The sequence below is a fragment of the Chroicocephalus ridibundus genome, chromosome 19, assembly GCF_963924245.1.
Source record: "Chroicocephalus ridibundus chromosome 19, bChrRid1.1, whole genome shotgun sequence".
In the NCBI taxonomy this organism is placed as follows: Eukaryota; Metazoa; Chordata; class Aves; order Charadriiformes; family Laridae; genus Chroicocephalus; species Chroicocephalus ridibundus.
This window is the reverse complement of record NC_086302.1, coordinates 2,216,462-2,339,241: the sequence shown is the minus strand read 5'-3', so window position 1 is coordinate 2,339,241 and position 122,780 is coordinate 2,216,462. Positions and strand designations below refer to the sequence as shown.

General features: G+C 57.7%; 8 protein-coding genes across 17 annotated transcripts; 5 read left to right on the top strand and 3 right to left on the bottom strand.

Annotated features, from left to right (window-relative positions):
* Positions 1-11,766: 11,766 nt before the first annotated feature.
* Positions 11,767-26,916, top strand: SFPQ (splicing factor proline and glutamine rich). 3 transcript variants are annotated; one of them, XR_010073697.1, is made up of 12 exons: positions 11,767-12,548; positions 12,878-13,066; positions 13,163-13,464; positions 13,580-13,675; positions 15,047-15,243; positions 15,541-15,625; positions 15,941-16,058; positions 16,274-16,322; positions 16,402-16,523; positions 25,509-25,553; positions 25,845-25,919; positions 26,835-26,916. XR_010073697.1 is itself a non-coding variant. In XM_063355573.1 (11 exons), the coding sequence occupies exons 1-10, from the start codon at positions 11,901-11,903 to the stop codon at positions 25,527-25,529; spliced, it is 1,827 nt and encodes a 608-aa protein (XP_063211643.1). In that variant the 5' UTR covers positions 11,767-11,900; the 3' UTR covers positions 25,530-25,553; positions 25,845-26,828. The 3 variants fall into 3 exon arrangements, 2 of the variants coding, with proteins under 2 accessions (XP_063211643.1, XP_063211642.1); XM_063355573.1 differs by lacking the exon at positions 26,835-26,916 and having other exon boundaries at positions 25,845-26,828; XM_063355572.1 differs by lacking the exons at positions 25,509-25,553; positions 25,845-25,919; positions 26,835-26,916 and adding an exon at positions 19,152-19,597.
* A 2,745-nt stretch (positions 26,917-29,661) lies between these two features.
* TMEM35B (transmembrane protein 35B) lies at positions 29,662-31,215 on the top strand. The gene is made up of 3 exons (XM_063355882.1): positions 29,662-29,955; positions 30,466-30,646; positions 30,738-31,215. Exons 1-3 carry the CDS (start codon positions 29,848-29,850, stop codon positions 30,866-30,868), a joined length of 420 nt encoding a protein of 139 aa, XP_063211952.1. The 5' UTR covers positions 29,662-29,847; the 3' UTR covers positions 30,869-31,215.
* Positions 31,216-33,318: 2,103 nt separating this feature from the next.
* On the top strand, positions 33,319-34,513 carry LOC134525275 (platelet-activating factor receptor-like). The gene has a single exon (XM_063356004.1). It carries the CDS (start codon positions 33,323-33,325, stop codon positions 34,325-34,327), a length of 1,005 nt encoding a protein of 334 aa, XP_063212074.1. The 5' UTR covers positions 33,319-33,322; the 3' UTR covers positions 34,328-34,513.
* A 2,361-nt stretch (positions 34,514-36,874) lies between these two features.
* On the top strand, positions 36,875-65,170 carry DLGAP3 (DLG associated protein 3). Of its 6 annotated transcripts, XM_063356027.1 has the most exons (13): positions 36,875-37,226; positions 53,409-53,673; positions 53,954-54,037; positions 56,666-57,743; positions 58,654-58,859; positions 59,270-59,384; positions 59,519-59,753; positions 60,206-60,546; positions 60,674-60,759; positions 61,461-61,885; positions 62,204-62,295; positions 62,504-62,647; positions 63,111-65,169. In XM_063356027.1, the coding sequence occupies exons 4-13, from the start codon at positions 56,724-56,726 to the stop codon at positions 63,327-63,329; spliced, it is 2,883 nt and encodes a 960-aa protein (XP_063212097.1). In that variant the 5' UTR covers positions 36,875-37,226; positions 53,409-53,673; positions 53,954-54,037; positions 56,666-56,723; the 3' UTR covers positions 63,330-65,169. The 6 variants fall into 6 exon arrangements, with proteins under 6 accessions (XP_063212097.1, XP_063212098.1, XP_063212094.1 ...); XM_063356028.1 differs by lacking the exon at positions 53,409-53,673 and having other exon boundaries at positions 59,318-59,384; positions 63,111-65,170; XM_063356024.1 differs by lacking the exon at positions 53,409-53,673.
* Positions 65,171-66,018: 848 nt separating this feature from the next.
* On the top strand, positions 66,019-67,360 carry SMIM12 (small integral membrane protein 12). The gene is made up of 2 exons (XM_063356164.1): positions 66,019-66,058; positions 66,302-67,360. Exon 2 carries the CDS (start codon positions 66,319-66,321, stop codon positions 66,595-66,597), a length of 279 nt encoding a protein of 92 aa, XP_063212234.1. The 5' UTR covers positions 66,019-66,058; positions 66,302-66,318; the 3' UTR covers positions 66,598-67,360.
* Positions 67,361-73,578: 6,218 nt separating this feature from the next.
* On the bottom strand, positions 73,579-76,988 carry GJA4 (gap junction protein alpha 4). Of its 2 annotated transcripts, none has more exons than XM_063356113.1 (2): positions 76,774-76,988; positions 73,579-75,806 (listed from the first exon to the last, which is right to left on the bottom strand). In XM_063356113.1, exon 2 carries the CDS (start codon positions 75,783-75,785, stop codon positions 74,754-74,756), a length of 1,032 nt encoding a protein of 343 aa, XP_063212183.1. In that variant the 5' UTR covers positions 75,786-75,806; positions 76,774-76,988; the 3' UTR covers positions 73,579-74,753. The 2 variants fall into 2 exon arrangements, with proteins under 2 accessions (XP_063212183.1, XP_063212184.1); XM_063356114.1 differs by lacking the exon at positions 76,774-76,988 and adding an exon at positions 76,453-76,597.
* Positions 76,989-78,768: 1,780 nt separating this feature from the next.
* On the bottom strand, positions 78,769-83,280 carry LOC134525210 (gap junction beta-3 protein-like). 2 transcript variants are annotated; one of them, XM_063355842.1, is made up of 4 exons: positions 83,116-83,280; positions 82,511-82,661; positions 80,034-80,821; positions 78,769-79,726 (listed from the first exon to the last, which is right to left on the bottom strand). In XM_063355842.1, the coding sequence occupies exons 3-4, from the start codon at positions 80,789-80,791 to the stop codon at positions 79,711-79,713; spliced, it is 774 nt and encodes a 257-aa protein (XP_063211912.1). In that variant the 5' UTR covers positions 80,792-80,821; positions 82,511-82,661; positions 83,116-83,280; the 3' UTR covers positions 78,769-79,710. The 2 variants fall into 2 exon arrangements, with proteins under 2 accessions (XP_063211912.1, XP_063211911.1); XM_063355841.1 differs by lacking the exon at positions 78,769-79,726 and having other exon boundaries at positions 79,985-80,821.
* A 5,604-nt stretch (positions 83,281-88,884) lies between these two features.
* LOC134525388 (gap junction beta-5 protein-like) lies at positions 88,885-91,011 on the bottom strand. The gene is made up of 2 exons (XM_063356221.1): positions 90,938-91,011; positions 88,885-89,741 (listed from the first exon to the last, which is right to left on the bottom strand). The coding sequence occupies exon 2, from the start codon at positions 89,716-89,718 to the stop codon at positions 88,885-88,887; it is 834 nt and encodes a 277-aa protein (XP_063212291.1). The 5' UTR covers positions 89,719-89,741; positions 90,938-91,011.
* Between the last annotated feature and the right edge of the window lie 31,769 nt (positions 91,012-122,780).

Genomic DNA, 122,780 nt, shown 5'->3' with positions numbered 1-122,780 from the left:
TCGACTGTCCCCATGGCGGCCACAAGGCCCGTGACCTCGTGGCATGGCCGCCAGGCCTGGTCTGTGGCGGGGAGTGGCGGTGGTGACCCTCTGTGGCACCGTGGGCTGCGCCATCCCTCACGCACCACCGGGCCGAGGCTCTCTGGTGTGTCAGGCCATGACATGGTGCTCTCACCTTAGCGCTGCCAGGCCACAGCACCCGCCTGGCGGTGTGTTGCCTCACCGGCACCACACTCGCACCGCTGTCCCCAGCATCCCACCTGCCCCCAGGACAACCCCCCTTGACCCAGCACTGGTGGCGGGGCTGCCCCGCAGGATGGACCTGGATTGTTGCAACTTCCCTTCAGGAATGCTCCAGAAGTTGACGCATTGGACTCGCGGCCTTCCTGTTGGAGGGGGTATGTATTTGTTTATTTGACAGGATGCTCAACACAGTACAAACCATAATTTAATAAAGTAATCGCGATCCAAACCCAAAACACTGAGAGGTTTTAACGTACCTTTCAGCCCAAGTCTGTTCACTTTTAATTTTGTTTTGCTGTGGAGTCTACCGGCGCTTCCTTCCCATGCTGAGTCTACTGCAGGGTGGTTTTGAAGACGGCATGGAGTATTTGCAGGACATTGGGTCTGTTCCCTTTATTGAAATCAGCCTGAGAATATAGACCGATCTGGTTTTTGTTTGTTGTGCCTCTGCTGTATCAGTCGTGAACGAACCATTAAGTAATTTTTTATTTAATTTAACATTTGTTGGTACAACTGTAAAACAGCCATGTTTTTAATGTTGGAATGGATGGTTTATATTTGACCACATTTTTCCTCATCTGGTGTTGATCAAAAGTTCATATAAGGGTTGTTTCTGCAGACTCTAAGGACTTAGTCCCATGAAGATTTGCGTATCTATCTAACCTGAAATACCTGAGAGGTCACATTTTGGTTGCAAAAATCAGTGTAACCTTTCAAGGTTAAAACCTAAATATTTAGAAGTTTGTAATGTTGCCTGTCATTTTCATGCTTTCCAATAATTAAGACACTGAAAATATTAGCAAGGCATAGGCCTATTAAGATAAAATTTGAAACTATGCATAAAATACACATTGTTGCCTTTTTTATTGTGGACAATGTCAAATATTACCAGTACCCACAAGCAGTTGATAAGAACAATGTGTTCCCTTCTTCTTACTACTTAAATAAGCAAACTGCTAATTAAAACTTTGTCTTAAAGAGAATTCTCCGCTTCCTAGCTTTATCTGATTTGCACAATTACAGAGTGGTATTAAGGAGCAGCTGCATTTCAATGGTGAATGAAGTGATCCTTATATAAACGCTGTCCTTCATCTGGCCCCAAATGCTAGATACATAATACTGGGATTCATTTAGGAAATCCTGTCAAGTCTCTCTTTAGAAATGACTGCATTCCAATGACAGTGAAATAATTAATGTAATAATTTAATAAGTTATGAATAATGCTTTTCACTTACACATTAATCCTCATCCTCAAGTATAAAATAATTCTAGTTGATGAGTTATTTTGTGAATTTTCTTGAAGAATTTGGGATTTTTTTATGACAAAAGATTTTATGTGTAAACTGTGTGCTTGATGTGAAATTTAAGAATTATTCAAAAAGTACTTTTATCCTTAGTTAGCTACAGATGAAAAGAATGAATATTTTAATATTTTTAATGGGTACAAAATGTAGTAACAATAAAAGATGTTATATGACTTAATATTTACATTGGTATTGTTTTTTCAATAGCTAGAAATTCTAATATAGTCTAAATATAGGGCTGCCACATGTCAAGGTTCCCTCGGACACGTCCACTAGTGCCCTGAGCAGATGGCGGGACATGTGGATGTTGTGCATAAAAGGCCACTGTGCACGCACAGATTTCCCCAAAGCATGTGTGTAACAGCACAGATGTGCCGTACATGTGCAGATCATCGGAACACTGAAAATGCACGTATTTCTGAATGGGATTTTCTAGGAAGGCAGAAAATACAGAGAGAGAAAAGAGAGGCAATAACCCTCTTAGAATATAAATATTTATAAATTACCTAAACAATTAGTAACAATGTTGAGAAATCCAAGTATTCAGAAGCCAGGAGGAAGACATTAAAAATGAGGTTGGTTTATGAATTAAGATCTTAAGGATAACAAACTTGCTTTTTCTTTTTGACCTCTGGTATCCGAGACATTACAGTGCACCGCTTTCACATTTTTACTCTTAAGTTTAGAAAGTGTATGTATGTGGGGGGAGTTGTTTGTTTGTTTGCTTTAATTAAACCTATATTTTCATGTAATCACAACTCCACATGCTCAGGCATTCAGAATAACCTCAAATATGATGAGGCTTCCCGTAACCTCACAAGACTTGACAAACGGTTATAACTTCTTGGGGCTACATTGTAAATTTCCATAGTGTTTAATAAAATGAAAATTTTGTGTAACTTGTTCAAGCATGCGAGCGGGAACCAACATCTTTATTTCATTGCATGGTTCTCATAAGTAAATTAGGGAGTTGATGGAAATATTTGAACTTTCAACACGCAACTGAAAATGCTTTCAGACCACTAAACAAAATATTTTGTTAGAAATAGATCCTGTCATTAAATAGATCATAGTACAACCATATGCTGTTGAAATCTATGCCTGAAGGAAGGTTTGCTTAAGCTGATACTATGGACAGATGAGAGGGTGACAGTAAGCGTGGACCATTTAAAACTAGATCAACCCTGGTGTGTTCTGTAGACATCTCTCAGCCTGTTCTCTGAATAGGGCATTTGAACTAGAGCAGCTTGTTCAGACCTGACTTACTTTTGACTGTGAATGAGCTGTATATGTACTAATGTGGCTAAAAAAGACACTGTATAATATGTAGATAATGTAGTGATGACTAGTGCAGAACAGACCTAGATAAATGCCTGGATAAGGCAGGGAAAAGATAAGATTGTTCCACAGTATTGTTTTTGAATTGCTTTTTAATTTACCCCTGGAGTGCCCATATTATAATCTGCTGCACAATTCTGCGTGAGACTATTCGTCTTTAAAACAGTGACATTTAAAAAAGAAACCATGAAACTCCTTTCACATGCAGGCTGCAGTTCAATGAACTGGATGAATGATCTTTCCACATACCCACGGGCACGCACAGCTGAATATAGATCACCCAGAAAACCTGCCAGCCGTACATACTGAGATCTGGGCACTCCTTCCTCTCTTCCAGTGCAGGTTCTCTTCAGGGAATTGCAGTTGCAGGTGCTTACAGTACTGCTGTGTGTTTGGGGCCAAACACAAATTAATAACAATGAATAATCTTGTTTGCTTTACAGTGAGCTCAGTGAGCATCCAGATAGGACAGGCTTTGTAAGGTGGGCTGAGAAACGTGGCTGTAGCATATGTTGTACCCATAGCTGGGGCCCAAGGACAGCCTCAGAAGGACAATGTAGGATGTACTGTATAAAAATATGGGACTTTGGAGTTAGCAAAGCGTTATCTCTCCTGATACTGCATTAGGAAAGGTTGAACCAGTGTAGATTAGACCAGCGTAGCTGTACTGTCGAGTTGCTCCTGTACAAACACGCTTTGTGCTTGTAACAATGCGCTGTTGCCAATGGAGCTTCCTCAGCAAAATCCAGAGATTCTTTCAGGTTGTCCTCAATCCCTCTGTGAATCTCACCTTTTGCCAGGACCGCGTTTGGCCTTCAGTGGACACCATGAGACAAGGACAAGCATCTAGTCCAGCCAACGGGCATGAGACTTATTAAGAGCAGTGTGCCAGTTCACTTGGCATGTGACACCGACGATGGAACCAGCATGGTGCCGTGTGGTTGTGGGATAAGATGGCCTGAGAGCAGGGACAGAGTGATGAGAAAACTGAGGAAACAGAACTTGGAGATTTGAGGGAACGTGAGAAATGAAGGAGAGGAAGGCTTGGAGTTGAAATGTGGTGCTTTGGGCACTTTCCGGGACAAAGAAGTTGTGGGGGACTGAGAGTGGATGTGAGGAGAGGCCAATTCTATATCAGGTGTGGAGAGATGCCGTAGGCAGTGCTAATGAGAGTGGGAGCTACAGCCTCCCAAAATCCCAGTCCTCAGCACATCTGGACCGGGGACGCCGAGAAGGCTGTGTTTAAACTCAGAGGCAGCTCTGTTGGGGAACGAGGTTGAGTCTTGTGTAGGCAAGAAAAACTGGAGCCCAGCAACTTTATTTCCTACTCTCCCTACTGGTCCCTTGAACCTCGAGACACCCTCCCAGTAGAGCAGTAGTGACAACTCTGGAGGAGATGAGCAGCCAGCAGCTTTTTCTGTCCCGGAGATGGGCAGAACTGCTGAAAACTCTTGGGTTTAGGTGGTCCTGTGCTGCAAACAATTCCAAGGCAGGACTATAATGGCGTAAGCAGGACCAGTGAATATTTCAGTGGAAAAACAATTGGTCGTGGAGTCTCCTCTTGAGGCCTGAGCAGACTCGGAGGACAGACAGCCCCAGGGCCAGCAGCGAGGTGGGTTCGTCTCCCAGCTCTGGAGCTGCTCTGGCTTTGTCCCCCAGCACATGGGGAGATTTGCATTTCCCTGGCGCTGGCGATGTCAGGGGCTGCCTCTGCGAGGTCCCCCGGGGCTACGAGGACAAAGGGGAGCAGGAGGCTTGGAAACAACAAAGATCAAGGAAAGAGAGTAGCCAAGTTTGAAAAAGCGACGCTTTCAGCGTGCTTAGTCATAGATACACAAACGCAGGAGGGCTGGCAGAGGCCTATTTTCATCCTGAAACTCCCCCTCACGTCCCAGACTTGCTGGGCTGTGTTTGCTGTTGAGATAACATCCCCTTCCCCCACCACCCACAGATTGCTGAAGGAGCAGCCGTTGCAAAAGGGAAAAAAAAAAGGCAAAAAAAAAAAAAGCAGTTGCCTTGCTCTGCCTGCAGGAGAAATGTCAGGAAGTGTCTGGTGGTGGGTGGGATGAAAGGAGGAAGCTGAACTCTAAAGAGAATATTCTAGCTCTGCGCGTGCAAACAAATGCCCCTCTGTATTTTGCTTGATAAGAACATCCAGGAGCAGGTTTTCCTGCATGCAGGCAGGACAGGAGTGGAGTAGTCACACATCTTGGAGGGATTTGAGTTGTACACTCTGCATTATCCACAGCACTCCATGAACTGGAGGGTGAAAAGATGTAAACAGCTGGGAAGAAATACAAGCGTCATCAATAATTAATAGTGCTTTTTTGTAAGGGGAACGATCCAGTATTAATTATGAAGTTAATTTCTATTTGGATGGATTTGTGGGTGTATATGAAATTTGGACCAGGTTTTAAGTTCAGTGCAATCATGCTTTTATTCTAATTACAATAATTATAAATCTATTCTGCATCTTCTTTTTAAGTCTAAATAACACAGGCTTTTGTTTCCAAACGTGCCAGACATCAGTTTTTGCGCACCAAATATGGCAGTTCTCAGATCCCCAAAGTGAATCTGGTTATAAATACAAAGGAGATTGTTTTCATTCATTGTCACTGTGCAACCCTGTGGAAATGTGAAAATAAGCCTGGAACACAGATGATGATAAGTACATTGGACTTCTAAAATCACAGAGTCAACAGTGATGAAGGACCTGAATTGCATGCTTCATTAAATATTTAAACAGATAGCGACCAACACTACCTAGACTTTTACACATAATTCTGTATTATAAACAGCTGATGCTACTCTGTGTCAGTGACTCTCAATCTTTTGTACTCTCTAGCCTTAAAAATTGTCTGTACTTTTGAAGTTTACTTTTTGTACTGGGTGATCTATTGTGAAAAAGGCTATGGAAGAAGCACAAAACTGAGAGGGAGAAGAGAACTGGGTTTCTCATTTAACTATAGACCATCAGCTAGGTACATCCTCGGGACAGTGATGCATCGAGTCTGTTGCAGATTGCGGGTGGAGGTTCCCTTAGAGAGCAAGCAGAAAACTCATCTTTGTTGCAGTAGGTCCTACGCAGTCATCAACTATTTTCGAGCTCTATTTAACTCTTTTCCAGCTATATTCACTCCTTGCGTGTGCTACCAGTATAGATTTATTGGCAAGTTTTTTTCTGATGGAGATCCAGTTTATAGTAACAGAAGTTTTGTACCAGGCTCATAGCAGATTCTTGTGTCAAGGCACAAGAGAGGAAATACAAATTTTCTCTTTGCTTTTGTTTTTTCACCTGCTCTTCTCTCCTTGCTGAAAATCTAAACTCCCACCCCACGTAAACTTCCTTCCTGTGACTTTGCCCTGGGTTTCTTTGATCAGCAGTGGAAGAGTTGGTGTTGGCAACAAGCTGTGGTCTCTGAGCACCCGGAGGGGGATGGAGTGGGATTAGTAAGACCTCAATGAGACGTTGTTTTGGGTTGCTTGCAGGCTCTGCTAGGCACTGTGATACCATGATGGTTAGAGAGTATTATTTGCCATAATAAGATGCCAAAGATAATAATAATAAAAAAAAAGTGATTGAACCATTAGACTTTTGCAAAATCTGACTGTGCTCAAGGTCACAAATTTTGCCTAGGATAGATGTCAGGTTGTCAGACCTATAATCCTCTGGGAAGTCTGTTCAGCTGCCTGATGCTACAGCAGTATTAATTTTATCTTTGTCTTCTGAGAGTTACTGAAAAATGACATGAATAATCTATGGAGGTGTTTGGCCATTTCTGTTGTTTGGAGACCTCCTCTTGATTCTTTATTGTAAGTTAAACAGGAATGCCCACTGACAAACTCTGGTTGCTGCTTTTTAACATTACCCTGAATTTCGTGCTGTGACTACATCACTTTTTCCAAATGCAGAATAAAAGTTTATGTGAATACTTCTACCATTTTCACGTTACGGAAAAAAAGTTTTTCTAATTTTCTTATGGTTATCTCCTGATTGTTTCCAATGTTGTCCCTTTTGTGTGACTTTATGTTTTGGAAATAACAGTGGGTAAAAAAAATACACAGAGAAGACATTGCCAGTCTTTAAAGTTTTAAGAAATTCATGGCAGTCTGATGAAATACAGCATTGTGAGTCTGCTCACTTTTTCTGCCCCACTTGCATTCTTCGCATAGCCAAACATTAACCAGAAATGCACTTTAGAACTGCTGGTATTTTTGCAGAGCTGATGTACCCGCTTTCTGTTGAGCGCTTGTCTCATCTGTAAGAATGAAGAACAGGATTCTCTTTAACAGCTGCCTCCCATTCTTGTCACATATTTATTATCAGTGACAAAATTTTAAATTCTCTTTAGAATAGAAGAGATGGAAGCTGTTAACTGTAGGGCAGCAGGATAAGTTGTAGTAATGCATATCTTGTTTCTCCCCACAGCTCAAGGAAATGTATAGATTGATGGCTTTGTCGTACAACTGTGCTGAGTGCTTCTGCAAGGCACTGAGCATCCTTAACTCCAATTGACTTCACTGGAAGCAGAGGGCTCTTGGAGCCTCTTGGAAGACAGACTTGGCATGCTCAACTGTGCCTGCAGCAGACATGCCCAGTGTGTACACGCATCACTCTGCCCACTGGCAGAACACAGCTACTGCTGAAGGAGGAGAAAACAGGCAGCCAGGGGAGGGAAAGAAAGACCAGTTGTTCCAGTGCTCAAGACACCAGGTTCCTCTTCTTGCCTTTCTATGGATTCTGTGATCTTAGAATCATAGAATCGTCTAGGTTGGAAGAGACTTTTAAGATCATTGAGTCCAACCACCAACCTCACACTGCCAAAACCACCACTAAACCATGTCTACCCGTCTTTTAAAGATGTCTGCCTGTCTTTTAAATACCTCCAGGGATGGCGATTCCACCACTTGGACAAGTCACAGGACTTCCCGATCTTGGAGCTCTCTATTTTTAAGCCAGGGTGTGAACTTAAACATGCTAAAGGTAACAAGATGGTCAGATACAATGGCAGCGGGAACTGCGTGAGTATGAAAGATAAGCAGTTGCACTTCTCAGGTTATAGTAGCGATGTATAACATTTCCTTCTTTGTTTCAACCATTCCACTGATTCTTTTTCCAAGCCCAGTGCTTGTCTTGCCCATCCAGCCTCACCAACCAAGCCCTCCCTCACACACACGAGAGCACAAAGCTGTGTCAGAAAAGCCACTGAAGAGTAAAGCAATGTTCTTGGATCTGCTAAGCAGTGCAAAGTAATTGTAAACATGCTAGAGATCCCCCCTGTGACCTTCCTTGCCCATCGTGGGAAGGGTAGGGAGAAGGGGGAAAGGGAAAGGGAAAAGAGGAGGGGACATGACTAGGGAAGTTTGCTGTAGCACTTCCTTACTGGTCTGCTGAACGTTTCTTTCACAGAAGACCTTGTTTCTCTTTTATGTGACTTTGATACTAGTTTGGCTTTTGACAGAAGATTCAAAACTACTGCTATTTAAGACATTTCAGTAACTTAATTTAGAGAAATTAGAAATGGAAACTCCTAAACTTCAACAGTTCTCTCAACTCAAAAGGTTGAGAGAACAGAGTCACCAGCAGAACTGTGAACTTTTGGTGTCAGTACTGTTCAGATAGCAGACTTCCCTGCAGAACCAATACTACCTTTTCTGTAGACTCTTGAGCCTGATTTGGACCTCTTTTATTCCATGAGGAATCAAGATTATATCTGTTGAAGTCAATAAAGTTAGTGTGCAAAGACCATCAACCCCTCCTTCCCTTCCTTCAGTCTCTGCATTTGCTTGACTATTGCTCTAATCTCTTATCTGGCCCTGCATTACTTTCACTCATCTGGTTTAAAAAATGGCCTACAGGCATATTTGTCATGGGATACAGGAAAAACCTCTTGGAGAGCAGATTTAATCAGTACTCAAGGAGGGAATGAAACCAGTGCAGGAGGGAGAGGAGAACTCTGATGAAGTGCCACATGGAAGTTGCCGAGAGCTGTGCTGTGCGGATGAGGAGCCGTTACAGCAGCCATTAGCCGCTCCGTTCATCCTGCCTCTCGGCTTTATGTACCAGGGGTTGCTCTAGGCATTGTACTTCCTCCTTTATTCTATGAAAGGTGATGCTGTTATTCCTGAAACTGTGTTGAGCCCCAGAATAATGAAGCCGTTCTGCAGAAATCCCCGCTGTGCCGGACAGGTTTGGCTGAGTGCACCACAGAGTTGTTCAGCAGAGCTTGCAGCAGGGTGAGGCGCTGCCCTGCACCTTCCGGGTGCCTCTCTGCTCTCATCTCCCTGTCCACTCCTTTTGCTGCCGGATTTTTAAAATTCCTGAGCATCTCTAGCTCTATGACATAGTAGAATTTGTGCAAACAGCCGTTAAACTGTTTCTCTCTAGGTCAAAAATGCCCAGGGAATGCAGACACAGCATCTCCTCACAAGATTTAATTGCTTCTTTAGCGGTGGTACATGTTACTGTGATTCCAGCAATTTTACTGTTTGTACATGGGACACTTACAGAACCTCATGGGGTAATTATTCGTAATTAGCAGGTTGGACACATGCAGCTCTTTCCTCTTGCAATCTGCAATTAATACTATAGAGATAATGCAGATTTCTTCTTGTCAATCTTTTGTTTATGTTTATAGGAGGAGGAAACAGTTTAGGGAAAAATGATCTAAATCAACCGCCTGCTGAGACCCATGCCTTTCTTACCTGAAGATTGCCTTGCGCTCGGTGGCAGCTGAGACACTCGTAACTTCAGACACCTCAGTGTCAGCCCGATTCCCGCTTTCAAATGTTTCTCTAAGGCCTGCTGCAGGTCTTGTTCTCTTCGGTCCTGGACTGCTTCTTACCGTGTCTCAATTCGCTTTTGTAAATTGGTTTGTATGGCGTGAAAAATCTTCAGAAGTCATAACACTGGTGGTGTCTTTTAAGCAGATACTAGTATTTTGGGGCAGAGAAGGGTCTTGCGTTCTCCCTCCTTTTTTGCTTCTCCCAACAGCCCCCGTTAAACCAAACTCACGTTATGTGTGCACCAACCATCCCAATAACCAGATCAATATGAAATATGAAGAGCCGCTTCAAATGTTACCACAGTTGTCACGAGGAGTTTCCAGCCTCAGGAAATGTTTATTTGCAGTGGGACATACTGAGGAGAATATCTCAAGCTTTATTCACCAGTGTTAGTTTATGTACGGGAACAGCAGCTGCCTAGTGTGAATATTTACAAAATAGGTGATTGTTACCAGAGATTGTTTTTTATTTGAAGTCCTCATAGCCACATTGATGTTTCTTTGATTTTAAGCCCAAGATAAATACTCACATTGCAGTTGCAAACCGTGTAATCATATCCCGGCCTCTACTAGGTACGTGGAAATTCAAAGCTGCTTTGTGGACTTCAGATAAGTCGTACAGATTTATGCAGGACTGGGAGCAGATTTATACTCGTTATTTCTTTCAAAGGATGCTAAAAATTAATAGCTCCCTAAAATACAGTTCACTTATACTTAGGACACAACAAAGGTGAAAACAACCCTTTTACACTTATTATTTTTGGTTGCTTCCTGGACAGCCGCACGCCGGTGGGACGGCAAGGCCTAGCCGGGGGTTGGAGTGCGGTACGTTCCAGTCCCAAATTTCTTCTTCCAGTGCTTTAACCTCTGAGACACCTCGTGGTGGAAACATTAACTGCTGCCAGAGGGGGGCTGACATCTCCGAGAGAATCCATTTTAAAACTACTTGGGGCTTCCATTCTGCTGCGGCTGGAGGCGGCCGAGGTCGCACAGCCAGCGCAATGCTGCTTTGGGGAAAAGATCCATCTATGGCACGTTTTTCTTTAAAAATATCTAAAGCCACAGGGAAATTCATTTAGTTAAGAATGAAGTCTGCCTTTGCCCGTGGCTTCACAAATATTTATGAGATTGATTGATAATATTTTATCACAACAGTGCAACAGTTATAGTTTCTGTGCAAATAGAGCAAACACGTGGCCCTGGCTTGGCTTTCACATGGGATGGGTTTTTTCAGGCCCGAAACTGAATGTGACACATCAATGGGAGCGCGAGGCAGCGAAACCCTCGAGAAAAGTGAAAGCATAAACATGTCACGTTGTTCTCACGTTAGCCTGTCTCCGTGCAACGCTGCCGAAACCAGTGAGGTTACGTGGACGGAAAGTACTTCTGGCCTGTTTTCTGCTTTAGAATGTGGAATATGGTGACCGTAACCCCTATGAATTTTTACAGCTGCTTTGTTTTTCTGCCCTTTTACAGTTTGGGGAATTGACCTCCACCTTCTTGCTGGCGAAGCAGAGAGAGCACAGAGCCGGACCCTGCGCTTACGGGGAGCTCGGGCATTGCGGATTGCTGCTCCCAGCTCAGAGTTCGCTTTTGGGGCTTCCCGTGGGTGAATAAACAGGAACTTTTTTGTACTAAATTCGCTTTCGACGCAAAGTGAAGCCTGCCGCCCGTGCTAAAAGCAGCCATTCCAGCGGAAGCCTGAGGCAGCTCCGCCCGGGGTGCCGTGCGGCCCCGCGGGCAAGCGGCGGCCCGGAGCCGGCGGGGCCGCTGGGCCGCGGCCTGTGCCGGGCCGGCGCGCTCCCCTCTGACTGACTGCCCAGGCAGCCAATCGCAAGCCGAGCTTCCTTCCTGACTCCGCCTCCCGCTGATCAAACTGTCCAATCAGCACACGGGAGGTTAACGGATCATCCCGTGCGAATGTCGGCGCTCAAACGAGCCAATCGGCAGAGGGCAGGTTTCTTACCAATGAGATCAAAGAGTTAGCGGAACAGGGACATGCTATTGGTGACTCCACCTATCGGTCCTCGCCACCGAGGGCGATGGTTGGCTAGCGGGGAGGAGGGGGTGATTTCCGGGGGCGGGGAAACTATATTAGGGGCGGACAAAGGCGGCGGCGAGGCCGTTCAGCTCGCCGCCATTTTGAGCAGCGGGCTCTGAGGAGCAGCAGCGGCGGCCGGAGCACCTCTCCTCCTTCTCCTCCTCCTCCTCCACCACCACCACCACCACCATGTCGCGGGATCGGTTCCGTAGCCGTGGCGGCGGCGGAGGCGGCTTCCACCGGCGCGGCGGCGGAGGTGGTCGCGGCGGCCCCAACCACGATTTCCGCTCTCCGCCGCCCGGCATGGGCATGGGCCAGAACCGCGGCCCCATGGGGGGCGGCCCGCAGGGCCCGGGTGGCCCACCGGGCGGAGGCCCGAAGCCCGAACCTCCGAAGCCGCCCGCCTCGACCTCTGCACCGCCTTCTTCGTCCTCTTCAGCCGCCGCCACCACGGCGGGGCCTGCCGGCAGCCAGGCCGGCCCGGGAGCGCCTCCGCCGTCCGCGCTGCCCGCGGGGCAGCCGCCGCAGCAGCAGCCTCCGGTGTCGGCGCCCTCCTCGGCTCCCTCCGGCCCGGGGGGGCAGCCGCAGCCCAAGCCGAGCCCCAGCCCCACCCCGGCCGGCGGCCCTAAGAAAGGACAAGGACAGTCGCCCGGCGGCGGGCCCAAGGGACCAGGCGGCCCCCAGCAGGGGCCCGGCGGGCCGCACAAAGGCGGGCCGGGGCACCGAGGCGGGCCGGGCGGAGAGCCGCGGGGCCGCGGGCAGCAGCACCAGGGACAGCAGAGCCTGTCCTCGCAGCAGGGCTCGGCCGGCGGCGGCGGCGACAAGCTCTCGGACGAGGTGAGTCACGGCCCCCCTCCCCCTCCCCGAGCCACAAGATGGCGGCGGCCGGGCACGGCGGCTCCGCGCGTCCGCGCCGCCATCTTGAGGGGAGGAGCGCGGGCGAAGGGGGGGCCCTGGCGAGGCGAGAGGGACGGCGGCGGTGGCGGGCTGCGGGCACTCTAAACATGATGTGCGTGTTCCCTAGGTGGCCAGGCAGCTCCCGACTGCGGCCTCGAGGGGTGTGTGGCAGCCTGGGTTTGTATTCGCTGGCGGTGACCTGGGGCTGCTCTGGGCCGAAGCGCGGGGCGGCAGACGGCGATGGTTCAGACTGGTCTGCTTCTTTGTAGGGATTTAAAGCAAACCTCTCTCTTCTGAGGCGACCCGGGGAGAAGACCTATACTCAGCGTTGCCGCTTGTTTGTTGGGAATTTGCCTGCTGATATAACAGACGAAGACTTTAAAAGACTGTTCGCCAAATATGGGGAGCCAGGAGAGGTTTTTATCAACAAGGGGAAAGGCTTTGGATTCATTAAATTGGTAGGTTTTTGTACTGTCCATCCATCCGTTTAGTTCTTACGAAATGGTGTAGTTTACAACTTGGTTTTCTAAAACTGGGTCTTAAACTTTCCTCAGGAATCTAGAGCTCTTGCAGAAATTGCGAAGGCAGAACTGGATGATACCCCCATGAGGGGTCGACAGCTTCGTGTTCGGTTTGCCACACATGCTGCTGCTCTTTCAGTGCGTAACCTTTCACCTTATGTGTCCAACGAGTTGCTGGAGGAAGCTTTTTCCCAGTTTGGTCCAGTGGAAAGAGCGGTTGTGATTGTAGATGATAGAGGTAGATCAACAGGAAAAGGCATTGTTGAATTTGCATCAAAGCCAGCTGCAAGAAAAGCATTTGAACGGTGTACTGAAGGAGTGTTTTTGTTGACTACGTAAGTATTTTGGTGCTTAGGTTTTCTAGTTTTAAGCAGAATAAAATTGTCAGCTTATGGTTTTTCAGAATAGAGATTCTTATGGAGGAGTAAAATGGGTATTTTTTTTGTTCAGCACTCCTAGGCCGGTTATTGTGGAACCATTGGAACAATTGGATGATGAAGATGGTCTTCCAGAAAAGCTTGCTCAGAAGAATCCGATGTATCAAAAGTAGGCACTATCTTTTGGTATAGAGTATATAGATGGTGGACATAGTATTGTCCCAGAGTGTGAAGGATTTGGAGTAATTTTTCAGAAACAGGCTTTGAATTTTGAGTAGTACTTTCAGTTCTTGGGTTTTTTTTGATAGTAGTTTGTCTTTAGATAATGCAGCATACTGATTTGTTCAGTATATTCACTAAAGATTACACAAGCAATTTTCTACACTGTATCTCAAAGAAACCGTAAAGCCTAAGTAGCATCCCAATAACAGATGGTTTTGGTATATGTAGAAATTCCTGAAAATCAGACTTCAACTTGTTGCTTATCCGGTTGTTGAGAACTGCCATCTCACTTCAGGTGTATTTCATGTTGATGATCCCATAGGGAATTTACAAACTGATGTTTATGGAATGAAATGCAAAACTAAGTAAAATTTTAACTCATTCCATGATTCATAAAAACTAGTTGCCTGTGGATTTGCCTGATGAAGCTGACCACTGGGCATAAAAGAGTACATAAGAGCCTATAGGAGTCTTTTTCTAAGTAGCAGTTTTAGGTTAGGATCTGTGTATTAAACCTGTTTCTGTATAAATGTTGTATTTTCCCAGATCGCAAAAGGGAATGCAGGGGGGAGATCCAGTCAGTCTTGTTTGTATGAAAAAGTGGTCAAAATTACTTGCTTTTATTAAAAACTACAAATAGTTTATAGGGAGTGTCTTTGAAAATAGTGTAGATTAGTATAGTGTTCCTAAAATGTTGAAATGCTTTACATTGCTAATGTATGGGAAGCTTTTGAACTTCCCTAGTTTTGTTCCATTAATTACTGAATTTTAGACTCCAGTTTCTTTATATGACAACATAAACTGTTGGCCCTCAGGCATTTTTTGAAAACTTCTAAGCTAAAGTGAAGGTTATTACTTGCCTTTAACAAATAGTGCTTTGGGTAAGTTGGCACTGAAGAACTCCATCTCTCTGTATGCTGTTGTTTTGAGCAGCTGTACCTACTTGGGCAAAGGCCTGTCTTGTTTGAGGATTTTGCACCTGGCAGTTGTCAGCAGTGGCATGTCTAAGGAAGAAGTTAAGAGCAAGATAAACATGCAGTAGAACTGTAAGTGGGGAAGATTTGCTTAGGTGTGATAGTGGAGGAGTCTCCATCTTTGCTACGGTAGACATAGAATTTATTTACATGAAATGCGGCTCTTTTAAGCGTGTAAAATGCTGTAGTGTTACCAGCATTCTGTCACAGCAAGTTTTCAATCACATAGTTGTGAGGTATTTTCAGGGCTCCTTTGATGTTCCCTGGTAATTCTGCTAGTGATCTTTTATTGACCTTCAGTTTCCAGGTTTATCTATTCTGAATGAGCATCTTCCTTTCCGCAGGGAAAGAGAGACTCCTCCCCGTTTTGCTCAGCCTGGCAGTTTTGAATTTGAATATTCCCAGAGGTGGAAATCTTTAGATGAAATGGAAAAACAGCAGAGAGAGCAAGTGGCAAAAAACATGAAAGATGCCAAGGACAAACTTGAAAGTGAGATGGAAGATGCTTACCACGAGCATCAGGCAAACCTCTTGCGTCAAGGTAATTGGCCCTGAATTATGTATCGTCTTTTTACTTTAAATGCTAGCTTAAATGTAGGTCTGTTTAATGGGTTAGTGAACAAATTCATGCTTCCTACTGCTAACTTTAGAATTTCAGGCTCAAAAGTGCAACTGGTAGTTTTTCAATTTTTATTTCAATGAAGTGTTGTTAAGAATAGCGATGCTCAGAAGGTAGCTGTCTGCCATAGTGCAGATAAGGTTGATCTAATTCAGATATGATGTGATTGAATCTGGCATGAGTTTGTGAAATAGCTGCTGACAAGCTTTGTTTCTGCAGACCTTATGAGGCGTCAAGAAGAACTGAGACGTATGGAAGAACTCCATAATCAAGAAATGCAGAAACGCAAGGAAATTCAACTGAGGTTGGTTTGGCTTTCATGGGATTTTTTCAGTGTTACATTTGTTGTTTGATTTCTGTTGTTTTTTTTTTTTTAAAATGACTTATATGAAAGTTTTTATTTTTCAAGAAACACCATTGCTGCTTCAGTTTGTGTATGAGAAATTGAACTGCAGTGTAAGTTTCTCCTTGAGTATTTGAGCATCATAGAGTGCTTTGGGTTTTTTTGCTTAAGTGTAATCATTCAGTGCCTTTTAAATTGCTCATGCAAGTGATATTCGTGAGAAGTGTTGTATGTGTTGCGATGCTGAGGTTTAACAGTCTGCTTTGGGATGATCAGGCAGGAGGAGGAGCGTCGCAGGCGGGAAGAGGAAATGATGATACGTCAGCGGGAGATGGAAGAACAAATGAGAAGACAGAGGGAAGAGAATTATAGTAGAATGGGTTACATGGATCCAGTAAGTGAAATCATGCTTTGTGGATACATTACCACGTTCAGGAATTTTTTGGGTGTATTTTCAAGATTGATGTGTTCTGCTTCCTTTAGCTTAGGTAATGCAATGTCTTTGTGTAGGTGAAGTGGTAGTAGTTGTCTGTACATGTGCTTTATCTCCTGAAAGGTATGGATTTCAGTAATTGATTATCTGTGCTAAAAGTTGTTTCTTCTATGCAGCGGGAGAGAGACATGAGAATGGGTGGTGCCACCACAATGAACATGGGAGGTAAAGAATTTTAAAATAATTACTTTATGTAGTTAACTTAGTAATTGTCAGAATATGATTATATATTTTTCTTTCTTAGATCCTTATGCTTCTGCAGCCCAGAAATTTCCACCTCTCGGAGGTGGTGGCGGCATAGGTTATGAAGCTAATCCAGGAGTTGGCCAAGCTGCCATGAGTGGTTCTATGATGGGAAGTGACATGGTAATGTATCCCGTGGTGGCTTTAGTTTAGCACAAGGGAAATGTTGTGATTGGGAATTGAGTTCTCTACCAGTGTTCGGATGGTTGTGTACATTTCACTGTTAACTGCTGACTTTCTTGTCAGGTATTTAACATGAAGACTAGCGTGGCAGTATGTAGTACTAGATTAGTTCTTAACCGTTATGATAGCTTACACAGTCGGAAGTTGTTTGTAAGTAAATTCAAATGTGCTGTCAAGCATATTTGCAATTAACTCTGACTTTATTGGACTTCGGAAATTCTGCGTCACTGGTAGGCTTGGAAGGATTTTTTTATAAATTCTAGAGAATCTGACAAATTTCATAATTTAAATGTGTGTAGTAGCTTTTCAGTAATTTGACATTCTGTATTTATGGACAAGAGAGATTTTTTTATTCTCCTTTCCAATGTGTAACACTGCATTTATTTTGGCCCTTCCAAGCCTAGTTAGGATTGATGCATGTTGGTATGGGTATGCTGTTAATTCAAAAATCTGCGCTCATGTCTATTGAAGCAGCAGATTAACCTAAGTAATCAATGGTAAACAGCATATCACTTACTCTGTATGCTCATGTTTGCCATAGAAGAGCAGAAATGCTGTTTTTTACCTTAAACATACTCCAGCGATCCTTGACTGTAGCCATTTTGTGATTCCTATCTCACAGGAATGATAGCCCGTTCTTGTTTTCCCGTGTTGGGCATGACTATATAGGTAGAATTTGTTAAAGCTACAACATATCTCATGTTCTGAGGTATGTTTCCAAACTGTACTATTTTTGGCACACTATATGTGTGAATGGGCTTTGAGCCTGCTTGGTGTTATCACACTGAAGCAATATGGATGTAGTTTAAAGAAATGCTTAATGGGTAGGATTCAAATCTATGTTGGCTTAGGTGGCAATATTAGTGTGCTTTCACCCTCCTGAAGGGGTGTACACTCTGTATCACAAGCTGAAGTAAATGATTTTTGGGTGGGTTCAGGCCTCTGGCTTAACGTGGTGAGCTACCATAGTAGCTTGTCAGGTATCTTCTGGTTTTTTTGGGGGAACCATATCTTTGGAATGATAACTTTGCAGAGCATCATTGATTCAGTAGACAGTGCCGTTGGCCTTAATGTATCTATATAATCTACTGATACTTAAGCAGTTCCTAAGTTTCCCGTGAACAGTTAGGCAGTCTGTGGTGAATGCTGTGTACATTTTTCTCCTGAAAATCATGGTACAGGTGCATGCTGAACTGGTGTTATACTTGAAAATGTGATGTGGTCAAAAGGTGTGACAGTAAGATGGTTTAACTGCCTTGAGTTTCTTAGGATGGGGATCTCTGCCACACAGTGCTGTCACAGTTACTGGGCTGATACCTTTTAAACAGAATTGGAGATAAGCTGCCATGAATTAGGCAGAAAGAACCTAGGTAATCTTTCTGAACTTCCTTTCTTGGAAGGATTGAAACTAACTTTCAGAAGTCAAGAACTTGAAGTGTGAATTTTCAGTTGCAGATACCTTTTTGTAACAAGCAACCTACCATTGTTCTGTTACTCGGTAGTGGAAAACTTGCTTGAAATGGAAGTTTAAAGCTATCTTTGACTTCATAATTTGTCAGTTCTCTAGATTGAATGCTGATCACACCTACTGATACAGTTAACTGAATGAAGTACATGCAGCTAGAGGTAGTAGTAAAAATACCCGAAGTCTCTGCTTTATTGCAGGGTAATTTAGCTTTTACATCTTGGTGTGAAACCTCTCAACGCTGTGAAGTTGTGAATTTTCCAAGAGCCTTTTGGTGAAGGTGGGGTGGGAAGGGAGATGTTGACCCTTTGTGCATAGTTCTAACTGGAAACACTGAATAAATTGTAGTTCTTTGAACACGTTTTGCATATTATACAGCAGCAGTTCTGGAGTACGGGGGATTTTAACAAATGCACGTCTTTTGATCGAGCAATTGCGTTGGTTAGATAAATCACTGGTCATTAGCTTTTTTTCACATTTTTTTCTTCTTGCAATCCAGTAGTGCTCACAATCATTTTTGGTTACTGCCTAAGGCCTCTGCAGTTTAGTCAGCAGACCGTAGTCTTAACCCCATCTTGAAAAGCACATGGTCTCTATTGCAGCACATGCCATTAACTGGTGAGTAGGCATTCTGTTTACAATGACATTTTATGAATGTCAGCTCATACTTCAGTGAACTGAAGATTCGTTCTCTGGCTAGGCTTATTTGTAAATGACAGTGATGCAATCTAAGCTTTTACTGCACTAAAGGTGAGAAGTTTGCAAGCTATTTGCATTAACTTGGTTGAAAATTGCTAGAGCTCATTTGGAAAAGTTGTTAATTCACATCTGCACTAATGCTTACATTTCTAGCACTTCAGGGAGGATCTGTTCTTTGTAACAGATGTATGAGAATGCATCAAGTGGGAACATACCTCAAGGCATGTATTACAATAAACTAATTTTTAAATTACCCTTTTTTCCTTTCTATGTTCCCGGTACCTGTGGATCGACTCAATGGTGATTGTATCGACGAACCTTGACTGCGGAACCTTCTAAAAATATATACTTAACACACATGGACATCAACTACATATAATGAACTGTTAATTCTGTTCCAATAGCGTCCTGAACGCTTTGGGCAGGGAGGTGCGGGGCCTGTGGGTGGCCAGGGTCCTAGAGGAATGGGGCCTGGAACACCAACAGGATATGGTAGAGGGAGAGAAGAATATGAAGGCCCAAACAAAAAGCCCCGATTTTAGATGTGACCTGTAGTTTCATTCCAGTTTGTTTTTGTCTGTCTTGTTTAGACACCAACTTTTTAATTCTTGCATTTTAGTAAGAAAGCTACGTTTTTATGGATGTTAGAAACTTACTGACCTAATATTTGTAAGTGGTCTGTTTGGGCGAGTACAATTTAATTATGTAATGCAGTGTTTCAAAACAAATTTAGCTGTTTTTTTGATGTATAACGTCCCTAACTTGATGGCAGTGTACCTTGTGCCACTGAATTCCCAAAGTGTACCAACTTTTTTTTACTGTGCTTCAAATAAATAGAAAACTAAATGTAGTAACTCTTCTTGCCATTCGTGGTTAAACATACGAGGCTAAATACCACACCTTCCGCAGTAAACCAAGAGTCTTGAGTTAGAGGTCAAACTAGACCAGGGTGTGGAAGTGTTGTGAAGAGTAAGATCTCTTCCCGTAATGCCTCTAGCTAAAGTTTGGGTCAAATAGTAGCCTAACTTTCCAGTAGGTGCAGATTTTTTGAGCATTAATTGTGCTGCAATAAGAAAGCAAATCTTGCAAGTGCTGTAAGATACAATAACTAAAGCTACATTGCAAGCAGTGCAGTATGTAACGAATTTCATATTTTAGCTACGGATAATGGGTGGTGGGTTGGTAGCACTTACCACCTTGGCAGTTACTGCTTGGAATCTTTTAAAGACTTTAAGCAGAAGACTAGCAATGGTTATTTTAAAATAAATTCATAGAATGACTTGTATTGGCTGACTTCCTAACTAAAGGATTATTAATGTGATATTTATATGCTCTTAAGCTGTTTGAGATTACAGGAACTGGCCTTGCTCCGTATTGTATACTCACCTGAAATTGCTTGGCAAAAAGACCAGAAGTGTTACTTGAGTGATTAAGGTTAACTTGCTTTTGTCCTCATGCTAATTGGGTGGACTAATTTGCATAGTTCAGAATACAATCATTTGTATAATGGGGACTGCAGGAACTATTCTTCAATCGTGTAGCTGGTGGGCAAATCCTAAAAACCTGTATGTAAAAATACAGAAATTGGCTTGCTTGCATGATGGTTATCGCTCTTTTATTATTGATGTTTGGAGATAATGCATCAAAAGTAGTATCTGAATCTGGAGTTTAATAGTTAATACTACACAGTACAAATAAACTCCCTTTAAGGTTCTTTTGTAGAAGATCTGATGAATTCATTAGCTTGCTGTTCGTTTTATTAAGCCTCAGAAGAATTTCAAAGCGTTCTGGACTCATTGATAAGGTAGTTGCTTTGCTTGTTACTACATTGTACCAGATAAGCTGGGAACGTGACTTCCCAGTGCAAAATACCTTGGTGTTAATGCAGGATACTTCAACCTGCTTGGCACAAAGTAGGTAAACTTAGCTTTGGTGTACTTCACAGGATTCCCCAAGCACCGAGCATTCTGTGAGTAGCTTTAATCTTCCAAAGATCTTTCCATTCTTTGTGCTAAGCATTGGCTAATTCTAAATTCTATGCTAAATTTTCTCTGTGGTTAAAACTTTAGTGTCAGATTGCAGTATTTCAGAGTGCAGATGATCCCTCTTGAAGTACTCTTAAGTGCTGGTACTCTTTAAATGAAAAAAATACCATGTTGTGAAACGCTGATACCACGTAACACTGACTTCGAATATGAAGCACACTAAATAACGACTCAGCTTATTTGGTGAATGCTTCTTATTTTCCCAGAAAAGTTTGGGGGTTGCTAACATGCTATAACACTGAATTACTCTTCAGGAAATTCCGAATTGGCAGTTGCTAAACTGCAGGCCAAGTATTTGGGAGTACTTGTATTGGATACTTAGTTTAAAAATCGGCAGTACCGATGCAATTTGCTTTATTGAAGTAGTATTAAATAATGCATATGTTCTCTGGAGGGTGTTCATGGGACACCCGCAAAAGGTGAAGGTGTCTGAGATGGGGAATTCTGAACGTAAACATTAAATTAATTTTTTCAGTTTATTTTTCAGATTACATGTCATTCTTTATTAAAGAGATGCTGGTGCATATCCTAAAGTATGTTCTTTTGTAGTTCTGTAACTTGGAAGAGTGAAGGATGCTGATGTCCTTGTACCTTACAGAGGTTGTCTTTTGGTACCCCTGTTTTGTACATGAGCTACTGTTGCTAGGTATTAAAAATAGCTGAGTTGCAAAACCATGAGTAGTAAATACATTGAAAGATTTGGCAGTTTTCAAAACATCTGAAAGTTTGGTTAAATCTAGCTTTGTTGTAGCTGCATAAGCAGAATTTCTAAAATAATTTCTGCTTTGAGTTGCATGTATTAAACTGGCATACAATTAACTAGCCAACTTCTTTTCAAGACTTTTTAAAGGTGGTGTCTTAAAAGCTGGCAAACATGTCAACTTTAAAATCCGATAAAGTTGCTAAATGTGGGAGGTGAGAAAGTTACGTTCCTTTGATCTGTTCCTATGAGGTTTTGGACTTTTTTCGTAAAATCAGATTTATATATGATTGAATCTTTAAAACCACTTAGAAAAGTGCTTCGTTGGTCAGACCTGGTTTTGGATGGTCTGGATCCCATAATACATTTTTTTGTACTGGACTTGGAGGACATTGGCTGTTGCAATTTAGCTTGCTTTATCAAAATTGAGCCCACTTTGACACTTAGATTTCTAAAAACTGCAGCATGTAGAAACTGGTATCGCTATATATATATCTTCACGCTTTCTCAGAAATGAATACAGAATAATCTTATCTTCTGGTGTAGACACATTACACTAATCATTTATACAGCTGATGAGAAACTGAAACTGCTTTTGAGATTTTGTGGTATTTTTGTGGTAGAAAAAATCTTGGCTTCTCCTTGGCAACCATTTACTGTGGCAGCAAGTTTTTGCTGGAGTTTGAGACTGCAATTTACACTTAAAACTAGTGGCCTGCTACATAACTGCACTTAGCCAGCATTTCTGCAGTTCATAACTGTGAGGAACGTAGTACCACAAATGGCAATGGACATTAGGACCCGGATGTAGTATTCCTGCTTGCTCCAAGATTCTCATTGCCGACTGCGTACAGGTAGGTAACAAGCAATATAATATAACTTGGTGACTTTCTATGTAATCTTATACTGTGGGTATTCTGACATCACACTTCTGACTGTGGAATTACAGTGCAGCACTCTTCATACCTGTATGTTAAGCTTGCATCAAAGCTGCGTGGTTTTCGGTTTTAAGCTTTGTCTTGTTTCAGAGTCAATAAGCAACTTGCTGTGATTCTTAGATAAGTATTTTCAGACCCGATTCCTTTGTACATACGACTCGGCTTGTGTGGATTTTTCTTAGTTCCAATGTAACGAAGATACTCTTAGATGAGCTTTGTGGGGAAGAGGGAATGTGATCTTAAACTCACTTTAGTCAACTAGGTGCTATCAGTGCCTAGAAAAGGACTGTTAAAAATTTCTGTAGTGACCAAATGGCCCATCTGCAGCGCATCCCTTTGTAGAGTCTTGACTCAGTAGGAAATGCGTTAGTAATCACTGCTCTAGCCTTGTGTGCACTACATGATAGTATCTTGCTAATACAATCAGCTTTGAGACTGATTTGGAGTGTTTTTGAGGACGTACAAATGAGTGCTTGAATGAATATCCTCGTGAGTCGTTTCACAGAGCTTATTGGACATTTCAGTTGTCTCTATTTTAATCTTTGATTGACAAGCTTAATATGTTCCTCTGCTTTTAATCGACAGTGATAAGATTCTATATTTCTGCCTCATAGAGTCATCTTGCTGTAGTGTAATGCTCAATTTCATTTTTCATCAGTCTTGGGGATGTAATTCTAAACTCTTCATTACTAGAAATACTGAATATAGTGTTTCAGGATTAACCTGCTTACATTTCCAGACATCCAGACATGCTGATCTCCAGCTCTTATGCATTAGCTCTTGAACCTGAATTTCAAGGTCCCTTGTTTCAGCACATGATCTAGCTCTTGTCTGATGTTCAGTTTATTTCGGAGGTGTTGTAATGTGTTTTTCTGCTTGTTCTGCAAAGTTCTGCTTTGCATACTTGTTTCTGGTATTACTGTCACATTTGAACCCTTCTGTGTTACCTTCCAGGCAAGACTCTTGCTGGTGAGCAGGGTATCTGCTCAACAGCCTTGCCCTCTGCTGTTAGCTATCTCTTCATGTTCCATTGAAAGCTTAAGTAGCAGGTGCACCTCAAGATAATAATAACAGGTCTTTGGTTACACCACAGTGAGTGTAGCCGAGCTCCAGCTAGTCAAGCAGTGACACCGCTTGTCACAAAGTCAGTTTGGCTTTTCGTGATGGCTTACTCTTACCTGTGACTAGAACTCAGTAGCAAAACCGATGGCAGTAAGTGTACTGTCATGTAGCAAAACTGAATTATTGATCTTTAAACCGATGCTCAGATCTGCCTAGTTTTTTCCAGTGTGCTCCGGATACTTGACTTGACCTGCAGGAATGTCGTGGAGGGGTTATTGGCACATCTGCCTTGTTCTACGTACTTGAACTATCAGGTTTTTGACACTCTTGGAGCAAGCAATTCGTGACTGGACCATGGGTCTCATACCAGCTCTGACTGTCTGCAGTAATGAAACTTGGTGTGGTAGCTAACTTAAAAGCAAATAGTCATGTCTGCTCTAAGTCAGTCTGTAACAAGTGGGTACAAGAAATGACATTAAAGTGCTTGCATTGTGTTTCATCTTGGTTTTATCTGTGTGTGAAATACACTTTTTCTCAAAAGCTTACCTGTAGCTCAGAAGTGTGGTGTCAGAATACATATGCGTACCTGCTAGGCCCTCAGAGCCAGAAACTGGTGCTGTCAGGAGAGAGCCCAGCATAGCGTGTATGGGGGCTTTACTGTAACATTAAGCATACAAAGTGTTGATTTGCTTGCAGTTTTCCCCATAGCTAAACACTGAGGCCTGTGAGTAGTTTTAGGACTTGAGCAGTAATGGGGTTGCATGTCTCTGTTAATCATTGCCAGCTGCAGTGACATGATCAGGAAGGCCAGTGTTTTGTTCCATTATGTTAAATGAGGCTAAGCATGTTGGAAAGGATGCATTAAAAGTATGCTGTTCTGGGTAATTACTTGGCTTCTTCCACTACTAGCAAGTTTGGAATCAGCTAATTAGCTTCAGATTTTTTTGTCTCCATACCAGCTAGTGGGGCTGTTAAATAGCTGCTTACTGGAAAAGGAAAAAAAGGGAGGATTGGCCTTCTCCCACCTCTGTCATTGCTGCTAGATAATGATTGACATGTTAGGACTTGGCTGTGCAGTCCCGCCAGTGGTCTGTGAATACCCCATCTCTATAAATGTTGCTTCTGAACACCAGTACTGAAGAGCTAACTGGGGAGGGTTGGGAGGAGCGTGGCTATAAGTGAATCTGGAGTGTTAAAAGGATGCACAAAGATATAGTATCCCTTATGCATGGTGTTTGTTGCTATGGCATAGAAAACAAAATGTGCATACTATACTTCTGCTCCTGAGGGCCATGATAAAACCCAGGTGGTGGGTTTGAGACTAAACTTGAACTTTGCCCTGCCTGGTCAGATCACATTGTGACCATGGTGTGATTTGCCTCCCAACTAGAGGTGTGCACAGAAACCTTGTGCGGCTACATCCCTAGCTGCTGACCATCGCAGTTTGCCCTCAACTTAGCTATAGTAAAAGGGTGGGTCTTGAGAAGGGAAGAATCCGTTGCCGAGCATAAAAGCAGTCGACTGACAGTGCTAACCCCTCTTAGTGTCTTCCTTCGGCTTCTGAAACACTTCTAGGGCCATTGACCTGAGGGCTGGTAGGAGTCCAGGGGCATTGCACTCCTTCATGAAGGGGAAGAAAGAGGGCATTGCTACAGGAGACAGACTAGGGTGAAATAGTTGAAGTAGCTTGACAAAATTGTTAATGCCTTCACATAAGGGATAGTATACCTCTGGCTGCAATCAAACTTCATTGTACTCAGACTGGTGATTTACGGTTTGTGCTCAGACAAGGTGCAGTTCTTCAGTCAACTACCTGCATATTCCTTCATCTCTTTACAAGTGTGTAGGCTAGCCTATTTCTGCCCCTTATTCTTCCACTTAATATTTTGGAATAATTTGTAAATTCCCCTCATAACTAATCAGTCCATGTATCTTAAAACCTTATTTTTAAGTTAGTTTTGAAATGGTCAGAATTTTTTGTGTATTACTATAATAACTTCAGTTGTTATCCTTTAGGTGAAGATGAAAGCTGAGTGAAACCGGAGTGCTCATCCATGGGAAGTAAGCATAACTTCTGGTCTTGTTCTGAATGGGTGAAATAATAAAGGGTTCTGGACACTTGATGTTCAGTCACTGAGTACGTGTGAATCAGAGAATATTGAGAAATCGGTATATGTGAAATGTGTAGGGTAAAACCAGGTACCTGCTGTCTGTTGAGCTGGGGGATTAACACCCAGACTCCACCTGGGCTTTGATACCTTGACAGCAGGGGTTAAAAATAGCTTTCTAGATGTGGGTCTGTACAAAAGATTTCAAAATCACTGTGAGTATAACTTCGGAATGTTTTTCCAGTTCAGGAGCTGAGCATGAGCACATCCAGCACGGTGCCCAGTGATACGTGGAGGGACCAAGATGACAAGTGAGCAAGTGAGTTGTTGGTGTCCTTATACTGCCGTAAGAGCTCGGTAGCCTGTCACCCTGTGATGTATTATGTCGTTCTTGCCTGAAATTTGCCCTTCATTAATCTCAGTGTTATATAAAATTTCTGTATCTTGCCTTTGTTAGAGCTAACACATAACCATTGTTTGAGGCTTTTCAGCCCTGCGGCGGCATCAAATAAACTCCGTCCTCTGAATGCTATAGGTGGTCAAACAAGAAATAACCATTTCTACATTTAGGTTCCAGCGAATGGCGTGGGTGATTGTCAGCAGGGAACAATAGAGCAGTTGCTTCTCTAATGTTAATCTAACTAAAAGTTGCTAAAAAGCTACTCTTCTGAAATATTTTAATGAACATTGAACTTTCAAAATAACCTGGAAGATGAATTAGGAAATACAAGAGCACAAGCGGATAGCAATTTAGGGAAATAAACTAACTTGCAGAGCTGGAATTAATTACATTTTCCCTCTAACTTACCACTAAAACTACACGGGGGAACATCAGATGTTTAAAATCTTGTGTGAGGAGCAACATGCAAAGTACCTTAAGTCACGAGTGATGGGTAAGTAACAGCTCAGATATGCCCCAAGTGAACCTGCAAGACATGAAGCCGGTGAGATTCAGTTGGTGAATTCCTGTTGAATGGTATGTGATTTGTCACTGCTGCTCTTGTTTCTAGGATGGTAGAACAAAGCCATTTCAGATCTTTGACATTTATAAAGTAGATGAAAATGTGAATGCTGGTCATTTAATCTCAAATCTCTGATGAGAACTTGGGCTCTTAGAGAACATGTGCCAGGTGCATGACCTGTTGTGATGCACTTGTTCCCTTTTCGTGTCATCACGTGTGGTTTCTGCTGGCGTTTTTAATGTTCTTGCTAACTGTGTGCTTTGCACTTGCAGAAGAAGAAGTCGTCTGAATGCAGTGAAGAGGAGCCAGGAACATACAATTTAAAAAAATAAAATATTTAAACTTTTTTATAAATGACTTGTGTTTTATTGTAGAGTGTATACAATGAGTAAGCGATCTGTTCAGCATAAAGTGGTGCAGATGAATTTGAGAAACTGACACAGATGAGGCTGTAGAAGGGCCACAGACCATGCTGGGAGGGCTGGGGTCGTTGGGTCCTGCTCTGTACTGCAACAAGCACATGAAAGATAACCACTCATAACCAGTAAAAACCTGAAAAATACCTAATACAGTATTTTTTTCCTGCTGGGATTGTGCCATGGGCTTCCCCTTGGAGTTCAAATGCTCCAGTTCCAGGCTACCTGTAGCCCTGACCTGCGTGCAGCTGTAGGAACTTTTGCAAAATTACTAGCTTAATTTTTTTTTTAATAAATTACTGTATTTCTGGAAGTTTCACCCATTCCTTCCCCCAGCTGGAGTCCTGTGTACTGCTGTATTCTTACATCACAGAATTTTAAATGTTTACATTGCCTGGTTGGTTTTTAATAATTTTCTTGGTGATGACTGTAGTAATCAAGCCTGAGATGCTGAAATTAGAGTTCTTGGGAAGCCAGAGAAGTGCTGGGTTTAGTTTTTACAACACAAGTTACCGTGGTTCGTACGGCTTTGGACAGCTGTGCACATAGGTAGTTCATGCTGTCATTTATTAAATACTAGTCTTTGCTTAAAGACCAGGTAGTTCAATGTGTTAAACTCCGCTGGCAGCAGGCTGTGTGCATACAGCTGTGCTCTAACAAGGTTTTCCCCTGCAGCGTGAGGAGCCGCGAATGTTTGGCTGGGAACTGCCTTGCCAGACTAGAAAGATCAAAATAAATTGGATTTAATGTGGCGAAGTCATGAAATCCTTGGGACACGTCTGGCTGTCCAAGGGCACAGGATCGGTGCCTGCCTGGAACACGGCTTACCTGTGCTTTAAATCCCAGCCGGGAATGTCTTGGGCTTTGGTTTGTTTACTTCCCTCTCAGGAAGTTTTCGTAACAGAGGAATGTTTTTAATGCTGCATTAAAAGCTGCTTGCTGCTGCTTTTCACTTTTTCATGCAGTCAAGCGATGGGGTACGGGGTAACCTGAGGTGCTTCTCTCTGATGTGACTTCATGTTATTGTCCAGATCTCAGCGAGAAGAGTTTTTGTGGTTCCTCAATAGCCGCACTGTGAGGGGCTGGGGTTCAGTGGCTTTGTCTCCACAGCTCCTGCAGCCTTATGCAGCCTTTTTTCCTCTTAAATTCTGTTATTTTCCAGTAACTTGTCCTAGTTTCCTTTCCACTGTTGCAGCATGAGCTGCTTCCTATGTGACACTTCCAGCCTGGATGTGATTCCCGTGTTCCAAGTGCTGAACTTCACCCTCCTACAACTCCCTTTATAACAAACTGCATTTTGCTGTTTAGAAATGGGATGTGTTTTGGAGAATGGCAAAAAGCCCCCTGATATTTTTGGTGCTGGCCCTTCTCATCACCTGGTGGGTGGCTGGCACAGACGTTTTACCTGGTTCTGCCAAATGTTTGATTACTCTTAAGTAGCTCCTGTAATTAAAAAAACACGAGATACCACAAGGACGGTGAGAGTGCGGTACCAGGCAGGCAGCAGTGTTTATCTGCCATCGTGTCCCTCTGCTGTGGGGGGCCTCAAGCCCCCTGGTGCTGTGCCAGGGCTTGGGAATGGCGTGGGTGGCGTGACCCCGGGCAGGACGGTGACCGGGAGCCCGTCAATGGCACTGGGCTTGGCGCCAGCCAACCAGGGAAGGCAAACACGCTGTGAAATGGTTTTGCAATGTTTGCACAAAAAAAAACCTCTGTCCTGGCCCGTCTGCTCTGTGGTAGGGCTGAAACGACAGTACTGGAGAAAGGAGCGGCTGCTTTTTGAGCCCAAAGAGGAGGGTTTTGGGGGTGGGTGTCCCCCGGGAGTGGTGACGAAGGCTCCCTCTGGTAACACCGGCGCGGGGCAGCCACAACCCTGCGCTGCAGGCATGAGGTCGCTGGGCTGCCGCGATCTGTTCAGGATGGGTTTGGTCTCCGTATTCTTTTAATCCTTTTTCCCCCGAGGGACTTCCCGAGGCAGGAAGGGCTGGAGCCCGCCCTGGCCTGTTGCTGTTTATCATCCTGCCGGAGCAGGATCCCGCGAGCGGCTCCTCGGCTGCGCTCGCTGCGTCTCCCCCCGCAGCGCCAGGGACCCATGTGCTGCCAGGAGTAAAAATAGCGCTGCCGCAACCCGGTAAAGCCGCTGTGCCGGGGTCGGTGCTGGCGCAGGCCGGCGGTGCCCCCGGTGCTGCCAGAGAAACGGTTCCTGCTCTTTCACGATTTATTAGCATTGAAAAACCCGTTTCCACTTGAGTTCCCGTAACGCCAGTGCCCGGTGGCTCCGCTGGGCGCTGGCTCTCGCCCCTCCGGGGCCGCCGTTCCCGGTGCGTGCCGCGCGGTGCTGGCGCAGGCGGTGACGCGGGACCGGGCGGCGCCCGGCCGGGCCTCCCTGGAGCCACAACAAACCCCCGCTGCTGCTGCCCCGTCACCGGCTCGGTCCCCGACCCCGCGGAGCTCCCGGCCCCCCTGCCCGTGCCGCGGCCACCCAGAGCCACCGACCCTTTGCTGGCACCGAGCTCGACCCGCTTATGGCGCCCACGAAGCCCCAGCTGCGGGGTTTGGGGGAGTTTCCCCCCTTTTTTTGTTTTTCACCCAGCTCTAGTTTGGCAGGAGGATGGTGCCGGCCGCGGGGGGGGGGTGTGTGTGTGTGTGTGACAGCCGCAGGGGGGGGTGTGAAGCTGCAGATCTGAGCACTCCCTGCCCCGGCAGCACCCCGCGGCTGGAGGGGGATCCCTGCCCCTGCCTGCCTCCGCATGTCCCTCTCTGTTCCAGCCTCCGGGGGGGGCCGGGGCCAGGGGCCGGGCACGGGGCCCGATCCGTGCAGGGCCGCCCCGCCCCGCGCCGCCCGCCCCCGTCCCCGCCCGTCCCCGCCATGGCGGCGGCGTTCACCGCCCTCCGCGTCCTGCTCGGGCTCTTCTTCCTGCTGACGGGCGCCGTGAAGCTCTCGGAGCAGCTCTCGGCCGACCTGCACCGGCACATGGTGAGCGCGGGGGCGGCCGAGGGGGCGGCCGGGCGGGGAGGGGCGAGCGGCCGGGGCTGGGCTGGTTCGGGGGGTGCGGGACCGAGACCCCGCGGTGCCGGGGTGGGCCCTGGGGCGGGGGGGGGATGAGCACTCTGGGGGGCAGGGATGAGCCCTTGAGAGAGGGGACGGGCAGGTTGGGGAACTGGGGTGAGCAATTTGGGGTGCAGGGCTGAGCCCATCGGGGTGCTGGGGTGCAGGGCTGAGCCCTTAGTGGGGGAGGTGAGCAGGTTGGGGTGCAGGGCTGGGCACTTTGGGGTGCAGGGCAGAGCCTTTGTGGGGGAGAGGCTGAGCCTGTCGGGGTGCCGGGGTGCAGGGCTGAGCCCTTCGGGGTGAGCAAGCCTGAGCCCCCCGGGATGCAGGGCAGAGCCTTTCCGGGGTGCGGGACTGAGTGGAGCAGCCCTTGCCGGAGGGGCTGTGCCCCCCAGCCCCAGGCTCAGGGCAGCTCCGCTCTCCTCCCACCCTTCCCAGAAGTCGGAGTTTGTGCGGTTCGCCGAGGTCTTTCCCCTGAAGGAGTTCGGGTTCGCACCAGAGCCGGGCCGGTACCTGGAGGTGGTGGGCTGGGTGGAGGTGGTGGCCGGGCTGCTGCTGGCCTTCGGGCCCCAACTCCTGCAGGAGATCAGCAACTTCATCCTCAGCGTCATCATGATTGGTGAGAGCGAGCGGGTGCCCACCACCCTGTGCGGGGTCTCGGGGGACCCTCGGGCAGGGACCCCCATCTGCACACTCTGCTCCTCGCCCAGGTGCCATCTACACGCTGCTGGTGCTGCGGGAGCCCCTGGCCATGTGTGCCCCCGCCACCCTCTGCCTCGGCCTCCTCCTGCTGCTCAACATCCGCGGGCACGCGGACCCCCCCAAGCCCAAGTTCGAGTGACTGGAGGCAGGAAGGATGGACGGCTCGGCCAGCGGGAAGCGATGCCCTATGATATTTTCGTGAACGGCATCACGTCCTGCTAGGTAACTTGCCGCTGGTGCACGGTGTGTCCTCTCCTACCGCTGCTGGGGACCCCGGTGCTGGTTGTCCCCACACTGCGGGACCCGGGCTGGTGCTGTGGGACGGTGGCCGTGGCACCGCCGTGGCACTGCCACCGCTCCAGCAGCTTCGTTGCTAAACTCGCACAAAGGTGGCCATCCCTTCACGGTGTTCAGCCACACCGGGCTGGGGTTGGCTCTGCTTTTCTGGGGGCTTTCATATTTTGGAATAAAGCCTCTTGTTTTTCATGTTTTGCCTCCCCTGTTTATTTCTGCTTCCCCCCACGCTGAGCTGTGGGGGCTGAGGGGTTGTCCTGGGTCTGGAGGCCCTGGTCCCCCAGAGCAGCGCATGGGGACAAGGACTGGGGACAGGCGGGAGCTGCTGGCAGCTGGCGTGGAGGCAGACAGCCGTCAGGGAGAGCCCGCACAGGGCCAGGACCCCCCCGGCCGCCTGGAGACACCCAGCAATGTGCCAGGCCACTTGCTGCACATCCCGGGGGGGGACAGCAGCAGTGCGACCCCCCCAAACCCTGTGCATGGGCAGGCATGTACTTTTGGGGGTCTTGCTCCAGTGGGGCCCTACACCACAGGGACCCCTCCCTCACCCTGGATGAGCACAGCCAACCCCATGGATGAACCCCAAGGTTTGAACACAGTGCAGCACCAGCAAGGTGGCCGGGATGGCTGTGGGGGGACACTGGCTGTCTTGGGATGAGCAGAGAGGGTACAACACCCCCGTACCCCGAGCGGGACCTGAACCACTGTGGGTTGGCACCCTTGATGTCCCAGAGGAATATCCACAAATTGCAGGACCGTGCAAAGCAGCGAGTGGCATGCTCACAGAGCGTGGGGGGGCCCAGCGTGCTGCTCCCCCTAAATCCAGCTTTGAAGCCAACAAAAGCACTAAGGGCCAGGGGGAGGCAGATTCCAGCTTTGATCCCTTTCAGGGCATTCCCCTTTTCCCCCAGCTGCTGGGTGCAGAAACTTGACCCTCCGCCGCTTTCATCCTGGCGTGGGTGGGGAAAAAGGCCCTGGGAAATGGTCCTAGACGGGGCTGGGGGCACACAGCGGGGCAAGCCGTGCTGGTACCGGTCTGTCCGGCCACCCCCACATGCCCCCAGCCCCGTCAGCCGGCGCAGGGGGTCTTAGCTTGGCTCCAGCAGGGAATCCCCCATTACATACACACGCAGGTGCTCTCCCTGCTCCAGCTGCCCTCCGGCAGGCACTAACCTCCACGGGGGCTTGGGATGGCAGGGGGGGATCAGGCAGCCCCTGCCTACCCCCAGCACTTAAAGCCTTCCCCAGCCTGGCTGGATCAGAGCGCGAGGAGCAGCCGGAGGGGACGCAGCTGGTCCAGCCCGACCCGGTGGGGTAAGTAACCGGCTCAGCATGGGTGAGATGGAGCATCCCCCCTGCAAACAGGGGTGGGGGAAGGAAGAGGAAAGGGGGACCATTGAGGGAGCCGAGGGCTCCCTGGGGGTCTGCGCTGACTCTGCAGGACAACCGAAGCGCACTGGGATGAGCCCTGAGTCCCCCCCAGGCTCGGCAGCTCATCCCTCTGTGCCTCAGCCCGGCACTGGGTGCTGCATGTGCCGAATCCGGCCCTGCCGTGCTGGAAAACACCCGCTGGGTGACTCAGTGCCGTTGGCGAGGTGTGGGCAGGTGCTGACGGGAGGTGAAATAGCTGCAGCCCTGGGATACAGCTGTTCATCACAACGTGGTTTTCCACGGCCAGGACCAGCAACCAGCGGGGCGGCAAACCTGCCTCGCGCAGGGCTGGGGGGCACAGGGGGGCTGCCGGCCCCATGCTCGTACCCCCACCCCACGCCGGGGTCTCTCCACTCTGGTGCATGCTGAGCCGGTGGGTGACTTCCCAAGGGTGCACTGCGGGGGGGGGATTTGGGGTGCTGGGAGTGGGCTGGGGGCCGGGTGGCCCCCACAGGCACGCGGTGGCGTGGGAGGTGTTAAGCCCCGCAGCTGCCGGCTGGAGCCGGTGCAGCACCTCCGGGTGCCGCCGGCCGCAGCTCTGCCCTTTGGCTGCCGCGCAGCTGCGCCTGCCACTCCCCGGAGAGCCCTGGCCGGGTGGCTGCTGGTGGCCCCTGGGCTCCCATGTGGTGTAGGGGGATGTGGCTGGGGCTGGGCTGGGAGGGGGTCCCACAGCCCCCCGTCTCCTGAGAGGAGCCGTTGAAGGCTGAGCCCCTGATGACGGCATCTCCATGGGGTCTCCGCCTCCGGTGCCCAGCAGCTACCGCAGGCGCCAGCCGGAGAGGTCCTGTCTGGGTCAATGTCCCTTCCCTCGAAGGCTGTGTTTGGGGCCGTGCCACTGACTGTCCACCCATCTTCACAGGAGCCTGGGATGAACGGCTCGGCGCCAGGGCCGCTGCCGACGGGACACCCCGGCGAGTGCGTGCCCAGCGACCCGGTGCAGTTCGTGCTGGTGCCCGCCGTCTACTGCCTGGTGCTGTGCGTGGGGCTGCCAGGCAACCTGGTGGCCTTGCTGGTCTTCCTGCAGAGCGGCAAGGTGAGGAAGGCCATCCGCATCTACCTCATCAACCTCACGCTGGCTGACATCCTCTTCAACCTCACCCTGCCCCTCTGGATCCCCTACTACCTGGCTGGGGGGGACTGGCTGCTCTCGGAGGCCGCTTGCCGCTTGGCCGGGGCCGCCTACTACCTGGCGACCTACAGCGCCATCACCTTCATGGCGCTCATCAGCTTCAACCGGTACTGCGCGGTGCGGGCGGCGCGGCGGGAGCTGCCGCTGACGGGGCACCGGGGGGCCGCGCTGGCCTGTGCCCTGGCTTGGCTACTGGGACTGGGCTGCGCCGTGCCCACCCTGGCCACCCGACAGACCTTCCCCACCCGTGCCGGGGCCACCGCCTGCTTCGAGCAGCATGGCCGGCAGCGGGCATACGCCTACGCCATGGTGGGCTTCTTTGCCGCCGCCTTCCTGGTGGTGCTGGGCACCTACGCCTCCATCGCCTGGGTGCTCTCGGTGCCCGCCGCCGCCTCGCCAGGCTCCCACCGGCAGCAGGCACGTGCCATGGTGCTGGGGATGCTGCTGGTCTTCGTGGTCTGCGTGGCCCCCTACCACCTCACGCTGGCCCCCTGGGTGGGCAGCCGGCCCTCCGTGCCGCCCTGCGGCCCCCCTGCCGTCCTGGACGTGCTGCACACGCTGAGCGTGGCCCTGCTCAGCCTCAACAGCTGCCTCGACCCCCTCGTCTACTGCTTCTCCATCCGACGCTTCCGCGCCGACCTGGCACGGACCCTGCGCAAGATCGGCCGGTGCCTCCCACTCTCCCCCCCGGCCCCTGCCGGGCCCGTGCCCAGCGTCCGTGCGTCCTCCTTCACCTCCTCATAGCGGGCTGGGCACGGGAGTCCTGCCCCCCAGCTGCCCCGGTGCCACGGTCCTGGTGGGATGGGGTCCCTGGCGCCAGGATAGAGATGGAGAGCAGCGTGGGGGGAGCTCTGGCTTTGTGCACCCCCCTCCGCCTCCCAGCCTTCATCATTCTGTGCATCCCCACGCGCTCTCGAGCCCACGGTTTCCGTTCACACATGGATCCTGCCCTCTGCGTTCGCAGGCGCTGGGAGGGTGGTCCGCCTGGCGAGGGGAGGCAGCGCTGCTGCGCGGGGGGGGCGCTGAGCCGTGGTGGGACAGGATGGGGAGGGATGCCCAGGGAGGGCCCTGTCCCCTCCCAGGGGTCTCCATCAGGAGACATGCATGATCAAAGACACCTGTGGCCGCCCTGGGGGAGCTCTTTGGGGTCCCGTGGCCGGTCCTGTCCCGCAGCATGCCCAAATCCCCCCTGCTCTCAGACAGGATTAAACATTAATGAGCCAAAGGCTTCCCCTTCCTCAGTCTCTTTGCTGGCGGCCGCCTGCGCTGCACACCGAGCAGCGCCAGCCGCTCCTGCGCCATGGGGCAGGGCTGAATGTGGGGAAGCCCCCGGCCCCCCCAGCCCCGGCCCCGCAGCCCTGGCCATGGCTCAGCCCTGCTCCTGCAGCCCCAGCCTGCGCCAGGGCGGCTCCTGCACCAGGGGCTGCTGGGCCCTGCTCCCCCCTGCCCCGTGCCCTGCCCGCGGGTGGGTGGCCATGGTGGGCGCAGCGCAGCCCCCAGCCCCACGCCTGCCGCCCACCTTCCCGGCGAGCCCCGCTGCGCGGCGGGGGCGGCGGAGCCAGCGCAGGGCCGTGGGCGGCTGCGTGGGTGGAAGATGGTGTTTTCCCAGCCCTGGCTGGTTCCTGCTGCCACCGCAGCCCCACTTCCCGGCGCTGCACGGATGGGAGCAGCGGGTGCTGAGCAGCTCTGGGGCAGTCAGGGGCAGGGGGGGACAGTGACAGGGGACAGGGGGGACAGGGTGCATCAGCTGCCCCCCACCTGGGGGTCTCACCCCCCCAGCACAGGGCTGCTCTCTGGCATGCTCCAACCCACTGGTGCCTGGGAAGGAAGCGGATGGAGGAGGAGGAGATGGGCAGCCCGGGGACCACCAGCATGGCACTGGCAGGGTGGCAGCCGGGCACCGGGACGGTCAGGAGATGCTGTGCCTGGTGGGCAGGCGACACACAGTGGGGCAAGGGCAGGTCCAGGGTGCCGGGGTCTCCATGTGCCATGGGAATAGTGCACCTTCCTGACTCAGGGAGACCCCGGCACAGCTAACGTGGGGTGGGCTTGCAGGACGCTGGGGTGCCCGCGGTGCCCAGGCGCTTTGCTCTGGTTCTGTGCAGCCGTGCCCATGGGCTGGGCCGGACGGAGCTGGTCTCTGTGTGCCACAGGGCATGGCCAAGGGTGCCCCTGCTCCGCACCCAGCCCTGGCCCAGCCGTCCTCGACCACCCGCTTGTTCCCCTTTTGAAGTTCATATTAAATTTTAATCCCTTTATGTAACTGCTGAGGGAGGTGGGCAGAGCTCCGCTCCCCGCATGCAGCAGCCATGCTGATAGCAATGAGGGCACCGCGGGGCTGGGCGAGGGATGGGGATGGGGGCTCACCCCCCCTGGGGGCCAGCAGGACTTTTCGGGAGCTCTCTGCATGCCAGGGGTGGGGCAGCCCCAGCTCCGGCTCTGGCCTGGCGGAGTGTCCAGGAGAAGGGACTGTTCAGTGGGGGGCGGCAGGGGTGGGGGCCATGGGGCTGCTGAGCGGAGCACCCCGAGATGGGGGCGGCTCTGCAGAGCCGCAGCAGGGCCCAGATCCGGCCTCGCTGTCCCCGCAGCATCCTGCTGTCCCCCTGCCCTGTGCCACCCTGGGGAAACACTCGTGTCCTCCAGCCCCAGCCGTCCTGATGGGTGACTGATGGTGTGACCGCTGGGGACAGTTGTCCTGGCTAAGGAGCGCAGCGCTGGGACGTGGACACAAAACGCCGGGGCACGGCTGCTTCAAAACCCGCTCCAGGTGCCTGTGTCCCCCCATGTGGGCTGTGTCCCCCCGCATGTTGGGCAGGGGCTCCCACGCGGTATGGCGGGTGGCTTCGGGGCCAGCGGGGCACAGAGCCTGGCAGGTGCCACACGCAGCTTGGCATTAACCAGGTTATTGTGCCGCCGCACTTCTAACCTGCGCGTGCCGTAATTATTATTATTAGCAAATTACACGGTGAGGTGCGAGGGGCTCGGTGGGCGGGCGGGAGCTGGTGGCCCCTGCTTTGCCGGGGGAGAAGCTGGGCCCCTGGGGGCTGCATCCATCCCGGGGCTGTCCCGGTACCCTGGCACCTCCCGGGTGGGTGGCATGACCACACGCAGGGGTGGGTGACGGGTCCCGGGGTGTCCCTGTCACCTCGGGCTGCCCCAGGAGGACACCCAGGGGTGGGTACCGCTTGTCCCGGTGGGGCAGAGCCCACGCTGCGTGCCCCACGGTGGGCAGCTCCCCGGCCCCACGCCCGGCCCCCGCGGCTCCCCCCGCTGCGGGCCGGGGGTCCCGGGGCGCCGGGAGGCGGCGGCAGAGCCGCATCGGAGCCATCTTGCGCCGCCGCCGCCGCCGCCGCCGCCCGCTCTGACTCCCGGGGAAAATCCACCGCCGTGTCTTGCCTGCGCCGCCGCGGCGGCCCCGCTCCATCCGCGCCGCTCCGCGCCCATCCGCGCTGCACTGCGGGGCCGCCGCCACTCGCATGCTGCCGCCCGCCGCGCTCCCACGCGCGGGGCGCCGGCCCGGGCCGCGCCGGCACCGACCCAGCCGGGACCGACCCAGCCCCGCCGAGCAGCGCCGGTACCAACCGGGCCGGGCCGTCGGGGAACCGCCCGGCAGCGGCCGGAGGATGTAGGCGGCGGGAGCGGGGTAAGAGCGGCGGGGGCGGCGGGATGCGGACGCGGGGGGCCGTTGTCCCGGTACTGCCCGCGCAGACCGGTGGCCCCGGGGCATCGCCGGGCGGGCGGGGGCCTCGGTCCCGGGGGGAGCCGCGGTGGGGGGGGGTGGGGGGGCTATCCCCGACGGGGCGTCGGGGCGGTGTGGGACAGACCCCCCGGGGACGGGACGCGTGGCCCGGGGACCCATCCATCGCCGCCGAGCGGGTGCTGGGGGGGAGCGGGGGGAGATGGCAAAATGGCTGGGGGCATCTCACCGGCACCGCGGTGCTCGGCTCAGCCAGCGCCGCTCGGGATCCCCCGGCGGGTGCGGGAGAAGGGGCGCGGGCATCCCCCGTCTCCTGGTGCGTTGGGGAGGGGGCTCTCAGCCCCGGAAGGCGACACCAGCCATCCTGGCTCCCTCCTGCTGCGAAGGGCTCGGGCCAGGGTTGGGCAGGCCCAGGACCCCTCCCCAGCCCGGTGGTCTCCCCTCTCGCCACGCTGTGCGGCAGGTAAGGGTTGGTGCTGGGTGCAGGAGCCATGTCCCGGCCAGGCCGGTGTGGGTCCAGGGCTGCCGGCGGGTGCTGGGAGCTGGCACAGAGCGCGAGCCGAGCGGTGACTCTCACCGCGGATCCAGGCTCCGTGGTGCAACCCAGCCTGGCAGGCAAGGAGAGCTCTCCGGGGGCCCCGGTCGGGGTGTCTCTCTCGTCTTATTGCCTTCCTTCTCCCGGACGGTTGGGTTTTGTTGGAGGAGCCTGTCTGGTCCCTCCAGCCCGTGCCAAACCTGCAGAGCAAGTTGGCGCTGGGACCGCTTGTCTCTCTCCATCCCGTGACATCCAGCCCTGCACGTCACCACCCTTCTGGGGTGCAGGGCAGTGCTGCCCGCAGCGGGTCCCTGCCAGCTCCCGGGGCCAGGCACAAAGCCCCGAGTGGGCAGGAAGGGACAGAGCAGGGCCGTTGGGTACCGGTTGCCCCCGCAGGAGTCCAGGCTGGGAGCAGAAGGCCTCCCTTGATGTAAATCGGGGCAGGATCCGGCCAGCAGTGCAGACTCTCCCTTAGAAAATGGATGTCATTTCCCGTCTATCTCGGCTCCTCGTCTCTGTGCTCCCAGTGTCCTCCCGCACTCGTCCGTGGTTCCCACCCCTCGAGGACCCCGTCTGCTGGGAGAAGGAGCCGGGGGCCGGGCACTGGGAGACGGGCATGGCCATGCTCGGGAGGCTGGAAGGAGACACATCAGCCTTTTCAAAGCATTTATTCAAGCGCCAGTAGGGCCACGAGGGAAAAAATAGCCATCAAAGTGACCATGGAGCGTCTGAGCTGGAGGGGCCCCTCCTGGCTGTGGGGGTGGTGAGAGCAGGGTAATGGGGGTGGGAGCCATGTTTGGGGCTGCCTTGGGCATTGTTACCCCACCGAGCCCGGGCACCAGGACTGGCTCTGGGCATCCCTGCTGTGGGAAGCGGGGTGACACAACCATGGCGTCCCCATCCAGCCTGGGCAAGTTGGTGCCGAGCCCTCAGTGCCCAAATCTCCCTCCTGAGTGCGAGGGCTTGTGCCGTGTGGGCTGGAGGAGCAGCACCCAGCCCTTCTGCCGGGCCTGGCCGCTGGCAGCCTGGGCAGGGTGCGGGGAGGGAGCAGAGAGCGGTGGGGAGCCCAGGCTGGGGGTCCCTGGGGGGGCCTTTCCTTCAGCCTCCCCATCGTGAGTACAGGGCAGAGCCGTGCCGGGGCCTGAGGGACACGCGGCCGTGCAGGAGGCAGGAGGCTGGTGGTAGGTCCCCATGGACCTGCCTCCCCACGAGGGCAGGATCCGGCCCCACGCCGGGGTCTTGTACCCAGGTGATGCTGCTGCTGCTGGGGCTGGGGCTCCAGATCCAGGTTTTGCAGATGCTTGTGTCTCTCCGACAAGCTGATCCGAAACCCTGGATCCCACCCAGGCAGAAATTTGGATCTGGAGCCAAAGGTGACTCTTGGCCCTTATTGCCATCACGGGTGAAGCGAAGATCTGGATCTGAGTGGCGACATGAGGAGCCTGGATCCGGCTCCGGAGCTGAACGTGTGGCTTGTGCTCCTTCTGCCCATCAAATTGGATTTCCTGAAATAGCCTGTTGAAGACCGGGGCCTGGCAGGGACCGAATGACAGGTCACCAGGGGTGTGGAAGCCCCACCACGATCCTGGCTGCCTGCTTCAAGACGTTGGCAGCCAGCAATAATAGTAATATACGGTGCCATTGCCGGGAGAGCGCAGCGCCGGAGAGCTAAGAATAGCAGGCGAGACGTGCCGGCAGCCGGGGGACTCGCGGGGAGGGCTGGTGGCCAGGGGTGCGCGCGTTGGATGTGTCTTGGGGGGACATCCTGGTGATGGGGGGTGGATGGAGGTGGCTGCCTGCCTTCCTCACAGTGGGGAGGACGTCCCCGTGGTACAGGTGGCACGGGGCATGGCAGGTGCCAGTGGAAGGCAAGGGGACGGGGAGCCTTGGAGCCCCAGTGCCACCGACCCGGTGTAGTGCCCTTCAGTGTGGCCTCGGGGCTCTGCTGTCCCCAAGAGCTGGGGGTGAAGCCTGTGCTGCTGAAGTGCTCTGTGGCCTGGGATTGTGGCCGTCTCAATGGCAGCGAGCAACAGCCCAGGGGGGGGCCACCCGGGGATGAAGGAGGGGGCTGGACTCCCAGCGCCTGCACCCCATGCTTACCTCCCCTCTGCCGGGCAGGATCGAGCCCCTTCTGCCCCCCCTGCTCTGCCCAGCGCGCTGGGGCTACGCAGCATCGGCCTCGGGGGGACAGAGGGGACACAGCCACCACGGGCAAGCGAGCCAAGCCGTGGGCAGGCCGGGCTGCTCTCTGCCAGCCGCGCTGGCAGCACGTGGCAGCAGAGCAAGTGCCCATCAGATTAAGGAGAATTAATTTGTACTTTCCCCGTTTCCGCGGGGCCGGGGGTGCTGTGGGCGCCCGGTGTCCCCCTCCCTCCAGCAGCTGTGCTCCCGCAGCTCCGTGTCAGCGCCTCTACAACCTGCCCTCAATCCTAATTAGATTTTCCACGTCCCCCTCCCCAGCTCACTCCTCACCAAATGCTGAAGCAGGAAGGAGCCATGACATGCTTTCTAATCAGCTCCTGAATTCAGATTTCTCTTGGCTGTCGTTGGAGGAGGCTTCTCACAGCCTTTGTCTGGTGCTGCCCGAGCAGGGTGCTGCTCTGCGCTTCACCTCGACGCCGTGGCGATGGGCGATGCCGGTGCCTCGGGGAGCGAGTGGCCACACGCGGAGGGAGCCGGGAGACCCTACAAAAACACAGCGCTGTGCGGAGCTGGGCACTTGCAAGAGCATCACCAGCACCCACAGACCTGCCACGCGCGGCCGGGACCAGACAATGCCGGGACCGGCAGGAGCTGGGGCTGCCGTGTGGCGCGGCGGTGCTGTGCCGGTGATGCCGACTGCTCCCCGCCAGCACACAGCGTCATGGCCGCTGCTGCTGCTGTTTTCCCGGGGCTCATTCTGTGCTGCTCCTGCGGGGCCGGGCGGCTGGTGCGGGAGCTGGGCACTGTGCCCCCTGTGCCCGTCCTGGCACAGCTCCGCTGCGGCCGATGCATTGCTGGGTTTGGCTCCTTCCCCGGCACCCGGACCTCATCGGCAGCGAGTTGTGGCTCTGAGCGAAGCCAGGGGATGCAAACACTTCCCAGCGCTGCCAAGCCCCAATTAATAGCCTGTGAATCACGATGCCGTTGGAAGAGCAGATGTTTGTGGCGTGGTTGCCAGCGCTCGGTGTTTCACCAAGGGTCTGTTTGGCCTTAAACCGTCAGCGTTGGGCGGCAGGCGGTGGTAGGAGCCTCGCTGCTTGCCTGGCCCTCTTCCCCGGCAGGGCCGGGAGCCGTTTGGGCTGGGAATTAGCTGAAGTTTTTGGTGGGCAGAGCGGAGCAGAACAGCCTGTCTGTGGGCGTGTGGGGGTGCCGCTTCGGAGCGAGAGGACTGCGAAAGCTGAAGGTACTGAATCCCAACGCGATGCCTGGCAGGGGACCTGCTGGTGTCCCAGCCCCAGCGCTGTGGTCTTGACCCGGGGCAGTGCCCGTCTCCCCAAGGGGCTGGAGGGGCTGTGGCGGGACTGGGGGCGTCAGACCCCTCGGTTTGGGGATGGTGAACTGGTTGTTACTGGGGATACGCTGCATGTCTTGGATGTGGCTGTTCCTGCCATGATGGTGCAGCTCGGCCAGGTCGGCGTCCCCAGCCAGTGGGTCAGGGTGAGACCCCATGGCGGTTGGTGCACCCTGGGTTGGTACTGTCAGTGTGGCCAAGCTGAGAAATGGTCTCGGCATTTCATGTCATGACACGCGTCTGCTCCGGGCTGAGCCAGGCCCGCTCTGGGTAGGGGGAGAGGGGATGGCCCCACGCAGGGTGGGGGGTGGGCGTGTGGGGGGCTGGTGGGGGCAAGGGCTGCGCGCAGGTGCCTGCAGGGTGCTGAGGAGTGGGTGGGTGGGTGGGCGGGGGGGGCGTGGGGAGGCTGTGGGGTGGGAGCGGTGGGGGTGCGGGGTGCACAGCGCTGCAGCGGTGCGGGAGCAGCCGGGTGCGCGGGGCCATCCAGGTGCACGGGGATGCAACAGTGCGGATTGGCCGTTGGGTGCGCAGGGCCATGCGTCCGTCTGTGTGTGTGTGGCCGTGTGTCTGTCCGGGCTTGCAGGGCCGTGTGTCGGTCTGGTTGTGCGTGGCTGTGTGTGTCCGTCCGTGCGTGTGTGGCCGCGTCTCCGTCCGTCCGCGCGGGGCTGCGTGTCTGTCCGTCCGCGTGGCGATGCGGCGGTGCGTGCGGTGCGGTGCGTGGGCATGCGGGCGCTGCTGGCGTGGGCAGTCCCTTCCCGTGGGTGCGTGGCTGCGCACGGGGGTGGCGGGAGCGCGCGGGGGTGTGTCCCGAGCGCGCGGGGGCGCCGGCTCCGCCACCGCCTCTCTCGCCGGCTGGAAGGTGCCGGTGTTGGCCCGGGCACCGAGAGCGTGGCCGCTGCCGCGGGTGGCCGTGACCCCAGGGACGCTCGCTGCGCGGCCTGGCCGCGGCATGGGCAGCCCGCAGGGATTTGGCAGGAAGAGAGCGAATCCAGCCGCCGCGCCGCTTCCGTCCTCCCGAGCCCGGGCGGCCAACTTCATGGCTTAGTGGCAGTGGCAGGGTGAGTGGGGCGGCGGGGGCCGGGGAAGGGGCTGCCGGGCGGGAGGGGAGCGGGGCTGGCTCTGTACCGGGGCGGGGGGTCCATGCCTTGCAGACCCCCTCTCCCGGGAGAGCCCCGCTTTGTGCCCAGCGGTGCCAGTGCAGCGGATGCACTGATGGGGGCAGCTGAGTCCCCTCCATCCCGGGCAGAGTGGGAGACCCCAGGCAGCCCACACCCCCGCGGAGCTGCTCCTAACCCTTTCCTGGCCGAGTCCTCCTCCCTGGCAGCCACCTCCTCGTCTCGGTGTGCAGCGTATGGCTTCCGGCCAGCCCTCGCCCAGACAAGCCTCGGCACAGCCTTGAAGCTCTCCCGGCCGGGATGGGGAGCTCCCAGCCCAGCGGTCTCTCCTCCCTTTCCCTGCAGCCCTGTGCTGGGCCGGGGGCTGCATCTACTGGGGCCGGAGGCTGCAGGCACTGGGGCAGCGTGCGCTGGGGCTGTGCGTGCTGAGTCGCAGGGTGGGCTGTGCCTGAGCTGAGCTCGCCCCTGGGGGCACGGTGCGCTGAGCCCTAGGGACACGGTGGTCTCAGGATGAGGGAGGTGGGGACGCCATTGCTCCTGGCCCAGCTCCGCACGGGGCCACGCTGTGCTGCCTGTCCCCGAGCCGTGCAGCATGGGGGGCCGTGGCCGGCTGGGAGGGGGCTGTGCACAGGGGAGGCTTTGCTGTACGCTCAGAAGTGAGGGGATGTGCCAGCCTTGCCTGAGACCCTGTGAGGTGGGTGTTCATTTGCCTGCTCGTTGTGTCCTGGAGGGCTTTTCCTACCCCGCTGCAGAGCAGGGAGCAGAGTCCTAAGGCAGCTGCACCGAGCGTGTCCCAGCAGTGTGGGGAGTGGGTCAGGGCTGCACCTCCATGTGTGCAAGGGACATGATCCCCTCTGTCGTGTCAGTGTGTTGGCCTATGGATGGAGCTGGGGAGCCCTGGATCTGCCTGCCTGCCTGCCAGACGGCCCCGCTGCTGGCGAGCGGCACAGCCGGTGCCGACATCTGTGCTTCGAGCCCTGCTTGTCTTTGGTTCGCTCCTTGGCACAGTCACAGTGGCAGTTGGGTCCCTCCATACCTCTCCGTGGTTTTCCCCCACCGCCTTTCCTCTCCATGAGGAGAGCCTGTGTTCTCCGGTGTGTTTTCTTGGAGGGGAAACTGAGGCAGGAGGGAGAGAAGTAGCAGAGCCCACACCTGATCCCCACCATCTTCAGGCTCGGTCTCACGCTTCACCTCAGGTTGTTTTTTCCTGCCAAGCGATGCCAAGAGCCAGGGGGAAGCGAGGGCATCCCAGGACACAGCCCACGGCCGTGTCTGCCCGGGGCACAGGAGCCGCCCGGCTCCTCCTGCCGCCACCTGGCGCGTCCCTGGCCTGGGGCTGTGGGGCGGCTGTCTGCAGCGGGGGCTGCCGGGCGGCGCGGTGGCGCTCGTGTCAGTGGTGGTGCTGGTGTCAGTGGTGGCCACAGTGGCAGTAGTAGTCACAGTGGCAGCGGTGGCCATAGTGGCCATGGCGGTGGCCGCGGCGGTGGCGTGGCGCTGGCCTTGGTGGCGCTGGTGGCGGCGGGCGGGCGCTGTCCGCGGTGCTGATCCCCCCGCGCCGCGTGTCCGGACGGGACAAGGGCAGCGTGTCCCGGCCCCTCGGTCCCCCCGGGCTGCGAGGGGCGCGCGGGGGCTCGGGGTCCCCCTGGGGACGTCCCTGGGGACGTCCCGGCCCGCCCCGGCCTTTGATGTGCGGCAGCTCCAGACAGGGCTGGCGGGACGGGAGGCCGATCCGTGGCCGTGGCTGCCACCCCACGCCCTGGCTGCCGGGCTGGGCATGGCCTGCCGCCTCCGGGCACCGCTGATTGTCCCGCTGTGCAGGTCGGACGGGGACCGGGCGCCACGACTTGGGCTGGCGAGTGGGGCAGGGCAGAGCAGGCCGCCTGGGGACACAGGCCACCAAGGCTCCATCACGCCCTGCCAGGTTTGGGGCAGGCTGGAGAGGTGCTGCCGGCTCTGCTTGGTGCACCCAACTGGGCGCGGGGTGACCGATGTGGTGTCCCCGGGGCAGCACTGCTGGCTGGGGACACTGTAGCCACCTCTGCCCTTGGAACCGTGTTCCCAACCACGGTGCCAGTGCTCCCAGCACAAAATGTCAAACCATGCAAATGAGGCTGCGGGAGCGGCTGATTGAAGGGCCCTGCCCCGCCTTGGAGTTGCAATCAAATATGCAAATGGCTCCCGAGGAGGCTAGTGAAGGCTATTAATAGCAGGGGATGAGGCTGTGGGAAAGCATGGTGTTCCTTGAGAGGATGAGGCAGGGGGCTAAGCTGGCTCACCTTGTCCCTCTGCCCTGCATGTGCCACCTGGGCAGGCACCCACCTTTCTGCCAATGTCCTGGATGGGGTGGTTCCTGCGGGGAGCCCATGGACACCAGGTATCGCTTTGGCCCCCATGACCCTTTGTAGGCCATTGCTGCCCGTGTGCTTGCACTCCTGCCCAGTGTCCCATGAGAATGGTGTGCATCTCCGTGCCGAACAGCCGGGAAACCCCGCGGGGCAGTCATGTTTGCTGAAAATGCCAGGCTGAGATTTTTTCCTTGGGGAGTCTACCCTCGAACAAGGAGGAATTAGGTACCTGGGGGCACCTGGGTGCTGCTGGGGGGGGTTGCTGTGGCTCGGGCTGGCAGGGGGAGCTCAGCCTGATGCAGGCATCTCTGTTTTGGTGGAGGGAGGGAGGAGGGAGCTAGGGAGGGCTCCTCCCAGCCCCCCATCATTCATGCTCTACTTTCATCTCCCCTTCTGTCTCTCCTGGTTTCCTTCCGTTGCCTCAAGGCAGAGGATGTCCCTCTCCTGCCAGCTCCACTGTGAGCACGAGGCGGGTTCCCACTGTGGTACTGGTGGGGACTACACTGTCCCCAGTGTCCCCAGCTGGTGTGGGGGGCTCAGTGCGCCTGGGGCTCCGCCACAGTCCCTCTGCCCTGTCTCACGGGTTTCAGGAGCTGGGAACCACCTGACCTTTTTAGAAAACTGTGGAAGTAAGGCTGGAGACAACAGTAACTAATTATTTAAAATCTGAAACTGGAATAATTAGCCCAATTAACAGTCTCAGGTGATGTCTTATTCCATCTGATAACAGCCTGAGGAAGAGGGAAATTAATTAACCTGTCAGCCTGACATTTGTAGGTCACCGCTGGCTCCTCGCGCCTGTCCAGGTGGCAGCAGGGACAGTTCGGGGGTGCCCGCCCCACTTGGTGCAAGGTGTCTGCGTCTTTTGGGGGCCTCGGTGCAAGGGGGGGGCGGGGGCCTGTGCATGAGCCAAAGCACTAGCTGGGGGAGACAGGTTGGGGGCTGGTAGGGGGGGAGAGGGTGCTGTGGTCCGAGGCAGGGTGATGGGCAGGGGGACGAGGCTCAGCATCCCCTGGGAACGCCACCAGCGCAGGTTCGTTAGCGAGGTGGCAGCTGTAGGCCTTTAAGGTTGCTGTGGAAACGGTGCTGCTCGTTACCGGGAGGAGCCTCCTGCTTCCCAGGCAGGGCCCCCCCCCCCGACCGCTGCGGGAAGGGGACCCTCGCCCCGGAGACACCCGGGACCTGCAGACCCCGGTGTCTGGGGAGGGAGATGGCGAGGTCATGGCCATGCACATGCAAGCGGGTGGTGTTGGCTTTGCAGCTCCCTGCCGGCCAAGCCCCCTCTGGCACGGACACCCCCCAGCTCGTCCTTGGTGTGGCTGGTGGTACCAGGCAGGGCTGCACACGCATGGAGACACGCATGGAGACACGCATGGAGACGCACACATCCCTGCACAGTGTGGGATGCAAGTGTCCACACCTCCCCGGGCAGCGCAGCAGTGCCCCCTCGGGACCCTGTCCTCGCACCTCCGCTGGCACGCGGCCGTGCATGCTGCTGTCACGGGAGCATCCACGTGTGCCCAGGTACCTTCCTGCACCCCAGCCTGGCACCTCTGCTCAGCCCGGCACCGGGGCCGTGGTGCCATGCTGCCTGCCCTCCCCGGCATGGGGACCACGGGCTGCAGAACGTGCCGAGGCAGAGCCCCCGGCTGCAGCCCCCCGGGCGGCTCGGTGAGGCCTCGGTGCTGCTCTCAGCTCTTGGAGTTTTAATGAGGTAAATGGTATAAAAAAACCTCCATTTGCCCTAAATGCCCATCCCTGCGTGAAGCTGCTGCGGCGCAGCCCGCGCCCACCCCAGGAGCTGGGCAGGGGGCTGTGGGGCTGGGCACACGCGCCTGGGCTGGGCACGTGGCAGCGGCAGGAGGAGGAGGACGAAGGCGTTTTAGCACATTTGCAATCATTTCCCTCCTCCCCCCCAAGTTTACAGCTTACCTCAGCGGCTTATCAGCCTCCAATCTCATTAAATCAGGCAAACTGTAGCATCTGATATTTTATGGGGATTAAGGTGTGCGCCCAGACTCTATAATTATCAGCAAAGATGTATTTACAATACCTTGTTGCTAGTAAACAAAAAATAACTTCAGATCAAAGTGCTTTTACAGGGAAATAAATCTGCGGATAGAGCCCTGCTGCGGCACGCGGCGGGGAGACGTCGGCTCTGCCCGGGGTGGGTGGGCATTGCGGGGGGACGCGCTGGGGGCGGTTTGGGGATGTCCCTGCTCCCATGTGGCTGCCGTGGTTCCCATGTGCTGGGGCTGTCCCCAGGCTGGTGCCCTGTGCCTGGGTCTCTCTTGCTGGCATTTCCCGTGGGTGCCCGGTGGCACCCACCCCTCCAGCTGCGGCTCCGCCGGGGTCGGGGGGGACTTCCACTCCGGAGACCTCCCCACACGCCTGCTGACGCAGGACCGGGACTTATCGTCACATGCCTGTGAGCGGCGGCGGTAGCACCTTGCCCCTCCATTTTTCACCGCGGTGGGAGCGCTGCGGATTACCGATGCGGTGATGCTGGTTTATTGCTGCCTGAAGTGGATTTATCAGCACGGTGGGGCCCGGGCTCGCCGCCGGTGTAAATCACTGCAGCGTGGCTGGCACGAGTGTGGTGGCTGCCTCCCGCTGGGCCAGGGCGTTCCAGCCTCCCCGGGGCTTTTCGTGGCCAGGTTTCCTGTGGGGTCGTACCCTGCACACCCCGGCTCAGCGTCCCTTCTCCGTCTCACTTTCCTGCCTGGTGTGGTGGAACAAGGGAAAAATGGTGATAATGCCACGGACGTCCTCCGGAAAGGGCTCTGAGGCAGATGAAAAGCCCTACTTAAGAGTGAGGCCATTATTATTAAAAACTCGGAGCGAGGCTGTAAATTCAGCCGACACAGCTATTACGGGAAATGAAGCTGCTCCTGTGCCGGATCCAAGGCTGCCCGGGTGCGGGATGGGGACAGGAGAGCGGGGCTGGATGGCAGTGCAGCTGCTGGCTGGGTCATGTCTGCAGCCTTTGGGGCAGCATCGCCGGCGGGGGCCAAACCTCTTGGCAGACACCAGCTCCATCTGGGCTCACTGGGATGATTTCTTGGCTTTTCTGGGAAGGTCGGAGGTGTGCAGGAGGGGACCTGGGGCACCTCGGGTCTCCCCCGAGCTGGAAAGGAAGTGGCTGAGGATTGCAAAAAGGCTGAGGCCTGGCTGAAGCTCAGGACAGGGGTGATGCAGGCTGTGAGGAGCAGGGCAGGGGCCGGTGCCAGGGTTGGGCGTGGGGAGAGGGACCACGGGGCTGGGCAGGACCCGCTGTGACCGTCCTGGCACAGGGTGGCTGTGCCCATCTGGGAAGTGTCCACGGGAATATTGCACCTTGGCAAAGGTTAAATTAAAATAAAAATAACCCGCCGCCATTTGTCGCCCGGTGCCTGCCGCCAGGTCAGCAAAAGGCAGAGCTGCCACGGCTCCCGCTCCATCGAGAGACCTTTGCCACCGGCATTGCCACCCCACAAGCAGGACAGCCCTGGGGCTGGCAGGATGCAGGTACCCAGCATGGCAGAGCTGGGTGTGGGGCCAGGCAAGGGGTCCTGTGGGGACATGGGGGGCCGTGGCCATGGGCTCGTGGTGCTGCCTGCGCCCGGCTCGGGAGCTTCTGCAGGGGAACGAGCTTTGATATAAATATCTTTTTGCTCAGCGCACGACCTACTTTCCAGACAATGCCATTAGCCTCCCGACTCCCTCATTCATCTTCCGCCGTCCTCCCCCAGCCCGCCCCATGGCAGCACCCGCGCCAGCGCTGCACGCCCGGCCATGACGCGGTGAGGCATGATGGGCACCCGGCTCGGTGGCACCCTGGGGACCCCCGTGCTGGGGCTCGGGGCCAGCTGGCAGCCCCAGGCTGGCAGGGGGCTCTTGCTGCCTGGCCCCTGCCCCTTCTCTGGCCTCGCAGGGGATGGCCAGGTCCCCTTCGGGGTTTCTCCACCCCATGCCAGAGGGTGCTCAGCTCTGTCATCCCTTCCCGCTGCCCCAAGCCCTGTTCCCTGGCACAGTCCATGCCCTGGCTGGTGAACAGCCTCATCCAGGGCCAACCTCATCCAGGGACAGCGTTGTTGGGAACATCCTTGTTGGGGCGGGGGGCATGGTGAAGCAGGCAGCAGCCAAGCACTGGCTCTGGGCTGGCCCATGGGCAGCACGTGGGGGCCAGGGCCCCTCCTGAGCTCCCCCCGGAGCATCCCTGGCGCTGGGACCAGGCACGTGGTTCATCCGGGAAGATCCCACGGGAGCTCCCACATGGCAGCAGAGGCTGTGCCGCGCAGTTGGCGAGCGGCTGGTGGGATTAGAGGCAGGTTGGGCAGAGAGTGCTCAGTCCCACCGGTGTGGGGCTGCCTGTCCCCCCTGGCCCCCAGTGACAGCCCTGGCATGGTGTCTTGGTTTCCAGCTCTTTTCCCCTGAGAGCTGGAAACGCCTGCCCAGGAGGCAGGCATCCCTGGGGCCCACTGCCCGCACACCTCCATGTGCCCCGGGGCCAAGCCCCGCTCCTCCCCTGCAGCTAAAATTAAATATTCAATTTGTATTGCTGGTAAATCCTGTAAATCTCTTTTATCTCTAAGCTCTTGTAGCAGGAATATCGGTGGTGTAATCTTCGCAGGGGCCCATCCCGCCACCCTTTGCAGCTCCCTGGCTCGGGCCATGCTCCCCTTTCCCCACATCTCCTAGTGGGATGCTTCGGAGGCTGGTGGTGGAGCGGGACCCCAGTGCCCGCAGCAGAGCACCCCCCGGCACCCGCCCTGCCTGCGCTGCCTGCTGCTGGGCCAGGGTGCGCCTTGTCCCCAGGCTGTGCGTGAGGGGGATGCCAGTGCCTGGGACACCGACGTGGTCCCACCAGAGTGTGCCCCATCCCCGCCGTGCCCCTGGCTCACCAGCCGTGTCCCCCCCCTCACTCTGCCCCTGCGCCGGGCCCACGCTAAGAGCATTGTGCAGAATTATGTATTTAAATATTTAGGTTTTCATCAGCTTTGCAAATTAAGCCCATCCATTAAAGCGGCAGTTTGGGTTCTCTGCTGGTGAGCTGGGCTGCAGCGTGCCCCGGGCTCCCTGTGTCTGTCCCAGCCCTGGCCCCAAGGGACCCCGGTGGGGGGAATCCAGCCTGGGAATGGGGCATGGTGCCCTGGAGCATCCCTGCTGGCGCAGGGACCAAGGGCTCTGCTTCCTTGCCATTCCCAGGTCCTGCTTGCTGGAAACCCCGGCCCCTGCGGCCCCACTGCGGGAAGAGCCGCGGGACGGGACGGTGGCTCAAAGGGAACTGGTTGGGGTGGGTGTTCTTTGAGGTCGGAGCAGAGGGTGCTGTGTGCCGGGGAAAGTGGGGTGTGGAGAAATGCGGGTGGGAGGTGCAAGCCCTGGCAGCGCCTGGCAGGAGTGGAGCCGGGGATGGAAATGCCAGCATGCCCGGGCGCTTGGCGGGGATGGGCAGGGGTGCCCAGAGATCATCGCTGCCGCCGTGCTCAGCGCTATTGCCGTGCCGCCCCGAGCTCACCAAAGCAGCTCTGGAGTGATCCCTGGCTTAAGTCATTACACCGCGTGGCCCCGGAGATAAGTGGCTTTTTAAGGCCAGGCAGCACAGCCCATCCTGCCGGGAGCGTGGGGCTGGGGAGGGTGACATGGCGCAGCCCAGGGGGGCAGGTGGGGAAACGGGGTTTCCCCGGCACCCTGGCACAGCCGGCAACGCCTGGGGGGCTGCCGTGGCCCCCATAATCCTGGAAAGGGTCCTCTGGTGGGGGCAGGTCTAATTCCTGGGGGTGCCCGGAGCCCACCGCCCGCCGGGGGCTGTGCTGGGCACTGGAGCAAGGTGCCCGGTGGGGACATGGGCAGAGCCCCCCGGGCGAGCATGGCGCCGGGGGATGCCCCTGCTCATCCCTTCCTGTTACTGCAGGTAAATGTTGGGTGCGTTGCTCTCGTGTCAGCTCTCCGTCCCGCTGGGCTCCCCGGAGTCACCTGCACATCCCCCCGTTCTACCAAGCGCTGGAGGGGCACCGGGGGGCTGTGCCGCCTGCTGCTGGCCCCAGGCAGCGCGGGCAGATGTTGAGCGCGTCCGTGGGAGGGAAGCTGTCCGTGGGCATAACCAGTGATGGGTGCTCATCCGTGCGGCACAGCATCCGTGAACCCTGCGCCACCTGGTACGGGCTGGGGTCCTCGGGGCCCTGCCTGGCCTGGGGGTCCCTCCGGGGTGGTCTCCAGACTCAGTTGGCTGCACTCCTGCCGCTCTGGCCGAGGGGTCCCACCTCTGGCAGTCGTCTCCCTGTGTGCCCGTATCCTGGCTTCCGTAGGCAGGATGAGCATCGCTGCAGGGCCAAGCGGGACGGAGGTGCCTGTGCCTTGGGGACAGTCACCCCGGCCAGCCCTGCCTCTGCCCCCGCCCACCCAGGGATGGCGTGGCCCCTTCCCTGTGCCACCTCTTTCCTTCTCAGCCAACTTCTTTGCAGGCTCTGGCTGCCAGCCCTGGCTGCTCCCCACTTGTAGAGGGCTTTTGGAGATGTGGTTCTTCCACTAAGATCCGGGTTTGGGCTTTGCAGGGCTGGAGTGCCAGGCTCCCTGCTCCCTGGCTTTGCCCCAGCAGCGCTGGGATGCTCTGGCTCCCTCCAGCTCCGGGATGCTCTGGCTCCCTCACACGTGCCGGCAGAGGACCGTGGCTCTTGCCCTGGGGGAATCGTCTCTGGGGACCACGGTGTCCGGGCAGGCGGCGCTGGGCTGCGCGTGCTCTGTGGGGCGGGGGGTCCCGCTCCCCCCGTGGCGGCGGCCGGAGTCACCTGCGTTGCGGCGGGGAGTCCCAGTGCTGGCGGCCGTGCCGGGATCCCTGGCAGCTGGGGCGCGTCGTGGCCGTATTTCCTCGCTCTGCTCCAGGAGTAATTGCTCAGATGGGGACCTGGGGCAACTCCCATCCCTCTCCCGGCATGGTAATGAGTCAAGAAGACTCAAAGACAAATGGCTCATTAAGAAGCAGTGCTGCATTGCAGGATTTTTCATCCCACCAACCGCTGCATCAGCAGAGGCAGCACCTCTCGCGCTCGCTCTCCCCAGCCCTGGAGAAGGAGCTGTCAGGCAGCCAGTGCCAAAATTAATCATGTGCTTAATAACCTGCCCCTCCCGTCGAACGGCTCGTCCTCAGCCTCCCCGTGGAGTGGGGCGGCAGCGCTGGGTTGGAGCCCCGGGGCGCCATGGGTTTGGTGCCTGGGAAGTGCCCGTCGGTGCGGAGGGACATGCCGGGGCAGGGCTGAGCCAGGGGAGATGCGCCCCGCCATTGGGGTGCCAGGACCCGTGGCCCAGCTCCGTCAGGGTGCCTGCCGGCAGTGCTGGGCAGCACGATGCTGCCAGCCCCTCTCGGGGGCCTTGGTAAACACTTCTTGCCCCGCTCACATTTGCAATTCTTCAGCTGGTACTTGTCCTCCATGACTTTTTAAAAATCTCACCTCATCCCTTATTTACAGCGGTGGCCGGTTGGTTCCTGCCCCTCGCAACCTTCTCCAGGCAGCGCCTGCCTGCTGCCCGCTCGCCTTCCTTTCCTTAGCAGATTCGGTTTCCTCATTGCATTGAGCCCCTTTGCTGCCATCTTTGCATCCTGCTCACTCCCTTTTCCCCTTTCTCCTTTCCCCCTTCCCTTTCCTTTTCACTTTTCCCCTTTCCCTTTTCCTCCCCTTTCCTCTTCCCCTTTCCCTTTCCTTTCCCCTTCCCCCTTTCCCCTTTTCCTTCCCTTTCCTCTTTTCCCCTTTCCCTTTCCCTTCCTCTTCCTTTTCGCCTTTCGCTTTCCTTTCCTCTTCCTTTTCCCCTTACCCCTTTCCCTTCCCTTTTCCCCTTTCCCCTTTTCCCTTTCCCCTTCCACTTCCCTTTCTCCCTTTTTCCTTCCCTTCCCTTCCCTTCCCTTCCCTTCCCTTCCCTTCCCTTCCCTTCCCTTCCCTTCCCTTCCCTTCCCTTCCCTTCCCTTCCCTTCCCTTCCCTTCCCTTCCCTTCCCTTCCCCTTCCCCTTCCCCTTCCCCTTCCCCTTCCCCTTCCCCTTCCCCTTCCCCTTTCCCTTTCCCTTTCCCTTTCCCTTTCCCTTTCCCTTTCCCTTTCCCTTTCCCTTTCCCTTTCCCTTTCCCTTTTCCCTTTTCCCTTTTCCCTTTTCCTTTTCCCTTCCCTTTTCCCTTCCCTTTTCCCTTCCCTTTCCCCTTCCCTTCCCTTTCCCCTTCCCTTCCCTTTCCCCTTCCTCTCCCCCTTCCCAGCTCTTACTTACCAGGGTGCCAAACCTCTCCCTAACAACACTCCTCCCTGCCTGACACAGCTAATGAACCAGCAGTGAGCTGCTTTCAGCTAATTCAACTTTTAAGAAAATAATGACTCGGCGCAGAATTATGCACTAAATTAGGCGATCTCTTACTAAGCCCCTCTTTTTTTTTTTTTTTTTCCACAGGCTGAGTAAATTTTACTAATACAGCCTAATAAAATAACAGAGCAATTAGTAATAAAATAAAATGTTTGCTTTCCACAATCCTTCTCGCTTACAACGAGTTGGGAAAAAGTAAATAGATTAAAAGCGCGGCGTAAACGACCTGGCAGTATTCCATATTTATTTTCTTCCGACGGCTGTAGATCAAATCTGCTCAGCTCCGAAGTGGGAAGACCACTTTATTTTATTTTTTTTTCCAGGCTCCGGCTCGCGCGTGGTTCCAGGCGCTCACGCTGCGTGTTTGTTCTCTCCTGCTTTCATCCCCAGCCATAAAGATCCCCAGCAGGACCCGCGCTGGCAAAACCTCGTGCTAATTTGCAAAGCAGAACGGGCCGAGCTCGTGCCTCTGCCGGGCTGGCGGCCGGGAAAAAAAATCCCTTTGCTCGCGCTGGAAAGCCGGGGTGGCGGGAGGAGGCTTTGTGGAGCATATGGCCGGATCCAGAGCAAATCAAAGTCAATGGCAAGGTGGCTGCTGGGCCGGCTCCGTCGCCCGCTGGCAGGGAATTGCATAAGAGGCTGGGGCTGGTTTTTGGGGCTAAGCTGGGCAAAACACGTGTCCGCGGCCGTGCGGAGCCGTCCCCATCGCTACTGGTGCAGGCAGCGCTGCCTACGGGGTGGCCTCAGGGGAGGAGGGAAGGCTGAGCTGCTAAAAAAATACACGGGGAGCAGGGTCAGGCTGGTTTTGGGGAGGAACAACCCTTGCTCTTCCTCCCTGGGCTTCATCCCCCTCATGTCGCTCCCCCAGAGCCTGCTGCCCCTGGGAGACCCAGCGCGGAGGAGCCGCCGCCGGCCGGGGCCATGAGGACAGCATCCCCCTGAGCGCCGGGCGGTAAGTGCCACCGACGGGACCCTGGCACGTGCTGCCCATGGCGGGGGCTGCTTGGGAAGGGTGGGGAGCCAGGACCCCCTGGGCGCAGGGCCATCAACCCCGGCTCTTGGAGTTTGACCTGGAAATCTTGGAAAGCCCAGCTCCGCCCCGTGCCAGGGTGGTTTGCCGGGAAGCAGAACCGCCTCTACCCAAGGGCCCCTGTGGGAAATTAAGTGAGGGGGCTGAGTTTTGGCACGGCCCACAGTGCTGGGGGGCTACAGGCCCCTCTCCTCCCTGTGCTGGCCCTCACAGTGGGGGGAGACATGGCAGGAGCAGGTGGCAGAGGGAAGGTGGCAGAGGGGGGAATTGCTGGTGGGAGTTTCTCCAGGCTTTGGATGCAATAAAGGCAAGAAGTGAGTTATTTGTAATGGTAATTACGCTCTTCCAGTTTATCCTAGCACATAATTGTGTGGGCGGTAGGTTCCCACTGGTGGTAATTACCCTGGTGTTAAATGGCACAAAATTCAGCCGGGCTGGGTTTTTCCCCCTGTTTTGAGTCTGCATTTTGGTGTCGCATGGCCCCTCCTTCCCGAGGGCTGTGCAGCGTGAGCTGCCATCAGTCTGGTGCAGCTCCGGCTCTCGGCCGCGGCCACGAGCCGTGCTCCGGCCATCTCCCCTGCCCCGCAGCGCAGCCCCCTGCCTGTGCTGCCCACCCTGGACTGGGGAGAGGAGTGGGCTCAGCGGCTTCTCCTGCCCTCTGCATGTGGCCATCCCCGCCGGGACATGGGACGGGGACCCTTGTCCATGCTGCCTGTGCTGAGACCCACAGCATCGCTCCCAACGCCTTCCCCATCCCCAGGGTGCCTGCGGGTGCCTGACCAGGACACAGGCACCTGTGTGGCTTTGGCAAGCTGGTGCTGCCCAGGATGTAGCATCCTTCACCATGGCATGTCCCCATCCTCTGCCAGGGCATGTCCCCATCCTCTGTCCCATCCCGCTGCCCTGCGGCTGCGGGAGAGCTGCGGCGCTGCCTCGCCAGTGCGGCGGCGGGGCCCAGCTTTGTGTAATTCCTCCCCCAGCGGAGCACAAAAGCCCGCCAGGCTGGTGGTGACGGGCTGCTCAGCTATTTTGACTCCTTCTTCCCGCCACAGCGGCAATATTTGGATCAGCTGAGAGCTTCCCTCCCCGAGCAGGAGATGGTAGCTCAGCCCGTGGAGGCAGAGCTGGGCTGGGGGCCTGTCTGTCTGCCCGTCCGTCCGTCCTGCTGCCGGTTGCCGGCTCGATGCTGGGGCAGTGGAGGCAGCCCCCTCCCACACTGCTCTGCCCGCTCCTAATAGCAGCTCTCCTGGGAAGGGAGAGGCATTTCTTTTTGTAAGAGGCTGCAGCATCCTTCGGTTAAGATGCAGCAATTAGGGAGCCTCGTTAGAGCAGGAGCGCGATTGTGAGGGCGGGGGGAGAGGCGCGGGACCGAGCCATCCAGCCTTGAAGCCGGGAAGGAAGAAGGCGGCGGCGGAGGCTTATTAGGGCAGACGTGTTCCCCGGGCGCTGCCGCGGCCCCGTCTGCCGCTCGCCACCAACGCGCGCCTCACCGCCTGCCCCCGCGCCCCTGGGGGCCCCCAGCCCTGCTCCACTCCCGGCGCTCCTCGGGCACGCAGCCCCTCTCGGCATCCCTCATTCCCAATCCCCGCGTCTCCCACGGATCCCGTGTACTGTGGGGACCGTCCCACGGTCACCTTTCCCTGCAGCCAGACTCGGAGACAGGCTGCCCACAGCACTCTGCCCGAATATGATAACAGGAGCATTAACGATGCCTGTTAATTAGCCACGCTACACTGGGGAATAAGTAATTTCCTCATTTACAGACATACCAAAGGCTGAGCCTTTGAGGGACCACAAGGAAGACAAACCTCTGTGGGTGTGTGCAGCCCCACTGCTCCGGTGTCCCGGCAGCCGGCGCGGGGCTCAGCCCGGCTCGATGCCGTCCATCCTCCCACTTCCACCTGGGAATGCCCTGCACGCAGCGCAGCCGCCTCCGCTTCCTGGCTCTCCATCCGTGGGGGTCAGCGAGGCAGCGGGGGCTGGCGGGATGGCCGGTCGTGGGTCTCCATCCACAGCCGGGTGCAGCAGCCGGGGCTGCGTGAGGAGGATGGGCTGGATGGAGACATCAGAGTGCGGCCCCCCCGCGCCCCGCGGCAGCTCATTAGCAGCTCTGTGAATCGCAACGGTTGAAAAACTCAGCCAGAACCGTTTTCCTAATGGAGAAACACTTCATAATATTTGGTGTCGGAGAAGAAAACAAGTTTCTGATGATGGCAGCGTGTCCTCCCTCGCCGTCTGCAGGCCCTGTGCTGCCTGCATCGCTGCCGGCAGTGCCTTCTCCTTCCCATTCCACCGTTGCGCTGCCCTCTCCCAGCAGACAAGCTGGGGGTGACCCTGGGTGCCTGGTCCTGGCGCCGTGCCCGCCTCGTCTCGTGGGGAACCAGGTTTTTGGGACCCCAGCCCGGCTTCACAGGGGCTCAGGTGGGGCCGAATCCTGCCCTGGGAGCTTCCCAGCACCCTCAGTTGGTTCCTGTGGGATGGTCCCAACATTTTGCTGGCGTGGAGGACATGGCGGGGAGTGTGATGCCATGCCTGTCCCTGTCCCCACAGGTGAGCCCGCAGGGATAACCCTGCAGGATGCCGAGGCTACGGGGCGGGTGCTGACACCATGAAGGGCTACCATGGGGAGCGTAGCCAGGCACAGCCCTCCTCCGGCCACCGCTGCCGCTGCATCCCAGAGAACTGCGAGCATCCTGCCGACTACATCCGACACGGCCCCGAGGGCCGGCCGCCGTACCTCCTCAGCCCCAGTGAGCCGTGTTCCCTGGAGCATCCCTACTGCCCAGCGCGGAGCCCCGGCGCGGCCAGTGAGTGCCCGGGTGGGCCCCTGAGCGAGCCGCCCTCCACCAGCGCCAGCAGCACCTTCCCGAGGATGCACCACGCGCAGCAGCCCTACGACTCCTGCGACGAATGCATGGCGACCGCCCACCCCGCCAGCAAGATCAACCGCCTGCCCCCCACGCTGCTGGACCAGTTCGAGAAGCAGCTGCCGCTGCACCACGACGGCTTCCACACGCTGCAGTACCCCCGGGCCGGCGGCGCCGAGCCCCGCAGCGAGAGCCCCAGCCGCATCCGTCACCTCGTCCACTCCGTCCAGAAGCTCTTCGCCAAGTCCCACTCCCTGGAGGCGCCGGCCAAGCGGGACTATAACGGCACCAAGATGGACGGCCGCGGGGACGGCTACCACCACCACCACCACCACCACCACCATCACCATCACCAGTCCCGCCATGGCAAGCGCAGCAAGAGCAAGGACCGCAAGGTGGACTCCCGGCACCGGTCCAAGATGATGGGCTGGTGGAGCTCCGACGACAACCTGGACAGCGACAGCAGCTACATGGTGTCCGGCCGGCACGCCGCCGACCAGGGCACCCAGTACTGCGTGGACGCTCCTGAAAGTGCCTTCAGAGACTTGACCTTGAAGAGTCTAAAGGGCGGCGGGGAAGGAAAATGCCTGGCCTGTGCCGGCATGTCCATGTCTCTGGATGGCCAGACGCTCAAGAGGAGCGCCTGGCACACCATGACCGTCAGCCAGGCCCGCGAAGCCTACCCCAGCGCCGGCGGCACTGAGAAGACCTTGATGCTTCAGGAGGCAAAGGCCAAAGACCGAGCGTACCAGTACCTGCAGGTGAGGGGCCAGGCAGGGCGGGGGGCTGCCGCCTCGGGGACTGCAGCTGGCGATGCCGTGGGGCGAGCCAGGGCTGGGACCCTCCATCCCGGCAGCCCGCGGTGGCACAGGGATGCTCCAGCTCCGCTCCATGTCCCCAGCGCCTGTGCCCCATCCCCTGGGGTCCCACGCTGGTCCCCGCTGTCCCCTCGCCGGCAGTGCAAAGCCCCGTCTGCTGCCTCCCGCCCCTGTGCCCGCTGGATTTGGGGTCAGACCGGCTCTGTTGGCTCAGGGTGGACGGTGGCCCTGCGCCCACTCCCTCCTCGCAGCTTTTATCCTGCTTGTGCCTGGCTGGGTGCCACAGTCTGCCTCGTCACTGGGCTCCCTTCTAGGTCACCCCCCCTTCCAATTAAAAACTAATTAACTCTTCTCTCCCTTTCCCGGGGGAAGGAGACAGGGAGCGGCAATGCCGTGCTACCCGGGGGCGAGGGCTGGCCGGGGCTCTGCCAGCAGTGGGGGCATTGGGGCAGGGTGACAGCCCCGCCACTCTCCCCATGGGTTGCAGGGGACGCCGTCCCACCGCCACAGCCCGGTAAGGACCCCGTGGTGCCGGCGTCAGCGGCGTGTGGTGGGACTGGCAGCTGCCACGTCAGCCAGGCGGCTGCACGGGCATGGGTGGGATTTGGCCCGGCCGCGCCTGCTGGGGGGGCTGCCAGGTGGGAGCAGCTGCGCTGGCCCGTGTTTTGGGGCAGGGGAGCCATGCTGGCACGTGCACACCAGGCTCGGGCCATGCGTGCACACCGGATTCGGGTCATGCATGCATGCTGGGCTCGGGCTGGCATGTGCCACATGGCAGGTACAGGGCTCGGCTCCGCGTCCCGGCCATGGGACCCCAACCACTGCGTCCTCCCACACTTGCCTCCTGCCCCAGGTGCCGCAGGACGAGTGGAGCGGGTACCCAGCGGTGGGCAAGGACGGGGAGATCCCCTGCCGGCGGATGCGCAGCGGCAGCTACATCAAGGCCATGGGCGATGAGGACAGCGCCGACTCCGACGCCAGCGCCAAAGTGTTGCCCAGGGCGGCCACGCGGCGAGACAGCTACCGCCGCTCCTCCAGCGCTGACCAGGCCAGGACCAAGTAAGGGCTGTCACCTCCCAGCCCTGTCTCAGCACCGCAGGTGGCAGCGGGGCCATGGGCTGGGGGTCCCCGGGAGCAGCCGGGGGGGGACACGGCTGCGCTGGGCTTTGGGATGGGACCCGCTGCTGCAGCTGTGAGCAAAGGTTGGGGAGGAGAGGCACGTTCAAAATGAGAAGGCTGGGATGTGACCCAGTCCTGGCGGGTGACAGGCTGGCTCCTCATCCATGGCCCTGCTGTGTACCCCCCTGGTGGCTCTGCATTGCTGGGGGACAGGTCAGGACAGCATTTCGGGGCAGTTAGGAGCGTGGGCAGTGGTGGTGGCCAGCGGGAGTATCGCTGCGTTTCCGAATGCTCTGCTTGAATGTGTTGCTTTTGGTGCAATCCCTTCTATTCCCACTGTCTCTCATTAGGTTTGCAAGTAGGCACTATTCTGATTCATATATCTGTAACTGTCCCAGCTGCTGCACGCCACCGCGAATGCTCCCGCGGGGACAGGGCTACGGGCGTTCCTTCACCACCGGCCAGGTAGGGTCCCATGCCATGGGCGCCGTGGGGCAGGTTGGGGCAGGGGGGTGGCGGATGCTCCTCTGAGCATCTCCTGCCCCGCTCGGCCCTGTCCCCGTCTCGCTGCCCCCAGCCTCACCCACCGCTCTCCCCAGATCAACGATGAGCTCAACCACCAGTTTGAGGCCGTCTGCGAGTCGGTTTTCGGCGAGGTGGAGTCGCAGGCTGTGGAGGCGCTGGACCTGCCCGGCTGCTTCCGCATGCGGAGCCACAGCTACCTGCGGGCCATCCAGGCGGGCTGCTCCCAGGACGACGACTGCCTCTCGCTCTTCTCCATGTCGGCCCCCGCCGGGCCGCCCATCACCAGCAGCATCCTGAAGCCCAGCACCTGTGAGTCCCCGGGGGGTGCTGGGGGCTCTGCCGCGTGAGGGACCCCCGTGTCTCCCTGCCTGCTTTCCCCGGGCACCCATCAAGGGCTGCTGCTGCCCCTGCTCCTGCCGCCGGCACAGGACATGAGCATCTTGCTCATGGCTCAGCCCTGATCAGAGGGCTGCTCTGTGTCCCCAGCACCCATCTGCCATTCCCTCCTTCCCTCCGCTTCTTTCCCCCTACTTTGTTTCCCCATCTCCACCCCTTGCCGGGTGCTGTATCAGTGTGGCCAGCATGGGTCTGGGGTGGTTTTCAATCCCATTCTGGGGATGCACTGGCCAAAGAGCCCCTCTGAGCTCCAGCCCGGATCTCAGAGCAAACCCCTGTTCCCCCGGGGCCCCCATTCGCGGCGGGAAATGAGCAAATGTCTGTGTTTTCACGCGCCTTTTCATCCTGCGCCTCTCCCACAACAGCCTTCAGTTACAGAAAAGCTCCACCTCCCATCCCTCCAGGAACCAAAGCCAAACCCCTCATCTCCGTCACGGCGCAGAGCAGCACCGAGTCCGCCCATGAGAGCTACCTGCCCGGCGAGGTCGCCCGCAGCCCCGCCTGGTCCAAAGACACTGCGGCCCGTTGCAACTCGGCCGAGAGCTTGGAGAGCTCCAAGGTGACGGCCGTGGCCCTCGACCTGCCTCCGGTCCAGCCCCGCGCCGCTCCCAAGCCCTCCACGCTCATCATCAAGGCCATCCCCGGCCGGGAGGAGCTGAGGAGCTTGGCTCGGCAGCGCAAGTGGCGCCCATCCATTGGCGTCCAGGTGGGCTTCTCTCCTCCCTGCGGGCTCTGAGCCGGCTCCGAGCCTGCCCGAGTGGTGCGGGCGATGCTGAGCCTCTGTGCTGCATCTCGGGGCTGCCCTCCAGCGCTCTCCCTCTGCCCCTCGGCAGGTCGAAGCTGTCTCTGACTCGGACACGGAGAGCCGGAGCCAGAGGGAGTTCCATTCCATCGGGGTGCAGGTGGAGGAGGACAAAAGGTACCACACGGCCGGGCTGGGCTGAGACCTGCCGTGCTCGCTGCGCTGGGGGATTGGGTCCCCCTGGGGCTCCCCGAACTGCCCCGCAGCATCTTTTCCCTCTCTCCTCTGGCTGAGGCCCCCAGAGCTCAGCACCGTCCCCATCCCAGGCTGGATGCCCCCACCTGGGGCAGGATCTGGCCTTCCCTTTGCCCTGGCACCTTGCTGCTGCAAACGGATTGCGCGGGGAAGGAATTTCCCTGCTCCTAACCCGTGCTTGGGTCTCCCCCGCTGGGGCTCAGCCCTGGGCTTTAAGCCCAGCCCAGGCACAGATGAAACCTTTGAGCTTTTCTGCAGCTAAACATGACATTTTGGCTGGGTGGGAGCGCCGTGTGCCGGGACCTGCATGGCCTGCGGGAGAGGAGCTCCGGCAATGTGCCCACGCAGCCCCGGTGCATGCTCCTCTCCATCCTCGGTCCAGCGCCGGTAGCCATGGAAACGGTCTAAGAGCAGAGGGAATGAGGGACCGGCGGGTTGCGGCTGCTCAGGGCTATACCCGCGTCCCCAAATGCTCCAAGATCCAGGCTGGCATCCCCAGCCCCATCCTGCCTGCGGGCATCCCTCACCCTGCCTCTGACCGCCATGGTACCCGGGGAGGACACGGGGCAGCAGGGTTGTCCTCACTGGCCACGAGGGTCCCCACACGCTCTCGCTCTCCGCAGACGAGCACGCTTCAAGCGCTCCAACAGCGTGACGGCAGGCGTGCAGGCGGACCTGGAGCTGGAGGGCTTCACCGGCCTGGCCGTGGCCACTGAGGACAAAGCCCTGCAGTTCGGGCGCCCCTTCCAACGGCACTCCTCCGAGCCCGAGTCCGGCCGGCAGTACGCCGTGTACAAGACGGTGCACACGCAGGGGCAGTGGGCGTACCGGGAGGACTACCAGCTGCAGTACGACACGGTGGAGGTGCCCCGGCGGGATGCCTGGATGGAGCGGGGTTCCCGCAGCCTCCCCGACTCCGGCCGTGCCTCCCCCTGCCACCGCGACGGGGAATGGTTCATCAAACTGCTGCAGGCGGAGGTGGAGAAGATGGAGGGCTGGTGCCAGCAGATGGAGAGGGAGGCCGAGGACTACGACCTGCCGGAGGAAAGTGAGTTGCGGGGTTGCAGGGTTGGGAGAGACTGGGACTCCTGTAGAGCTGGGGGGGCACAGCCATGGTCTTGCAGTGCTCCCAGCTTGGAGCATCTCCCCTGCCAAGGCTAAAGAGGTTGGGTGGGGACAAGAAACACCGGGACACTTTCTGGGACTAGTGGGGTCTGGAGGAGGGAGGAGATGCCATGCGGGCTGGGGGGATCTGAGCTGCACGGGCTGTCCCGCTGCCCCCAGGGGGGTGCAGGCCCTGCCGTGCCGTGCCGGGGAGAGCTCTGTGCCCCACGGGAGCGCTGACCGTCTGCTCTCCCCCCGCCAGTCCTGGAGAAGATCCGGAGCGCCGTGGGCAGCGCCCAGCTCCTCATGTCTCAGAAGGTGCAGCAGTTTTACCGCCTCTGCCAGCAGAACATGGTGAGTGCCGGGCAGCGCTGCTGCGGGGTTGGCCACAGTGGGCGGGGGGGTCATACCCGTACGTGATGGAAAAGGGACTTTGTAATGCCACAGGGGAGAGCTGGACAGAGAGCCCCCCAGCACTGTGCGGGTGGGACGGCTGCATGGCCAGCAGAGCCGATGTCCCGTAGATGGACATGGATGACACGCTGTCCCTCTGTGCCCACAGGATCCCAATGCGTTCCCCGTGCCCACCTTCCAAGACCTGGCCGGTTTCTGGGACCTCCTGCAGCTCTCCATCGAGGACGTCAGCATGAAGTTCGCAGAGCTCCAGCAACTCAAGGCCAATGGGTGGAAGATCGTGGAGCCCAAGGTAAGGGCAGGGCTCTGCTGCTGTCACTTGTCCCCTGTCACCTCTCCCTCTCTCCTCCTCCCCGAGCACATCTGTGCCCAAATTGCTTCTGCCAGTGACTGCTTTCAGCAAACACTTGAAAAACAGAGCTGGAAAAAAATGAGGCTAAAGAAGGGGCTGTTCCCGCGCTGCGGTCTCGTGGCCGGCTCGCTGGGCGTTTCAGGCAGCGCTGCCTGCAAAAGGCCGGGCAGGGTCTCGGCAGGGGCAGGGGCAGCATGCCACAGGCATCTTCATGTCCGTGCAGATGGACAAGGGGACACACAGCCCTGCCTTGTGACTTGGTACAGTGCAGGAGGGGTACAGCGCTGTCTCGCTGGGGCTTTGGCTTGGGCTTGCACATCCCACATGCCCGCTGGCCATGCCAAGCCCACCGGGACACACGTTCCCCAGAGGTCCTGCCCTGAAGCCCCCATTGTCTGTGCAGGAGGAGAAGAAGGTGCCTCCCCCGATACCAAAGAAGCCGCCACGCTCCAAGGTGCACCCGGTGAAGGAGCGCTCCCTGGACTCAGTGGACCGGCAGCGGCAGGAGGCCCGCAAGCGGCTCCTGGCAGCCAAGCGAGCTGCCTCCTTCCGCCAGAGCTCGGCCACCGAGAGCGCGGACAGCATCGAGATCTACATCCCCGAGGCACAGACCCGGCTGTGACCGCAGCCTCCGCTTTTCTACCCGGACTGGATGGCGCGGCCATAGCTCACTGTGATGGGGGGCCGCGGGGACACCCTGGGGCAGCTCTTGGCCCCACTCACAGCTTCTCTCTTTTCTATCCTAGACCTTTCTCGGATCCGACGGCAGGTGAACACAAGCCCGGTTCTGCCCCATCCCCATGCCCCACGCCCGCATGCCCCTGCCAGCCTCTCCCGGGGTCTGGGGCTCTCCCTCCCTCTGCCCTCCCTGGGGCCGTGTCCCAGCTCTCTGTCCCCTTCCCCCCCCGCAGCCCTTCTGCACCCCCCACTAGCCTGCATCCCAGCCGAAAGAGAGGTGACCCTTGGCCCCTGGCCCCGCCGGGCTGGAGGGGAGGGGGCTGCAGGCAGGCCCCCCCGCCTCTCTGTACTCAGTGCAATCCCCCAGCGCGCAGCGGGGACGGGCCCCCCCCAGCCCCTGCTCAGCCAGAGCCCCCCCAGCCCCCCTCCCCGGCCCTGCCGGCACGAGGCTCGGGGACAAGGGGCTCCCGCACGATGCCCCCTCGTGCCTCCGGCTTGGGTGCCATGGGGGACCCAGGGCTCCTTCCCCTATATACATATATAAATATAACCTGAGGAATAAACCAGAAACTACACGTGACCAGCGCTGTGTTCTGGCTGGTGGGACGGACCAGAGCAGCAGAACCCCCCGGTCACGGCGAGCTGCCCCGCTTCCCTCACACGGAGCATCGCGACGCGCTTCTCCTTTTCCCGCTCAACCCTCCTTCCCCATCCGTCTGTCCCTCCATCCCTCTGGCCTTCCCTCCTGCCAGCTGGGAGACCGGGAGCACCTCTGCAGCGTGGTTGGGGAGGGGGGATACGGTTCCCCAATGCCTTGCCACCGGTGGGAGCTGCTTCCCCGGTGTGCGAGCAAGGTGGGAGTGGTGGGGAGACCTGCCCGCAGCCCGTTTGCACCCGCAGTGCTGGCGACCATGGTGGCTCCACCCAGAGACAGCAGGTGGGACAGGCGCATGGACATGGTCAGCATCTGTCCCTTGATTGCGGGGCTGCCAGAGATCACCCCAGGGGGTCACCCCTTCTCCCCGGGCTCCCAGTGCCCCGCAGGGATGGGAGACCCCAGGACGGGGCTGTTGTGGGGACACTCCTTGTGGGGACAGGGGACGCGCCGGGATGCTACTGCTCCCAGCTCCCCCATCACTGCACACAGACACAGGAGCAGGGTGGGGGGGCCCCAAAGGTCCCCTCCAGGGCAGAGCAGTGTGGCAGGACAGGAGGCTGCATCTGCCCCATCCCTGTCCCTGTCCCCATCCCTGGTCCCCTCTCCAAGCATCCTGTCCCCCCAACGTCCCTGTTGGTGGCAGAAGTGGGGAGGACCCCCATCCCTGTCCCCCACCCCGCCATGCCAGCAACTCCACGCAGCATCACCAGCCCAGGCAGGGCCAGTGGGTGCTGGGTAGCTCCCGAAATGTGGGGCCAAACCTCACCCAGGGCCCTCAGGCGGGACGGCGGGATCGGAGGCAGCTGGGGGGGAGCCCAGGTCATGCCCCCCATGTAGGGGGGGGGCCGGGGCCGAGCAGGGGGACGCCTTGTCGGGAGTCCCTCGCTCCAGGGGGTCTGTCGGTGCTAAACACCTCTGGGATGGCAGCACCCGCTCAGCCACCCAAAGCCCTTTCCCACCCCACTCCCCCCCCCTGCACCCCGGATTTAGGGACGTGCCTGGGAAGGCCCCCCCGGCCCCCGCCCCGGCCAGCGCCATGCAGTGACCGTGACACGTGGCTCCCTTTTTATTGTAATGAACCGCCGCAATTAATAAAGATGACTTTGGTTACTCCGGGCCAGCGGCCGGCGCTGGGCTCGCCTTTCCCCCGTCTGCTGCCCCTTCGTGTCCGTGGGGTGGGAGAGGGGGGTCCGTGGGGCGGGAGAGGGGCTCTTGTGGGGGCGGGGGCAGATCTCCCTGTGGGGTAGCTGGGGGGTGTCTGCGGGACCCTGTGGGTTTCTGCCAGTGGATCTCCCCGTGGCTCTTTCCCTGGGGATTTCCCCGTGGGTCTCCCTGCGGGCGCCTGCGTGGATCTCCCCATGGCTCTCGCCCCATGGGTCTCCACGTGGGTGTCTCCCTGGGGGTGTCCTCAGGGGTCTCTTCCCATGGGTCTCTCCCTGTGAGTCTCTTCCCGTGGGTCTCCCCGTTGCGCTTTCCCTGTGGATCTCCCCATGGGTCTCCCCGTGGGCGGCCCTGGGGGTCTCTCCCGGTGGGTCACCCCGGGGGTCTCTCCCTGTGAGAGTCCCCCTGTGGCTCTCCCCGTGGGGGTCTCCCTGTGGCTCTCTCCCCTAGGTCTCCCCGGGGGTCTCCCCGTGAGCGTCCCCCTGTGGGTACCTCTCCATGGCTCTCCCCGGGAGTCTCCCCCGGCTCTCCCCGTGGGGGTGTCCCCCCGTGAGCATCTTCCCGAGGGTCTCCCCGGAGGTCTCCTCCCGAGTCACCCCCCATGGGTGTCTCTCCGCGGGTACGTCCCCGTGGCTCTCCCCATGGGCGTCCCCCCGCGATCCCCCTGGGTCTCCCCCGAGTACCGCCGCGGGGCGGCCCCAGCCCGAGCCGCTCCTCCCGCGCGGCGTCTCCCGCGCCGTCCGCCAGGGGGCAGCACGGCTCCGCCGGCCCGCGGGGGCGCCGCTCTCGGCCGCGCGCCCGCCGCTGACCGGAAGGGGCGGGGCCACGGCGGCGGCGGCGGCGGCCGGGCCCAGGTGAGCGGTGCCACCCGGGGCTCGCTCCGGCTCCGGTTCCGGCTGCGGGGGAACCCCGCGGGGGCCGGGCGGGGGTCCCGGCGCGGCCCGGGCGGGTCCCGATTCCGTGTGGGTCAGTGCCGAGGCCCCGGTGCTGCCCGCCCGCTGCGGCCTCTCCCGCGCGCTGCCAGGCCCGCAGGCCTCGGGCGCCGCGGGGCGCCGGGCCCGGCTTGTGACCACCGCGTTTCGTCCTCCCCCTGCCAGGCGCAGCCCCCGGCACCATGTGGCCCGTGCTGTGGGCGGCCGTGCGCTCCAAGGCCCCGTACGTCACGTTCCCGGTGGCCTTCGTGGTGGGGCTAGTGGGCTACCACCTGGAGTGGTTCCTCCGCGGCGACCCCTCGCCCACGGCCGAGGAGGAGAAGAGCATCTCGGAGCAGCGGGAGGAGCGCAAGCTGCAGGAGATCGCGGGCAAGGACCTGACCAAGGTGGTGAGCCTGAAGGACAAGCTGGAGTTCGCCCCTCGGGCCGTGCTGAACAGGAACCGCCCGGAAAAGAGTTAATTAAGTTGTTTGGGCAAATACGGTGCCCTGGAGCGACTGTCCTCGGGGCTGGGGCTGGCCGCTGGAGGGCTGTGTCCCACAGCGCCATGCTGGGGATTCCCCTGTCACCTGCACATCTTCCACCAGCCCAGGCACCAGGCTGGTGGAATACGCTACCTGGGCAATACGCTGTGCCCACTGCTGCTCTTCACCCTGCCGGGGCCCTCCGGAGAGTCAGAGTTTGGCCACCCCACGGATTCGCTTGAGCCACAGCGCCCAAACCTCCTCCTTTGTGTCGGAGCGGGAGGGACCCATGCTTTGGAGGTGGAGCATGCCTGAAACTCAGCAGCTCTCAGCCTTTCCTGGTCCCTGATCCACAAAACCCTCTTGGCCTGGTTCCACCCGTGTCTCTTTAGGTTTGGTGTGAAGATAGAAGAAACTTGGACCTGAGTGACATGGGGTCGGGGTCAGGCTAACTGCGTGTGGCAGGAGGATCTGCTGTCCTGCTTACAGCTCTCCTGTGGCTCCTCGTGAACCCCGACCACAGCACCACGGTACCACGTTACCCCCCATGGGAGCCTGAGCAGCGGTGGAGATCTCTGGGGAACCCCTCTCTGCATCGTCCCCAGGCTTCGCAGCGAGGAAGGGGGACAGGGGGAAGTGGAAGTCCTGCCCCTGCTTCCATTGTGGAGCTCTGAGCATGGCAGTGGCTTTGGGCTGGCATGTAGAGAATGGGGAGATCTCTGCCCTGTACAGGAACAGCCAGAATAAACTTCTGTCAGTCCTTGGGCCTCTGTGTCTTCTGCGTCAGCACCTGGCCCTAACCCCGGCTCAGAGTGTGCTTCTGCTCGCCATGTTTTCAAGAAGCAACCCCTTGGGAGAAATGCCGTCGTCGCCCCTGCCAGGCACTCACCTCGGGGCCTGGCAAAGAGGGTGGTGGGCAGGAAGGAGGAGGCGGCACTGAAATCCCAGCCCATGCTGCAGTTGGGCCTCCCTCCCAGCTCCCCCAGCCGCGTCATCTCTTCCCTTCGACCTCCTTATCTAGACAAGAAGGGCTGTGGCAGCGCTGGGTGGGGGCCCAGGGGACGGGGGGGTTCCCGCTGGGCTGCTGAGCAGGGCAGTGCGTGGTGTGAGAGGCTGGCAGCGAGCACTGGGGGAACTGGTGGCCAGCGTCCCCTCCAGCCTCGGGTGTCACCAACATGGCAAGACCAAACCCTGGCGAGAGCTGCCCCAGCAGGGCCAGCTGGTAACTGCTGCTGTTTGCCGGCAGCGTGCCGGGGCCGAGCGGCCATAGCCAGGGTTATCACTGTCTCCGCACTTGTTTTTTCCCCTGGTGCCTGAGCGAGGCCTCACCGCTGGCCCGGCCCGGCCTTCCCCTCCCGGGGACGATAAATCTGTCGTGTCTGGTGCAAAGCCCTGAGGTCAGCAGCCAGTTCAGCGTTTCGCCTCGCTCCATCCCGCTTCCTCGGGGCCAGCTCCTGCCCCGCTGACAGCTTTACTGCCGGCGCTGCCCAGCTGTGTTTACTGTCCGACCCTCTGTCCTCGGGCCGGATCATGGCCCAGCACCACCGGGAAATCTCAGGCCTTTGCCGTTGCGGTGTGCGAGAGCAGCTGAGGCTGGGTTAGAGAGTGCAGGAGGAGGCTCAGGTGATGCAAAGGCTCTCCCAGCCGTGCCCCACAGCTGCCTCCTGCACTGGGGGCTCACGGCACCTCTTGTGCCACCACCCCAGTCCCCCTGGCGGGCCGGCACTGTCCCCTGAGCTAACCCTTTCCCGTGGCCTCCTGCTTTCCCAGCCTGGCTGTGGGGTGACGCTGGGCGACAGGCTGTTCCCTATTGTGTGCTGGGGTGGGAACGGTCCTGTCCCTTCCCCCAGCCACGACCAGCCGGACCCAGCTCGGAAACGTCTTCCAAAATGCCTTTGTTCACCCTGCGACGGAGCGGCTCCCTCGGCTGTTTATAGCCCATTGATCTGTCTGTTCCCAGGACCGGCCGGGCACAATCGGGCTTTGTCGGGGCCTCGCTGCCCCGTTTCCTCCCCTGGGCCCACGCGGTGTCGGTCGGGGGGGCTGCTCTGGGCCAGCGCTGGAACAATGTCCTCGGGAAGGACTGAGCCCCCACAGCAGTGACATGGGCACCGATGGCACCTGGCCGGGCAGTCGCTGCCCTGCTCGTGCCCCAGCTGCCTTGCTGGTTTTTAGCTCATTTCCGTGTGTCTGGGGGCTCCCATCCGTCCCCACGGCAGACGCTGCCATTGCTGCAGATTCCCGGCAGGCGCTGGGGCAGGGGTGAAGCTGCTTCCCAGAGCCCGGTTGCCTTTCTCCTAAACCCTCGGTGCCGTAAACCCACCCTTCCTCCCATTGAATCCCAACAATGTGCTGCCTGGGAAGCACTGTCTGGACAAGAATAGGAGTCGGCAAGCACTCAGGGCTGGGGCGAGCAGCCACGGTGGCTCACGAAGAGTGAGAGGAAGCTTTTTTGAATAAACCATTATGGCAAAAAACTGGCTTCCTGAGCCTGCACAACACTGCTCAAGTGCAAGTCCTTGGTCTGGTCCAGCACGTTTGTAATCCAGTTGCCAGCACGGCACAGCTGGGCGCTGCAGCAGGAGTGTGGCGAGGAGCCGTGCCAGCAGCATGGCCAGGGCTGTGGGAGGGGGGAGCCTGTCCTCAGGCAGGGAGACCCACACCAGGCCCCGAGGCTGGCGTTTTGCGGGAGAGCATCCTCCCAGGGCTTGTCCGATTTTGGGGCAGTCCCTGCAGCCAGGGCCGGCTGCCCTGTGCCGCAGGGCAGGGATTGAATCCAGCTGCCTGTCCCTGCCCAGCCCGCGGTGGCCATGCCCCAGGCTTGGCGGGATCAAGCCGGCTGCCATGCTCTTGGCACAGCCCTGTTACCGCATTCCTGCTTCCCCACCAGCTCCGAGGGTGGCTGCAGCTCCCGGGCTGACCCTCTGCCCTGCCTGGAGCCAGGTTTGCTCCCGGAGGTCCATCGGGACCAGCTTGTGAGAGGAGCAGGTGGAGGTTTCCGGAGGCAGGATGCAGGGAGCGAGCTGGGGCCATGGGGATGGGGACGGGGCAGGGGGGAGCTGGGAAAGCTGCTGTGCAGGCAGGGGCAGTGAGAGCCCCCCCGGCTGCTCGGCACGGCTCGGCACACCTGGACGGCCGCAGCGGACGTCCGGTTAGATCAGAGCAGGGATGCACCAGCTGCACGGGGCTGGGGACGCTGTGACCCTGCGCTGGCACAAGAGCTGCTCAGAGCCATCAGTCCCCTTCCCACAAGGTGACGATGCTTTGAGGAGGAGAGGAGCAGTGTGGGGAGCTGGGGCCCGCAGGGACTCGGGCTCCTGCGTCCCATCCTGCAGCAGCGCAGTCACCCCAGGACCTGCAGTGTGCCTGCAGCCCCGGGACACGGAGGGTGCTCACCCCAGCTGCACTGGAGAGCAAATGGCGCTTCCTCCCCCCGGCGCGTCCCCTGCAGCCCCTGGGGACGTCCGCTCCCTGCCCGGCCAGCCGAGACTCTTTTCCCAGGCTCTAGTTTTGCCCTTTGCCCGAGCGCGGCCGAGTCCTTTCCCAGCCTCCCCATCTTGCCTCTTCCTGCCGCAGCCCCCACGGTGCAGGTCTGCCCTGCCGTGCCCAACGGCTCCTTCCTATGGCTGGCAAAAGCCCTAAAGTGCTGTGAGAGAGGAGCAGCCCTGGAGATGCTGCCCCTGAGCCCTGGCCGGGGACAGCCACAGTGGGACACGTTCCCTTCCTGCTCAGCATCGCCTCTTCTTCAGCACAGGGCTGAATCCCCATCCCCAGCACCCTGGGGCCACCACGGCTCCTTGCTTTTAGGCCAGATCCACTACCCTGCACCAGAAAAAGCCCCCTGAGCATGTGGGCAGCAGCTTCTGCCCTTGTGGAGCTGCACTGGGACGAAGCCCTGAGCTGCTGGCGGGAGCAGGACCCATCCCGGGCTGGGCATGGGGTGCCGGGCGCTGCGGTCCCGTTGCCTCGGTGCAAGGAAGCGGCCAGAGGGGAGCGACAATGTCAGGATGCGGGAAGTCGTCGGGGCTATTGAGCGCGTTTCCTCCCGCCCGTGGTTCTCACACGGGGCCGCATTGTCTGCCATGCCCGCGCGTGGAGGGCTAAATATAACCCCGCACTGGGGCCAGGCCCTCGGGAGGAAGGGAGCTGTTTGGGGTTTGCTTTTCCTTCGTTGTGCACGGTTGGCAGCGGTGCTGTTAAGGGCAGGATCGTACCTACTTTGGTGTTGCCTCAATGGTGGGTGCTGGAGCTTGGGGGGTCCCTGCCTGTCCCAGGAGGATGCTTCTGCCTGCGCCCTGTCCCCCGAGGGGCTGTGGGAAATGGGGTGCTGGGGCTGCAGGCAGAGCCCTGGGCACGGATGGGGCTCCAGCGGGCCGGGGGGACCATGGTGTGGCCCCGGCTGGCATCCCCCTGCCCAGCCCTCTGCCTTTCCTCCCCTCTCAGCTGCGATTTTGCTCCTGCTGCGGCTCTTCCTGTGAGCAGGTCAGATTTAGACACTTGCTATTTTCTGTACGCTGGGAAAGCTTAAAAATAAACTCCTTGGTGCTCAGCCAGCGCCTTGGTCAGAGTCTTGCAGGCGGGACACGCTGCTGCAGCCCTCACAGCTCCTGTCCTGCAGCCTGGGGCAAGATAGTGCAGGGGGAGCCCAGCACGGTCTGGTCCTAACTGGGAGGAGGGGATGAACCTCCCTGCAAATGCATGGCCGCAGGACAGAGTCCCTGGCGCAGGCTCCTGGGGGCTGTGGCTGGTGTGAGCCCAATGTCCCCAGCAGGAGCTGGGGGCCCAGGACTGGCAGAGCTGGCCCAAAGCTTTTCCTGGGGAGTGTGCCAAGTGGCCACCCCCACAGCATCCTCCCGAGCCACTGGCAAGCAGCAGAGGGGTGCACAGGGTGCTGGCTAGGCACCCAAGGGACACCCCACGCCTGCGTCCCCCCAGCCTCAGGCTGTTGGTGGTCAGGTCAGATGGGCATCCGTCTCTCTGTCCACCTCTGTCGCTCTTCCTTTCACTCCTCTGGCCATGTCTCCTCCCTCTCTGGGCACTCACTTTCTTCCAGGGGCCGAGGATGCGGGAGCAGCCCCACGGTGCTGCCTGCACCCTGCCGAGGATGGCAGCCTGGCTCCTGCCCCATGGCACAGCGCAGGCAGGCGAGATGGTTCTGGGAGGCTGCGGCTGTGCCTTGGAAAGTACATCCAGCCATGGGTTGGAATAAACCCCACAAGGCTCTTAGGTGGGGGTACAAAAACTGCTCTCCCTGAAAAACCATGCTGAGGGCACTGCCAGCACGGCAGCCATAGCGGTGAGTGGCCCCGGGAGTACCCACACGTCATGGATGTACCCGGGGCTGTGCTCGCTGCCCATTATCCCAGAGCCAGACCCAAAGCTGGGTCTCGGGGTGCCCATGGGGAGCCCCTCACCGCAGCCTCCAGGCTGCCCGTGCCACTGCAGGGCTCAGCGTCATGGTACGGGGCCAGGCTTCAGGGCAGCGAGTGCCGTTCCCAGAAAGGGACCGGAGGGGCCTGTTTACTCAGGAGGGAACGCGGAGGTGTGAGAAAGGCTGTGCGTGTCTGTCCGGACGCTATCTGTCCCCGGGCTCTGCCAAAGGTTTCACTGGGCCAGCCCAAGCCCTTATCAGCTGTGAACTTTTATTTGCCTAAAGGCCACCCACCCGCCTTCTGGGGGGCTGCTGCCAACACCAGCCCCCGCTGCTGCCCCCACCGTGCAGGTGAGCCCCTCGCTGTTGTTGTTGGCGTGCAGGTCCCGGCGGCGTGGGGTCACACCGGCCACCCCGAGCCGCCTTGTCACAACACGGGAACAATAGCGGGACGCGGAGCTGTGTTTGCGCAGCGCCGGCGGCCGGGCACCGTGTCCAGGCAAGGGGGCTCTCGGCCGTCTTGTTTTCCACCTTGCAGGGCCGTTCGGAAAAGCGTGACGCTCCCCCGGTGCCAACAAAAATATGAGCCCCAGAGAGGGGAGGCGAGTGGGGAGCGCTGCCGGCGGGTAAACACACGCCGCGGCTGCACCGTTACCTTTCACACGGGCATTTCCTCCTGGCCGGGCTGCTCTCCCCAGAAAGCCACAGCACTGCGGGGCTTTGCAGCTCTGCTGGTGCCTGGCAAGGGCTGGGGTTGTTGCCACCCATTGTGCTGGGGTGCCCCGGGGGTCCCCCCCAGGCAACAGTGGGAGCAGGGCAATGTCCCTCCGGAGACGGTGGAAGCAGGGCAGGGTCCCTCTGGAGGAGATCTGCCCCAGCATCTTCATGGAGGGCGCTGGGGAGGGCTGAGAGCCAGCAGCACGCACCCCAGACCCCCGCCCCAGGGGATTGTACCCAGCAGGGTGGGGGGGCCAAGGGCGGGCTCGGCCCCCAGCCCAGGCTCTGCACCAAGGGCAGCGCAGCCGGGTGCCTCCCTCTCCGCTTCCTCCAGTGGCCGATGGCAGCGATATCACCCCGTATCACCCATATTTCATTTTCTCCAGGGTATTTTTAGTCCGTCCCACCCTCGGTGAAGAGGCCCTCAGCAGCCAGCAGCCTCTGCCCTGGGCTGGCCTGGCCAGAGAAACTAAACAACAGCCCCAGCCACATTGTGTGCCTTTATCTGCCGCTCATTTCCACCTATTATGCAGCCGTGAGCAGCTCCACGGCCTCTGCCGGGTTTATCTGCAGCAGAGCTAGGGCAGAGAGGGTGGCTACAGGGATAAGCTCTGCTTTGGGCCACCCTGAGCCACAACGGCCCCATGACAGCCCCTGGGCTGAAGGTGGGCTCAAGGGGACAGGACACTACAGCAGGGAGGGCTGTGCTTTCAGTGGGCGAGTGGCACCGGCAGCACAACTGGAGCTCGGAGGGTGCCCACGCTCATCCCACCACCCACGGGACAGGGGCTTCCCTCTCCCTCCACCCCAAACCCTCGCCCACCCTCCCCGAGACAGCTACATGAAGCACAGTCTCACACCACACTTCACTTTTTTCATTCATCCAACTTTATTCAACAAGATGCAACACTGAGTCTGCCAGGGGGAAAGGAAACAGCATTGAGGAGCAAAGTCTGTGTCCCACGCTCGTGTCTGGGTCACCCAGGACCCACAGCCCCCAGTCACCACAAGACCTTTCCCTTTCACAGCATCGGTGGGCTGGGGATGTCGGGGCAACCGCTCTCAGGGCAGCGGTTGGTTCTTCGGTGCCCTCCAGCACCTCAGCCCACAGCAGGAGATGACTAGTGCAAAGTAATAAAACCAATAACTCCCCAAACCAGCAGTTGCTAGGCTAATTCCTCCCCAAAAAAATCACAGGGCTCAAGGGCGCGTGGCCGGGCTGGACTCGACTCCCCAAATCCCCTGCACAGCTGCACCTTTAAGGCAGAAAGCTCTGTGGTAAGGCCAGCAGGTTAAAAATAACTTAGAGACACACATCACATGGGAAAGGGTCCAGGGCCAGAAGGCGGGGGGAGCTCACACTCCCTGGGCACCCGAGCGGTGACCCTGCAGCCATCGGGATCAGCCGGTCACCGCAGAGCCCCGGCTGAGAGCTGCCGGCAGCTTCACCCCGCCGTGCTCCGTGGGGAAGGGGCAGCTCCTGCAACAAACCCCGGGGCAGGAGCCGCTGGACCGCTGGCTCCCTGCCGGGGTGACAGGAACAGGATGGGGCTGGTGTCCAGGACCCGTCCGGCAGCGCTGCCCCAGCCCAGCTCCCCCCAGCCCTCCCGGGCTCAGCCCGTTTCATGCGGAGGCGAGTGGCTTCCCACGGCCGCATGCCCGGCTCTCACGCCAGCGGGGGCTCGGTCGAGCCCCAGGGTCCGGCCAAGCTACGGCTCCCGAGGGGCAGCAGCCTCCCCCTGCGGCCCCGGGGACAGCCTGTTCCCAGCCGCATGGCTCCAGGGATTTCTCCCTTTCCCACGGCGAGGCATGTGGGACACGCCGTCCCGGGGAACTTTCTGCAGTTTCCTTCCTTGCAGGGTCTGTGGGGAAAATAGGAGAGAGCGGAGACTCCGCTCAGCCCCGCTCCCGAGCATCGTGTCCCAGGGGCAGGCAGGTCTCCCCGGGGCTCCTCCGTGAGGCACAGCACCAGGCAGGAGGAGGCAGCTGCCTGCCCACGGCCAGCACCTTCGCAGGCACAAGGGACCAAGGAAGGTCCCCTCAGCCGGCTGGGGCCAGCCCGGCACTAGACATACTGCTTTTTGGAGGCTGAGCTCCCAGGCCGGCTGCACAGCTTCTCCTCCAGGGCGGGTGCTTCGGCAGCCCTGGGGGCGTAGGGGTCCGAGAGGGGTCTGCTCCCACTGCCCAGCGCCAGGTTCTCCTCGTTGTGGAAGTTGGCCCAGTTCTGCTCACTGGAGAGCTTGTTGTAGGCCTGGTAGGATGGTGCATGGCTCTCGGCCATGGGCAGGAAGGGGTAGTGCTTGGGCGGGTAGGGACCTGAGACCATGTCGTCAGCAAAGGTGTCCCGGCTTGGGCCGGCCGGCACCGACACCTTCTTGATGTTGCTAAGCAGGTTCTTGCAGCAGAGGTGGAAGAGCTCCATGAGGTTCAGGATTAAGGAGATCAGGCCCATCACAAGCATGAAGATGATGAAGATGCTCTTCTCAGTGGGGCGGGAGATGAAGCAGTCCACCTGATGGGGGCAGGGGTCCCTCTTGCACACGTAGCGGGGCACCATGGAGAAGCCGTACAGGTACCACTGCCCGACGAGGAAGCCAGCCTCAAAGATGCTCTTGCAGATCACACTCATTATGTATGTCCACATCAGCGCCCCGCGGATCTTGAGCCGCCCATCCTCTGTCATGTAGATCTTGGACATCTTCTTCTCCACAGCTGCCAGGGCCTGCTCAATCTTCGGATCCTTGCTGTGGATAGCCCGAAGCTCGCTCTCCTGGTGCTTCAGCTTCTCCTCCTTCCGGGAGAGATAGACAACGTGGCCGAGGTAAATCAGAGTTGGGGTGCTGACAAAGAGGAACTGGAGCACCCAGTAGCGGATGTGGGAGATGGGGAAGGCTTTATCATAGCAAACGTTGGTGCAGCCTGGCTGCTTGGTGTTGCACACAAAATCCGACTGCTCGTCCCCCCAGACGGACTCCCCGGCCAAGCCCAGGATGAGGATGCGGAAGATGAAGAGGACGGTGAGCCAGATCTTCCCGATCACGGTCGAGTGCTCCTGAACTTGGTCCAGCAGTTTCTCCAGGAAACCCCAGTCGCCCATCTTCTAGGGAACCTTGTGTCTCTGGCAGCAGAGAGGGGAGGAGAGAGGAACCAAGTCAATTTGCTGTTTCCACGCTGGGGCAGATGGGGCTACCTAAACCCAAGCTTTCTTGGGACACGGCTGCTCTGCAGAGGGTCCCAGCAAACCCACTGAGGAAATTCCCACACTTGGGCAAAGGAGCCAGGCAGCATTTCTGAACCCAGGAGTGTTCCTCCTCCACCCCACTGCCCAGTGTGGAAACATGGGGCTGGGGGAGCAGAGGCAACACAGGGATTCACCTCCCCCCAGCAGCACCCAGCCCGCAGCACCCATGGCTTGTGATTCTCCTGGCCTCCAAGGACACAGCCCACAGGGAAGGGCTCGCTGGCCAGCTGCTTTGGGGCTGCCCTGGGAGGTCAGGGCCACAGCAGGGGCTCACAGGAGCAGCCCAGATTTGCCTCTCCTACAGCCCGCTGCTCCAGCTCTACGGAAGGGCAGAGAGCAGCAGGGTTGTGGGAGGGGAGTACAGACCCCCGGGGTACAGCAGCCACCCTGAAACCCATTCAGGGCTCACCTCGCACTGATGGGACAGGTCCCAGCCTTGCTACGGGACAATGGCACCCCAGCCCCAGCATGCTCACCCTTGCCCAGGGCTTTCGCCAGCCCGGGGACCCCCCGCACCACTCACCGCACACAGACCCGATGCTGCTCCGGGGACCCCGGGGTGTCTCAGCCTCACCCCCGGCTGCGGGGGAGCCCAGCCCGCATCCCCCCGCGGGAACTCAGCCCCGCAGCCCGGCTGGGAGATAGGAAGCGGCCACAGCCCCGGCTCCTAATTAACCTCTGCCAATTAAGCAGGCAGAGGTGCCAGCTGGGCAGTTAAAGGGACACCCAGCCGCGGCGGGGTGGAGGTGGTGTCCCGAAGCAGACAGCGGGTGCCAGCGGTGGGGGTGTCCCCAAGCACGGTGTCCCCGAGCGGTGCCCGATGTCCCGGGGGTCCCTCACTCACCTCCGCCGCTCCCGGGCACGTCCCGCCTGGCTCGGGCCGCGCTGGGTGTGAGTGGCCGGGCCGGGCCGTGCGGCTCTGGCCGTGCGGGGCCCGGGGGAGCCGGGGGAGGAGCGCGGGCAGGAAACCGGGGGCCGGGGCTTAGCGCCGTGCCGCAGGTGTGCGGGGCCGCCCCGGCCCGGCCCGCTCCCCCCGGCCGAGGGGGCGGCCCCGGCGGGGAGGGGCGGGGTGGGGGCGGTGGGTCCGCGGAGCGCCGCCCGGCGGGGACCCCCGGGTTCAGTCTGCACCCCCGGGGCCGAAGCCGGTGAGGAGCCGGCGGGAGGTGCGGGGGCGGTGGGAAGCCCGCGGTGTCCCTGCCGGCTGGTCCCCGGCGGGCTGCGGGGACAGCCCGGTGGCCGGCACCCTCCGTGCCCGGCAGCCCCGCTGTGGCTGCGGCTCCGCCACCGGGACAAACCCGCCGGGCGGCGGAGGGACCCACCCGGGGGACCCTGCCCGCGTGTGGGACCCTGAGCAAGTCACCCCAAAGCGGGCGCGCATCGCGGGCGGGGGGCAGCAGGGCAGATGCCCCGGGCGCGCCGCGGGGTGTCCCCGGGGATGCTCCGTCCGCTGCCCGCCCCGGCCGGGCCGGTGCGGCGGCCCTCGGCGGGTCCCCCCGCGGGTCGTGCGGCGCGACGGGCGCTGGGTGGTGCTGGAGCCACACCGGAGCCCGGCGCTGCCCCGGCCCCGCCGCCCCCGCCGGCTCCCGGGCCGAGCCGCGCCGGGGACCCCGGTGCTGGGACCCGGCACCGGGGTTTAAGCGGAGCTTTGCTGTCGGGGGGCTCAGGCGGGGCGTTGCGCGGGGTGCGGAGGCACCGCAACAAGGAGGGGGGACAGCGGGTAGGCAGAGGATGATGTTCTATGCACGGGCTTAAGTCTTGCTGACTTCGGGGGGAGCAAACCCCTCGTGTGTGCCCCCCCCTCCACCGTCCTGCAGCGGCCGCAAAGGGCTGGCACGCTTGGCGTGGGCTGCGTGGGGCCAGCCGGGGGCTGCGGGCTTGGGCTTGGGCTCTCGAAACCAGAAACTAGGCCAGTCCGCACACACAACTGGGAGCTGCCGCTTCTCCTGCACCGAGACATGGCATTTCCTCCTCACAGATGGTGCCGGGGCTGAGCGGAGGGCAGAGCCGGAACAGCATCATTATATTTAATAAAAAATAATTGCCATGCTTCAGGTAGCGCCCATGTGCCGCTCCATGCTGTGGCACCGAGGTGCTGCGGAGCCCAGCGCCAATCTCCCATCCAGTCCACCATGAATACTGCTTCCCACTCCCACCACACCTGGGTTGTGGCTGCCCAAGGAGTGTGGCCCCCTCCTGGTGTCTGTCCCCAGTGATGCTCTGTGCCCCGCCAGCCCTCCACGGGTAGAAAAGTTCCCCTCTGGGGAGCTGCTCCAAAACTATAAAGGAACCGGAGCTGCCCTCACACCCATGGGTGTCCTGGCTCCCATGTTGCTTTACCCACCAGGAGGGCTGTACCCAGCACAGGCTTCAGCCACACTAGCCATGGGCCCCCAGTGAGCTGTGCAGGTGTCCCAAAGCAGACCTGCGCTGATGCCAGAGCCCCTTCCTGTTGGACACCTTGTGCCTTTCAACCTCCTGGAGCACCTTTCCTCTTGCATAGGTTGCTCCATGCCCAGGGCTGGCACCACAGGTGACGCAGGCGACACAGTGCTGGGGTGCCCACGAGAGCAGCCCACACTGGTAGCACTTTTTGCGTGTCCCAGCACAGAGACACATCACCTTCCCGGCAGCGTGGGCATTGCTGTCACGGCCTCTGCACCGACCCTGGCTGTGTCAGTGCACACCAGGACGCCCTCATGGCTCTGGGGGAGCGTGGGCAGGCCGAGCAGAGCTGGACACACGGCTGGCCAGAGTGCCAGTGGACCCTCCGCGTGGCGCTGCTTAAGGAGAGATTAAATGGAAATCATTTCTATTTATTGTAATATTTATCAAGGTTTAGTAAGTAATTGATGCTGAGCCCTCCTTGATTTCCTTGGGGGCCAGCGTGCGGTTCTGGTGAATTAAAATTTAACGACGCATGACAAGCCAGGAGGCGGCAGAGCGGGCAGACGCTGGGCATGCCGGCCCCGGGGCTCGGCCCGTGCTGCCCTGGTGGGAGTGAGGAGCACCCGGCCACGGGCTCCCAGGGAACAACTGCAAATCCATTTCTTCTGGTCTCAGCAGTTTCCCTCGATTTACAGTGTGCAGAGCAGATCCCAGTGTCTACAAACACCACAGCCTTTATCGGCCCTTTGGATCCGTAGCTGATGCTGTGCGTGATGCATCCATCTGAGGCGAGGGGGGACACAAAGGCATCGAGAGAAGCAGCAGAGCCATTTGGGCAGGACATCGGCACAGTGCTTGCATGAGCAAAGGGAGAAAAGCTTCTCCTGCCCCAGCTGGCCAACTGGGGACTGTCACTGTGCTGGGTGACACCAGCTCTCACTGGGCACCGACGGATGCATTCGTATTGGGAGCAGCAGAGCTGGAGGACTCAAGAGAAGCTGTAGGGACATGGGAGCCCCCACGCTGCCTCCTGTCAGCCCCAGTCCCGTGTGCCCTCCAAGCTCAACAGCTTCATCCCTGCAGCTTTCGTCTGGGCTCGCTGCCGGGCTGGACAGCAGTGGCTGCCACAGCGGGGCCGGCTGCTCGGCAGAGTCATGCACGGTGTCTGTGCGTCCCTGTGATGTCCAAGCCCCGTGGCACCACTGCGTACAGCTGGCAGAGCCCCAGGGCTGCCCTCGCCTTACCTGTGTCTGCACCCAAGGACCTCTTTCAGGGGACTTTAACTTGTTGGGTTTAGTCATTTTTCACATGGGTCGGCTCTGGAGGGGTTGGGGACTTGGCAGGCTTGAAAAGGTGCTGGGCCAAGGGGAAGGCAAACCGGCTGGGACGGGTGAGCTCACAGCTCCTCTCCTCTGTGGAAAGAAGAGAAAACCTCAGGCATGCCCACAGGCAGCTGGCACCCGCCTGCCAGCGAGCGTGCCTGTGCTGCTGGGACACCCGGGGACGTGCCCATGGCCCCAGACAGGAGAGTTCCCATGGATGTGCGCCCCTCCCCTTTAGACCCATTGAGGTCCTGGGTGAAGAGTCTAGTGGTGGCATCATCAGTGGCCACCTCTGCGGCCAGCCATCCCTGGACACACCTCCCTCCCTCTTCCCCTCCCAGCACCCCATCAGACAGCAGTCAGGTTGGGAGCAGAGGCCTGCAGGGCTGCCACACACCTAGGCTGGGACTTGTTGTCCTTCTCCTCTGTCTTGAGGTGGCACTGGCAGGTGGAGGCCTTGCTGTAGCTGACAGAGCGCTTGGTGGACTTCTTCCACTTCCGTGCACTCCGCATAACCCGCTTGAAGATGAGGTAGACGATCTCACAGACAGTGAGGACAATGCAGATGGAGGAGGCTCCGACCATGAAATAGGTGAAGACTCTTTTCTCAGTTGGCCGAGCGATGTAGCAGTCTACAGTGTTGGGGCAGGGGTCCACTTTGGAGCATTTGACCAGCCGTGGCAAGTCAAAGCTGTCCCACATCTTGTGGAGGAGGTAGAGGAACACGATCTCTATGATAAGTTTGAAGAAGAGGCTGAGCAGGTAGGTCCACCACAGCCCACCATGCTTCTTGCCTGTGTTGCTGTAGAGCCTGGGGCAATTCTCCCCATTCTTCTCCCGGTTCTTCTTCTCGCGGTCCTCCCGGTAGGCCACGTGCATGATGACCAGGAGGGAAGGGCAAGTGACAAAGATGAGCTGCAGGGCCCAGAGGCGGATGTGGGAGATGGGGAAGAAATGGTCGTAGCAGACGTTGGTGCAGCCCGGCTGCCGCGTGTTGCAGTCAAAGTCCTTCTGCTCGTCTCCCCACACGCGCTCGGCTGCCACCACGTAGACCAGCACGCGGAAGACGAAGACCACGGAGAGCCAGATGCGGCCGAAGGCTGTGGAGTACTTGTTGACCCCACTGAGCAGCGCCTGCAGCGTTTTCCAATCCATGGCGGCGGGCAGAGGCCAGAGTCACCCGACCTGGAGAAACAGCAGCAGAAGCGGTGGGTGAAGAATGATGGGAGACTGCAACGGGGCAGCTCATCTCTCGCTGCGCTTAATCTCATAGACCTGCTAGAATCTCTCCCTCACCACATTACGCTCATTTGGGGTGGGGGGTCCACCCCACTTGTGGACAGTAAAGCCCAGCCCCGCGCTCTCCTAGTGACAGTCAGAGGTGACTCAACCCCTCTGCACTTCCTTCTGACGGAGGCTTTGCCGTAAGGGATGAGCCATCCAGCCAAGTGCCTGCCACCAAGTCCCCACCTGTCTGCGCATGTTGGTGTGAATTGGCAGCGCCGTCCCCTGCTGCGGGCCAGGATCAACAAGGGGGGGCCGTGCTGGGGGAGCAGGCGAGGATGGCTGTGCAGGGCACGCGGCACGTCAGCAAAGGAAAGGCTTGTGGGGACACCAACCCCGCGAGCCGGCAGGTCTCTTGGGATGGGGGCGGGAGGGGACCCCACAGCACATTGCCGTACCTGACCGTGTCCTCCTTCTCCCCTGCCGCCTGCAGGGCCACGTGCCAATGCCCACCAGGATGGACCCCCAGTGTCTTGCCAGCCCCTTTCTTGGCTGCCCAGCACTGAGGCGCAGGCTCACGGGTTGCTTCATGTGCCCCCGATGCACCAGAGCCGCGGTGGGGAGGATGGGGGGCAGCGGGAGCCCCATCTGTCTGGTGGGACCCTGTGCACAGCTCCCGGTCTGCGCTCCCCAGTCCTCTTTCCTCCCCAGGGTTTCGTGCGGCTCAGCCACGCTCCCCTGCACACTGTCCACCAGCACGTTTTGGGGATGGATGGGGACCTTTGCCACTAGGGAGATTCCAGGGAATCTCAGGCTTGGTCCCAGCCGGTCCCAGCCTTCCCTGAGCCTCAGTTTTTTGGTTAAAATGCACTAAACCGGCCACTGTGATTTCCTAATGCTGAGAGCCGAAGGGGAAGCTGCTCCTGCAGAGCTGGGGTGCCGGGACACGCCAGGGAGGGGTTTTCTCTCTCGCAGGTGACACCTGAGGCGGCCCGAGCATGGGTGAGCGCGGGGCTGCTGAAAGCGAGAGTCCGTGCGTGTCACTGGCGCGTCGCCCTGGCCGGCATCCCGCTCCCGGCAGCGCCACCAGCAGCCTCGAGGCTCCGCTCCAGCCAAACCAGCTTCACGGCTCAGCCTGGGGCTGCCCTGGCGCGAGGAGCAGGACGGTGTGCTGAGCCCAACCCGGAGCTTTTTACTGCTGGCTGCCTGGATTTACACACCCCGGGTGATTTTTACCCAGAGGTGAGTTGGCACTGTTGAATCCATGCTGTAAAGGTGTCTCCTGTGACAGAGAGTTTCTCGGGATGGCGGGTTGGGTCCATCCCGCACTGCTGTATTTTAAGGAGTTGCTTTGCGTAATGGACACCACCACTGCCGGGAGCACAGGAGGTGTGGGGGTGAAGACCAGAGAAAAGCACCCCACAATCCCAGAGTGAGCAGGGAGGGCTGAGCCCTCGAAGAACAGAGCAAACGGGCTGTTCCAATTTCTGGCCAGATCGAAAGCTTTGTTCAACCCCAAATGCTAATTCCTTCAACCTCAAATGCTAATTCCTTCAACCCCAGCTACTCGGGTCAAGCAGCGCCGCGTACTCGCCTTCCCACTCCCGAGGAGCCGCTGCCCATTGCTGACCCGGCACCTCCGAGACCTACCTGGAAGAGGCTCCGGCTCCTTCCCCGCTCACCGGGGGTTGTGGGGTGGGAAGCGCCCAGTGTAGGTCATGGCCGGGGGCACGATGGCACACGGGTGATCATGGCCCCCTCATTCGGGGAGGGCTGTGTGGCGTGGCAAGGTGTCCTGGGGCTGCAGGGAAGGAACAGAGCCTGGAGTGCTGCCTGGAGCCCGTCCCTGGCCAGGTCCACCCCGCAGCGAGCCCCGAACCTGCCGTCGCGCTCCCACGCTGCTGGACTGGGACGCACTGAGAAGCGCGGCTGAGCCGAGCGGGGCCACCCTGGGGTCCTGTGCCAGCATGTGACGAGTGCCAGCGCCTCTGCCCAGCCCTGCACACCTCTGCTCGCCACCTCATCTGAAACTGGGAGATCCTCCTCCCCGGCAAACCCGCGGCAGTGTGCCTGGGGTGGGGAATAATCGCAGCGCTCCCGCCCAGCCCTTTCCCCTCCTCAGCCCAGGGTGGAGCCCACAGCCCCTGCATGCCCCCAGGGCCAGTGCCCCCTCTCCAGCCTGCCAATTCACCCATGTCCCCATCTCCAGGTCCCCGCGGGTGATGCCACCCAGCCCTCACCTTCCCAGCACCCACCTTCTTGGCTCAGCTCCGCACTGGCTCTGGCCATGGACCGACAGTGGGTCAGGAGGGGAGGTGAGGTCCGTGCCGAGCCCTGTGCCGGGGTGCGGAGCACGGCACCGCGGGAGCCCCGCAGCCTGGACGGCGCTGGCTGGTGGCCAGGCGGAGCAGGGGCAACCCTCCCGGTGTGCTCGGCTCTACCTGCAGCACCAGTTTGCCTCCCGTGAAGCTCCGCAACCTCACCAGCCCCCAGCGTGCCAGCCTGCTGTGTCACCGCCGGGTCCTGCCCCGCGTGGGTGCAGGGCGTTGGGCCCGAAAGCGCACAGCTCCCGCCTGGGGTGCAAACACAGCAGAGCGGGGCTGTGCGTGTTCCCCAGAGGGGGCTCAGCCTCTTTTGGTCCCTGGGAAGGGCGGTGGGATGGAGGAGCAGGGATGGAGGAGCCTGGGGTGGCCAATCCTGCTCCTCAAGCTGCCACACTGTGCCATCCCCCTGCATCACCCCACGGGCGCGCAACCCCATGGTTCAGGGATGCTGGCACTGCCTGCAGGGTCCCAGGGTGGCACCGTGCACCGTCAGGGTCCCCACCTAACGCAGCTCCCACCTGCGCCCCGTTAGCACTGCAGGGTCTGTCCCCCCCCCAACCCGCAGGTCCCCAGCAGCCCTGCGAGCACCCCCTGCCTCTGCCCCACCATGCTGGAGGTACCTGCCCAGCGGCAAAAGGGACACAGGGGATGGCCGGATCCAGGCACCTTTCAGAAGCTCTTTCCCGTCGGCAGCGCTCCGGCGTGCCCAGGCTTTGTGCGCAGCGTTGAGCCCGTGTGGGGAAGGGAAGGGTAGTTTGTTCTGTTCCCAGTAACTGGGTGAGTCTGGCAAACAGCTCCCGTGGAGGTTCTTGTCTGCGCACATGCACGCACACACTTGAGTTGAACAATAAAGGCGGGTCAAATCCTGCAGTGAGATCAACGGAGCCGGATTCCTTTGCAAGCAGCGCCAACGGCTCCTGCCAGGTGATGTTCCGTCCCCGCATGGGCGGCTCTGGGCACCGAAAACCCGGCAGCAAACCCTGGGCCAGACCAGGGCAGCCGGGGACCGGCACCGGGCTCACACCGTCCCCCCAGCTGCGTGTCAGCCAGCAACTGTTGCTAAGAATCACAAATTACGCAATTATAACCCACTTTTTGATGATCTTGCCTTAGTAATAGTTTTGCAACAGCTCATTGGTGTCTCCAACCTACAGCAACCTGCAGCCACTGCCCTGCTGGCACCGGGGTGTCCCAGATGAGACTTTCCCAAGGAGTGGCACAGACTGAGCGTGGCAGCAGGGACCCCTGCAGTGGGACCCTGTCTTGCCAGCTGCCTCCAGTCCTGTCCTCTTGGGACCTGGGATGCGTCCCTAAGAGGACTGTCCCTGTCCCCAGAGCGGCGGTGGCTCCCAGGGGCTGTGTCAGCCTCTTCCCCAGAGCAGCCCCATTTCGTGCCTCTGCAGACGTGGCCCAGCCAGGAATGCGTTTCCGCTTGCCCATGGTTTACCCAGCCCCTCCGCTGCCCCGAGGCTTTCCCGGCATCGCTCCAGCATGCCCCAGGGCCGAGCACTCCAGGGCACTTTCCCAGGCGCTCCCTGGCCTTTGGAGCCCCATGCGGCGCCTGGCCAGGGCCACCCCTCCCACGGGGACACATTTGAAGAGCCCCGCCGGGTGCTTGATGCTGTGAGAGGTTTGCTCCCTGCACTTGTGGCAGATGAGGAGCTGCTCACCCAGGAGCTTTTTGGCTCCAGGAGGTGAAATAATGTGGGGGGGGGGTTGCAGGGCTGGGGACAGGGCAGGGAGAGGCCACAGGAATGGGACGCAAAGCAAACTCTCAGGGGAGCCTGGGGTGCAGAGTGGGGGGAGCCCGGAGCAGGGGCCAGACACCGGCACCCTCAAAGGGAGGTCTCCGGAGCAGCCAGGAGCCTTCCGTCACCCAGGAGCTGCCTTTGCGTGCTCCTATCGGCAGGATCAGGAATTTGAGCTATGTTGTTGTAGAGAGGCTCTCCATGAGCAATCTGGGGGCTGTGGCCTTCAAGATGAAAAACCCCAGGAAGACGAGAACCACCGTCAGGGCTGGTGTCTTGCCAAGGCAGCCGCTCCCTGCCCTGTGGTAAAACTCCGTAAGGGCCAGGTGAAGAGTGGGGCCAGATCCCCCCAGCAGCCTTTTACCTGCAATTTCAGCATTTCAGGAGAGGTCACGCGGCCACGTCGAGAAAATTCGGGTGCCTTTTGACACGGGCAGAAGATTTCCCCTCAGGCAGTTGGGTGGGGAAGGGAAACACCCCGTGTTTTGCAGTGCTTTGCAGCGCTGAGCTGCGCAGTTGGGCGTCCCAGCAAAGGGCAAAGTCCCTGTACCCCCTCTGCCATCCCTCTGCTGCCTGATCGCGTCCCTGCGGGCACAGGGACAAGATGCCAACGGGGTTTGGCAGCTCTCAGCACCAGGGAGCCCTCAGAGGTGCTTTGGGTACATGCACGGGTATGTCACCCTGCTGTCACCCTGCTCCGGCTCAGTGGGGTGATGGGTGAATGGCTTCAGTGCCAGACGTGAACACTAAAAACACTCAGTGACTTCCAGCAGCCCGACCTTGGGTTGTCCATAAAGGAAAAAACCCAGCAGTGGAGCAGGCGGCCGCCAAACCAGAGGAAAGTCTCTGTCAAAGGGTCTTAAACTGGGCATTGCAAGAGGCGGCACTTGGCCACCCGCCGGGGCTGGGACCCGGCACTTGGCCCCCTGCCGGGGCTGGGACCCGGCCCTGCCGCTGATCTCCAGCTCCCTGCCTGCCGACAGCATCCCGGCCGGCCTGGCCATCCCGCCCCGGGGCCGTGTCCCTGGGGATGAGACCTCCCCCGCAAGCGCTGGGGCATGGGGAGTCACGGGAGCCTGGGAGCCGGGGCAGCCGCTCGCTCTGACACACGGGATGTAAATCAAAGAGTTTCTCTTCCATTCCCAGCAAAGAGGCGGTTTTCGGGCAGGGAAGAAACAAGCCCTCACTGGGAAAGAGACGCTGTCCCCAACCGGTGCCACCACGCACCGAGCCCCTCCACATCCCTGGCTGGGCTGGAATTAGCAATGGGTTTGTTTTAAATCCCGTCTACCCCAAATTCAGCGGGCCTTCCAGGCACCCTGCAAGCAAATACAGTCCCCTGTATGATGATGCAAAGTCATATTCAGCTTTTATTTTGACAGCCCCCAGTTTTTTTTGCTTTCCCACTGACACCAGTCCTGCCTCTTCGCCCAGCACTCTGCGTCCCGGGAGGCAGCACAGCCTCCAGCCCCCCATTTCTGCAGCACCAACCTCAGCTCCCCTTGGTGCTGAGCATAGAAAAACATCGGAAAGCAGCCGAACGTTCCCATTTGTCTGGCCAGACACTGCTGATCCCGAGCCCGGACGGCGCAAGACAGCCAGAGCTTTGCAGAACGGCCGCAGCGCTCACTCGGAGCGGGATAAAGCAGCACAACAACACGCGGCAACTGGATCGTCGGGTGTCTCGCAACAGGCAGCAGCTCCGGCTGCGGTTTCGATGTGGGGAAGCGGGGCAGGCGGGCAGGCTGGCTGCTCTGGGTCCCATCTCTGCAGCGATCAGCGCTTGCAGCCGGGGAACACCTCGGGGAATTTTGCTCATCGAGGACAGCCTTGACGAACAGCAGCCAGCCTTGCTGGAAAACAAACAGCCCAGCCCTAGCTCCTTAAATCAGAGGCAATGGCTCGCACACAAAGGACAACTTGTATCCGCTGACACTAAAGGCTCCAGTAAAGAAAATAATTTTCAGGTGGATAATCCAGCAAGCACAGCAACAAGAGCGGACAGAAGGAAGGCAGAGTTCAGCACAGCCTCACATGAAAAAGAAGGAAGAAATCCACCCGTATTTCACCATCTGCCTCTCTTACCCCAGAGGTCTCCAAACTAACTGGTGTCTTTGCAAGGAGACACCGCGTGCCCAGAGGGTCCCGGGCCGGTGGCAGGGATCCCCCCAAGGCTCCTCCACCATCCCCACCCTCATGGGGCGGCCGGGCCAGTCCCTGCGCTCCTGTCCGGCAGCGCTGCAGCCCTGCCTGCCCTCGGCATCCCTCCTCTGCCTCCCCCATCGGCGCACCCAGCCGGGTCCCCTGACCCAGGGGGGGCTGTGGGACGGAGCCCAGCCGTGCCCAGCGAGGGTCTCGCGTGGGACCTGGTTTGTCAGGTTGGGCCGTGCTGCAAAGCGGCAGCAGCTGCAGTGAGCAGCCCTGGTCTGAAAAGACGGGGTGATGGCATCTCCCCCCCCGGCGACCGCTTCCTTTGCAGCAGAGCCGGGGAGTGCCGGTGCTCATGGAAAAAATAATAATCGCACCCTCTAAATAAAGCGAAACCGGTAACAGATCGAGCTGCATGTTCAATGTTAATGTTACTTACGAGTGCATTTGCCATGAAATTATTGTTAATTATTCATCCCGGCTAATGCTCAGTTACCGTTGATGGCCTTAGAAATTGCAGTACCACCTGAGTCACGGCAGAACGCGACATATTACAGCAATAAACAAGATCATATTCTGCCATTTAATGTTATTGTTTAATCAATGGTTGGGGTGTTTTTCCTCTCCTTTATTCAGCTGTTTTGCTGGGGTGTTTTTCTCTGGCCAGGCAGGAAGAGCCGGCAGCCCACGGCGGGCTCTGCCTGCCCGGCCGGATCCTCACCCTGCGCTTTGCTGCGGTGGCTGCCGCACCAGGCACCTGCTCCTGTCCCCACTCAGCTAATGAGTGTGATTAACGACAATAGCATCAGCCTGAAATGGCCCTGACACCTGCGGTGCTGCTTACGTAGGGTGAGGGGTAGGGAGAGGGGCTCGTCCTGGCTTGGCTGGCCCCTCTCCCCCACCACCTCCGAGCTAGTTTGAAAATTTGTGACATGTTTAAAACTCCCACCCGTGGGTCCCCGGGGACGTTCACGCCTCTGGGTGTGCCCGCCTGTGCCCAGCAGCCCATCGTAAATCAAGAATTTATTTATTTCTTTTAAAGCCAGGGATTACAGGGAGATAATTAAGCTGTCCTCCTTGCTCGCCTACATCCAGTACCTGGCGAATGCAGCAAGAGTTTTGTTGTTGACTTGCTGGGTGCGAGGACAAGCCCTTCCGCAGGCAGCACAGATCTCGTAACACCCTGCGCATCCCCAAACCCACCCACCCGGCCTTGGCGCTCCCCCTCGCTCGCCAAAGCCATCGCTCATGCCCGGCTCCCGGGGCTGCTCCAATTTTCAGCGGTTTTTCTCCAGCAGATCAGAGCCTGCGGCCAGCGGTTTGTCACCGTGGCTGGTCCAAACCCAGCCCGGAGCCGGCCGTGGGAGCGATGCCTTTCCAGGGGGATGCAGCCCTTACTCCCCTCTTGGCAGCGTTGTGCCCAAGGAGCAGCAGAACAACCGCTCTGGCCACCACTTCTTAGGGACAGAAATTTTTATTCATTGCCAGGATACCCTCGCGATCGGTTAAAGCCATCGCGGCTGGGACGGGCTTGACGTCCGGGCACCGCTGCTGGTTCACAGCCGCCGCGGAGCTGCTTGTCCCTGCCAGCTCTCGGGGACCACACGTGTCCTACAGCACTGGGTTTACCCCTCATTCAGCAGCACGATGCAATGTGCCTTCCCCAGGACAGGAGAGGCAGAGAGCCCTCGGGCACAGCCCGACTCCTGGGTGCTGCCACCCCCAGAGCTCCTGCGCTGGGGGATGCAGGAGGAGGAGGAGGGTGCAGGGCAAGCGAGTGGCTCCTGCCTTCCCCAGGGCAGCTCTAGAGAAGAGCCTCCTCCTCGGGCAGCGTGGTGGGGCTGGAGTCCGTGGGGGGGATGGAGGCCGTGGGGAGTTTGTAGTCCACATCTACCCCATGGAAAACCTGTGCCCCGGTGCCCGCGGGCTCGGGGCGGGAGAGGACACAGTCCTGGCTGTGACCGCAGCTGTCCTCACTGCTGGCCAGGACGCACTCGCGGCATCGCTTGCCGATCAGGTAGGCAGCCTCGACAAGGCTCAGCGTGACACAGACGCAGGTGGTGACCACCATGAAGAGGGTGAAGATGGTCTTCTCGGTGGGCCGGGCGATGAAGCAGTCCACCACGTTGGGGCAGGGGGGCAGCTCGCACTTCACCAGCCGGGGCAGGGTGTAGTTCCTGTAGAAGCGGTAGAAGATGTAGAGGAAGACCATGTCCACACCAGCCTTGAAGATAAGGCTGAGTAGGTACGTCCACCACAGCCCCCCGCGCTTCTTGCCAGGGTTGGGGTAGATGCAGCGGCAGTTGTCCCCGCCGGCAGCGCGGCGCCTCTGCTCCTTGGCTTCCCGGTAGGCCACGTGCATGATGACCAGGAGGGATGGACAGGTGACCAGGATGAGCTGCAGGGCCCAGAGGCGGATGTGGGAGACGGGGAAGAAATGGTCGTAGCAGACATTGGTGCAGCCCGGCTGCCGCGTGTTGCAGTCAAAGTCCTTGTCGTCATCGCTCCAGACCCGCTCGGCTGCCACCACGTAGACCAGCAGGCGGAAGATGAAGACGAGGGAGAGCCAGATGCGGCCGAAGGCTGTGGAGTACTTGTTGACCCCATTGAGGAGCCCTTCGAACATCCCCCAGTTCATGGTGCCCTGATATTGTTATCAACCTGGGAGGAGAGAGAAGATACAGTGACAGGGAAGCAGCAGTGAGAGGTCCCCATCACAGCACCCACGTGCCCCAAATCACCGAGCCGCACTCCTGCCCGTGTGGCCGCGGGGAACCATCTGTGGCCTTTGCTCACACGTGGGGACAAGCAGCGGCACGTGCCTCATCACAGACCTGGTCTGGGCATCTCCACAGAGCACCGTCCTCCTCTGCGGGGTCGCGGGGACCCCGCAAAACTTCCTGGTTCTGCCGTGGCAAAAGCATCCTTCAACCGCTGCCAGCTACGCTCCGTGCCCTGCTCCTCAGCCTGCCGCCATCCTGCACCGCCCGCCCCATCTCTCGCCTCGTTGCCCAGGTATTTGTTATTAATTTTTCCTTACGTTGCCAGGCCTGGCCCCGGCAGAGGACAAATAGGAGCAGCTGGAGCATGACTCACCTGGCAGCGCTCACCGCGTCCTCTCCCATCGCTGGAATCTGCCATCGCCTCCGCTCTCCCCGACGAGCCCCGTGCCGTGCCCATGCGCCGGGGAGGCCATGCCGGGCACGGCGCAGCACGGCGGGCATGGCACAGCACAGCGAGCTGGCACCACAGGGCAGAGCCAGCGGGCGAGCTGGGGGGGCTGCACAGCCCTGGGCGACACCAAGGTGCTGACCCAGGGCTGGGCAGCCACAAAACCCAATTTTTGTCGGCTGAGACCGATCGCACCCCGTACCAGCGCCAGGAACCCGAGCAGCTGGTTTGACCCTGGATTGCATCGTTCCGGATAAAGGCACCCCATGCGGGGCTGGATTTGGCACTGGCCCTCCTTAAACATTTTACCTATCAGTAAAATAACAATATTCCCCCTGGCTGGCAGAGGTCTTGGGGTGAACACATCCCGCTGCTCCGCACAGCCTGGCCCCTGCAATGCGCCGTCTCTCAGGGCTGGGGGGGCCACAGACGCTCCCCAGGCACATACCTCCAGTGGGAGCTGGCAGCTCCCGTCTCGCCGGGGTAATCCCCAGGGACACAAATACAACGCCTAGATTTCTCCTTCCCCGTTCACACTTGTGGCAGCAGCCCAGCATGCGCCCATCACCCCGGTGTCAGGTCAGGCTCTGCGGCATGTTCCCTGCAGCAGACGCATCTTCCCCAGCCCCAGCCCCACCTCGCCAGGGCGGGGGACAGCAGCAGAGGAGTGTTTCCATGCCACTTACCTGCGGGGTGTCCCTCTGCCGAGGCCGGCGCTGCTGCCGGTCGGTGCTTGCCCACGGCAGGAGCTCATCGCCCGGTGTGAGAGGCACTGGCGCCGCGTGAGTCATCCCTGGGCTCCTGGGAGTGAGGAGGAGATTCCCAGGGGGAAGGGATGGGGTTCGAGGCAGATCCCCACGTGCTCCGTAAGGTGCCAGATTTCCTGGGGCAAAGGGTGCAGGGGCCCGATCCTGCCACCGTCCACAGCAGGGTGCAGGGTGGGTGCTCGAGGCCAGTTGCCGCAGGGATGTTGGTGCCCAGCATGGCCTGGGGGCCCTTCACCCCCTCCCTGGGGCCACCTTTGCTTGCCTAGACCTGACATGGCCAAAGCTCTGGGAGCCCCTGCCCGAGGCAGTGGGACACCTCCCTCTATAATCCCTTTTTACCCAAACTTTGCACCACGGCAGCAACTTAAGAAGAGCCTTTATCCCTCCCCACCTTCGGACGAGTGGGCGGCAGTTGATTATTTCACTGGGAATTAATTAACCACTTTTCCTGGGCTCCCTTCATCTGCGAGCTGGCTCTTCCCATCACTAACCCCCCCACCCCGTCCCAGGAGCCCTCCCAGAATGAACCCCCACGTCAGAGAACCCCCTTTTTGATGCCTGGCCCCCGGGGAGCACAGAACAGTGGTGGGGGTCAGATGGGTGGGGGGTCCAAGGAGAGGGTGCCACCGGGTGGGGTGCAAGAGCTCAGGTACAGCCGGAGTCATTTGAGGAGCAAACACACATTTCATTTGCAATTCCGCTGGGTTTTAAAAAAAATGTAGAGAAACAAATCTAAACAGCTGTAAAGTAAATTACCACTGTTTGCGGATGGCTCCAGGGAAGAGTTCTGCAGTTTGAAATCAAACAAGCCCGTTGTTTTTGGTTTTTTTTCTACCTTGTCTGTGCGGTGGCTGTGCCGGGAAGGGGGTTCCTGGGGGCTGTGTCCCCCCCGTGGGCAGTCAGGGAGGGCACGGAGCAGCACCCATCCCAGTGGTGGCAGGGGGGGATGTTCTGCCTCAGGCACCCCCAGGCTTGCGGGTGTCCAGAGGGGCTCTTGTGGCTTTCTGGGTTAAAATCCCCTCTTTTGGGGAGCTGCCAGACGTGATGGGCAGTTTCTGCTGGCATTGGGCTCTGAGCAGAGCACACCTCCATTCCTCCACAGCACCCGACGGCCCTCCTGGGAGTGTGGACACAGCCACCGTGCCCCCCTTGTCCCCCTGCCCTGCTTCGATGGCAGGACGAGAAGGTGAGCGGCCACCACGCAGCTTTCCCCCACGTCCCGCCGGTCAGAACTCTCTGGCCAAGCCGAAGTGGAGATCGTCCCCCATCTACCTGGTGGAGGCACAAAACAAACAGGGAGGGAGAAAAACACAGCGAGAGGCGAAGCAAGAGGCAGGAGCTGCTCTGCCACCATCGCTCCCTCCCAGGGAGCAGACAGGGCTGACACCAGCCAGCAGGAGCCATGGTGGCTACCAGTGCACCTGCTCCGCAGCCAGCGGCTCGCGGCATGTCCTCTCCCTGTGGGCTGGCAGGCACCGAGCTCCCGCAGCCAGACCTGCCGTCCCACCCCTTACATTTTCTGGAGATTTCCATTTCCCACAGGCAGAAGAGGGGGGTGCCGAAGGCTGCACCCTCCACCGTCTGAAATCAGCCAGCCAGCGCAAGTCCGCGGTGCTGGGGACGCGGAGGTGTATTAATGGCAGCACTTTATCTTCCAGGAACAAGCCCCATTAGTACATTTTCACTACAACATGAAATATTAATAACACTTTGCATTTATATAGCGTCATTCATCCAAGAGTCACCAGCCAAGCTCCTGACATGAATCAAACACCACAGCCAGCTCCAGAGGAGGCAGGTAAATAGGATTATACCCATTTTCCTGCTGCACACACTGAGGCTTTGGGGTTTCCTCCAGGGTGCCGGTGCTTTGTGCCGATGCTTGTCTCAGGTGAGACCACCAGCGCTCTCTCCCTGCTGTCAGAGGATGTCGCTGCTCTGCGTGGGGCATCTCCATCCAGCCCACCCACTTCGCAGGGAGTTTTGCTGTTGTCAGGCAGGAGTTGCTGTAAAAAAGCAAAACGCTTCCTTGGGCCACTGGCACGTTGCTTTTTCCTTGAAGGTTTTGGAATTGCAGGAGGAGTTTTTCCACTTTGTAAAATAACAACAACAACAACTACAACAACAACAATGACAACAATAATAATAATACAGAGCTTTTTTGGTCCTTTGAAGCAAAAAAACCAAATTTCAACTGAGGCAGTTTTGGGGGACACAGCCCAAACACCCACGGCCAGCAGCTGCTCCGGAGCAGCAGTGGCTGGTGCTGAGCCGCTGCCTCCTCCAGCTCCTCCGGCTCGTGCCACATTACCGCCATCGTGCTGATGGTGCAGGGGGGGGGACACGACTCGTTTGTTACCGCCATCGTGCTGATGGTGCAGGGAGGGGACTTGTTCGGCGCGTTGGGAAACCTGTCATCCCACAGACAGCCGGGCCCTGCCACAACCCCAGGGCTCCCACGGCGCGAAAGAGCGAGCAGACAACCAGTGGGGAAAGGGCTGTTTTCATCTTATTAAAGAGCCTTATATTTAAACCCTCCTTCAGGTCTGTAGCACAAGATGATTGCAGAGGCTTTTACACACTAACTCAGCAGGAATCGCTTCTGCTTTCGGTGCTGTTGCATGCAGATGCTGGTTAGCAGGGCGGAATCCCATTATCGATGCTGGATAAATACAGAAAAATAGGCCCTGGGTGAAGGCAGAGCGCGGGTGGTGAGCGGCAGGGAAGCGCTGTTTGCACAGACCAGCCGCCCGCCGCTCCCTTTACCCGGAGCCATTGCTATTCGAAGAAGAAGGCACCTTGTTTGCAGATAATTAAAAAACCCAAACAGATTAGTGAAAACCAAACGCACGGAGCGGGCTGGATGTTGGCTAAACCCCGGGGAAAGTCGTGTGAGGGTCCGTGGCTGTTGCAGCCAAAGAGACTGCTCCGTGCTCGGCTCAGCCCTGGTGCCCCCCCTTCCCTGTCCCCATCCACCGGCCCATCGCTCCCTGCTGTGCTGCATCCTGCGCTCCCCCATCCTGACCAATATCTTCATCAATGACACAGACAGCGGGACCGAGGGCACCCTCAGCAAGTTTGCCGATGACACCAAGCTGCGTGGTGCGGTGACATGCCTGAGGGACAGGGTGCCACCCAGAGGGACCCGGACACGCTGGAGAGGTGGGACTGTGTGAACCTTCAACAAGGCCAAGTGCAGGGTCCTTCACCTGGGTCAGGGCAACCCCCGGTATGCACACAAGCTGGGGATGAAGGGATGGAGAGCAGCCTCTGCTGGAGCCCCTCTGCTGTGGGGACAGGCTGAGAGAGCTGGGGGGGTTCAGCCTGGAGAAGAGAAGGCTCCGGGGAGACCTTCCAGCCCCTTCCAGTCCCTAAAGGGGCTCCAGGAAAGCTGGGGAGGGACTCTGGATCAGGGAGGGCAGCCATAGGACAAAGGGGAATGGTTTTAAACTGAAAGAGGGGAGATTTAGATTAGAGATTAGTAAGAAATTGTTTCCTGTCAGGGTGGTGAGCCCCTGGCCCAGGTTGCCCAGAGAAGTGGTTGATGCCCCACATCCCTGGAAACATTCCAGGTCAGGTTGGACGGGGCTCTGAGCAACTTGATCTAGTGGAAGATGTCCCTGCTCATGACAGGGGTGTTGGACTAGGTGCCCTTTAAAGGTCCCTATGATTCTATTGTTCTAAGGCGGCACTGCTAACGAAGCTGCAGCAATTAAACCGCCCTGCTGGCACAGCAGGGGCTGAGGGCAGCGTGTTAATGAGGAGGGGGCTGCAGCCCCCAGGGAGAGCGGTGTCGCCTGGCCAAGGCGTCTGGATCCAGCATCACGGAGTAGACGCTGCAGCGGTTGGACCTGCGGGTGCCGCAGGGCAAGGGGAGCGGCAGCCGCATGCCGTACCCCTCGTACCCCCCAGCACTGGCATTGAAAGGACCTTCCGCTGCCTCATTCCAGCATCAAGCCTGAGCTGCCCTAAGAGCCGCCGATATTAATGCTTCCCCTGGTGCAGGTCTCCTTCACGTGGCCAGGACGGTGGTTTGCAGAGACGCTGGGTCTGCTCAGGAGCTCTCCTATGGCAAGCCCTCATTCAAGGACTGCCTGGATGAGAGCAGGCAAACCCTGCACAGCCCAGCCTGGTAGCGGCCATCTAACGTGGCCAGGACCCATTAATCTGCTAATATTTATAAGTGAGACTGCAGGCAGTAACCTCATTTCTAGGAAGAGCTTAATTAATCATGGAATCAAACTGACTCGATGAGATGGTTTGCTACCAAGGAGATAAATTCCTATGGTCAGTGGTGGCTGAGGATGGGGATGAGGTTAGTAGGGACCTAAATCATGGTGGGTGATGGTGATGAGCAGAGCAGGGGACAGGGTGAGCAGGGGGACAGGGCACGCCTGTCCTGCAAAACCTCTCTCTGTGCTGGGAAGCAAGTGAGGGGGGCTCAGAGGGGAGATGCTGCTGTGGCACGTTGCCCCTGAGAGGACAGAAATAAGGGCGTTTCCAGCCTGTGCAGACCATGTCCCCGCGATGATGGCAAGGGAAGAACGTGGAGGGCAAACTCATAAGCTGGAGGGGATCGTGGGCAGCCACCTGGTCCTAAACCCAGGCGGGGAGGAGTCGGGGTCCCGGGATGCTCTCAAAGTGGGAGCAGAGTCTAGCCCAGCCCTCAGCCCCTGCTGACCACTGCAAAGGGGCCCAGTTACCTCTATTGGGTCGTTCGGCCAAACAATCATTGTGCAAATGACATCTTTGCCCTTGCTGCTGACCTTGGCATCATTCAAATGCGCGACTCGCCGGTCAAAGTCTTTATATCCTATTACCAGTCTCCTGAGTCATGCTGGTCCCCTGGCAAGTCGTATTATTTTGAAATGGCAGCTAAACGGGAAAGAGGTCGTGCTCCCAATACGGTGACAATAGGACATGACAGCACTTTTCTGAGTGATTAAACCTCAGGTGATGTCGGGGCTAGAAGACAAGTGGCTGAAGGCTGAAAGACTTTAATCACCCCGGACATGTCGTCACATCCTCGCCCTCCATCCTGCCGGGGTGGGCTTTTAGCGCGAAATGGGAGTAACAGAAAAAATAATCAAGCTCAACCCATGCTCCCACCAGTTAGTTATCCACGCTGCAGGTACCACTGTTAATAATCAGCCCGAGCAGCCTGTTGGCCCTCAAAGATCGTTCTGCAATAAATAAGCTCTGATGCCTTAAAATAACTGTCTGGGGCCGCCGGAGCAGACGCTAGATGGCATTGGGAGAACGCGCCGTGCGGCGCCGGCCGCCTTCCCTGGAACAGTCTGGCAAAGCAGAGCAGAAAACTCAGGATGACGGAGCAGAAAATGTCTCTGGCGGGGAGAGGCTCCCAGCTCACCTTCAGCCTCACACCAACCTTGCGGCAGGGGCTGCATGGCGGAGCTCACGGCGCTTAGCCTCTTTGCTGAGCTAATAAAATAGTTTCTCTCAATATATTTAATTTTTTTTAATAAGGAGCAGGGAGCTGGATGCCGCTGGGCCACACGCTGCTCCCCGGCACCAGCGCAGCCGTGCTGGGCTCCATGGGTGCCTGTTCGGCAAGGGTAGCGTGCACCCGGCCACCCCACGCCAGGGATGGCTACGAGGAGTGGGGCTTTAGAGAGAATTCAAAGCTGAACGATGCTGCTCACCCACCCCTCCCCTGCCGGTACCAGAAACCTGCCAGCTCCCTTCACATTGAAAAGGAAGATTTTTCTCCTGCAGATTGGGCATGTGCTTTCCCAACCACCGGCAGACAGAGGGGTCCAAGGGGGAGCAGGGGAACATCCGATGTGGGGACTTGGGGGCTGCAGCCCCACAGCCAGGGAGAAGCGGATGAGGATTAACCTTGGAGAGGGCAGGGGATGGGCAGGTTTGCTCACGTGGGAGAAGGCAGAGCAGCAGCAGGGGCTAAGATGCCCCAATGCACCCCAACTTGGTGCCCTGGGAACCCCAAGCAGGCAGACCCTGCCTGGCACCCGCCACCCCAAAATGCCCGGCCATGGGATGCTTTGGCTTGCAAAGCCTCTGCCGGGGACAGGCTCTGCATCCCAGTGCCAGCGTTTCACCCCAGGGCAGCGTTTGCAGTTGTAGCCTCCAGCCAGCTCGGGGCTGTGACAGCAACAGGGCTCTGCACCGAGACGGACGAGCCTTTCAGCCCCCTGTGCCGGGGGGACGCCCCCGGCCAGCTCCCCCCAACACTGCAGATCTCGCCCATGGGATCAATCCCCGTACATGCCCCTCGCAGCCCAGCGGGACCCACCGGCCCCTCTCCCATCCCTGGGGCTGGGTGTCCCTCTGCCTTGCCCAGCACAGCCTGCTGGTGGGTGAGGACAAAATGGTGTCACTGGACCCACTCTCAGGGGGAAAACACCCCCCGGCAGTGCCTACACAAACCCCTTCATGCACAAACCCCTTCATGTCCAGAGAGAGGGGGAGCACTGTCAGCCCTGCAGCAACCCTCGGACCACGCTGTTCAGGAGGGTGCTTCCCCTCATTCCCAACAGCTATTTCTCCTGTGTCCTGATCAACCCCTCCCTCCAGAGCAGCCTACTGAGATCTGTTTATCTGTCAGTCCATCCACCCCTCTGGCATCTCGCTCACCCCCTGGCCCCGCTGCATCAGGAGTTATTTGTGTCACCCCAGCATCCCTCGGGCTGGTGCGGACGGGTCCTTTCTGGGAACAAGCCTGGGGATATCCTTAGCGGGGTGGTGTCTCAGCCCCCCAGACCTGCAACACTGGGTTGAAGCCAGGAACTGTTTGCAGCAGCTGGGATCAGTCGGGCTCTTTCCCCTTTTGCCGGCTCCCCACTGCCTCCAGCCCCCTCCCACTGGTCTCCTTCCCCCAAACCACCTCCCGCATCCCCGCTGAGCCGAGCTGACTTTTGCGCTTTGTCTCCTAAATGCTGCGTCGCGCAGGCAGCCCAACCGCCACAATACATCTCTTGATTGCAGCTCGCTGCCTTCCAGCCAGCCCCGGCCTCGCAGCCCGCGTCTCCCCTCTGTGCTGCCGGCGGCCGGTGCACGGCACGGCACTGCCGCAGCCCACCCGCTCCTCCCGTCCTGGGCACATCCCAAAAGCCTCCAGCCATCTGGAAAATGGCACAGACAGACTTGGCGTTGCTCTGCTTGTGTAGGTGAGAGCTGCTGGGGAGGTGCTACGGTGTCAGGGTCAGGGGCTGCTCTCCTGCCTCTGCCTCCCGTCCCATGGGGCTGGGACTCCCCCTCCCCTCTTCTCCCTGCCCGAGCAGGGTAACACGTAGCAGTGCCAAAACTCAAGCACCCCCACAAGCACCTCTGCTACAGAGCACAGCTTTTTTGGGAGATCTCTGCCCAGGCAGCCTGACATTACAGCATTCTTCCAAAGGCTAAAAACTTGCTCACACTCTAAGAAAAACACTAGATTAACAGCAACCCATCACCTCCCCTTAATTTGCTTGCGCTGCTCCCAGGGACTCCGGGCAGCAAATGTGTGAACTGAACTCTGAAAAGGGCCCAGACTTGGCTCAAAGCAAGAGATTTCACATCAGCGTGTCTTAAAATGTCAGCACTTTAATTAGCTGCCAGCTGAAGCTGGAGCGGGCCTGTCTGGAAAACAGCTAGCAAACTCTTTTGCCCCTCTCTTTTTTCAGTTCAGGTTGAGAAATTTGTTCAAGCTGACCTTTTCCCTCCCAGACCCAAAAAAAGTTCCCAATCCATATTGGCATTTCCTAAAAATAGGACAAAACAGCACACACACACACACACACACACACCCCAAATACCAGCCAGCTGTAGGGATGATGTCGTGCTCAGTTAAACTGCATCGCGCCAAGGCAGGGAGGAGCCGCGCATCAGAGGAGTTCAGTGGGAGATTCCTGCCCCAGGAGAGATGAGGTGACGCTCCCGGGCTCCTGTGGTCACCTGCGGCTGTCGTGTGTCCCAGCACATCCTCCCGGCATCTCCCCAGGGCTCCCTCCACGTCTCATCGCCTCTTCATTAACCTGGAGGGCTCCGTGACATTCATTAGGTGCCAGTCTGGGATGTACAGCAAACACAGTGGGACACTTAATGAGCTGGAGATCCAGCCACTCCATCAGCCTGTCCCCCACGGAGCTGCCATCCTGCGCCTGGCTGAGCGGGGGCGGCTGCACGGCGCTCCCTGCGCACGCTGACACTGTCCCCAGAGGGGCAGGGACAGGCTGGCACAGCAAACCAAGCGAGCAGGGTGAGGTTTTCCCCCAAACCAGGGTGCTTTTGAGGGGAAGAAGGTCTCGGCCATCACCCGCCGGACCTGTTCTCAGGACCCAGGCTCTCCTGGCATCTCCCTTGAACAGCAGCTCGATGAGCTGGACCTGAGAGCAGGGATGACACGGAGCCGATCAGCACCAGCCCCCAGCCCCCCGGGAGCCCCCAAACTTCTGCCGAAGGGGATGGAGCTGCAGGACATCACCCCCTGCAAGCAATCTCCCGAGGCAACGCAGGCTTCCCTGCTGCTGTTCTACCTCCAGCCCCATTTATTGTTACCATCAGTGTCAGGGTTTTCCCTTTCATCTCCTTCCAACACGGCTGCCATGTCCCCTTCATCCAAAAGACACACACACCCCCCGCTAAAGTTATCTCGGGTTGAGGTGTCACCTGCTCAGAGTTTTCTAGCGCATCATTTAAATCTCCACTCTCACCCACCCTTTTCATTTTATTCTTTGTACCTGTAAGGCTGCCGGAGTCATAACTTACACTCCAGGATAATTTCTTGCTCTAAAGGATACAGTGAATTTCTTCACAATCTGCTGGCCAGCTGAGAACGCTTCTCCAGGTGGGTTACGCTGGGTAATTATTGGATTTCAGCTGCTGGAGATGGAGGTTTGAGCCTCCTTATGCTCTGTGTGCGTGTGTTAAATTAATCAAAGCAAAGCCAGAAGATGCACCTGAAAAACATGGGAAAGTAGGAAGCCACAATGCCCCACTGCGGCTGCTGGTTTTGGAAATCTTGGTGCCACACCACCTCAAAGGGCTCCAGTGGCCCAGACAAGGCTCTCTCCAGCACGGCATCTAAGAGCAGAAGCCACCAAAAGCCAGGGACCGCTGTCAGGAAGGGCCACCATCGTGATGTCTGGGCACTGCCAAGGGCTCAGAGATGTTGGTTTGGGGTCTGAAGTTGGCCTGGAAGCCAGCGAGCATCTTCTGTAAGATGGGCTGGTGCTGTGCAGGCCACCGGCACAGCCCGGCACCACAGGGCCCTCCGCCCTCCCGAAATGGCAGAGCAGCAGTTGGTCCCCTTTGCAGAGCAAGAGAAAGCTCGAGCCAGAGAAATACTTTCCTCAGAGCCTAATGATTCTTCAGCACGTCAGAGGAAGAAGAGCGGGATCAAAAGCATCCTCCCTGCCTCCCCGCTCATTGACGGAGAGCCCGGAGCCCTGGCCTCGCGGCGCTCCGTCTTTGGTGGAGTGCGACACTCATCTGCGGCGTGGCATGCAATTATGGCTCGAAAAAAAGAAGGGGCAGATCGCCCTGGGCGTGGGAAGAATGAGAGCCAGCCGCCTTTCATCCGCACCCCACCGTCCGCCGCCTGCCGCTCGCTATTCTTATCCCTCCTGATCAAGGCGAAGCGTTTCCTCCTCCTGCAATTGAAGCCCAGAGCCCCGGCATTGCGCGGGCGGCGCGGGGAACCAGCCGGCTGCGCCGAGCGAGGGACAGAGCTGCTCCCGGCCCCACGCTGCGGGGCACGACCCTGCAAAGATGGCTTTCAAGCTCAGAGACTGCTTCGTGGAGACTGAGATGTGTGTGCATATATACACACTTCTTCGCTTCTCGCACGTGGAGGAAGGTCAGCCTTGGTTCATGCTTTCTGTGGGAAATGCCGTAGCTCAGATGATGGCGGGCAGCAGACGGACCGTTCATGCACCTGCGTTGGTGCCAAAGGCAGGTTGTACCCTAGGGAAGTGGAAAAAAGGGGTTCTAGGAGGAAGCTTTCATCATTGGGATTTAAAAATCTCATGTTCTCTTGAGAGAGACTATGACTCTTGTCTTCCGCTTGGGCAACTTTACCCCATACTCTAGTCCTCATGAGAAAAACAAGATCCCATGAGTTATGACGGCGAGTGGTCACTTGTGGCCGCTGGGAGAGCTGCCAGCTTGTACCCCACTGCCCTGGAAGAAGATGGAAGTTGCTACGCATCCCATCCATGAGTAGAAAGCAGAGCTGCCTTGGTGGCAAGGAAAAAAAATGAGTCCCCAAGAGTCTGGGTCCATCCAGCCCCCACAGCGAAGGCTGATGCCCAGGGCAGGCAGCGTAATGCAAGTTCAACAAGTGCTTGGGTCCATCAGTACTGATGTGAAGCCAAGTCAGCAGAGCTATCCCAAGGACTAAAAACATTAGAGGAGCAACCGAGGAGACATCAAACTCACCTGGTGATGCTCACAGCTCCCATCTGCTACCAGAAGACTTTCCTCGTGCAGCCCACACTCCCAGGCTGCCTTTGCTGCTCGTCTCTGACTTGTCTGTCTCTGGTTCTTACAAACCGCTCCAGGAATTAACAAAACTCAAGGTTTCTGGAGATGCTGGAAGGGCGCACCAAGAAGCACTGAGCAGGTCTCCTTGAGGAGCTGGAGGTTCTAAACACATCCAGCTCCCCATGTCCTCGGGAGCGGACCCAAGCTGGGACTGCAGCCCCAAGCAGCCCCAGGGCTGGGCTGGAGGGACCCCACAGAACCTGACCTGCTCCACCACCATGTCGGGCCCTCACCTCCCCCCCAGCCTGGCGGGAAATGGTGCTCTGGGCAGCCTGCCCTCCCTCTGCCGCAGCTCTCCGAACTCCTGTCCCCGCAAGGATCTCATCACTGAAACCACCGGCGCCAGGGAGAAGGACAAACCGCCTGCTCTCTGCCAACCTCCCACCACTGCAGGGGGAGCATGATCTCACCTCTGGTCTCCTGCGCAGCAGCCCAGCCCAACGTAGCTGCAGCCGGGTCGCAGGCAGCAGGCCGCGTGTTATTAATTGGCTGGGAGAGGCATCGTTATTCCCAGGCTCCTTCCAAGCACATTCTTTGTGCTGGTTCAATAAAGCTGCAGGAAATCAGCTTCATTATCCTGAAGGATCCAGGAGCTCTTCCCAGGTGTCTGGGGCAGCCCCGAGGGCTCTCGCGGAGAAATAGAAGTCCCGTAAAAGTTCACTCCTCACTTTACTCCTGGGGAACTTCTCGACACCGACCCCGAGCTCACACGCTGACGGATGAAGCCGTGTGTTTCAGGAGCCAGAGCTGGTCCCTCCCAGGCGCCGGGGGTCCCTCGCCGTTAAGGGTTTATGGTGCGTTGTGCTGGGGCTGCCTCGGTGTCCTGGGGAGATGCTGAAGCCAAATGGCCCCGTGGAGAGGAGAGCAGCTCGCTCCCCCATCCCCACAGCGAGGGGTGGGCAGCTGCACTGGGCTCCTTCCTGCAGGTTCATGCCTGACTGCAATCAATATAACCTTTCAAAATTAATCTACTTTCTCCTCTCTTTTGCACTCAAATACAGTTGCCAAAATTCCTCCTTTTGCATGACATTTGTGAAAAAAATTCTGCCTCAGTGGAATGCTTTCTTTACACTATAGACTATTACTTTAGGGAGAAAAAATAAAGGCTATTTCTTTTGTCTACGACACTGGGAAAAAAAGGTTATTTCTCCCACCTCGTCACTGCACCCTTGTATGTAGGAGCAGCTGCCAAGTGGAAAGCGCAGAGCAGTCAGGACAGCCGGGTCTGCTCCCAGTGCTCCCAGTCATCCTGCACTCAAACCGGGGGAAAACCACTGCCAAAAGTTCACGGCCAAAGAGCTGTGCCCCGGGTCAGTCACCGGAGAGCCGGGGCGGCTGCTCAGCATGGCCGCAGGCAGCCCCAGCACGAGCACAGGGAGCTTCTGCCTTCTGCTCTCGCTCCCGATTTCTAAATATCCGAGCAAAATTGGCAGCGACGGGCATCGGTCTTTGGATCACCCGCAGCCTGGGCAAGGAGAGCTGCTGAACCCAAGCTGAGGAATCGATAAGGAAAGGATGACAGGCCCGATTTACTCATCACTCTGCTTTGCTACTTAAAATAAAATAAAAAAAAGCAGCAAGGTTTCTTCCCTGTTTCCCAAAAGCAGAGCCCTCCCTCGTCCCATCCCGCGCAGGGCTGTGCCCCGGGGGTGGCAGGAGGAGGGAGCAAGGAGATGCCTGTCCCAGGGGAGCCGTGGTGCCGAGGGACACCTCCTCAACCAGCCTCTTCCCACCTGCGCACCTCTAGAATAAGCAACTGAATCGAGCAAGGGAGAAGGGTCTTCACCCATGCTGACGCGGTGGGAGACGCCTCCTCTATACGTGAGCTTGTGGAGATAAAAATGAACCCCCAGGTACAGTGAACCCGCCGCGCTTCAGATCAGCAGCCAGAGCTGCAGCTGCCTCGGGGAGAGAAGGAAAACGGCTTAAACAGCTCATTCAGGCTTTGCATTTGCCTCGGGCTCTCTGGGCGCAGAAGGGGTGCTGATGCCGCTCGCCCCCTGCCCAAAATGTCTCACAATTGCTGGTCTGTAGCCTGCTGTGCTGCGGGGTTGTGCCCTGCATCCCTGTGTCCCTGCATCCCTGTGTCCCTGCCCCAAACCACCCCTGCTCCCACGGAGCCCCTCCTGCCAGACCCACCCGGCACACCGCGGTCCCAGGAGACGTGTTTCTGTGCACAGAGAGCCTATTTCTGTGCCTCTAACGCTGCAGGTGTTTGGGCAGAGGACACGGGCAGCAGGACCCCCGGGGACCACACGACCCCCCAGCAGCGCCGCCGCCCTGGGATGCCGATGGCAGCGCTGGAAAGGGCAGGTGTCACACACGCTCCCCGGGCGCACAGGACAGTGCCACTGCCCACGACAGCCCGCCAGCCACCCCTCGCTCCTGACGTCCCCGGCTGCGGGAGATGGGGCTGGATCGCCTGGAACAAACCCAGCAGCCCGCTCCTTCGCTTTCCCAGGCTATTTTTATCCTCCTCCCAATGACAGATTGAGGGCTTCAAAAACAGCCCCGTGAACTCTCTCCTGCTTCCCCACCATGGAAATTACTGCACAGCGGTTCAAAATGGGAGACCAATTTGCAAAACAAATAAGTCTCCGATTAGCTAACAAGCAGCAGGCTGACCTTACAGGGACCCTTTCATTAGGAGACACTTATTTCCCGATACTTCTCTATAGAGCACCGATTAAGTGCATTGGGATGGAGGGAACTACTTCATACTGTTTTAATGAATTAAATATATGCTCCTATTTGGCTCTTAATGTTAAAAAAAATATTAAGTACAGTAATTGTCACATTCCCAAAGCCAGTCATCTCTCTACCTAGCAGTTCAGCTCTACTTTCCCCTTCCCACCGCAAAGTTTAATCTGTTAATGCGCTTCTCGTGTCACGGTATTTTCCTCCATTAATGCCAGCCCACCAAAGCACCCCCCACCGTCCGGCTGGGCGAGTGCGGACGACGGCCGCGGAGCGAAGGAGAGGAACAGATGATCACGAGTGGTACGGGGAGCTCAGGAGCTCTCTCCAAGGGCACCCCAGGATACAGAGAGCTGCAGGCCCTGTCCCAGCCATTAGCTCCTGCTGGAGCTTTATCTTCTCCACCTCCTTCTCCCGGCGCCTGCAAAGGCAGAGAGCAGGAGATGTGCCTCTGGCACCGGGACGCAGCCAGCTCCTGCCTGGGGTGATGCTGTCGGAGCAACGTGGCTCCCAAGGGACGAGGGGAGGTTTTGGGGAGGTTAGAGGGGCTCCAGAGGAAGCATCTTCTCCCGGGATGTTCCTCACCCTGCTCTGCTGAGCTGACACCCACCTTTGACTTCCTAGAAGTGCATCCCCTCCCAGGGTCTCTGAGGGGTTGGGAAAAAGAGAAGAGGAAAAAATAACAACAAGGAAATGGTGGAGGAAGCAAGTGACCGACATCCTGGCCACGGGGCTGGCTGTCCCAAAGCTCTCCTCCGCTGCCCACGGGGCCACAAACCTCACACGTTACGTTGATGTGCCTCTGACTGGCATGTAATTTAATTACTGCACGCTTAAAAGATTAAATCCACGATTAAAAGAATTTATATGGATTAGCACAGGATGATTTTAAATCACTGCCAGCTCACGGCAAAGCAAACCAGCAATTTGCAACCTGCAGCAAAGGCAGCGGTGATGTGAAGGGCTGGGCGGCAGCCGGCCCCGCTCCGTGTGCCAGCCCGTCCCGCGGCTCCTCGGGGAGCGGGAGAGCCGGGCACCGGGATCTGCCCTGAGCCCCTTCCTGGCACAGCACAGGCACCGCCGCAGAGACGGGAGGGGTTTCACCTCCCCGGCACGCTTCTCTCACCATCCATCACTCCATCGCACACGTCTCTGCTTGAGAGCACTCCTCTCCGAGGCCCCAGTCATCAATTCTAGGCCGTTGTTAAGCCCATCTGTTATTTTCCTTAAGTCACTTATTCGATGTCCCTTTATGGGGGGAGAGAAAGAAGCTGGATGGGAGGAAAAATAAAGCATGCATACTGGGAAGATTTACAAAATAAACTGGTTTAAATCAAATTCGCTGGTCCCCAGCTAAAGCCGTGATCCAGAAACCGTTATTGTTTCCCTCTCAGGGGTGAGAAGGAGAATGTGAAATTCGTTTTCGTGTGCCAGGAGGGGAAAGGAGGATCGAGGGCAGCATTTTCATCAAACCGCTTCTTCCAACACAGCCACTTACAAATCTTCATCCCTTTACCCGCGCAGCCGCCGCCCCCAGCTGCCGTGGCCACCCCTGGCATGGGCAGGGATGGAGACGGAGTGGGGCCACGATGCCGGGTTTGCCCTTGCCCCGCTCCCCGCTGACCAGTAGCCACAGCACCGTCTCCTGCAAACCCCTGAGGGCTGGACACGGTTTGAGACACCGGCCAAGGACACTTATCCGGCCAGCTGCTAAGGGCACAGGCACGCGGGGATGCTGAGAACAGCCCCCCGACCCCCAGACCCCCGTATCGCTGCCGCGTTAGGATATATTCGGGATTTCTGTTTGCAGTAGTGCAGCGCAATGCTGGGCCCTGTGCAATCTGTTTGATTTGAAATATTAGTGAAGAGATTAGAAACAGTGCTCATGATTTTGTGATGCATATGGTAATTAAAGTGTTACATTGCAATTATGATGTAATTAAACTGTGGGATGCTCTTCAAGATGCAATTGCCACTCATTTGCATAACTGACGGATTTGCTTATTATCACCCTTTTAATACATGTATTAAAAAGAGCATCAAGAGCGCCGGCTATGGAGGCTTGCAGCAGCTCTACCCAGCGCTCAGCCTTCCTCCAGCGCACTGCAGGGCTCAGGCGGTCGCTCCCCAGCCCCGACCGCTGCTGATTCACTTCTCCCCCTGCCAGGACTCGCTCCGATGACCAGCAGCCCCCCCCGCCCCCCAGCTCTTGCCGAGGACCCCAGTTGGAGCAGACAAACCTCCACGCACATCCACCCTCGGGCAGTCGGCGGGTGCAGCATCGCGCTGGGTCCCCCCCAGCAGCCTCCTGGCCACCTCCCTCCCCACAAAACTCTGCCAAACTCCCCCCTGCTCCATAGCCACTGGGCTTCTATTTTAGAGAAAGAGGTTTTCCACTATTCCAGCCTCCCTAGGTCAGTTCGCGGTTATTCACCCGTTCAAGAATGCTGTTTGGGGGTCCCTGGAAAGCCCCAGGAATGCACCAAACCCAACCTTCCCAAGCAATTAATGCAAATCCCTGCCCGCCAGCTGTGCACATCTGGCAGGGCGCAGCTACCAAAAGTGTGCAACGATTATCCTCAGTCATGCAAAGAACCTTCTGGATCTGTAGGTTTCTATAGGTACTGAAAAAAAAATCACCTTGTAAAATAAGACTGATTTTCTCCTTTTTAAGCTCACCAGAATTTCCCCTGAGGAGCTCCAGTACAAACACCCTCAGCACGGGGCCGTCCATAACCTTGTCCCGATCAGACGGCTGTGAGCGGGTGTAACGCACGGCGGGGACGTGGGCCCACACCGGGGCAGCCCGTGAGGAACGGCTCAGAAAGAGAAATCTTCACTGAAAGCCAAATCCTGTGTCTGGACTTTGCTTTTATCCAGAGAAGGCCGTGCCTTAAAACATCCCTGACAGCTGGTAATGCCTCAATCTGCCTCACTGAAGAGCGCACAAGAAAAGGAGAAAGGACTTTTCAAATGGTTCCTTTTATCTGCTGTTTTAACCTGCCCTGAGAAACACAAAATTCCTGAAAAACGTGCTGTCTGGTATTCTGCAGAAATAGATCTATCAGGAAAATAACGGCGCTGCTTTGAGGGCAGGAGGGGCTGGGCTCTGCGAGGTGCGGAGTGTTCCAGCCCCTGCCCGCCGAGACCCCGGGGAACATGCCTGGGTTTAACACCCTGCGGGGCACCGGGCAGGGGGTTTGGTGGCACGTGGGCAGGACACGGAGCAACTCGCACCATCAGACCTTAGAGAGACGCACGGCGATAGAGCAGAGATCTGCCAGGCTCGCTGCTCAAAATCGTTCTGCATTTTCTTAAAAATACATTTGTCTTTGCATAATTGCCTTCCCAAATGCTATCTTTCCTTTAATTACAGATTCTGTTAGCCTGCCTAGGAAAAAAAAAAAAAAAAAAAATATTGATTTAGGCCAATAAGACTGTCCCTGGTTAGATTCTGAACGCATCCACGCGGCCCAGGATGGGGCCCTGGCTGCAGCAGGACCGGGTGCTGCCGAGATGACGGGGCTCTTGTGCTGCCGTGGGGAGCCGGTTGGCTTCCTCCTCACCTGGAAACGCTCTTCAGGGAAAACCAGAAAGCATTTTGCGGCATGCATTGCTGAAATCCCAGCTGCGCTGCTGGGAGGCATTTCAGCAGTCAGCCAGTCTTACAACACCGGCACAAAACCAGCGCGGCCACTCCAGTGTCGGGGCAGTTTTTGGCGATTGCGCTGCAGAAGAGATTTCAGCTTTGCTTTTTGTCCCCTTCTGAGCAGAGCCAACATGAAAACAATCACGGCCTGACTCGCAGCCCGGCCGGGCTAGCAGCCACGGCTCTGCGGTGGCCACCCCAGCTGGCTCTGGCTGGAAGTGGGGAGACCCGGGGGTGCTGGTGGGGCGTCATTCATCTCCAAGGGAATACGATCACTGCAGGCCTAACTCGCTGAAGATTTAATACAGCTGGAGCTTAATTCCAGTTATATAAGGACTTGTCAAAGTTCGGAATATAAATCGTCGGTGAAAGGATTTAGATGTATGGCTCCGCGCTTCTCTTTTTCAACTTTTTTCTCCCTCCCCCCTGCCTTAAAAATCCGCTGTCACGAGGCAGCAGCACTGCCCGCGGAGTCGGGACAGCCTTTCTCCAGCACGGCAGTGAGCGACGGTGCTGGGAGGATGCAGGTTGGGTGGTTGGTACCCAGGGATCTCCCGTGCGGGATCCAGGGGCAGTTTCTGGGCTCTGCCGACGGCCGCGGCGCAGAGGGCTCAGGAAACAGCAGGCGATGGAGGTCTCCATCAATCAGGTCAAACACCAGCTCATCAATTCCCAGCCCCCTGTGAGCCATGACCTCCGAGAGAAAAAAAACATTTATAGTCATTGAGAGAAGGCAAAGGAAAAGCTTTTTCCCTTCCCTCTAAGCTACAACAGATCTATGATAGGCCTTTTCAAACTCCAGCATCCCCATGGTAGCCAGCGTGTGAGGCCTGGAGGTGTAAATAAATGACTCCTCGCTAGATTAAAAGATCTATGTGACAGCGGAGAAGTGCTACAGCTGAGGCACATCCGAGGGAGTGCTGAGCACAAGCCGGGCTGGGACCCCTGGTGCCAGCCCCAGCAGAGCCGTCTGGGACTCCCATGCCAGGGCTGGGAAGCTGGGCTACCAAAACAAGCCCTGAGCAGCCTGCAGCAGTGCCCCCGCCGCGGCAGCACCCTCCCTTTCCCCATCTATTTTGGTTTCGTTGGGAAACTGTAGAAGCTTGCTAATTAAAATTGATGCCGTGTTCACCAGAGTCCAGTTCTGCATCGAACTCCTGTTGCTTCCTTCTCCAGGAGAGCAGGGCTGCCATATTTAGCCAACTTTTAAACTCATTAGCAAAAAGCAGATGCTTAGATCCACAGTCCGTAATGACTGTAAATGAGAGTATTAGGTTATTGATTGGTGGCCTAATTGCTGCCACCGTGACCACAAGCGATAGCTTTGAGCCCAAGCGCTCTGTGCTGAAGGATGCCCACCCTGCTGGGAGAACGCCGTGGCGGCTGGCGAGCGGGACGGGCCACCCAGCAGCAGCCGGGATGTGACCGCGGGCAGATTTCCAAGTTATTCCAGCATTTGAACAGTCAGGGGAAACTTAATTAAATTATGCTTTGCCCAAGAGAGGTCGAAGCCTTTGAGTGCATGTCAGTGCGTAACCTTTTGCGGCGTGCACTGACTTGCCCGTGTTCTTCTCACAGTCATGAAGAGATCGCCGGGGTGATCACTCTAAACGGGGTGACAGCCCGGTCCCCGCGCAGCCCTGCCACCGCTGGGACTATGCCTGTGTCACCTTCAGCCCCGTGATGGACAGTCCACAGAGTGCTCGCCGGCGTGATTAACTGTGGCTCCATTTTAATAAAAGCATTTACAACCTGGCCCTGACCTAGATGGTCACGACCCCCAAGAAATCAAGAGGTTCTGAGCATGTGCCCAAACAGCTCGTGCAGCCGCAGGACATCGCTGCCTCGGGATGCTGCGGGGAAACAAGATGCATGTCCCGCGGGAGCTGGCTTTGGCCAGCGTCTTATCAGCAATGAGACGAGCTGCTGCACAGACCCGCGGGGGCTGCGAACGTGGCCGGTGCCCCGCCAGGTTGGGCAGACAGCACCCGCGGGAGCTGCTGCACCACGCACCCGGACCCCCGAAACGCTGACGCAGCATCGCGTCTACCCAGCGGACTCTGGGGGAGAGAAATAGCCGTGAAGAAAGCAGTCTCTGCCTCAGGAGTTTGGCCGATGTTTCTCCAACACCTGAAAATCAACAGGAAAAAAAGAAACAACCAGATTTGCAAGAGGATTTAAGAGGCATCAAGTTGCCTGGATACCAGATCCTGTAAGTACCCAAAAAGTAATTATAAAGCAAGAAATCTGTCTCGGCTAAGCAGGCGGACGGGAAATTGGAAATCCATTTGTGAGAGACTTTCTGCTTTCTAACAAGACAGGTTACAGCTCAGCCCTGTCCGCAGCAGCCACATGCTGCGGCTCCCGAGGAGGACGCTGCAGCTTCTCCCCGGCCCTGCGCCCCCCCCACGCAGCCCCCACACCACCCTCTGCCCCCACTCTGGAGCACGAAGCCGTGGTGGCGGCAGCTCATTCCCGACCCAGCTCACCCCCCCCGCGCAAGGCGAAGGCTCACACCACCCGACCGACGCACACAATATTTGCGGCCCGGCTTCGCGCGCTGCTAACGACCCCTCCAGATGGCTGGCACGCGCGCATCCCCCGAGTCCCCAGTCAGCTGCGCGGGCTCTGCTCTCCCCTGGCACAGCTCCCGCGCTCGGGTCAGCGCCGTGGTCACAGCTGCCCCGGGAAGCTCTCCCGCGCAGCGGCAGGGAAGCTGGCAGTGCCGCTCCGGAGCCACGTCCCTCAGCGCGCTCCCATGCCACATCGCGGGGTCTGGCCGATGGAGCCAGATGGGCACCGCCACACCAATTAAAATAAAACCCTAATGGCACTGCCGATGAGAAACCCACTTTGAAAAACCCACTTCGAAACCTGCAGGCCTGGCGTTTTCCTCTTGGGAAAGAAAAATCAATTAAAAAAAAAATAATACCTCCTCTACAATCCCAAGATCCAAATTCCTTCGCAAGGACTCCCGCGGAGCTCGGCGGAGCAGGCTCTCCCCAGCCAGCGATGAGCGCGCAGGCCAAGAGCAAGGGCTCTGCGGGGACTCCTTCCAGGGGGCTGCAGAGGGAGAAGGTCTCCCCTTGGCTTCCTTTTCTCCAGGCTGAACACCCCCAGCTCCCCCAGCCGCTCCTCACCAGACCTGTGCTCCAGACCCCTCACCAGCTCCGTTGCCCTTCTCTGGACACGCTCCAGCACGAACGTGAACACGTGGATGTGGGCTCTGCCTGCAGAAGATGCTCTGCCAGCCTACGCCAGCATTCTGCTAAACAGGGCAAATTCCTGGGCTACAAACGATATATTTTAGGTGCTGTGGGAAAGGCAGAGCCCCTGCCCCGGGAGCGGTCCCCAGCCGGGAGCACGGTCCCCACCACAGCGGTGGATGTTATTCCGAGCAGCGCCGCAGCTATCGCTACACCAACTGCTGCCTCGGGATGCAGGCAGGGCACGATTCAGTGCCTCCCACTGCCCCGTGCAGCCAAAACCCATCCTCAGGGGTACGCGCCGGGCACCCCAGCGGCAGCAGGTACCCGGGGATTTCTCAACGCCACCCAAACCCATCTGCCTTCCCAGAGCACAGCCTGCCGGGGCACCGCGAGGAAGAATAATTATGACTGTAGGAGACTTTCGCTGCTGTAATTGTTTCTGTGTGGCCTGGGAGGAGATGGGTTGTGCTGGAAGCAAGAGAGATTTTGCTGAAGCATGAAAAGAAAAGGCATTTAGTTTAGGTAACGGCTCCGGAGCTCTAGGGGTCAACAAACTGAGAACTCCAGGAAAATGCATTTCAGGGTAGGACGGTCTGAAGACAGGAAAGGAAAAAGAAATTGAGACAATGCATTTATTAATGGCCAATTTACCCCCTCCCAGTCTCTGTCTGCTCCTTCGCAGCAATAAAATGGGAACAGGGAGAAGAATTAGTGGCGGCATCACCAGCAGTCACCGAGCAGGGAAGGTACAGGGGCGGTGCGGTGGGAGGACAAACAGAGAGGAATGCAATAGCAACAGTTTGAACAGCAAGAAGTTGCAAAAAGGAGGGACAGGAGCAGAAACCAGGAGGAAAAGCCTGGTGGCAGCGAGGTCCCAGCTTGGGAAGTCTGCTCTGCTCCAAGCCACACGTGGCACGGACACATGGACACAGGCTCCTTCTCCCTCTCATTCACCCACTGAAATTCCATATGGGGATCCCTCCTTTTCACGCGATATTTCTTTCTACAATAAGCCCCATAATTCCGCGTTCCTGAAGTCAATGTTTTTGACAAGACAAAGGGCAGGTTGGGAACGCTCCCCGTGTACAGCAGCTCCTTCGTGCTGTGAGACAAAGGGCTTCGCTGCCTCCCTGCAGCCGGGGAGCGCAGAGAAACGCGTGTGAGATACCCGTGGCCGTGGGATGAAAGGCAGCGGCGTCCCGCGCGATGGGGTGGCGGAGGCCCCCAGGAGGACGCCGGGGCGGCGGCAGGGGCAGGACTGACCCTACAGCGAGAGGTGACCTTGGCCCAGAAGATTTTCTTCTTTTTGTTTTCCCTTTTCACCTCTCCAGGGCAGCATGGGCAACAACTTCTGTTTTTCAAAGGCAAATTCCAGCTCCAAAGAAAGGAATTGCTAAACATTTATCACAACTTGCCCGGAGGTATGTAAAATACAAGAGGAAACTTCTCCCCCTCGCCTCCCACTGCACCCTACCCTGAACGGAGAGGAAAAGTCATTTGAGTGATCTTAGCAGAATCAGAACAAGCATTTAGCGGTCTTTAAGGACCCATAAAACACTTCAGTAGTTTGCTGGTTTATATCTGACTATCTTCTACATTAGCCATTTAAATTAAAACATTTATAATTAATTGAACAAATCATTTCCTCTTGCCCCCTTTGGGGACTAGAGCGCGTAATTCTTCAGTAAATTTTAGTCTCTTAAGCAACGGGGGTATCCATTTCTTTTATAGGGCTTATTTTCCTGCAGGGTGGGAACCAAGGGCAGGCAGAGAGCAGCTTTAACTGGAAAATCAATTGATAGGAAAGACAAATTAACACATATTTTTTCAAAAGGGGAAATGAGAAAGCTCGGCACTCAGAGCCTGCCCTCCCCTCTGCCCGTGATGCCGGCAGCCCTCGGGCCACCGCCATGCGCAGGAGCCGCAGCCCGGCTCTGGGCAGCCACTGTGGCCACTCAGGAAAACTGTCCATAAATTTTGGGAGCACTATGGTGGTGGGAAGCCTGGGGTGGTGCGACCTGCCTGGGGTCCCGGCTTCCCATGGCGGTGCCGGAGCCGCAGCGGAGCAGCCCCGAGAGCAGCGACGGGGAAGAGGGAGAGCCCTGGGTGGGGGGTTGCCAGGAGAAAGGGGGCCTGGAGCTGAGCGTGGACGTGCTGGCACGGTCCCATCCCAGCCTTGTGCGAGGAGAGGGGCACCTGGATGCAGGACAGTGGAGATGCCACATGGATGTGCAGGGTTATCCCAGCTGGGAACTCTGCCCGCAGCGCACGGAAGACGCAGGGCAAGGGCTAATTCTGCCTGTCGTGTCCAAAGAGCCACTTTCAGATAAGAAGCTTAAACAGAAGGATTATCTGGGCAACATGATCTTCCCCAGCCTACAGCCGCTGCCCAAGACAGCATCGGCAAGACCCAGTGATGCTGGGAACCAAAGTGTTCCCTGGAACCAAAGCATTCCCTGGAAGAAGATGGTGCAAACAGCCCTACCCGAGGTAACCCAGTGAGGGGGTCTCTGTGGCAAAGCCCCCCCCAGAGGGGCAGGCTGGGACAGTCACTGCAGCCTGGGCTGCCACATGCCGTCCCCGGCCACTGCGGGACCTGGGCACCGGGGCTGCACATCGGGGCAGGGATGCGCTTGCAAAGGGAGTCGGAGGAATGCACCAGGATAAAAAAAGCAAAGCAAAATGAGAATAAGGCTCAGAAATCCCACAAAAAAGCGCACCAAGAGCAGACGGGCTCTGGCAAGGCTGGTCAGATGCTCTCGTGCTGGCTGGCGGAGCACCGTGTCCAGGCAAGCAGGGGATGAGCAGAGGGACCAGGAGCAAGAAGGGACAAAACTGACCCAACATACACCACACCCGGGACTGCTCCGCGTGGGCGACAGACGGGATAACCCCCGACCGGGCTCAGGAGCCAGGCCCGAGTGTCCCGGGGACGGCTGGCCTGGGTGGCTGCTCTCAGCTGGGCTGCCTGCAGAGGTGAAGGAGCCCTGGAAGAGCCCTGGTCTTCACAGAAAATACAGTTTATTTTGATGCCTTGGAAATGCCTTTGTCAGCAGATCTATTCTTTCATTGTGAAAAAGCCTATTAGCTTTTGCTTTCTACTTCTATGGGAATTTATTCCTCCATCAGATCTTCAATATAAAAGTGCTTCCCTTACGGAGATTGATACCGCGTATATAAAAAGCTCCGTGTGCCTCTGCGCGAGGCAGTCCCTTCCCTTCGGAAGGATGAAGGATGGCTTTGAGAGCAACGCACTGAACAGCTCGAGAAGATGAAATCTCAATTCCAAGGTCTGCTGTGACATCCTGGTGACCTTGGGCTGTCACCGGGGTCCCCAGGCAGCGCAGGACGTGCTGAGCTTTCAGCAGGAGCACAGTCGATGGGCGTTGCTGAAGCCACATGGACCCCGTGCAGGGGAACAGCCCCCGCGAGGGGCGAGGGTGCTGCTAAGGCTTTACAGCCCCATCCCCTGCTGCTCAGCTGGCCAAAGAGCAGGGACAAATCTGGGGGTCATACGGGGTCCGCCGCTGCCCATATGGGGTGGGAGGGGAAGACGACATGCAGCTCTGTTGCGGCTGAGCTCAGCCGCGAGGTCGGGCTCGGAGCGGGGCTGTGCACAGAGCCGATGTGCTGCTGAGGCTTCAGCCCCGGCCAGGCAAAATCAAGCCCCTTCTTGCTGTTCACCAGGAGGTAACGCCGCTCGTGGCATTTGACGGGTTCAGTCCCTTCGCTTGCAACCCAAGTAGCACCAACGCATGCAACACCCACGAGTGCCTCTGCCTGTACCTCCGGACACACCGGGCTGCCTGCGACTGCTCCAGTGCCAACAAACAAACAACAGGAGGAGGAGAAACGAGCTCGACCAGCTGCGCACGTCTCCTGAGCCGCAGAGCGAGCCGCAGGCTGGAGACAGAGCAATCCTACCCTGCACGGAGACAAACTTCTTTAACAGCCTGGAACCAGGCGGAGGGAGTCTCACCTGCCTTCAGACAGCTCCAGCGTCCCCCGTGCCGGGCAGCGCTGGCACGACAGCCAGGGTCTCCATCTCTGCCGCGGTACCCCCTCGAGCATCCCGAGGACAGCCTGGTCCCATCCCGCCCACCCAGCCCTCTGCCACCACTGGTCCTCACTGACCAAAAGCCAGCGCTGGTGTGGACATCGCCCCCTCCCTCCCAAGCAGACCCCCCCAGCTCCTCCTGCACCCAGACCCACTCCTCGCCCTGCCCAGCACAGCCCCCATGTTCCCGGCTCGCAGGGACCAGTGGCCTCGCAGCACCCCGGCTCCCACAGCGGGGACCAGGGCGAGATTAAAATAATAAATAACAATAATCATCTGCTCAGGCCGTTACAGAACAGCATTGCTATGGCAACCACCTGCTGGCAGCGATGCTGCCTTGCTGATGGGAAGTATTTTCTTGGGACGGATGCGAATTCCTACAACGCGACCCCAGTGCAGTGTGTCACTCCTCGGGAAAAGGCTGTGATGTCGGGAGAGGGTGACACGGACAGGAGCGAGCCCTGGCTGCGGATCACAAAGGGAGGCAACACCGGAGCACTCCAACACCCCCGTGTGACACAGCCAGGCAAGGATGGTTCTGTAAGTCCAAGTGACAGAATAAATTCTCACTAGCAAACAGCCATCATGTTGCTTTTAATTATCAGGAAAGGTCCCAAAGCATCGCAGTCTGTTTAACTTGGGCTGACAGAAACATATTTGTCACAGCTCCATTATTTTTTTTTCTCTGCTGCATTTTTTTTTTTTCCAGAGCAAACCAGCTGGAGAGACAAACGCAGGGGGGGCCGGGGGGGGGACTAACCCCGGGTATCTAACCTGCGCCGGGGCCACGGCTCTGCCCACCCGGTCCCTCTGCCCAGCCGGGACCCAGGCAGGGGCTGGGCTGGGGGACGTGACACAAACACCAAGTGGGAACCTCTCCCGGCTCTGCCCGCGCCTGCATGAAACACACGAGTCACATTAAAAAAAAATAATAATTATTTAAACTCAAAGACGTCCAGGCTGAGAGAGCTCCTCCGAAACATGGTGCCCTGGAGAAGAGGGCCACATCACCGCTGCCTCCCTTTTTATCTGCCCGGAGTCAAATTTAATATGCTACAGCTTTATACCAGGCACTCTCAATTTAATCATCAAAATACCTTGCAGGGGATTAACTGCCAGTTTCCTCTCTTAATCACTATTGATATAAGGAGACGACAGCCAGCTTTGCGAGGAGGGGGGGACATATTTGTCAGGAGGGCTTTTGCCACTGCTGTGGCTTGTTCTCCGTTCGGCAGAGGCTGAGGAGCTCATCTGGGACGGAGACAATTCAGACACAGAGGGGACGGAGGAGATTCAGATGCCGAGGGGACGGGAGCAGGTTCGCAGAGGCAGTTTTCCAACCATCCTTGCACCGGCCAGCACAAAGAGAACAACTCCAGCCTCAATCCCTCGAACCCCATCACGTCCCGGACCCGGGCGCAATGCCAGGGACTGGCTACCCGCAGGCCAGCCTCGGTGGCAGGACGCGCGTGTGACATGCCCATAGGAAAGCCAAGCCCTGTCTGCAGGAAAGGTTTGCACCAAACCCTGCCTGGGGGCTCCTGCTCCTTGTGTCTGAGCCTGAAGGAAAGCGAGGGCAGAGCATCCCCCCCGGGCAGGGCACACGGAGAGCCCGGCCAGCGCTGTCGTCCCCCAGCTGCCCATTGTCCCTTCATCTCATGCCCCCGTGTCCCTGCCCGGCACACGGAGAGCCCTGCGCTAAGGAAAGCGCTGAGGACCCTGAGAGCCCGCCAGGAGGACTGCCCGCCCCATCCCTCCCCATCCCCTTCGGCTGCCCAAATAAAAAAATAGGAAATTAAAAATTTATTTCACCAAGCCTTAAATCCCTCGATAAAAGAAACGCTCAGGCAGCAGGAGAGCGCCAGACTTAATCCTCAGACAGTTTCACTCCTTTTGTTCTGGCAGGACTGTGGCTTTTGGAGAGGCCTGGCTTCCCGCGGGAAGGCTCCTGCCCCAGCTCACCTCTCTGTCCTGACACCTCAGCCCACGGACATCACCCCAAATCCCAACCCCTGGATGGCTTTTGCCATCCATAAGGAGCCAGCAAAGGCTATAAACTCTGGTCAACCTTTACCCGCTTCCTGCTGGTGGGAGCTGGGTGCTGCCCCCGAGATGATAGCCCTGCCTATAAATCATATTTTGCCCAGATTTAGAGGAGAACGGAGCTATTATGAGAAATAGATCAGAAGTGACACAGCTCATTATTACGAGGTGAGTCCAAGTTGGAGACAAGGGCAAAGTTAATAGAAAACGTATCCAATCCACAATGGTAACTTTAATTGTTACCACTAATGAAGCCTATTTAGGATGGATTATGTATCTGGCACTTCAGATGCAGCCCTCAATTCATCTTCTGCGTCAGATGTCTCATTGCATCAGATCCAGCAGCAGAGGGAAGGTTTTTCCCCTTCCGCTGAACGACTGGGGTTGAAAAAAAACAAGTTCTGCACAATCCATCAACCGAGAGGAGCAGCTGCCCAGCCCAGGGCCGGGGCTTTGCCGAGACCATCGCAGGGGCCACCTCTCCCCCCCAGCACGGCCGGGGGCTGCTGAAGGACCAGCGGCTGCAACATCGGCACTGCAGACCTTGCTTGAGGGCAGCCACCTCCCCACCTTTCCATCACCCTCCCTACGCTATTTCCAGCTACAACAGCCACCAGGGCGGCTGCTGAGGACCCTGGGAGGTGGCAGACGGCTGGTGGCTTTGCCACAGCCCTGCCCCGGACCAGCCCCCTCCTCCCAGCCGGTTTTCTAGGCACACTTCTGGAATTAAGGACAAATTGTAATTACTTTCCTCGGTAACAAAACCTTTGGAGGAAAGGGCTGGTGATAGATTTCAGATTTTATCGGAGCTGACAAGGAGCATTACTCGCGCTGCACGAGAACTGGCACCTCGTCAGACACAGAGGTCTGTGGTGACCATTCCCTGGGGCACCAGCAGACACCGGGATTTCTTTTTCTTAATATGGGAATTAAGCACGTTGTCTTGTTCAGTTCCCTCAGCCCCGCTGAGTGGCAAGCCCACCCCTGGCACATCGTCCCTGCTGGGCACATCGGGCTGTGGGGCACGGTGGCACGAGGAGCCACCTCCTCCTAGTCCAGAGCAGGAGCTGCCCCGCGGGGAAACACCCGGCTCCACTCCAGTGGAGAGTGAAGCCACAGAGAGGAGCGAAAAAGTGACCTTCACAAAGAGCAGACAAAGTTTTCCAACACTGAGTATAACGCTACACAAGACTGCAGCACCCAGGGAGGAGGCAGCGCCTGTCACTGCGGCCTCATCCCATTTTGGGGCAAGGGCAATGAATTTCAGGATCCCTTCTCCCCCCACATCAAAGCAGTTGAGGCTGCACCCATCTGCCAATGCCGGCGACGTCCCATCCCTACGAATGAGCCGAGCAGGAGGGATGCTGTGTTCTGTGCATCCCGACCCAGCGTGTTCCCACCCTGGGGCACATCCCGCACCCTCTGCTCGGCTGCTGCCACCGCTCCGGGGCTGGGCCACCCACCTCAATTAAAGTAATAATCAATCAATGAACTAATTGTGCTTGTTCCATTTGATCTCTTAGGCCTAGCTTTAAAGGCCATCTCTTCCTGTGAGCCACCTGCACACGTTAACCTCTGCTTTTCCTGTGCAGACTGTATTTGTGGTCCATCTGTTTTTTCCCCCCCCATTTAGCTGTTACCTGAAGCCATTTACTGGAACTGTTGTTTGCTTACAAGGAGGGGAGCTCTCGGGTGCATTTCAGCCCCGGGCAGTGACAGTCCCTCCAAACTATGGCTTGAAAGGTCACTGCAGTGTTAGACTCCCCACGGAAATGGGGCACTGCTCGGGTACCAAACACAGCCGAAGGAGCTGCCTGCTCCCTGGGTCAGGGCTTCGCCTCTCCCCGCGATGTGGCGCCGCACCACACTGGCACATCCCTGGTGACAACCTGGGAATCAGCAGCGAGATGCTCCAAGACGTGGAGGGTGTCAACGTAACCTGCTCCGACAGGCAAGCGCGACCCTTCCAGCACCCGGCTCCTGTTGACTCCTGGGCTCGCATCAGGCCCTGCCTCCCGCGTCAGGAATTCACTCCTATTTAGTCCCGATTCAGCTGGATGTAGCCATTCGTTATCATGACTTCATCATGAATTATAATGACTGCTGCAGCCTCCCCCGGAGCAGGGAGCCGTTACTCACCCAGCCTCAAATGGGATCGTTCTCCCTTTTGTCCCCATCTTCCCCTCTCAGCAGCACTGTACAAATGGGCAGCAAATCTCTTTGCAGCGCACTCGGGATTTTCTGCACGGCAAATCAGGGCAGAGGAATTAATTGTGAAGATGATTACTCGGCATTCAGGTGGATGCCACAACCGTGCCCCGAGGAATTATTCCTTTGCCCTTTAGCAGGGCACAAGGGCGCTGGCTGGAGCGGTGAGAGCTGGCACAGGCAAAGCGGGTCTGGCAGCCCCAAGAACCCCCACATCACCCCCCCTTCCCACCACACACACAAAGGGGTGCTGAACGGGAACCGGAGCATCCCAACGTCCTCCAACTTTGCTCGCCCTGAAAACGGGAAGACTGAAATCAAGTCAGTAATGGGAGGCATTGAAAGCCTGAGATGGATGGATCCATCTCATCTTCCATCCGTTGTATCCATCATACCACTGTATTTTATCTCCGTGTCCCTTTAAATAACGCTACTTGCTTTCCATTGGGGAAGCAATAGAAAAAAAATCGATTAAAAAGAAAAGGAGGTGAGGGGGGAAAAGGATAATTATGTTCCACAAAAATTAGGGAAAAGAAAAATGATGTAAAGAAATTACTTCTCATATAAAAGGGTATTTTATAATGGACCTTTAAAGCATTCCATCAAGTAAAACCAACACATTTATTTGAAGTGTTAAAGAGGAACCTTCAATCAATCAGAGAACTTCATTTTTGCACTGTAATGAATTCAATTGACCTTTGTGTTGCAAAGATACGGCGGTTGAGGCGAGGGGGGAGGCCGCTCCGAGACACGGCGTTATCGCTGCGGGTGTCTGTCTCCCGACCGCAGGCTGCAGTCGCCCACGGGCAGCGCGGCCAGGGGAGATGCCCCTCGCAGCCGGGGGAGCTGCAGCCTGACTCGGGATTTCAGGAGTCTTTAAGGACACTTCAGACGCGGCACTCGGGGAAGGGGCCAGCCACCACGGTGAGAGCGGACATCGCTGGAAACGCGCTCGGAGAGGGATGCCTCCGTATGAAATCCTGAGATTAAACCTCTGCTCTCAAAGCAATTATTACCAGTTAATGGGAGCTGGGAAATCGTCTCTCCCTTCCCACTGATTGAAATCCCATTTTGTTGTCCCCCCCAATTGCAAATGGAAGGGCATTCACTCAGCAACCCACGAAAACTAGAGATGAAGCCTGTGGTCTGAGTTTCCCCATCCCCGAGCATTTTGGATGCATCGTAAGCCCACGCAGAAGTGGAGCCAGAGGGATTCTGGGCATCACATCGCTTAGGGATGATGGGACCTCAGATCTGCAAGTTTTTTGGGACCACAGGTTCACCTCTCCCACACCAGTACAGCACCAGCGCGAGAACAGGCAGCTCTGGCAGAGCATCCCCTGCCCGGGGGGGGTGCCCCATTTTCCACACCAGGTCCCTAAATCACTCAGGGACATTAAACAGTCCCACATCACCGTCACCCACTGCCCAGGCTGGTCCCAGTCTCGGGGTGGTTCTCTCGGAGGTGCTGCAGCCCCCGCACCAGCCCAGCACCTTCCCCAAAGCACCCAAACCTCTGCTGCTCCGGGGGCAAACTGCAGCCCCCCCAGCCTTTTCTCCTGAGTCGCCTCCTGGATAAACACCCGAGCAAATACTAATAAAAATGGTGGCTAAAAATAAGGAAAAAGCATTTGTTATTGAGGGAAGAATCCCTTGAATTGCACCCGGGCTAATTAACATTTATACGAAGTGCACTCATCACAAACATACATTAACCTTTGAAGCGTATATAAGAGCAATTGGGAAGTATGTAACGAGAGCAGAGAGACGCCAGAGCACTAGACTTCCCTACTGAAAATGCCAGCCTTGCCTCCTCTTGGTTGAATTTTGAAGCAGTTTCCCCACAATTACCAGTTTTTTAGTGCTCCTGAGGAAGGTCCTTGACACCCTCCGGCTCCCCCATCGGAACCCGGGGGGGAATTGCCTGGGGGCTCTGCACCCCCCTGCACGACCACCCCAAGGAACAGCCATCGCTTCTCATGGCGAGCCATGCCGCAGAACTCAGGAGAAAAACGAAGGATTTAGTCCAAGATTTAAATTAAAATAGCAATCAATATTGCTCCTGAAAGCAGAGAGAAGAGCAGCCATGATGCTGAGATCTCCTAATGACTCCAGGCAGCAAAGCCATTAGTAAACTTACATCCCTGGCTTTTTTTTTTTTTTTTTTCCAAATTGGGAATGGGAGACCCCCAGCTTCCTCAAGGAAATCAAGAGAAACATGAAAAACACCTGGGTGGCCCTCAAACCGGGAAGAGAAGCTGTGGTGCCAGTCGGGCTGGGAGGGGGAGCCAAAGAAAACTTCTGAAAGAAAAATGCTGCATTTCTTCACCCCACTTACCCGTGCGGTAAGGAAACGGCTAAGTGGTCAGTGTCATACCTCATCCAACAAGAAACTAATAACGATCAATACTTGCTCCTTCGCCTCCCCTGCCCCCGCTTCATTACTGCGGTTGGCACGTCCCCGCGGCAGGTCGCTAACACACGGACACGGCCAAGCCAAAGGGGCGAGGGGCCAGTTGCGCTTGAAGGTGCCAACTTCAGCCTGCAGGAATAACGCTGTCCTGTGGGGCAAGGCATAAACCCACGTCCTCCAAACAGCCTGCATTTTTGAATTTTTATATATAGTATCCTATTTTTATAAACAGTAAATGTATATATATTTATACACACACATATGTGCCCTTGGGGAGGTTCAGGGCTCTTCGCGAGGGCACGGCTCCTCCACCGGCCAGGTCCCCGCACCGTTCCCCAGCAGCTCAACCCAGAGCTGAATCCAGCTGGGGGTCAGGGAGGCAGGAGACGGGGAAGGATTCATTTCAAGCACCATCACCGAACCCAGGGCTTTTGTTTGCTCAGCAATCAAGCAGCACTTCTGATTTCGGTTGTGTGCAACTCCTCATAAATCCTCCCAGAGTCAACAAAAGCCAAAGTCATTTAACTCTGCGCTAATATAAAAGCGAGCAGGAAGGAGCTCACGCATGGCAGCGAGCACAAGACTTTCCAGAGGAACAATGAGGAGCAATTATGCTTATCGGGAACTGGGGTGGGATCCGGCACGTCTGCAGGCTGGTGCCAGTAATCACAGTTAATTTTACAAAGTCTGGATGACATATAGGGAAGATTTAGATGTTCTAATTACTCCACTGAATACCAGGGGTGCTGCTGATGAGGGAGGCAGGCACATGCACATCCACACATACGCACTCAAAGCCAATTAAGAAAGAAAAACAGCAACAAGGAGCCTGCAGGCTTCACAAAAAAGCAGGTCTAAGCTGACCTACCCCTTGCTGTAAAACACAGCCACCACAAACAAGCTGCAAGACTTCTGACGGCCAGTTCCCAGCAGTGAGGACACGAAAGCTTAGCACAGAGCAGGGGAGAATACAAGCCATCAGC

Coding starts and splice junctions, on each gene's coding strand:
- SFPQ (XM_063355572.1), top strand. CDS start 11,901: ATGTCGCGGGATCGGTTCCGTAGCCGTGGCGGCGGCGGAGGCGGCTTC. Junction 13,067..13,162: donor GCTTTGGATTCATTAAATTG/GTAGGTTTTTGT, acceptor AACTTTCCTCAG/GAATCTAGAGCTCTTGCAGA. Junction 13,676..15,046: donor AAGAATCCGATGTATCAAAA/GTAGGCACTATC, acceptor TCCTTTCCGCAG/GGAAAGAGAGACTCCTCCCC.
- TMEM35B (XM_063355882.1), top strand. CDS start 29,848: ATGGCGGCGGCGTTCACCGCCCTCCGCGTCCTGCTCGGGCTCTTCTTC. Junction 29,956..30,465: donor CCGACCTGCACCGGCACATG/GTGAGCGCGGGG, acceptor CACCCTTCCCAG/AAGTCGGAGTTTGTGCGGTT. Junction 30,647..30,737: donor CCTCAGCGTCATCATGATTG/GTGAGAGCGAGC, acceptor CTCCTCGCCCAG/GTGCCATCTACACGCTGCTG.
- LOC134525275 (XM_063356004.1), top strand. CDS start 33,323: ATGAACGGCTCGGCGCCAGGGCCGCTGCCGACGGGACACCCCGGCGAG.
- DLGAP3 (XM_063356029.1), top strand. CDS start 56,724: ATGAAGGGCTACCATGGGGAGCGTAGCCAGGCACAGCCCTCCTCCGGC. Junction 57,744..58,653: donor GAGCGTACCAGTACCTGCAG/GTGAGGGGCCAG, acceptor CTCCTGCCCCAG/GTGCCGCAGGACGAGTGGAG. Junction 60,547..60,673: donor GCCCATCCATTGGCGTCCAG/GTGGGCTTCTCT, acceptor GCCCCTCGGCAG/GTCGAAGCTGTCTCTGACTC.
- SMIM12 (XM_063356164.1), top strand. CDS start 66,319: ATGTGGCCCGTGCTGTGGGCGGCCGTGCGCTCCAAGGCCCCGTACGTC.
- GJA4 (XM_063356113.1), bottom strand. CDS start 75,785: ATGGGCGACTGGGGTTTCCTGGAGAAACTGCTGGACCAAGTTCAGGAG.
- LOC134525210 (XM_063355841.1), bottom strand. CDS start 80,791: ATGGATTGGAAAACGCTGCAGGCGCTGCTCAGTGGGGTCAACAAGTAC.
- LOC134525388 (XM_063356221.1), bottom strand. CDS start 89,718: ATGAACTGGGGGATGTTCGAAGGGCTCCTCAATGGGGTCAACAAGTAC.